Here is a 144,179-nt window from a genome sequence, read left to right as displayed (position 1 = left end):
TTTCCCATAGTCAGTATTATTACTGGAATTATTGTTTCTGACAGTAGACATGCCATGAAATAATTTTTTTTTTTTTTTAAACTTTGGGTTTATTTATTTTATTTATTTATTTATCTATGGCTGTGTTGGGTCTTCGTTTCTGTGCGAGGGCTTTCTCTAGTTGCGGCAAGTGGGGGCCACTCTTCATCGCTGTGCGCAGGCCTCTCACTATCGCGGCCTCTCTTGTTGCAGAGCACAGGCTCCAGACGTGCAGGCTCAGTAATTGTGGCTCACGGGCGTAGTTGCTCCGCGGCATGTGGGATCTTCCCAGACCAGGGCTCGAACCCGTGTCCCCTGCATTGGCAGGCAGACTCTCAACCACTGCACCACCAGGGAAGCCCATGAAATAATTTTTTAAAATGCATATTTATGATAGTCACATAGTGAAACAGAAAAGTGATGATATGTTTTTATATATTTAAAAGTTTCAAACTATGCACCATTTTTGTTGGATGGTCATCAATGTATGTACATGTGGCAAGGGATATCAGTTACAGAGCTGCAAGAATTCTCACAGTATGTAGAGAAAAACTTTCTTCTAACCACATTTTCCCTGAAACTAATTTCTAGTAATAATAGCAATTAAACTTTTTTATAGCCAAAAATTTAATTTGCATTTTTTTGGAAATTAAAAGGAATGGGGTGTGATTGTGTGGAGATTTGGATATTTGAACATTGCAAATCTTTATAAAGATGAGCAAAATCTTTGAAATGATGCCATCTTCTTTTCTTGCTCTTTATTTCTCCATAACCAATAGAGGCATTCTAAATAATTGTATTGGCTGTAAAGCTGCTTTACATTTCTGTATACATTAACACTTTGTCAACAAAGTGTCAAAACTTTCAGAACAATGGACATTTCTCCACAAAGCCTTGGAAATGCTTACCACAACTTTGACATAGTCTTTTAAAGAGAAATTTCAGTTTCTTTTGCAGGATTGCTAAGAAGTACCTAGATTATATAAGCTCTTTTGCCTTCCTGACATTAATTAGAATTGTGGCAATTTATGTGTTAGCCAATGGATTTACTGTTAATGGTTACTTAGTAGATTCGTCCACAAACAGCCTCTGGAACAGGCTTGTCTTTCCTGAAGGTGCTTGGAATGTTTGGCTAATAGGTAGTCAGGAAGATGGATTGCAGCACTTAGGATTTCAGTGAATGAACAGTGTCTTGATGTGAGGTCAATTGGGCTTCATCCTTACTCCTTGTATATATGCCCTGTGAAACAGGGGGAAAGTTAGGAGACATTTTCCCAGATTTCCTTATCTAAAGTGTTCCAGTTAGATTCTGTTGATGGGAAGCACTAGGAAACAATTTGCAAGTCGAAAGTTAAGGAGAAATAATTATTTTCTAGCAGCAACTGTGAGTAGGTGTACAATCAACGGAAGTGAGGCTTGTGGTAGCTTCTTGGAGAGGCCTGTGATGGGGCATGTCTTAATTTCATGCACTCTATCAGCAGTTTCCTTGAATTTTGTTCCCCCAGTCCTTCCTGTAGTCTTATCACCCCCTTCCTACTTGATACTTATAGGTTTTATATTTTTCTGATAAAATCTTGGAGTGATAACCATAAAACTTTAAAAATCAGGCATTGTTTCAACAAATGAAATCAGAATTTGGCTAAAAAGTACTTAGCAGTCTGTGTGATAGAGAGACTGCATTGATGCACATTCCTTTTCTCTCACCACTGTCTTTGGTTGTGTTCCCCCAGGAGCACACTCTGAAACTAGGATTTATTATAAGTAGTTTATTTGGAGGATAATTCCAGAAAACACTGGTAAGGGAATCAGGAAGTAACATGTAAGGGAAGGAAACTAATACAGGGTAAGTTTAATTAGCATGTTACTGTGGTTGGCTACTGTGGCTCAGTCATACTGGGGATCCCTATGTGTGGGTGTAGAGCATGCCTCAGAATTGTCCTACCCAAGGGGCAAGAAAGCTGGTGTATTAGTCACCAACTCCCATCTATCTTTGGTTGAGGGCTACTCCTGGGGGCATTAATTTCCCAGTATTTATGATCTGCTCTTCATGCTGATGGGTCAAACAGGCTTCAGCAGCCAGAGATAGATCTCAAGTAGAGAGAATCCAGGTTCTTGCAGTAAGACACCATTGACACGTATAAGAAATTGTGAGTGTTAAAGAACTATGGATTCTGAAAAACTTCTGTTACAACCATTTTTACCTAAAAAACTAAAAAGTACATACATGGCTACATTTGAAAGCTCAAATAGAAATTATTGATAAATAAGAGTTTGTAAGTAATCCCTGAGAAACTAAAAGCAGACAGGATCCAATTAAAAAATGGAAGCCAAGAACCTATGCAGGAACTCTTGCAGGATAATATTGGGATAAAAAGGGGGTGATATTGTGGCTCTCTACCTACAGAGTTAGTGGTAGCAGAGAACAGGGGGTATCCCAGGAGAAAGCATCAGAGGAATTAAGTAGGAACCACTGTGTTCTGACCCCTGTGGATTCCTTTCCGATCCCCCAAGAACCAGGCATCAGTGATGGAGCTGTCTATCTTCAGGCAGAAGCAGTGTTTGAGGAAAGTAGACAGTGGTACCCAGTGTGGCTAGTGATGCCCAAGGGAATTGGAATCAGCCAAACTCAGAAGACTAGATAGAGAGGTACTCTGCCTGCTATAGAATTTCTACCTCCTGGAGGTGGCTGATTGTTTCCTTGGAGATAGTATTTAGCTTGTTCTTCTATCCCCTATATTTTCTGTAAAGTAGAAATTAGATCTAAAGCCTTGACTAGATTCAAGTTAAACAGTTTTGACTAGGATCAATAATATCCCCAATCTTTTAAGAGCCTAACCCACATGAAAGAGACAAAAAAGTCAGCAAGGAACTTATACACACAAAAACTTACATACACCTCAGGGAAGAGTTAATAGAGAAACCAGAACACTAAAAAAAATGTATTTCATATTCTCAGATACAAAAGGCAAAATATAGCATTTATGAAACAGGAAAAGAAGTTACAGAAATAAATTAATCATAGATTTAGGAAATAAAAATACCATTATTGACATAAAAACTAAAGATGGTCTGAAAAGCTGAATGAATACACCTGAAGACTGAATTAATGAGCTAGAAAATAGAGGCAAGGAATTCTTCAAAAGTAGAACAGAGAAATAAAGTTTTGAAAGGATAAAAGATATATCAAGTGATACAGAAATTCAAATCTGAAATTGCCAACTTTTTATTTATTTATTTCCATTACTCTAGGAGACAGATCCAAAAAAACTTGTTGCAATTTATGTCAGAGTGTTCTGCCCATGTTTTCCTCTAGAAGTTTTATAGTATCCAGTCTTACATTTAAGTCATTAATCCATTCTGAGTTTATTTTTGTATATGGTATTAGAGAATTTTTAATTTCATTCTTTTACATGTAGCAGTCCAGCTTTCCAGGTCCACTTGTTGAAGAGACTGTCTTGTCTCCATTGTATATTCTTGCCTCTTTTGTTGTAGATTAATTCATCATAAGTGCATGGGTTTATTTCTGTGCTTACTATTCGGTTCCTTTGATCTATATTTCTTTTTTTGTGCCAGTACCATACTGTTTCAATGACTAGAGCTTTGAATTATAGTCTGAAGTCAGGGAGCCTGAGTCCTCCAGCTCCTTTTTTTTTTTTTTTTCTCAAGATTGCTTTGGCTATTCGGGGTCTTTTGTGTCTCCATACAAATTTTAAGACTTTTTGTTCTAGTTCTGTAAAAAATGCCATTGGTAATTTGATAGGGATTGAGTTGAATCTATAGATGGCCTTGGGTAGTACAGTCATTTTAACAATATTGATTCTTCCAATCCAAAAACACGATATATCTTTTCATTTGTTTGTGTCAACTTTGATTTCTTTAATCAGTGTCTAAAGTTTTCAGAGTACAGTCTTCTGCCTCTTTAGGTAGGTTTATTCCTTGGTATTTTTTATTATTTTTGATGTGAAGGTAAATGGGATTGTTACCTTAATTTCTCTTTCTGGTCTTTTGTTAGTGTATAGGAATGTAAGAGATTTCTCTGTATTAATTTTGTATACCAAATTCATTGATGAGGTCTAGTAGTTTACTGGTAACATCTATAGGATTTTCTATGTATAGTATCATGTCATCTGCAAACAGTGACAGTTTTACTTCTTCTTTTCCAATTTGGATTCCTTTTATTTCTTTTCTTCTCTGATTGCTGTGGCTAGGATTACCAAAACTATGTTGAATAAAAGTGGCTAGAGTGGGCATCCTTGTCTTATTCCTGAGCTTACAAGAAATGCTTTCAGCTTTTTACCACTGAATATGATGAAACCATATAACTGACAAGGGATTAATTTCAAAACTATACAAACAGCTTATACAGCTCAATATCAAAAAAAAAAAAAAAAAACAAACAAACAAAACAAACAAATCAAAAAATGAGCAGGTGATCTAAATAAACATTTCCCCAAAGAAGACATACAGATGGCCAATAGGCACATGAAAAAATGCTCAACATCACTAACTATTAGAGAAATGTAAATAAAAACTCACTAGTCAGAATGACCATCATCAAAGAGTCTACAAATAATAAATGCTGAAGGGGGTATGGAGAAAATGGAACCTTCCTTTACTGTTGGGAGGAATGTAAATTGGTACAGACTCTATGGAGAACAGTATGGAGTTTCCTTAAAAAAACTACAAATAGAGTTACCATATGATCCATTGATCACACTCCTGGGCATATATCTAAAGGAAATGCTAATTTGAAAAGATAGATGCACCCCAGTGTTCATAGCAACATTATTTACAATAGCCAAGACATGGAAGCAATCTAAGTGTCCATTGACAGATGAATGGCTAAAGAATATGTGGTATATATACACAGTGGAATATTACTCAACCATGAGAAAGAATGAAATAATACCATTTGCAGCAACATGGATGAACCCAGAACTCATCATACTAAGTGAAGTAAGCCAGACAGAGGAAGACAAACATATGATGTTGCTTATATGTGGAATCTAAAAAAATGATGCAAGTGAACTTATTTACAAAACAGAAATAGACTCACAGGTATAGAGAACAAACTTATGGTTACCAAAGGGGAGAGGAGGTGGAGGAATAAATTAGGAGTTTGGTATTAAATATTCACACTACTATATGTAAAAAACATAACCAATAAAGACCTACTGTATAACACAGGGAGCTATATTCAATATCTTGTAACAACCTATAATGGCAAAAAATCTAAAAAAGTACACACATATATATAAATTGAATCACTTTGCTGTACATCTGAAACTAACACAACATTGTAAATCAACTATATTTCAATAAAATTAAAAAAAAGAAAAAGTGAGTGAGTAGCACAATAGTAATGACTTGACCTTTTCATGAAGCCCTAGAAGAGGAATAGCTATTGAAAGACATAGAGAGATGCTGACCCACATATAATGATAGCTGCAAATATACTCAATGATTAAAAAAGAAAGTGTTCACATTCTCTCAGATCCAGGTGGACTTGGAAAGAGAACTAAACCATAAAGCTTACCATACCAGGTTAGTTTGACCTTATTATTGATTATTAGCTGCCATATATATATATATATAAATATATATATATATATTTATATATATATAAACTCTTATTTCACTTAATTCTTACATTTTTGCCATGCTAGCTGGCTGGTAAATTTAACTAATCCAGCATATTCTCCAGTGGCCTTTGAAAGTTTGTCTTCTTACTTACTTTTTTTCAAAAAGGATGTTAAATAAGTTCTACACATTTTTTAAAACTACTAAGACAGTTGGTTCTAATAAAGACAAACAAACATCATAGTAAAAGATAGTGATTTGACATCATATACGTGTAAATTAAACACAAAATATACCAGCCCAAGAATCCCCAAAATATATTGGTTTGCACAGAGATGAGAAGCATAGTCTTAGCATGAGCCTTCCCTGGATTCCTACTATTGACCTGGAGCAAAAGAGTGTGGAGACGGGCTCTGGAGGAGCTGAGCACTTTGGGGTAATGGAGAGAAAGAAGTATATATCTGTTTTTAGATAGCTTTGTTCTGAATTTTGAGGATAGTTTGACCATTGCAATCCAAAGCAAAAATTAGTGAAATGAAGTTGTCAAAAGATTTGAAGAATAAAACAACTTCCACTCAGTATTTGATTAGGTTTTTAAATATTTGGGATCAGAAAGGCAAAACTGTGCATATACTTGCATATGTTATCACCAAATGTTGACCTTTTATTTAATAAACAACTTTGCCAAGAGATTAACTTTTCCTCATTATTCTCTCCTAAGACAAGGAGAAGTAGAAGGTGTGAAAATACATGCTGTTGAAGCCAACACAAACTATGTCATTACATATATATCTTTCAGGTTCTCAACAAGGAATAAATTGTGTTTTATTGTCCCACTTTTATAAAAGGGGACCATGTGGCTTAGAAATTTCTTTAGAAACTTGATTAAGATCATGCATCTAAAATATGGTAGAGTTAAGATTCAAGTCCAGGTCTATATCACTGATTCATTCATCCAAAAGTATTTATTGACTATGTGCCAGGAACTGTGTTAGATGTTACAGACCCAAGAGTGAACAAAGCCAGGCATTGTCTCTGCCCCCAAGGAACTTACAGTCTGGTTGGGGAGATTAGCCTTAATCAAAGGATGACACAAATTATGTACATTGCTATGGTAATAAGTGTTCCAAAAGAAAGTTAAAGGATGCTGTAAGAGCTTATAATGGGGAGTTTGATTTCATCAGTGGGGGATAGGAAAGGCTGTTGTGAGGAAGTGGTGGCTGAGTTCACTCTGACAGTGAGTGCAGAGGCCAGTGAAGTCTGGTCCACGCAGATGCATCAACTTGCCCAGGGAAAGCTCTTGGGCTGAGGGAGCTTGAGGTTAAAGGAGAGGAGCCTTGTTGGCTTTTGGTCATTTGGTTAGGATTTTGGTCTTTATCTCAAGAGTAATTTTAGAAGCTATTGAAAGTTTCAAAGTTGATTTATGTTTTGAAAAGGCGCCTCTTTCTGCTTGTAAAACACTCAAGTGGTCACATTTTCACTTACTTTTCAACTGGGAACTGTAGGCACGCTTGGGGAAAAAGAAGTTAGCTTACGTTTTTACCCCTCTCAATGTTTCTAATTTTCAGTTTGTAAGAAATAAAAAAAATGAATTATAAAATTTCACCTCAACTCTTGAAAGGGAGATTCCATAATTTCAGACCTTGGATGAGAAGACAAAACACTTACAACGCGATGTTGATCAAGATTTTTCTTTGGCATTTCCTGTCGGCCTCCACATAGTCGTCAGACATTTGATCCTAGTTTTCATACAATGGACATTACTAATTTCCTCTAGTTCCTCTATGTGCTTGCACGAAAGAGGAAAAACATGTCTGAAAGGCTAATAAAAAAAAATAGTGAAACACATAGTTGAATGGTTAAAATATTAAATGTTTCAAAATGGTAAAATTTGAAACTCTGAGTAAGAGACTGAGTATGAATGATTTAAAAAAATGAAGTCATTTCGATGTGTTTCTGAAAAAAAGAAATGGAAGCATTCTGTTTAAATATTTAGTTTCTCTTTTTTTCAAAATTTTGATATTTCATTGCTGAGTTATTTTTATTTTATTAGATAACATTTGATATTTCATTAACATTGAATATATTTTTTAAACATAAAATTTGTCTTTAAAAGAGTCTTCTGTGATACTGAAATGATGTAGCAATCAGGTGACCTTAAGTTCAAATGTAGACCAGAATATTAATTTTCAAGTTACAGAATTCCTAGCACAGAGGGGTGCGGTTATAGCTATGAAAACACTCCAAATATATGATAAACAGAAAGAAACAGTAAATATCAGCAGTAACAAGCTTATGAATTACTTTCATTCTATAGTTTTACGGTCAAATTTCCTGTTTTCTAAGAGTACCAAAAATATGTTAAAACATGACATGAACAGAACATTTACTAGTTAGTGAAAGTTATAATTTATATTTTGTAGAATTGCACAAAGAAACATGAATGACAATGCAGACAAGCGGGTGATTTTTGGGAAATGATTAGACTTAGAATAAAGTGCTTGCAACACCGGGCTAACAGCATGAAGTTAGTTACTGTTAAAATACAAAAAAAAAAAAAAAAAAAAAAATTGCTTTCCTGAGGCTAGCTAAGTGACTAGAAGTGAGGAAACAGCTTGAGCCAAATCCAGATTAAAATCTTTGTGTCCAGACAATCTGAAAGCTTCCTTTTTCCTTTATTGCATATTTCATGAAACAATAAGCTATATCATATGTTAAAATATCTGCTATTCCCTCTTTAAGAAGTCAGATTCAAAACAATCCATTGTCCACTTCCACTCAGAAATATTTAAACATATTTAGTTCACACCATTGCTCAGGTTTGTGTTCAAAAGTAGGTAATGAAGAAGCAAGGAGAGCGCTTCCCTGGTGGCGCAGTGGTTGAGAATCTGCCTGCTAATGCAGGGGACACGGGTTCGAGCCCTGGTCTGGGAAGATCCCACATGCCACGGAGCAGCTGGGCCCGTGAGCCACAATTGCTGAGCCTGCGCGTCTGGAGCCTGTGCCCCGCAACGGGAGGGGCCGCGATGGAGAGAGGCCCGCGCACCGCGATGAAGAGCGGTCCCCGCACCGCGATGAAGAGTGGCCCCCGCTTGCCGCAACTAGAGAAAGCCCTCGCACGAACCGAAGACCCAACACAGCCAAAATAAATAAATAAATAAAGGATAGTCTTCTAATTAAAAAAAAAAAAAAAAAAAAAAGAAGCAAGGAGAAAAGAGTTCACTTGAGTTGATAACTATCACTAAGAAAAATTTGAGACGTATTCAAATTTATATGTAAGTTTCATTAATTTTTATTTGAATTTTAAATGTAAAAAATTCTGCTATTCAAAAATATTTCACCTCTAGAGTAAATAACATTCAAAGATTAAAAAATATTTACACTTTGAACTCTACAAATATTAGTCCCTTGAAAGATTTTTTCAGTTACAAAATATTTCTGTTACTAGTATCAGATGTGCAGACTCTACAACAGTTGGGAACTCAGGAAATTAATTATTCATGTACAAATTCCCCCTCATAAATTTTGGCTGCCTTCACGGAAGGCTTTCACCAAAGTGCTATCCAATTTTCACCTCTCCTTCATTCTCATGCTCTCTTATGAAAACAAAAGGAAGAAGAAAAAATAAATCTAAGATTAAATGACTCTTCCACAAATTCACACTCAAAGCTAAAAAAGAACATTTGGGGACCCCATAATACACCTATCTTCCCCCAAAAAAGTATCAAGAAAATTGGAAACAATTATTGTTAAACATAAAAACATAGACCTAATTTCCTATACCTTTGCTGAAACACAACTGGTCTTTTAAGAGAGTGAAAATATAACTGAAAAATACAGTATTTGTCTTTCTCTTATTTCACTAAGCATAATAAAGCAAACCAGTGAATATAACAAACTGAAGCACACTCAGAGATACAGAGAACAAACTAGTGGTTACCAGTGGGGAGAGGGGTGGGAGAAGGGGCAGGATTAGGGAAGGGGATTAAGTGATACAGACTGCTAGGTATAAAATAAATAGGATACAAGGATGTAATGTACAGCACAGGGAATATTACCAATATTTTATAATAACTTTATATGGAATATAATCTATAAAAATACTGAATCACTATTATACACCTGAAACTAATATAGTATTGTAAATCAATTATACTTCAATTGAGAAAAAAAAAGAGAGTAAAAATAAATAGTTTATATTATTACAGCCTTTTGGGGGAGCATCAAGCATCACCTGTGGTTTTGCTCTGGTAGCAAAATGAAATGGCAAGTTTTTATTAATGTATGTGGGACTCTTTCACCCCCTGCCAGAATGCTTCAATCACCCCTCCACTTGCCTGGTGGATATTTATGATCACAATGTGTGATTCTTCTGGTGAAGATTTCTGGAGGTTTGTGATGGAAAATGGAACATTGAGGGAGTTTTTACCATGTTCTTAGAGATGAACAGGTCAGTACAAAAACTAAAGTATTGTTGAGGAGAAAGTCCTTGCCTATAGAAACCAGTTGCAAAAGACCTAATCATTCATTTCCTTCATCTGTTGTTTTCAAACAGTTGTTTTACTTAACTAATAACATTGTTGTTGCAATGTTAATTTTAAAATTTAATGTTCAGCTTTCAACAAGATCAAAATAGCATGGCAGAGTTCAGTGGAAGAAGAGAAATGCTATATGCATCATCAAGGCATTTATATGTTTAGAGCAAGTTACCAGCGACACATACAGTCACCACATCTAACAGGTGTTCCAAGGGGATGCTTTTACCTGCTGCATTTTATTTGTCCTATAGAACTTGCTTTGTGTTAACAGATTTAAGAAAATAGACGTCTAACGAAAACACAAGTAAATTTAGACCCCTTCTCTCTAGCGTGATTAAAATGTTTCCTTTACAACCGTAGGTTTTTACTTATTAGGACTATGACCGATATTCTTACTTTCTCCAGGAAGCTAGTTGAAAGTGTTTAAATATCTAAAGTTAGAATAATAAAAAAATTATCTAAGTATAAAATAATACTTCAATGGATATATTATAGCAAAACAAATTACAGTCTCCAGTGAGATTGGATACCATGACCTGAAAAATTATATACTGCATTCTAACAGTGAGAAAAAATTTTAATTAAATATTCACATTTTAATAAAAATATATCAAGTTACTTCAAACCTTTTCCCCAGCAACACTTTAGTATGTATACTGAGCTGGTCATCTTAAGATTGTGGTAAGAAATCTTCTAATGCTCTGTTTTTATCACAGAAAGATTAAATAAATTTCACATCATTCATTTTTCTAATAAACTTAAATCAGAAAACAGAAAATTTCTTGAAAGTTTTTGTTATTTTTTAAATTATCTGATAATTCTTTCAAGTTAAGACCTCTGTATCTTTAAATTTATTCTTCACTGGAATATTCTATGCTGTTCAAATTATTGCTTATGGGTCTCAGGTGTCTTAGTAACATACAATTGTATAAGACAGAAGATTGTTGATCATAGTATCTCATAGTTTTAGGGGGAATTTATTTTAATTGAAAAATGTGTTTACCCAGAATTAACAAAATATAGGAAATTAAGCCCGGCCATCTACTAACTCTTTGATATGTTGTTTAATCTCTTTGATCTCCAAATTTCTCACCGAATGAGTGGAAATTGTAATAAGCAACATCATAAAGATGTTGTTAAAATTATGAGACTTATAAAGTACAATGTCTGCTACATGATTTATTATTGTAGTTGTTATTTTCACTTTTTGACAGTATAAATATAATATGGTATTTCATTTTGTTAATTTGCCTGACATATAAGAAACAAATAAATTTCCGGTACTATTTGTAACCCAAATTTATGGGAAAACAGTTGTCTTGAAGTACATAAAGTTGAAAGACAGCCTTCATAAGAAAACTGCATATTATCATTTCAGGAATAGTGAAAACCCATGGCTGGCAATAGAACACTAAAAAGTGTCTGGTATTGTCTCATTCAGAAATAGAGGTAATTTTTCATAGTTCTGAAACTATCAAAGAATGGATGGAGTTAGGAGTAATATAACATATGCATTTCTGTAATGTGTAGTTATAGACCAGTAAAAGTGAGTCTATACGATGAGGCAATTACATGGACATTTAAAAAAAATAAAAATTAATTTAATACCAAGGTCTTCTCTTTTTTATCTAGATATTTTGACTAAAAGACTACATCAGCGGGGGCTTCCCTGGTGGCGCAGTGGTTGAGAGTCTGCCTGCCAGTGCAGGGGACACGGGTTCGAGCCCTGGTCTGGGAGGATCCCACATGCCTAGCAGCAACTGGGCCCGTGAGCCACAACTGCTGAGCCTGCGCGTCTGGAGCCTGTGCTCCGCAACAAGAGAGGCCACGATAGTGAGAGGCCCGCGCACCGCAATGAAGAGTGGCCCCCACTTGCCGCAACTAGAGAAAGCCCTCGCACAGAAACGAAGACCCAACACAGCCAAAAATAAATTAATTAATTAATGAAAAAAATTTAAAAAAAAAGACTACATCAGCAATAAATTATCTAATGTAAGTACATTATTTATTCCATTTTCTTTGCTAATATAGTATTTACCTATTGTTTATTATGATTGTTGAGTTACTGTTGAGATAATAGGCAATATATATACCTTGATGTATAATATATTTCAAAGAAAAATATAAAATATTGAAAAATTTTGCTTTCTTCATGTAGTTTCTTAATCATGTATTTTGACTATTCCCCAAAGGAAATAATAATTTTAAAAACACACCTCAGATTTTCAGTTTCTATTTTTCAGTTTTTCCTTTGCTTATTTAGAACTGACCCTGAGCAAAAAACAAAAAACAAAAAAAACAAAAAAACCCCCCAAAGAACAAAAAACTGTGGAGTGGATTTGTTCTCTTTTCCTCCTAGTTTCCTTTCCCATATTTGACACTATTTATCCACAGGGGCCAGAGCATGTCCTTGGAGTTGTTTTTCCAGTAGTGGTGATAGATTTACATTGATCCATCCACATTCTTTGGCTCAATCTCTTGTGGACACCATCCTGCCCTCGTTGGACACCAGGTCAACATCAGTGTTCTGGTTTTGCCTTGGAGCTGAGTAAAATGAACTGTCCCACATGTAGACTTCACTCAGCTCATCCCAGGTAAAACAAAAGTAGGGTTGCCCTTTTCCCAACCATCCTTCCTAACTCTTCTAACAAACTACCAATGTGCCTGAGCTCTAAGGATTCTAGGGAAGTTGTCTGTATTTAATCCTGTTCTCTTCTTTACAGGTAGGACTTGGAGGCCAAAACTTACGAGAAAAACCTCCAAGTGATGTGCATTTTAAAAAGAAAGCCCAGAAATTACAACTCCATATAAGTGAGTAAGATATCTTTTTAATGTTCTCTAGGTAACTGTTTACTTCAGCTGTTCACTGTTCTACTAAAGGTAGTGATGTCCTCAGTGTTATGCAAGAGTCCCCCTCACCTCATGTTGCCTTGTGTCATTTGCCTTTAAGAAATTCACATTCTTGCGTTCAGTTGCTTAACTTTTACATTTCCAGACAGCCTAGTCATTGGAGAACTCATGTTTCTGAGTTCCTTGCTTAAAAAATATTTACCCGGCTGAAGGGTTCAATTATCTGACTTTATATTAGCTTTAGGTCAAGAATTCCTAAAACAATAGAAGTATTATCAAATAATTCACTTCCTGTCTCTACAAAAGATATTGATTGTCCTTCCTAAAATCATAGACTGTTGTAATGTGTTCATCTTTGTATTTTCCTAATGTTTACATGTAGCCCATTCTTCATTCCAGAAGATGAGATCTCTTGATTTCATGATTAGGAAATAAGTTTTCTCATTTTCCCCTGAGTACATTTTACACTGTGTATATTTAATGCTGCTTGTAGAAAAGAAAGACCTAATTTATTCTTCAGTTGGTAAAATAAAGAAAAAAATAGGTAATAATCTAAACACACTATGCTATCCCAGGCAAAATAATATAGGAATGCCACACTAGTCTAATCCATAGTTTGCCTAGCATAATGTTCAATTTCTTAGAGAGGAAATTTCTAACATAAATGAGTGACATAGATGCAATTGATCTTTTAATTTTACTTTTATTTACTTTACTGGTAACATTATAACAATATTAAGAATAATCAAAATGGAGTACGCTTATCCAGGGTCTTTAATGCTAAATGATTAAAATGTATTTCACCTTTTGCGTTTTAGTTGTTATATTTGCTAATCTTTTAGTTGACAAGTAAAATCATTTAAATTAGCCAAAGACAGAAAATTAAGAGAATTTTTGATGAAATGTTTGATGAATTTTTGATGAAAACATTTAAAGAAATTTGAAACAATCTCAAACTTACAGAAATTTGTAAGTATAATACAAAACTTCTTTTTTGTCCTGAATCATTCGAGAATTGGTTGCTGATATGATATTATATCACACCCCAAATACTTTAGTGCAGCCATCCCCAAACTTTTTGGCACCAGGGACCAGTTTCGTGGAAGACAATTTTTCCACGGACGGGGCGGGTGTGGGGCGAGGTCCAGGCGGTAACACGAGCGATAGGGAGGATGGTTCAGGAGGTAATGAGAGCGACGGGGAATGATGGGGAACGCCAGGTGAAGCTTCGCTCGCTCGCCTGCTGTTCACCTCCTGCTCCGTGGCCTGGTTCCTAACAGGCCTCGGACTGGGGGTTGGGGACCCCTGCTTTAGTGTGTATTTCCTACAAGTAGGGATATTCTCCTACACAACCACAATGCAGTCATCTAAGTCTGGACATTGACTTTGATAGTTTACTACCATCTAATCCTTAGACTTCACTCAAGTTTCCCAATTATCCCAATGTTCTTCATAGAAAAAAGACAGTTTACCAATACACTGTATATTTAGTTGTGTCTCATATTATCCTTCAATTTGAAAGAATCTCCCAGTTGTTCTTTGTCTCTTATGACTTTGTTATGTTTGAATTTTGTTGTTACTTTGTAGAACGTCCCTCAACTTGGATTTAGCTAATGGTTCTTTCTGATTAGATTCAACTTCTGTGCATTTGGCAGGAATATGACAGAAGTTATGCTGTGTTCTTTTAACTGCCTCCTATAAGGTGGCACACATTTTTAAATTTTTCCTACTACTGATAATATTTACTTTTATCACTGGAATGATGTGGTATGTGCTAGGCTGCTCCACTGTAAAATGACTCCTTTTCTCTTTGTATAAATAAATATTTTGTAGGAAGGTAGCATGTAACTATGTAATTATCCTGTTCTTTAGAAAACTTTCAATTTATTTAATTATATTAGTTGAATTCCTAGTTCCTATTTTGCTCAATGAGTTATAATCTATTACTCTAAATGTTTATTTTCATGCTCAAATTATCTCCAGTTTAGTCAATGGCTTCCGTGAAATTTAGGCTTGCTTCTGGGTCCTTTTAAAAAAGTGCCCTTTGAGCCAAGAATGGTAGGTGAGGAAAAATAGTCTTTTCAATAAACAGAGTTGGGAAAACTGTATATTCACAAGCAAAAGAATGAAATTGGACTCCTATCTTATTAACTTCAAAAATTTACTTGAAATAGATTAAAGACTTAAATGAAAGTCTTGAAACCATAAAACTCCTAGAAGAAAACACAAGGAAAAAGCCTCTTGACAAGGGTCTTAGTAATGATTTTTTGGGATATGACATCAAAAGCACAAAGGGAAAAAAGCAAAAATAAATAAGTGAGGCTACATCAAACTAAAAAGCTTCTGCCCAGGAAAGGAACCAATCAATAAAATGAAGGGGCAGCCTACAGAACAGAAGAAAATATTTGAAAACCATACATAAGGTAGTGGGTTAATATCCAAAATACATGATGTACTCTTACAACTCAATAACAAAAAAATAAATAAACAAAAACAAATCATCTGATTAAAAAATGGGCAGAGAACCTGAATAGACATTTTTCTAAAGAAGACATACAAATGACTGGCAGGTACATGAAAAGGTGCTCAACATCATTAATCATCAGGGAAATGCAAATCAAAACTACAGGGAGATATCACCTCACCCATGTTAGAATAGCTATTATCAAAAAGACAAGAGGATGTTGGGGAAGGGAAACTGTGCACTGTTTGTGGGAATGTAAATTGGTACAGCCATATGAAAAACAGTATGGAGATTCTTCAAAAAATTAAAAATAGAACGACTATACGACCCAGCAATTCCACCTTTGGGTATATATCTGAAGGAAATAAAATCACTATCTCAAAGAGCTATCTATACCCCCATATTCATAGCAGCATTATTCATAGTAGCCAAGGTATGGAAGCAACCCAAGTGTCATCAACAAATGAATGGATAAAGAAAATATGAGAGAGAGAGAGAGAGACAGACACTGGAATATCATTCAACCATAAAAATAAGGAAACTCTGCTATTTGTCACACATGGAAGGACCTTGAGGACATTACGCTCAGTGAAATAAGTCAGTTAGAGAAAGATAAATACTGTATGATCTCACTTGTATGTGGAATCTAAAAAAAAGCTGAACCCATGGAAACAGAGTAGAAAGGGGGTTGCCAGGGGCTGGGGGTCAGGGGAAATAGGGTGATATTGGTCAAAGGATACAAACTTCCAGTTATAAGATGAATAAGTTCTCGGATCTAATGTACAGCATGGTGACTCTAGTTAACAATACTCTATTATATACTTGAAAGTTGCTAACAGAGTAGATCTTAAATGTTGCCGAAATATGCAGAAACAAAATTATAGTTATGTGAGGTGATGGCTGTGTTGACCAATCTTATTGTGGTAGTCATGTCACCATATGTACATGTATCAAATCATCATGTTGTATACCTTAAACTTACACAATGTTATAAGTTAATTATATCTCAATAAAGCTATAAAAAAATTAAAAGTCCTCTTCATTCTTTGGGTATTTTCTTATTTTCTACCACCACAAAATGTTCGTTCTTAAATTTTCTGGCACAACATGCTCCATTCTCTATTTTCCCTGCCCCAGCGGTCAAGTTGGCTATTTCTCCAACGCTCCTTTGGTTGAAGAATGACAATTAGATGTAGCAATCTGAGGGTTACATTTGCCTACAGTTATTGGGTGTTGCTGCTCCCAGGCCATTTTGGGGGACAAAGCTATATTAACTTTGACATCTACCTGTATAAGTATTGAAATGCATGAGCTTACATTGCAATATTCAATTTCAAACCAATGCTGCAGGGTCCGTCCTAGTTTTCTCACTTTCCATATTGTTCACCCACCATGAGAAATCTGACTACCATCAGCCTTAATGTATTGATTATTTAACCAGTCTCCTGCCTGTTAACCAACCTCCCCTTGCCAGTGCTTCCCCTCCCCTGCATAGATGCCCTCCCCACCTGCTCTGGGCTCCAACACAACCAACATGGGCACTTTTCTCACCACACTGGCCCCGACACCCACACTGGGCAGCCCTCCTTACCCTGCTCAGGCTTTGATACCCACCTCTGAAGCACTGCAGCTCCCCTGGCTTGCTTGATGCTCCCTGATGATTTGGGGTCTAAATTGCCTGTAAAAGAAAGGGAACAGGAAGAGGAAGAATCATCTTTGTATTTTAAAAATCTAATTTAATAGAAGAACTTACTGTTTGACATTCTGTGGCACCCTTTGGGATGCCTTGTTCATCTTGATCTCACTACTCCTGGACAGCTTAAGCGTGTTTCCTCTTACTTCTCTCTTGAAACACTTTTCTCTCTTGTTTTGTAAGGCAACATCTTAGACAATTTTTCTTTATTATTATTGACCACTTTCCCCCAATTGTCTGCATTTATTTCTTTTCTTGTACTCATTCATTAAATAATAATGTTCTCCAGAGTCCTGTCTTCAGGGCTTTTATCCATGGGAGAGCTACTTGATAGGATTCAGCCATGACCTATACTATTTAAGCGCAAAAACCTAATTGCAATAAAAAAAAAAAAAACCTAATTACTGGGCCAGACTCATACACCTCATAGCCTGGAGCCCAGGTGAGGCTCCTACTTTAGCAGCATAGCCCCATAATAACATGCATGGCCCCTGAACACTCTGTGCCCTTGGAAAGTAAGCTGCAAGTTTATCAGTGGTACAATGAGGTAACCCAAGTTCTCATGAGCATTGTTGTGGGTCTCAAGTACAGGCATAAGGTCAGAGCAACACAAAGTTTTGGTAAGGTGTTGGCAAGGACTTAGTTGTATGGACACTGAGTTTCAAAGTTGGTAATGTGTAGCCTGTGAGATGAGCTGGCTCTTACCATAGGTTACCTAGCTCTTTTCAGAATTGAGAGAGTGGGTAGTAATCAAAGTTGTGTGAAAAGGGTGTGAGATCCCGATCAGGAGAGCCAAAGACAAATTCGGGGGTGCTGGCTGGCACTAGGAGTGTCCGAGAGGTGCTAAGCAAGACAGTGCTGGAATCCTGGAAGACAAGGCATGAAGACAGGGCATGTATGAGTGCCAGGGGTCAGAAAAAGTGATTATTTCACCCAGCCTGGCAGTTTGAGGTAAGAACGCACTTTGTCATCATAAGCTGGTCCTTGTTTCTCTTTACTATTTGGTGATTTTCTCTTTGTCTATCTAAAAAGGAAAAAAAAAAAATTCCGAAGTAACTTTTAGAAATATTTGTGCAAAAGTTAAAATTGAGATGAAAGTAAGGAATTCCAGCAATATAACAAATTAATGTGTTAATCTCAACACAAACAAGAATATAACATTTCTATGTCTTGCATCAACTTTGTCATTGTTTTTGATGAATCAATTTTAGATTGTTTATTTCCTCTCAAAGGAATAGCATGTGATCTATTTCTTTTTTATTTGTTGGTTTTAAGAAAATATGCTTATAGAACCACTTAGCAATTTCAGGGAAAAATTTCTTCTTTTCACTATGAGGTAACTTATTTGTAGCTTTACAGCTACATTAATGGGACTAAATAGCATATTTTAAAAGAAGTTGAACCAATCAAAGAAGGGATTTGCAAATTATTCTGGTCTTGTCCTCATTTCTTCTCCCTTTGGATGTAATCTCATTGATAGTGGAGTAAGGACAGAGTAAAAAGCCGGATGTAGAGGAAATAATAAAGAGGAAAACAAAAAAGGCTGAGCTCATCTTCAGCCTGGGCTGCATCTCATGCATCTCAGCACTGGTCATGTTTATCAGAGTTCCCAAGTGTGGCAGTGACAAACCCTTTTTCCTGGCTTCTTGCCTTACACAGGATTAATAAGTAATGAGTTCATTATCTTAGGAAAGAGTGGTTCCATTATCGTATCTTTTTTAAACCGTTTACTTTGGTTACTAGCCATTATTGATTCATATTTGAGACACACACTATTATGACAGATATCTATATTTATATCTATGAATCTCAAATCGAAGACAGCATTGGCACAGCACACACATGCATAACGTATGTCTATGTATGTAAATATATTTTTATTATGCAAATGAATGATAATCATTTTCTAATGAGAGCTTACCATCTTATTCTTTAAAATATTTATTTGATTTCATGGCTTGATTTGAAAAAGACCCATTGAAGGACGTCAACTGTAGAGGGTGTTTTAGAAAGTTAAGTTTTCTGATTTCTCACATCCAATAAGTAGAAAGCATCATGTATGGGGTGGAGGCAGGGAGTGTACAGAATGATGGAAGCTGAAAGCTGCTCATGGTCTGCTTGCCTTGAAAGGTAGCTCACAGAGAGGAACACTGGTTTCATAGCCATCTTTTCAAATCAGTCCTCCTCAGAGAACAACTGCCACCATTAAAAATCTGCTATCTCTTTGCTGATTATCTGGGATAAAATCATCACAATTCTCTTCCTAATGAGCAGCATTTTTTTTTTTTTAATGTCGAAGGAGCAGAATTAGCCACAGCATAGATGAAGGCATTTGTGTAATATCTGGTAAATATACCACCGTGCCTCATAAATATTAAGTGCAGGACAACTTTCATCCAAAAGTGGGATTAGTTTGATCCAAACCAGATGAATGAAGAAAGCAGCTACCGTGTAAATAGTTCACTTGTTACTTTTCCAGATAGAAAACCAGCTAACTATAAATAATTTGGGGGCTATTTAAAAGGCTTTCTTAGTTTTGTCAGGATAACATTAATTTTTGGAGTCTTTAGACTGTAATATTTTCCAGAGGTAAACTCTAAAGGGTTAGATGAGCATATAGACACATAAACATATTTTAAGCGATACAACAGCAGATTTCTTCCCTACGTTTTTTCAGTTTTAGTCGGGGACTGGTTTTTCTAGGTAAGGTTTTTAAGACATTATGTTTAAACGGGTATAAAGAAGGTACTTTGTTTGTAGACCTAGTGGACCATGACATGTCCATAACGGAAGAAGGAACGTCTTTGTGGTGTTTGCTTCAGACCACCATTCCCTGGCTATGTATCCATTGTCTACTTCAGCAAAAAACAAGCAGTGATGTTTTCAGTGAAGAATGCCATTATGTAACCATCCACCAATATGTGAATGGTCAGAGTGCTCTATCAAGTCCTACTGCCTGCCTTTCCGCTCTTACCTTACCATTCCTTTACACCTGTGATGAGAAAGAGAAAAGAAAAGAAAGGAGCAGAGCAATGCTTTAGACAAAGCTTGAATCCCTTCCTCTCCAAAAAGAAAATTCATTTTGCAATTTGAATCCCAACATCTCATTTTTCTTCTTCTTCCCTTTTTTTTTTTTTTTGTACTAACCCTCTTCTCTTTTAGGTTCAGAGCCTGTGCTGAATTTTCAATTCTCTCTACTTTCTCTTCCTGTCCTCCCTTGCATTCTGAAGGCTGAGATCCTTTCAGTAAATGATAGTTTGAATTAGTTCTGTTTTTTAACCTTGAATCTTCATATCCACATGCCTTGAGATCCACATGTTTTATTGAACATTAGAATGAGGTATTATCTTGAGACTAGGTTCTGTTTTACTTATTTGTATCCTTCCCTCTCTGATGAATGGAGCAGCTAGCACAGTGCTTGGCACATAATAAAAGGTGCTCAATAAATAATTGCTGGAAAAGGGAGTCACATACCTGAGTTCTAGTGCTGGCCCTCAGTAATTGAGCCACAGGGAACTTTAGTTTTTTCTGCTATAAAACTGGATGTGGACATTATGTAGTTGTTATCTTAACTAAATGAGATAACTTATCTAAAAAGTGACCTGCAGAGTTCCAAGGACACAGTAAGTCCTCAATAAATATTAGTTCCAGTCTCTGTAGGGTAGTCATTTAATTTTCATGAACTGTACTCTCCTCTTTTGCACAAGAGGATTATAGTATTTCCTGGAACTTCCTGACAGGCTTGTTCTGAGGATTAAATAAGTTTAGGTTTGTGGAACTCCTTTTACAATATTAAAAAAAATGATATAAATTTTTATTAAGGTATTGAAAATGTTTATCAAACAGATTCAAAAACTGATGGATTAAGGAATTTAAGAACAAGACTGCTGTTGAGCGATTCTTCTCTTTCAAGGACAAATCAATATTTATACCTTTTTAAAAGGTGTTTATGATTACTTGTGGTCCGTTTGTCTAAAATACACAATGTGGTGACTAATTGCAGAATTGTGAGGCAGTTCTGCTTGGGTTTCAGTTCTGGCTTTAGCACTTTCCAGATATATAATCTTAGACCACTTCTCAATGCTTTAGTTTCCCCATTTGTGAGATGGCCACACTAAGAGTGCTGACATTATGGAGTTTGGATGACTAAACGAGATAATGTGTAGAACTTGCTATGAGCAGAGACTGAGGTGTACTAAGTACTCAGTATATGTCAGCTCTTGCTTTAAATAGAATCATCACTTTTTCTTATGTTTTCATGTAACCCTGACAACTTTAAATTTTTGGTCAACTCCTTCATTTTATGCTCCAGCATGGAAGAAATATCACACTGTATTTTGATCCAAACTGAAGAAGCATAAATAAAAATATATAGGGGCAAGGGGGATCTTTCACTTCAGTAAATTGACATTTTATATAAAAGATGAGATTTTGTAAAAAAAAAATTTTAAGTGATTAAGACTCTCCATTTTAACTATCGATGATCCTAATAATATTGACGATCATTCTGCTGGGGAAAATGATTATGTCTTGGTCAATGTCCTCTTAGTTGAAATGAACAGGAACACACATCAAATTGTGTAAGCTACAAAGGGGCTTTTGTGGACAAATACTAGGTATTTCACAGAATCCAAGATCAGCTAGGCCATGGGAGAACTTATTCCAGGAGTAGGTAGTACTCTCAGTTCTTCATTTCTACTTTTCTCTCTGTGCTCTGTAGTCATGTTTCCACTGAACTTGGTCCCCCTTGACGGGCCAGTACATGGTGTCAGGGAGGAAAGCATGGTTGCCGAGAGACCACCCTAACCCGTGGGGCAGAGCTTGGAGAGAAGGGCTGGCTGTGTGCTGAGCAACCCAGAAGGTCTCTACTGCAGATTTCCACCTAAAATAAATGTATATAATGTTGAACCAGGAAATCTTTCAGTGTCATACCTTTAAAAGAAAAGCACATTTTGATTTAAAAATATACCCAGAAGAGAAATAATAATGCTACCCTGCAATCCACTGCATACATTGTTCCCAAATGGGAAGGATTAATTTGTTTACTGACTGAAAATGTATGAGATTTAATGTGTTTCTGATAAGTCTGTTTTGAATGGAATGCTCAGTACTTTTTAATATTCATTTTTAAAGCCAAATAAAGTATAAAAATTATTTGAATTTTAACTGTGGGCCAGGAAAAGGTGAGTGGCAAAATTCCTATAAATTTATAAACCCTCTATATTTCAAGTTGATCATTTAGTCTTTCAAGTAGAATTTGTGCTCCTGGAATAGCTATAATAACTCACTCATGTAAATTACCATTTGGTCATATCTTTAATCTGCCCCCAAATTGTTTTTGGAGGCATCTTAATCTCTTCTGGCTTCATAGAAGTTGGCAGACAAGGCAGCAGGGAGCTATTGTGCATTTGTCTGTTGATATAAGGCCAGAGCTTCTGCTCCTGTCCTGAATTAGGTTCATTGACAATATTCCCCTCACCACCCAACTCTTTCCTCGACTTTATTTGAAGATTTTAAAGGTTCCGTTGGATGCAAAGAACAGAGATTTGGGAAATGAGTAGGAAAAGCAAGATCTGGGAGAATGAGTGAGAGGAAGACAAAGGAAAAGATTGTTAAAGTTTAGGACTTTAGATAAATTTTCATTGGCCTGATAACATCTTAGCACTTTAGTTCATAACCCAGAAATATGTATTATATGTATATATTTGGTAAAGATGTGTGTGTGTTCTATATATAATAAAACACATGGCATTATACCTTTGGTTTTTTTTAGTAACACTTATAGTTTGCAAAGAAATAATAATATACACTGTCTCTGGCTAAAATTACTAATATGAATTTAGCAATAATTATTAGAACATGCAGTCCTTTGGCAAGCACACCATTAAACAAATTAGCAGACAGAGCCTCTACAATGGCTTATTTTCCATATTGATTTGATGGTTCATATCAAGTAGCACAAATAATTGATGATGTTGGTAAAATAAGCTGCCAGGGCCAAATTCATGAAGAATCTTTCATCAGGCATTTTAAAAGAGAGGTGATCATTTAGAAATATTTAGGCAGCCTTGGAGGAAACTTGCATTGGATAATTAGATCTGACACTTTTCTTTTATTTATTTATTTGGTTGCGCCGTGTCTTAGTGGTAGCAGGCAGGCTCCTTAGTTGTTGTTTGCCAGCTCCTTAGTTGTGACACGTGGGTTCCTTAGTTGTGCCAGGCAGGCTCCTTTAGTTGTCACTTGCGGGCTCCTTAGTTGTAGCATGCAAACTCTTGGTTGTGGCATGCGTGTGGGACTGACCTCACAATACTGCCCAGGATTATAAAAAATAAATAAATAGTCATAAAACAAAGCAGATATTTTTAATATTAAAGTTTAATTTCTTCTAACGTACATTAGTTTTACATTTTGCAAACAAAATGCCTATATGATGCTTCCTTAGTCTTTAAAAAAGCCCATTTTCCCATTTTGATTATTTCCTGTTTGAATCATTCAAAGTTTTCCAAAGATACAAATATCTTGTCAGAATAGAAGTTACTAGCCATTATATGTTTTATGGAGAAGTACTCTAATTTCATACATTTAAAATTACTATTTAGAAAGATTGTATGGTGGTTCCTAAACTCCAGAAAGATATTAAATTTAGAGAATAATAAGCTTAAATGACAAAGTTTCCAAGCTACTTTATAAATAGAACGATAACAAATACTTTCCTTGGCATCAACTCACTACTTTTGTAATAAATCAATTGTAAGTGAGTAAATCCATCGTTGGTTGGAAAGAAAGATTAGCATATCACTTTCTACAGTTCTTTTCAGTAAACAGGTGGATGGAAACAAAGAGAAAGGAATAGATGTGGGTGGGAGATAAGAAATGACAGTTCCTCCAGGATGAGAGAAGAAATATGGAGTATGTCCTTAGGTGCCCTGAAGACTTAGTTTAACCAGGTTCCTCCTCTTGCAGCAGGCTCATACCTACACAACCCATCATCTTCCCAGGAGCTCAATAACCACCTGGGTCTCACTTGACGAGAAGGATGAAGAAGAGAATCCAGTTCCTGTGGAGACCATCAGTAGGATAATGGCTTGTCATTGAATTCATCAGTCAGAGAGTCGGGGCTCCACCTATGATCATCCATAAGATATTCCTTTATGACAGATGAGATGAGAATTCAGCACCTAAGACTCCAATCATAGCAAATTCTGTGGAGGGACACAGCATAACTCTTTTTTTTCCATGCCACCCTCTGAGGCTAGATAGGAAATATCATTTGCTCTCTTAGTAGAAATCCACTTTAATTAAGAGTCTATCTTCCTCAAACAGTCTTCCCTTAGGTTTCATGACACCTCATTTTCTTCATTTTTCTCTTAGTATTCTTTATGATTTATAAATACATTCATTATCTAGCTTATATTAATTTTTATTTCATATGGTTCAGTGGTCATTCATTAAGATACTTTTTTTCTCCATCAGATATTTGATGAACTTCGTTTATATTAAATGAATTCAAGGATACAGAAGACAATGGGATGAAGGAAATAAAACTAGTGTTGGGTGGGGCTGGGGTTCCAGAAGTGGTTCAAGTTGATGCTGATGAAAACTAAGTACTTCAATGAAATAAAAATTGAAGTTTTATTTGAGGCCTATGAAATCTTCCTTAATATAGTGCTGTCTGTTTTTGGAAGAGGAAAATGTTTCAAAGGGAAAACATTTAGAAAGAAAACATTGTGTTTTCACATGCTGATGTCATCCTAGGAAAGTAAAATGCAAATGACTACAAAGGATTAAAATCTGAAGATCAGATACGGCATTTATCTGTTTGGACTAGGTAAACATGAGCCAAAGAGCAATATTTCTACATGATTTTGCCTGGGAGTGATTAAATTAGAGTACTCTGTGACTTCTGAATTATGATTATTTTCTTGGTCTTTATTTTTGCCTGCAGAGGACCAGGTTGCTATTCCCTTTCTTGGTGAATTACTCAAATACTCTGAGATCTTTCTAGACCTCTTTCTTGCTCCATAATAAAAACTGTTGTTCTTACACAAATTACAGCTTTAAGGAATAGATATATTGGAATAAAAGAGATGGACGTAGCTTGCGGAAGAGACTTATTAGATGGAGCAACCCTTAAATATTTGAACGGTTGTAATTTGAGAGATTTATAATCCAGTTAGCATTCATTATGTGGTTATTATGTGGCAGGTGTCGTGCTCAGGCCTCCACACAAATTGCCCCATTTAAATTCAAATCAATATTATGATGTAGACACTATTGATTATATTATCATATTATCTCTGTTTTTCAGATGGAGAAGTCCAGCACACAGCAGTTCAGTAACTTTCCTGAGGACACACAGATACTGAAACATGGGGCCAGGATATGAACCTGGTATTCTGACCCAGGGCACTGATGAAAACACTCCAGCTCATTACTTCTTTGTTTTGTATACCTTTGGCCAAGACAAGAAACACTGACCAATGGAAGCCACAGCAAGGCAGATGCAGGCTGAATAAAAAGAACTTTCTAATGATGAGATCTGTGCAAAGTAGAATGGAGTGCTTTGGAAATGATTGCTGCCTCCTTGGTTTTGTTCAACTGGAGATGGAATGAAGGCTTTGTGGCTATGTTGCAGTGGATACTTTTACTTCATGACAAAGTTAAACTATTTTTAATTTTTTTTTCCTTCTTGTCCTAGAGTCTATGATACTATGAAAAAATTTCGTGCGGATATGTCTATTCCTAACTTGCCAGCAAGAGAAGCTGTCTCTGTCTCTTAAGTTTCCTTTCACAAAATGCCTCCTCTGCTCATGTTGACTGGATCTTTTCCTCAATTTCCTTTACAAAGATCTGTATTAGATTAGAAATGGAGTCTGAGCATGGAAGAGGAATGCTAATGAAATTCAAAGTATGAAAAGAAGATGGAGAAAAAGAAGACCAAATGCAGAAAAATAAAAGAAAGAATGGCTAAGCCTCTCCTCTTTCTAAGTTAGTGGTTGAAAATTTCTTCTGAATTTCTTAATGAAAATGGGGTATGTAAGTACAGATACTCCTTAGTTTATAAACATATTAGCTTTCAAAAAGCTCTTTCTTAAGTCCGTTTTGTTTTTAAGCTCAAATGGACTTAAGAAACTGATTAAGTCAGGTTCAAGTCCAGAATATATTTTTATAAAATTGGTTAGTAAATGAGTTCAAAGTTTTACAATTTGTGTACTCCATCCCAATGATGTCTTTCTTGTTAGGGATCCTTTTACAAAACTGGTCATTATTGGGCATTTTCCTGCTAACAATAATCTACACACACTACTTGAACCCTTGATACCAGATGCCAATTATACTTGTGACAAAATTTTTATCAATGATATTTTACCTGCTCAGACTTTAATTTCTCAAACTGCTATATTTCATCTGATTTAAGAGTAGGTTTTTCCTTTTGTGAATTGCTATCTCTTGCTCGTTATCAAGTGCCTGGACACAATTTTTCAAAAGTGATATGATTTTCTTTATATCCTTTAGAAATATTCTTACAGTTGAAACACTCAACCAACATGTCTGTAAAATAGTTTCATTTCCTTATCACTTTCATTTAAAAATATGTCTATTTTTATTTTTATCATAATTATACATCACTTTTTACTGGCATTTTTAAGTTTCCCATTTTTTTTTTTACTTTATTGGAAAAGATGGTGTATAAGTCAAGATAGTTTACGCTGAGGTAACAAAAAATATCAAAATCTCAATGGCTTAACACAACTAAAGTTTATTTAGGTGCTTGCGTTGCATGTCCATTTTGGGTCAGTGGTGGAGCTGGGCGTTCTGCCCCAGCAAGTCATTCCTCGCTATCCTGAAATGCTGGTGCCTTTTCAATGTGCTACTTCAGAGTTTTTGAAATGGAGCAGGATCCTATGGGGCCTTCCCAGGACAGACACCACACACACACACACCCCATTTCCTCTGCTTGCCTTTTACCTGTAGAGAAATTTTAGCTGAAGATTAAACTTAATCAGAGAAGTGAGAAAATGCAGAAGCAAAGGAAAACAGTCAAACAAGACCAAATAAATAATAGTTTAGTCATTAAACAAAGTCAAGAACCTTTAGTTCCTCCTCAAGGGCTATAGATAATATTCCGAGCCATATTGTTTTAGCTGTTTTGTAGATGCTGAAACCCTCACTGGGTGGAAGAAGTTAACTACATGATGACCAGAGTGTAACCATGACATAAGCTGCCACAATTCTGAGAACTGGCCTCAAGGAAATGGGAACAAACTGACCCTGGAACTGAAGATTAACTGTATTTAAAACAAACAAGGTGACACTGATCAGACCATAGCATGACCAATTTCAAGATGATTGTCAGAGCTGACTGTGCTGTTCTGCTTGTAGCCCCTCCCTCCACCTATACACCCCTGAAACTCTGCTTTAAAAACTTTTGCCCACTGGTCAGCAGTGGGGAATTGACCTTTGGACATGAGTCCATCTTATCCCCTGGTTCCTGAATAAAGCAACCTTTCCTTTCTAACAACACTTACCTCTCGAGTATTGGCTTTTGAGCAGCAAGCAGCTGGTCCTGAGTTCAGTAACATTTTCAGCTTCACAGGAAAAGGGGGCAAGAGCCAAGCATTGAAAATTAAATGCTTCCTCCCAAAATGGCATGAGTTACTTCCACTCACATTTTATCGGCCAAATCAGGGCACATCACCTCTCTTAACTTCCAGGAGGTGGGGAAGCACAACCTTTTGTGTACTTATAAATAAAGAAGAACAGGCTATTGGTGAACATTGTTGGTAGCCTACCATACACTGGGATTTTAGTTTTCTTAAGTACTCTTAAATCTAAATCATGTAACATATACCCTAACAGGTTTGTAAGCAAGACTACAGCTGAGATTAAAATGACCACCCTTGCAATCTGTCGATGTGGGCAGAGTTGAAGTACTTTGTTCTAGATGGAGACTTTGTGTATCTGTGAGGGTGCTTTAGTTGAAAATACATTGATTTCAGTAACACAAGGCTAGCATGAACTCCTCTGCCTGACCTTCAGGGGTTTCCTCTGATGCAGACCTCTTTCAGTAGAGCTGGTTGGGTCAGCAGTATTTCAGAGAAATTTCTGAGCTGCTGGCTGGGTTCCAAGGACTATGAATTGATACCCCTCTGTAAAGGTGCTAGAGAAGCAATGAAGAAGATATTACTAATTTTACTAAAATAAAAATTATTTTTATAAAAGACATTAGCCCATGACATAATGCTACATTTTTGGCCATAGTCTCCACATAAAAAACAATCCAGAAATGGCACAGTCTTACAAACCATTGTCCAGGGTTGGGTCAAAATGGTGTTTACAGAGCCTTCAAGGTCTCTGAAAACTTTCTCTAAATGAGTTTATTTCAGAAACTTAAATTTAGACATTAGTTATAGCCTTTCACCCTTTTCCCAAGAATTCAGATGCTCTTTTTGTACAATTTCAAACCTCTAACTAGCTGAAGATTGTTAAAAGTGAACAAGTGTTGTCTTGGAGTCAAGATGGTGGTGTGGGAAGATGCAGAGTTTGTGTCTCCCCACAACTAATGCAACTGCCAGACACTGGTGGGAAACCCCAATGCCCAAGGAGATGGGAAGAACCCCCAAGCGAACTGGTAGGAGGTGGGGGGATTGAGGGGGGAAGAGAAGTGGACACCAGACAGGACTGGCACCCCTGAAGGGTGGCTGAGAAGGGAGAGGGGTTCCCACACCTGGAGAGACCCTCGGGGGCTCAGATCAGGGGGGATCAGACCCAGCGTTTCCCCTGCCCAATCGGACAGGGAAGTCTGCCCAGCTCTCAGGCTGGGTCCTATGCCATCAGAGGTCCCCTCTGGGCTGGGTTTGTCCTGGGGGTGAAGGAGGGAGGCCAGGAGAGAACAGGAGAGGCAGGCAGGAGGGGCCCTCCAGTACCAGAGGAGGGGGAAAGGAGCGGAGAGCGTTTGCCTTTCCCAATCGGGCACTGGGAGCCTGCTGAGCTTGAAGGCTAGTCCCCTGCCCTCCAAAGCCCCCTACAGGCCACATGGGCCCTGAGGTCATAGGAGGGAGGCTGGGAAAATCAAGAGAAACAGGTGGGAGGGGACCTTCAGGACCAGAGGAGCAGGAGAGGAGCAGAGGGCATTTTCCCCACCCACTAGAGCCCAGAAAGCCTGCTGGGCTCCCAGGTGGGGTCCCCCGCCCTCTGAGACCAGAGGCGGAAGGCACACCTGGGCCCCTTCTGTTCTGTTGAGCCTAAACCCCACCCCCCACAACCCCCCGGCCTTTTCCAGCCCTGTGGGTCCTGAGCATTGGCCCCGCCCACCACCCAAACATCACCCTTGCTTAGGTCCAGCCCTCCACAGCCACGGGCTTTTCCACCTTTTTTTTTTCTCCTCCTCTTTTTTATTATTGTGGTCTGTTTACCTTCTGGCTGTTGTTTCATCTATATTTTTATTTTTATATTTTTTCTAACATAGCTGTTAGTTTCCTAGTTTAATTTTATTTTTTACTTTACTATTGTTCTCTTTTTTTTTTTTTTTTTTTTTTTGGTTTTTGCCACTCTGCATGGCTTGTAGGATCTTGGTTCACGAGCCAGGGGTCAGGCCAAAGCTCCTGCAGTGGGAGCTCCAAGTCCAAACCACTGGACTAACAGAGAACCTCAGACCCCAGGGAATATTCATCAGAGTGAGGTCTCCCAGAGGTCCTCATCTCAGCACCAAGACCCAGGTCTACCCAACAGCTTACAAACTCCAGTGTTGGAAGTCTCAGGCCAAACAACCAGTAAGACAGGAACACAATCCCCAAAATAAAAAAAAAAATTTTAAATTGAGAGAGCAAAAAGATATGTCACAGATGAAGGAGCAAGGTAAAAACCAACAAGACCAAATATATGAAGAGGAAATAGATAATCTACCTGAAAAAGAATGCAGAGTAATGATAATAAAGTTGATCCAGAATCTCGGAAATAGAATGGAGGCACGCATTGAGAAAATACAAGAAATGTTTAACAAAGATCTAGAAGAACTAAAGAACAAACAAACAGAGATGAACAACACAATAACTGAAATGAAAAATATACTAAAAGGAATCAATAACAGAGTAACTGAGGCAGAAGGACAAATAAGTGAGCTGGAAGACAAAATGGTGGAAATAACTGTTGAGGAGCAGAATAAAGAAAAAAGAATGAAGAGAATTGAAAACAATCTCAGAGATCTCTGGGACAACACTAAATGCATCAACATTTGAGTTATAGAGGTCCCAGAAGAATAAGAGAAAAAGAAAGGGTCTGAGAAAATATTTGAAGAAATTATAGTGGAAAACTTCCCTAACATGGGAAAGGAAATAGTCACCCAAGTTCAAGGAGATCAGACTCCTATACAGGATAAAACCTAGGAGAAACACACCAAGACACATATTAATCAAACTAACAAAAATTAAATTTAAAGAAAAAATATTAAAAGCAGCAAGGGAAAAACAAAAATAACATGCAAAGGAATCCCCATAAGGTTGTCAGCTGATTTTTCAGCAGAAATTCTGCAGGCCAGAAGGGAGTGGCAGGATATAATTAAAGTGATGAAAGAGAAAGACCTACATCCAAGATTACTGTACCCAGCAAGGATCTCCTGTGGATTTGATGGAGAAATCAAAAGCTTTTAGACAAGCAAAAGCTAAGAGAATTCAGCACCACCAAACCAGCTCTACAACAAAGGCTAAAGGAACTTCTCTAGGTGGGAAACACAAGAAGAAAATAACCCACAAAAACAAACCCAAAGCAATTAAGAAAATGGTAATAGGAACATACATATCAAAAATAACCTTGAATGTAAATGGATTAAATGCTCCAACCAAAAGACAGAGACTAGATGAATGGATACAAAACAAGACCCATATATATGCTGTCTACAAGAGACCCACTTCAGACCTAGGGACACATACAGACTGAAAGTGAAGGGATGGAAAAAGATGTTCCCTGAAAATGGAAATCAAAAGCTGGAGTAGCAACACTCATATCAGATAAAATAGAATTTAAAATAAAGACTGTTACAAGAGACAAGGAAGGACACTACATAATGATCAAGGGATCAATCCAAGAAGAAGATATAACAATTATAAATGTTTATGCACGCAACATAGGAGCACCTCAATGCATAAGGCAAATGCTAACAACCATGAAAGGGGAAATCAACCGTAACACAAAAATAGGGGAATTTAACATCCCACTTACACCAATGGGCAGATCATCCAAACAGAAAATAAATAAGGAAACACAAGCTTTAAATGACACAATAGACCAGATAGATTTAATTGATATTTATAGAACATTCCACACAAAAGTGGGAAAACACACTTTCTTCTCAAGTGCACACAGAACATTATCTAGGATAGATCACATCTTGGGTCACAAATCAAGCCTTGGAAAATTTAAGAAAATTGAAATCATAACAAACATCTTTTCTGACCACAACACTATGAGACTGGAAATCAGTTACAGGAAAAAAACTGTAAAAACCACAAGTAATGGAGGCTAAACAGTGCACTACTAAATAAGCAAGAGATCACTGAAGAAATCAAAGAAGAAATAAAAAAATACACAGAAACAAATGACAATGAAAACACAATGACCCCAAACCTATGGGACTCAGCAAAAATAATTCTAAGAGGAAAGTTTATAGCAATTCAACCTCACCTCAAGAAACATGAAAAATCTCAAATAAACAGTCTAACCATACACCTAAAGCAACTAGAGAAAGAAGAACAAAGAAAACCAAAAGTCAGTAGAAGGAAAGAAATCATAAAGATCAGAGCAGAAATAAGTGAAATAGAAACAAAGAAAACAATAGCAAAGATCAATAAAACTAAAAGCTGGCTCTTTGAGAAGACAAACAAAATTGATTAACCCTTCACCAGACACATCAAGAAAAAAAGGAAGAGGACACAATTCAATTAAATTAGAAATGAAAAAGGAGAAATCACAATTAACACCACAGAAATACAAAGGACTCTAAGAGACTACTACAAAACAATTATATGCCAATTAAATGGACAACCACAAAGAAAAGGACAAATTCTTGGAAGGTACAATTTTCCAAGACTGAACAAGGAAGAATTAGAAAAGATAAACAGACCTGTCGTAAGTAATGAAATTGAAACTGTTATTAAAAATCTTTCAACAAGCAAAAGTCCAGACAAGATGGCTTTACAGGCGAACACTATCAAACATTTAGAGAAGAGCTAACACTGATCCTTCTCAAATTCTTCCAAAAAATTGCAGAGGGAGGAACACTCCCAAATTCATTCTATGAAGCCACCATCACCCTGATACCAAAATCAGAAAAAGATATCACAAAAAAAGAAAATTATAGACCAATATCACTAATGAACATAGATGCAAAAATCCTAAACAAAACACTAACAAACAGAATCCAACAACATACTAAAAGGATCATACACCATGATCAAGTGGGATTTATCCCAGGGATGCAAGGATTCTTCAATATATGGAAATCAATCAATGTGATACACCATATTAACAAATTAAAGAATAAAAACCATATGATCATCTCAATAGATTCAGAAAAAGCTTTTGACAAAATTCAACACTGATTTATGATAAAAAACTCTCTAGAAAATGGACATAGAGGGAATATACCTCAACATGATAAAAGCCATATATGACAAACCCACAGCAAACATCATATTCAATGGTGAAAAACTGAAAGCATTTCCACTAAGATCAGGAACAAGACAAGGAGGTCCACTCTCACCACTCTTATTCAACATAGTTTTGGAAGTCCTAGCCACGGCAATCAGAGAAGAAAAAGAAATAAAAGCAATACAAATTGGAAAGGAAGAAGTAAAACTGTCACTGTTTGCAGATGACATGATACTATACATAGAAAATCCTAAAGATGCCACCAGAAAACTACTAGAACTAATCAATTAATTTGGTAAGGTTGCAGGATACAAAATTAATGCACAGAAATCCCTGGCATTCCTATACACTAACAACTAAAATCAGAAAGAGATATTAAGTGAACAATCCCATTTACCATCACAACAAAAAGAATGAAATACCTAGGAACAAACCTACCTAAGGTGACCAAAGACTTGTACTCAGAAAATTATAAAACACTGATGAAAGAAATCAAAGGTGACATAAACACCTGGCGAGATATACCATGTACTTGGATTGGAAGAATCAACATTGTGAAAATAACTATACTACCCAAAGCAATCTACAGATTCAATGCAATCCCTATCAAACTACCATTGGCATTCTTCACAGAATTAGAACAAAAAATTTCACAATTCGTATGGCAACACAAGAGACCCTGAATAACCAAAGCAATCTTGAGAAAGAAAAACAGAGCTGGAGGAATCAGGCTCCCTGGCTTCAGACTATACTACAAAGCTACAGTAATCAAGGCAGTATGGTACTGGCACAAAAACAGAAATATAGATCAATGGTACAGGATAGAAAGTCCAGAGATAAACCCACGCACATACAGCCACCTAATTTGTGACAAAGGAGGCAAGAACGTATGATGGAGAAAAGACAGCCTCTTCAATAAGTGGTGCTGGGAAAACTGGACAGTACATGTAAAAGAATGAAATTAGAACACTCCCTAACACCATACACAAAAATAAACTCAAAATGGATTAAAGACCTCAATGTAAGATTGGACACTATAAAACTCCTCGAGAAAAACATAGAAAGAACACTCTTTGACATAATCACAGCAAGATCTCTTTTGACCCACCTCCTAGAGTAATGGAAATAAAAACAAAAATAAACAAATGGGACCTAATGAAACTTAAAAGCTTTTGCACAGCAAAAGATACCATAAACAAGATGAAAAGACAGTCTTCAGAGTGGGAGAAAATATTTGCAAGTGAAACAAGGGACAAAGGATTAATCTCCAAAATATACAAACAAACAGTTCATGGAGCTCAATATCAAAAAAAAACCAAACAATTCAATTAAAAAATGGCTGGAAGACCTAAATAGACATTTCTCCAAAGAAGACATACAGATGGCAAAGAGGCACATGAAAAGATGCTCAACATCACTAATTATTAGAGAAATGCAAATCAAAACTACAATGAGGTATCACCTCATACCAGTCAGAATGGCCATTATCAAAAATTCTAGAAACAATAAATGCTGGAAAGGGTGTGGTGAAAAGGGAACTCTCCTGCACTGTTGGTGGGAATGTAAATTGATACAACCACTATGGAGAACAGTATGGAGGTTCCTTAAAAAACTAAAAATAGAACTACCATATGACCCAGCAATCCCACTAGTGGGCTTGTACCCTGAGAAAACCATAATTCAAAAAGAGACATGTACCACAGTGTTCATTGCAGCACTATTTACAATAGCCAGGACATGGAACCAACTTAAATGTCCATCAACAGATGAATGGATAAAGAAGATGTGGCACATATATACAATGGAATATTACTCAGCCATAAAAAGAAACAAAACTGAGTTATTTGTAGTGAGGTGGATGGACCTAGAGTCTGTCATACAGAGTGAAATAAGTTAGAAAGAGAAAAACAAATACTGTATGCTAACACAAATATATGGAATCTAAAAAAAAAAAAAAATGGTACTGGTGAACCTCGTGGCAGGGCAGGAATAAAGACATAGACATAGAGAATAGACTTGAGGAGACAGGGGGGAGGGGGAAGGTGGGGGGGAAGTGAGAGTGGCATGGACATCTATACACTACCAAATGTAAAATAGGTAGTGGGAAGCAACCGCATAGCACAGGGAGATGAGCTCGGTGACCCCAAGAGGGGTGGGATACGGAGGGTGAGAGGGAGGCTCAAGAGGGAGGGGATATGGAGACATATGTATGCATATGGCTGATTCTCTTTGTTGTACAACAGAAACTAACAGAGTATTGTGAAGGAATTATACTCAAATAAAGATCTATTAAAAAAAAAAAGTTAACAAGTGTTGACCCTTAGAAAGAAGCTACCTGACTTTTATTTCTGCAGAGATTTGAATATTGCTTCCAAAGTCTTTAAACAACAACAGGGGTGACTAATCAGGATCAACCTCGCCTCCTGTCTTCCCTCTCTTCCTTTTTCTCACTTCCTCTTTTTCTCTCTCTCATTTGCTTGCTCTCACTTTCTGCCTCTCTTTCCCTCAGGCGACCTTTCTCTCTCTTTTTATTTACGTTGTCTTCTCTTTATTTTTTCCTTCATTCTCTGAATTAAAAAGAGATAAATAGTTCTTTCTGAAATGTTTTGCTTAGCAGCCTAGCCCCTGGCCCGGTGTGATCTGACTAATCTCTTGGAGGATGGTTTAAGCAGTACAGAAGTATATGGAAGACACTCAAATGAACCTGGTCCTGTCTTTAGATAATGATTAAATGTTTTGTAATTTGGAAAAAAGTGGAAATGTAAGCAATAATTCATTAACGTTCAATGTTTCTTTTTTCTTCCTTTAAAATTCCTTATTTCTTGGGAAGAATACAAGACATAATTTTGTACTGTTGAATAAATCCTGGTCGGAGGAACACTTAGAATGATGAGCAAACATCTATGTTAATCGGATGAAACTTTGTAAACTCCTCCAACCAGGTTATCGTGGCATCTTTTCTGACTTAGGGAGCCCTTTTCTATGACATAACTTCATTCTCAACATAGCCCTCTAAACTTCCTAATCTTTCTGTCATAAAATAGATCTCACTGAAGCTTAACTATGTAATTTCCTAAAACATTTTTTTTTCTGAAGTCATAGAAATAATTTCTGTTCACTGACAGGAAGTAAGTACATTTTTAAAGAGAAAAGATGTACAGCTACTAAACGGCCCAACTGTATTCAAAATAATTCTAGCACTTTTCCACCAGATGACACCCCCTTTTTGAACTTTGGCAAGAGATTCTGAAGGCTGAGGAAAGCCTCTCTCATTTTAGAAACGGGGTTGGTTCTGGAAAAGATTCTCAGTCAGCGAAATTGAATTAATAAAAAATAATACTTAGACTTTTCTAAGATGCTTCCAAATAAAATGCATGATTAAATAATATGTTTAATTTGGTAAAATTAAATCTATGTAAATAAAGCCAATCCCAGTTTAACCTGAACTCCCCAGGACTTAAGTTCCATTAAGTTTTAATTTTCATATGATCTTTCTAAATGACTCTCATTTTGAGTGCCTCCTTTAACTTGTAAAAAAGCACAGCAACCGAGTATATTTAGCAATTGAGTATCCCAAATGAAGACTTGACTTAATTTATAAATCAACCATCCACCTGCCCGTCAAAATTCCTAGGTAAACACTTTAACATTTTGTTCAAAACCATGGGATTGGTAGTGGGATCTTCCAAGTTAAACAATATGGGGCCAAGTCTACTGGCTGCACACTTCTTCTCCATGTATGTGGCTCTGTCTGAATCTCTGACTAAAGTCTAACACTATCTTTGCTGCTCTTCTGTGGTGACCTTTTCAAGTGGATCAGGGCGTGAGATACCTTCCCAGATGTCACCCCAACACAATGTCAGTGGAAAAGCATCTTATTTCACAGTCTTGTATTCACTAAAGACATTACATTTTACTGAATAGGATCCAAATTGGATGATGTCCTTTGTTTTTATTGGAGTTTTGCTCATTGATGATAAACAATCACGCTGAGAACTCAGGAACAGATCTTCATCATTTAGAGGGAAAAAAAGCCAGTGGGAGAGATCTATCTAAAAATACACATCTGAGGCTTCAAGGCCAGGCTTCTTGTCCCTCTTGCTTCTCACATGTGATACATAGCCTATGTCTTGAGGCTGGTAAATTCAGTAAAGTTAATGAAGACTGTCAGGGAGGTGGGAGGGGGCCCAGCACAAGATAGACTGACTTAGATGGAACTAGAAAGGATTATCAGAACTGGTTTCTACGTCACTGGCTTTACACTTGCTTTAAAATGAGATGTTCACATCTTCCCACACTCCCCTACATATGAATGCTCAGCTTGATAATAATATTTTTCTCATCTCTGAATTTGCTCAAGATCAAGGTAAAATTAGTATCTCACCTTATGAGATGAAATTTTAAAAAAGAGAAATGTTAGGTTTTTATAGTGGTATTCTTTCACTAACTATTAAGTTATTTATTTCTTCTAGTATAGTTCATATTTTAGACAAATGTCACATTATTTGATTCCTATAATGAAACTATCAATTGTAATATTTGATAGGTTCAGGGAAGTTGTAGTTTTGATAAGGTATCTAAAATAATTCTTTAGGAACTTTTATTTTCTTCTGATATGATTGAGCATCTTAATCTGTCCACATGGTTGTCAGATTTAACAAATAAAAGTACAAGATGCCCAGTTAAGTTTGAATTTCAAATAAATAATACATAAGTTTTTAGTATAAGTATACTTCATGCAATATTTGGGACATACTTATATTTTTAAAAACTGTAGTTTATCTGAAATTCAAATTAACTGTGAAATTCAAAATTTCCTATCTTTTGTGTGTCATCTCCACCTAGTAAGTGACTCTTCTAGTGCAGCCCTCCTCCACAGTTTCCACAGCAAGGACTGTGGAAAACTTTCCACATAGACCCACCCCTCAGGACCTCTCAACCTTTTTACCAGTATCTTACTTTCCAAGTATGGGCTCCTAGCTTTAAGAAATGAACCACTGCAGTTTGCTATTCTTGGGAAAATTCCATGCCAACTTCATATGAAATTGAAGAGCCAGTACGGTAGAAAGTTGCCAGAGAGGTTCCTGGATTCTCTGAAGGGAGTCTCCTGAAGAAGAGCTTTGCTTGTAGTAGTTTTCCAAACTTCCCTTCACAGTGTTATATTAAACTACCCAGGAACCCCTGGGTTGTGAGTAACCAGACTAACTTTCATTCTGACCATTCATGATCTAGCATGATGGGCATCATATTTTACCTTTGCTTTCTACACCCCATGCCTTGCAATGAGGAATGGCTGTGGAGAATATCAATTCATCACGCAAGTCACAGAGAGTTTGTCTGGGAAGAGTTCTGAAACCAGCCCTGTATTGTTCCTTTTCCTCATTCATGGAGGAGGTAGCATGGGACTTAGGCGTGTATTCAAGGTACATCCTGGTTCTCACAATTGTTTATCTCACTCAGGGTCACCTATAAGCCTTTAAAGAAGTCTTAAAATATAAACCTTTCTTGAGAAACAGGGCAAAGAAAACTTGCAGCATTAAAAAACTCCCATATAAATATATAACTTTGCTTTAGTACATACTAAAAAAATCTGATAGTCAGTTAAGTGTATAGCATTATGTTAGTAGGTATAAATGGGTACACAAACACAGAAAATGAGAATTCTTACCTCACCGAAGTTATAATCTCACAGGGGAGGTTGATACAGGCATATGAATCAGTTAAGCAATGATGCAAAGTCGTATATGAACAAGTGCCAAAGTTGATGGAAGAAAGAACAAATGCACAGCAGTTCATTGAAGTGGGAGATCCATGTAGGCTTGAGTGGACCTTGAGGGATGGGTACCACGAGGATTAAGGAAGGAGGTTAGGAAACAGCATGAAGGAAGGCTGAAGAGGAGCAGGAGCACTTGCGGGCCGAGGAGAACCAGGTCTAGATGGAGGAGTGGATCCCTATGGAGGCAAATGTGGAGGTAAATTTACACGCGGAGAATGATGCAATATCAGAGCAGGATATGGAGTTCGCACTTGGTCCCATGGGTGATGGGGAGCTACCGGAGATATTTGAATCATGGAATGATATCATGAAAGTACTTTGGCAACAGTGTAAGCTGGAAAAGATGGAAAAAGTATGGATTTTACACAGTGTTGGTTTGAGGTGCTTGTGCACTTTACTCAACATTAGTCTAAAAGCGAACAAAAAAATTTCTTAATGCCTGTAAATCAGTAAAGGTAAAAACACAAACGTACACAAAGATGCATATAACATGCATGTAAAGTATAGTCTCTGCTCTCTGCTTCCCAAAGAATTACTCTTCTCTGTGGTACACAATCCCCAGGAGAAGTTTTTTGAAAGTAGAGTGAATTTCTTTCATTACCTTTGTTCTTTGACTTGACTGCATGTAGGTTGAGTTGTACATTGTGTTCATTCTGTTTCTTGGTATTCCATCATCACTATATTGCAAAGGGGGAGAGGTGGGGAACTATAGTCCTTCTTGTGTAGGAATAGTCTTTGATTTTTTTTTTGAAGATTCTTCAAGGCTTCATGATCATAGATAAATTAAAACCAGAAAGAGTGGTCTCCCTTTGTCACATAATTAAAAATAGTCTTTCAAGTGACAAAGTTAAATGTTAAAGGAAATTCTAGCCACAGTCAATTCCAGAAAAATTCCTAAAGACCTTAGAAATGCAAAACCCATTTGTTGTATGCAAATGGAAAACAAGTCATCTTTTCTTAAAAAAATATGCATTTTAGAGAGAAACAAGTAAATCTAACATGGTGAGATGATTTCAACATAAAAAGGAAGTGTCCTGTAAATACCACACAGATTTAAAACTTGGTTCTAACTAGTTTTTCCTCTGTTGTAAAATATAGTTACAGAATCCTGGGAGAAAACAGAATGGGAATAATGTTACTCTTAAAAGGCTTTGATGTTCTAAAACAGATTTCCTGTTACTTTAGTACCTATAACCTGTTTTTATTACTGCTTGAAAGTTAATCTTGATTTTTATTGTCTAAATTCTAAAGTCCTTTGGGCTGTGTCGCCACATGAAATCAAAAGTAGAGGATGAAACTGGATTAATTCACATACTTGCCTCAAGTCTCTGATGGACTTTGCTTAATCAAGAAGTCAATCTCTGTATTAGACAGGGTTCTTCAGAGAAGCAGAACCAATAAGATATACTGGTACCAGGGAAACCAACAGTGTAAGTCCCAGTCTGAGTCCAAAAGCTGAGAGCCAGGAGCTTTGATGTTGGGAGGGCACAAGATGGATATCTCAGCTCAGGCAGAGAGAGCGGAATTTGCTCTTTTTCTGCCTTTTTGTTCTATTTAGGCCCTCAAGGGATTGGGTGGCAACCACCTGCATTGGTGAGGGCTATCTTCTTTACTCAGTCTATTGATTCAAATGCTAATCTCTTCTAGAAACACTCTCATGGACACACCCAGAGATGATGTTTTACCAGCTCTCTGGGCATCCCAGTCAAGTCAATACATAAAATTAACCATCACTATCTCTGTGGCCTTAGTGTGTAAGTAGCTAATTAAAATATCGCTCAAATGATGACCTTTCAGGAGAAATTTAAACACTCCTTCTGCCCCCCAAAAGCATTCAGCTTTATTCAAGTTTATATTTGGAAGTGGTAAGGAAGACATTAAAGTGAATCAATTAGTCCAATTTTAATGTACTTACTATTCTGGTAAGTGCTATTGAGACAGGAGATAGATGGGCTCCAGGCTAGGTATTTACAAGTGGCCTCCTGTTTACATTTCTTGGAGCAGGAAAAAGGTGGGCTTCAGGCTGGACACTTACAACTAGCCTCCTGTTTGCGTTTCCTGAGACAGGAGGTAGGTGGGCTCCAGGTTAAGCCTTTACAACCAGCCTTCTGTTTGCACTTCGAAATAGAAATAACAACAGAAAGAGGATAAATAGCCAGGCTTTGTCTCCTGAGGACACTTTAAGATAACAGTCACAGTCACGGCAGGAACAGAGAGGGGCTAAACCCTGTTTGAGGAAAAGATAAGAGGTCATAGATTTCCCATCCTTGGGGCAAGGGAGACATTGCACATGTGCGGAAAGGCTCCTGGGGGTCCAAAAGGAGGGGGCACTACCCCAGAATAGGTGATGGCAAGGTCCCCCTCATAGGACTCTGGGCTGGAATCCATCTTGGAAAAAAGTTGTGCACGCAAGTTGGGGAGGGCCCTAGGGCAGGTCAGGTGTGGGAAAAGAAACCAGATAATTGTCCAAAGGTAAACAAAGACCCGGAAGCACTGCCCTATATACATGATCTAACCACCTCTTTACTGCGCCCCTCCTCTTTAGGGAGGACGCCCACACCCTTCTCTCCCGGTATGCATTTCTGCCTTGCTTCAGTCTTAAATAAACAAACTGCTTCTCTGTGTGCTCTCCCACTTGTTGTGCTGTGCCTCTAATAATAAACTTGGTACCTGTTTTTACAGTCTTTGCCTCCTTGAAACATGCTTGCTTTCAAATGGGGGTAAGAGCCAGGGGAATTTTGCTTCTAGCCTCTAGCCCCTGGTGGTCTAGTGGCTAGGATTCCTGGTTTTCATCCGGGCTATCCAGGTCCAATTCCTGAGCAGGGAACTAAGATCTCTCTTCAAGCCACAAGTCACTACTGCTGCCTCTCAGAGATCACTATGAAGGAAAATGGTAGCATGCTATTAGACAACCTAAATAGGAGAAAATATATATATGTTTGGGGATTCCCTGAGGAAGTGGTATTTAAGCTGAAACTGAAAGATGGATAAGGGAAGGAAGATGAGCGAGCAGAAAAGATAGTATCCCCACAGAGGAAAGTGCTTACTGGAGGACCTAAAAAGCAAGATAAAGATGGCACAGGAAGAGAAAGAAGGACAGCCGAGTGTTGTGGGAGCTCAGAGAGTATGGTGAATGATATATTTTTTCACAATTATTCATTCTCTATCTGCCCTTGGATGCCTCTTTCCCACTGACTTTGGAACTTGGCTATATGACATTCTTTGGGAAATGAGTATTTTTCACGTATAAGTTAAAGCTTTCAATGCACTGGTATGACTTAGCTGGACCTTTTTTTCCCCCTTCTTTCTGCCTGGATAGACCAGCATGCACTGGATAGGAGCTGACTCCTTTGGCCTTCATCCCCAAACATAAAGACTGGGGTGAGGATCACATTTCTCCCACAGCCTGGACCAGAAATTTAGATGGTCACAGTTGACATGCAACGTAAGGGACAAATTACCCTGTGGGGTTATAAGCCATTGAGACCTTGGGGATTTGTTTGTTAGGCATCATTAATTCAATGAAAGCTGAATGATATTAAGGAAGGAAAACCCAGAGATATATAAAAAGGTCAGACCACGCAGGGACTTTTAGGCAATATTAAGGACTTTGCTTAATCACAAGAAGTCACTGAAGCAAGGTATTGACATAATCAGAATTTTATTAAAAATAAGAGAGAGAGAGAGAGAGAGAAGAAGAATATAAGAAACCTTTGTAGTTTACTGCACTAAGGAAGATTATCTAAAAATTTAAGTATTTAACATTGCCAGACTCTCATTTAAACACTTTACCTGTAATAGCTAATGAAATTCAAATGCATTAACCTTGGCTGAGCCAGGAATCAAACTTCAGCAATCTGGTTTCACTGCCACAGTCAGAGGGATCCAGAAGAGACAGGATGGTGGTTTGAACCAGGGCTGAGCAGAAAGATGGAGAGATTGCGATGGAAGTTGAGAGATATGCACAAAGTAGGAATATCAGGGCTTGATTTTTGTCTGTCTGTAGGAGATTTCAAAGATGGCTTCCAGATTTGTGAAATGCCTAATACACCAGGAGAGGAGGTACTGGGAGAGGGTGAGTTGGGAGAATCTTAATTCAGATTGTAAGCTGCTTAAGGGTAGAAACTATGTGTTATCAAGATTTTGCCTGTGTGTTATATAGCCTCAGGGATGACTTAGAAAATAAATGAAACATAGATCTACAAAAGTCTATTTTAAAGTATCACGGGACTTCAGTATAACATTTTCTTAGATGAAGATGAATTTTTCTTAAGGGTTTCTGTTGATAGAATTCACAAATTTCAATCAGAGAGAACATTCATGTTTGGCATGAGTATTTCTTCCACAGACTCAAGGTTAGTGCTTGTGTTGTAATTTTGCATTTCATTGTTACCTCTTTTTATTAGTGGAAAATGCTAATTCCTCAGGTGTAGCCACATGCTCTTCAGAAACTTTATTGTCATATTAGAGCAAATTTAATGTGATTCAGAGTTTTAACATAGAACAGCATTTGTATTGTAAATTCAGTAGTGAAGAAACAAGCGTTTATTCTAAGACTGCTTTGTGCCAACACTGTTTCATTTATTTATTTATTTTTGGCTGCATTGAGTCTTTGTTGCTGCATGCAGTCTTTCTCTAGTTGCGGTGTGCAGGCTTCTCATTGCAGTGGCTTCTCTTTGTTGCGGAGCACGGGCTCTAGGCACATGAGCTTCAGTAGTTGTGGCACGTGGCCTCAGTAGTTATGGCTCACAGGCTCTAGAGTGCAGGCTCAGTAGTTGTGGCGCACGGGCTTAGTTGCTCCATGGCATGTGGGATCTTCCCAAACCAGGGCTCGAACCCGTGTCCCCTGCATTGGCAGGCGGATTCTCAACCACTGCGCCACCAGGGAAGTCCCATGTGCAACACTATGTTAACAGGTTATAACAAGGTTATTTCATTTAGTCCTCACAGCTGTTCTGTCACAAATTATAAGTGTTTTTGCCTTGGCTACAGTTTCTTCCTATTGCATTACATTTCTGGATTTTAACAGTAATTAATTGTATTTTTTTTTTGAGAAGTCTTTAGTATTTTGTAGCATTTATTATTAAGCATGAATAGTAACTAAAAACTTTCCTTAAATGCATAAATATTAATACAACTACTCTATGCCACACTCCTTTAAAGGAGTCCATTAAGAAAGCTGGTGTCTTTCAGAATCAGCACTGCCAAGTTACACCTTACATTGCAGGGCTCAAGAGACTTGCTGTTCTTACTTTTTAATGACACATACAATCCCTTTGTCTGTCTCTTTCCCCTTCTTGGCTGGAGTTAGGGTCACCTAATTGTCTTCTGCTGAGACACTTAAGCACAGTCTTCAAGCAACATAAGGGCTGTGCACAGAAAGCCAGAACCATGGTGCAGTCAGGCCGAAAGGAAATGGAGAATGGAGTAAGATTGATGTAGGAATGTCAGGAAAGAGATACAGTAAGTCCCCTACATACGAACCTTTGAAAGTTGTAAACTTTCAAAGATGCGAACGTGAATTCCATCATCAGGCATGAGTGAAATTGCAGCTTGCCCTCCGTCTCCTGTCTCCTATTGCTGATGATACTTCAGCTCTACCACCTCCCACCTCCTCTCCCTCCTCCAGTCAGTAAGTCTTCTTGCCTGTTCACTCGATGCCAGCTCCTGTATGCCAGCTGTTGTACTGTACTGCTGTACTATTCAAGGTACTGTACGGTAAGATTAAAAATGTTTTCTTTATTTGTGGTGTTTGTTTTTTATGTATTATTTGTGTGAAAAGTATTATAAACCTATTACAGTACAGTACTATATAGCTGATTGTGTTAGTTGGGTACCTAGGCTAACTTTGTTGGACTTAAGAACAAATTGGACTTACAAATGCACTCTCAGACGGAACTCATTCATATGTAGGGGACTTACTGTAGTGATTTGTGTAACCTCTTCTGTCTGAGGAAACTATGTGTGGCTAAGGTGACATATAAAATGTCCAACAACCAGTGTGGTCTAGTTACCTACAATCAGAACAGATGCATCACAAATTAGAACAGAAATCAATCACCAATCACCAAAAAGATATCAATCACAAATAGTCTTTAGGGCCTGCAGGTAACTTCTAGCTGAACATCAGTCTTGGCAGTAATTTTCTAAGTGTGGTGAGCATGAGTTATTGTTTTTTTTTTAGATTTTTTTATTTAATTTTAATTTAATTTAATTTAATTTTTTTGGCCACCCATGTGGCATGTGTGATCTTAGTTTCCCTACCAGGGATCGAACCTGTGACCCCTGCATTGGAAGCATGGAGTCTTAACCACTGGACTGCTAGGGAAGTCCCGAGCATGAATTTTAAGAAGGCTTGGGCTGCCTGTACTATATAAAATTATGTACTTATTTGTCTCTATAATAGGAAGTAATTGATTTGAAAAGGAATACAGTGGTATGTTTTAACAGTCAAATGTTTTACCCTCAATAAAGGTATTTATTAATAAAAATTAATATTTGCATTATCCCAGGAACTTGTGTGTATTGATTTAGTACCCTGTGATTTATAAAGCACTTCCAAGTCTGCAGTCTTATAAGACTCCTGAGAGGTGGATGGAGAAGGTGGGAGATGAATAGAGAAGTTAAATATTTGTCCAAGACCAGATGGCTAATATGAAGAGTAGTCATAATGAGACATGACTTTTAGAAAGATGTGCAATTGTGAAAATTAACTATTGTATTTCTTATAAAAACATTGAATGGCTTCTGAACTGCCTAAGGAAGCTCAAAATTATACTGAAAATAAGTAGTAACTAATTTTTTTCTTGGGAAATAGTGAAATAAGGTAAGTTCTGACATTGTTGTGTTTGTGCTGATGAAAATAAATAGAAGAGCACATATTTGTTAGCCTCTCAAGACAATTGATCTTAATTCTGTGAAAAATCTATTTCTATCCATTATCCAGCTGTTGATTTCTAAATACCATTCTCCAGTAAAATGATCCAGGTATCCTTGGAGAAATCACCTATTCTAGAGCTGAGACAGAAAAAATACAAGATCAGTCTGGGCCATTTCACAGTGCCAGAAAGAAAAGAATTGGGGGAAAAAACTCAGAAAACAACAACAATAAGAAAAACAAAAAACAGAAACAACAGGATGGGGGCATGTTCAAGGGACACCAGGAACCAATCTGAAAGCGTTCCTAATGGCCAAAGCTGGAACAATTCAAGAAACAGAAGTAGAACTAGATTATAATATAAAATAGAAAATAATATCCACAAGTCCATATTAAATAACCCATCATTGAATAAATAAATTACAACAAAAAGACAAATCTTCCTTACCTAAAAATTCCAAATAATATATGTGCATAATCCTCTCTCCAGGAGAAGGAATTTACCACCCCTTCCCCGGTTTGAGTGTGGGCTAGAGTTAGTGGCTTACTTCCAAAGAACAGTGTATGAAAAGGGGGAAAATAGTAACTTTACAGTGAAGAAAACTGGCAAACACCATTTTAATCAAGTGATCAGGGTTAACCTCACTGGTGTTAAGCCATGTTCATATCATGGACCCCCCAATACGTTTTGATAAAAAAGCACTTTATCTTTGATTAAATCTTTCCAAAAACTTATAATCTCAGTCTAATTATGAGAAAAACATTATACAGACCCAAACTGAACTGCATTCTATAAAATATCTGACAGAATTCCTCAAAACTGTTGAGGTCATGAAAAACAAAGATCAAGAATCTGTCGTAGATCACAGGACCCTAATTTGAGACATGACAAATAAATGTATTATTGGATCCTAGACTGGATCAGAACTGGAACAGAACTTGGACATTAAGGGAAAAACTGGTGAAACCTGTATACATTCTGAAGTTTAGGTAATAATTTAAAAAATGTAAAAATGTTGGTTTCTTAGTTTTGCCAAATGTGCCATGGTAAAATAAGGTGATACATTAGGGGAAACTGAAACCCGGGCGTATGGGAACTCTGTGCTATCTTTGCAACCCTTCCATAAATCTAAAATTATTCCAAAATAAAAAAGCTTATTGAAAATAAACTACTCAGAACGTCCTTGTGTACACGTGGGTCTACGTATGTGTCTGTATATGTAGGTACGCATAAATGTCAATCAGTAGAGCTGAGCACTTTACTGACAATTCTATAATATTGAGTAATAGTGACAACTATTTTTATCTTAGCGCTTGTATTACACTTGGGCTATTTTTGGTATGTGTTCATAAGCCAACATGGCATGGCTTGTGTGTGCATGCTGTCATGCTCACACATATCTTTACATATGTTTATTTTCATTCAGCTCTGAAATGAAAGTGTGGAAAATGACCAATTTTTTGAACATTAAGGAACCTTCTATCCAGGGACAAGAGCCAATGGGCAGCCAGAGCACATACTTGCTTTTATTTACTGTGATGATTAAAGGGATTCATTTTTCTAAAAGATCAGCCTCTGTATCCAGTGCTCATTCTGGTGGGAATCAAAAGTCTTCTGGGAGTCATAATGGATAGGACAGGATTACTGTCTTTCAGCAGCAGTGAAGCATCAGATCAAAGTTTTTACACTCCTCTAGAGCCCTCAAACCTCATCCAGTTTTGTCTCTGGTGATGGTCAAATAGTGAAGTCATTATAATGGCAAAGAGTATCTCTTGCTCAATGTAAAATAGCTTGGCATGTATCACTTTTCTGTAGTGATGTTAATGGGATGAATAAAAAAAAATTGTGAAAGTAGAACCGGCTATTTAGTGAAATAAGAAGAGAAATGTGGAAGACCAGTATTTTCTGCACAGCTTTGTTGTTCAAATTCAATTTGGTATCCTTGGAGGCAAGAGCAAGAAAGATGTACAGGTTTTCCCTGCTATCTGAAAGTAGAGCATTCCTATAAAGCCTTTTTGTAAGCTGAGAAGGCATAAAGTGAAGAAGCAATTACCTTAACATACATCTTGCTAATGGACACACAGAATAAATCAAGATAAAGCACAGATGCTCACAGACACAGTTCAAAGCTCTGGCGGCTTGATGCTTGAGATGCTGTATGTATTGATGGCTCCAGGGGAAGGAGCTTGGCGGTACCATTCTGGCTACTGGGCTGTGTGCGGCTCAGTGCAGAGCAAACGATGAATGTGATTTTCCCTTTTCACCTTTTTTTTTTTTTGGTTTTACTTGTTTATTACTTTTATTATTTTTTTTAACGTTTTTATTGGAGTATAATTGCTTTACAATGGTGTGTTAGTTTCTGCTTTATAACAAAGTGAATCAGTTATACATATACATATGTTCCCATATCTCTTCCCTCTTGCATCTCCCTCCCTCCCACCCTCCCTATCCCACCCCTCTAGCTGGTCACAAAGCACCGAGCTGATCTCCCTGTGCTATGCGGCTGCTTCCCACTAGCTAGCTATTTTACATTTGGTAGTGTATATATGTCCATGCCACTCTCTCACTTTGTCCCAGCTTACCCTTCCCCTTCCCCATGTCCTCAAGTCCATTCTCTAGTAGGTCTGCATCTTTATTCCCATCTTGCCCCTAGGTTCTTCATGACCATTTTTTTTTTTTTTTAGATTCCATATATATGTGTTAGCATATGGTATTTGTTTTTCTCTTTCTAACTTACTTCACTCTGTATGACAGAATCTAGGTCCACCCACCTCACTATAAATAACTCCATTTCGTTTCTTTTTATGGCTGAGTAATATTCCATTGTATATATGTGCCACATCTTCTTTATCCATTCATCTGTCGATGGACACTTAGGTTGCTTCCACAGCCACTATGAAGAACAGTATGGAGGTTCCTTAAAAAACTAAAAATAGAACTACCTTTTCACCTTTTTAAGTAAAAGTGAAAATCCTCTTCGGATTTCTTTTGGTTAGTGAAAACAGGCGCCACTGTAGGTTTTCATAAAAGTGAAGGGGCATAAAGCAAACTTTTGAAAACTGAAGGATACCTGTATTCATTCCTTAATGTTGAACTTATCAGTTTGGTTTTTTTTTTAACATTTATTTATTTTCCTTTTTTTTTTTTTTGGCTGCGTTTTTTTGTCTTAGCTGAAGCACATGGGACCTTTGTTGAGGCATGCGGGATCTTTTCATTACAGCACATGGTCCACTCGGGCTTCTCTCTGGTTGTGGCATGCAGGATTTCTCTCTCCCTAGTTATGGTGTGTGGGCTTAGTTATCCCCTGGCATGTGGGATCATAATTCCCCAACCAGGGATCGAACCCACGTCCCCTGCATTGGAAGGCAGATTTTTTACTTCTGAACCACCAGGGAAGTCCCTATCAGTTTATTAATAGCATCATCAGTGCAGGGCTTTTATAGCTCTACACTAAACTGGCCTGATATGAGGAAGCTATTCATCCATTTTTCATGTATAAATAATTTCCAAATGACTTAATCTTTTGGTTTATATTCCCAGATTTTCTCAGTCAATTCCCCTGTCTTTCAGGCTGTGTTCCTAATATGCCAAATAAAATAGTAAATTCAGTGAAAAAAAAACACCAAAACTCCAACATATTCATCCTGTTGTTGGGTGTTGTTTTGACAATATGACTTGATGGATGATGGGTCTTATTCCAATCTGAGTAGTTGTGTAGACATAGCCTCTTATCCTGCCAAAAGACAGTTTGGGGAATTTTTTCTTGACTCAAATGATTTGCCAGTATCTGCAATGTAGATATAGACAACATCTTCATAATGCCAGGCTTCTAGATAACGATGGAAAAATCCTCTCTAAGCATCCTAGAATTTGGAAATATCCTGACAGTAAGTTGCCTTTTTTCACTTTATATTCAATAATTTTGTATTGATTAAATGTTCACACATATTTATGTAAACTTTTAGGCAAAATAAAACTGTGAAATAAACTTACTTTCTTAAAATGGAATAACCAATGTTTTTAATATATAGAAATTAAAGTATTAAAATCCATCATCACATCTAAAATACTTTTCAAGTGGTAAATCTATCCCTAAACCATGAAAGGATGTATTCCTAATTGTGAATTACTAGGTCTAAATAGGTTACTAACAAAAATATTAAGATTAGTAGCTTTTGATTTCTGGTTTTACATATTTTTACATATTTCCTCAAATTTTACAGTATTTTACATATTTGCTCAGAAAATTATAAAATCAAATACAATAAGATCTCTTCATTTTTTTAAGAAAAACTATTATTTGGTAAGAAATACCTTCTCTGAAGAATATTAACTTATTTCCTGAGGATATGTGAGGCAGTTCTTAGTGCTTTTTTCATTTCCTCCTGTTGGGCTATGGGCTTTCAAACCTGATCCTTGACCCTTGAAATTGAAAACTGTTTCTTATCCACGTTGCCTGAACTTAGTACCTGCTGAGATTTGTGGGACAATGTTTTAGTGAGGAAACTATGCACAGGTTGGGGTCTTTGACACAGAACTCTGGGGAAAGTGCCCACTCTCCTTAGCTGAGTGGAACAACAGCAATAAACCTTTGGGGGTAAGAATAATGGAGAAGGGATAGAATGGAAATTTCCAAGACTTTGCTAGCAATAAAATGTTTTAACAAGGACGTTTTCCAGAGTTATCTGATTCTTGGGTGTAATAAATCCTCTGCTAGGAGTCTGTGGAAAATGGTCTACAGTAGTAAGGGTTTGCGTTAATGGGTTCTGGAACAGAGGCGACAAAATGTTCTCTCTTTCTGTCTCTCTCTCTCTTTTTTGTTTGTCCCAAGTGTAATCTTTGGTCCTAATTCCTGCTCCCAACTTCACCTCTGAGTCTGTTTTGAGAGTGGGCTTAGTGAAAAATGTAATTTTTTTTTGGCTTGCCTTTTTGTCAGGTAGAGAGATCTTAAGGTGAATAATTTTTGGGCAGTTTCACTTGAGCAAGGTAATGTTTCTTTCACTTTTTTCAGGTATTATTCTTTACTACCTCAAAATCCATTGTGATTCTTTTTCTAGAAATTGTTTTTCAAAAATAAAAAGAGATCATGCCAAGAATCTTGTAAAGTCATGTCTGAGGAATTCAAAGGCAAGTGTCTTGATTCCAGCTCCTTGGGAATATGAGTAAGAGGAAGAAAAAAGAATGAGTCAATTCTGCTACCCAAATACTGAAAACTACTGAATATTTTGCAAAACAGCAAACGTCATTAAAATTTCTGAGAATATGTAATAGAATTTACATGCTCTGGTTTTCAAAGTAATATGCATTCATTATATTTATTTAGAAAATAAAGGATAAGAAAAAGAAGAAACTATTCAATCAAAACCTCACAGAGATAAAAAATATTAATATGTTAGACCTTTAAAAAACTTTTTTTCCATGAAATTCTTTAATAGTTTCTTAATTTTTTTTTTCTTTTAGAAAATCTTTTGGTTTCTTTTGGACATTTTGTTAATTTTTTTTTCACAAAATTCTTTCCATACTTAAATCTTTAAAATCCTAGAAGAAAAATAACCTTAAGGTAATTTTATGTATTTTACTTTTTAAAAGTAAATCAAATGCTCTTTTTTTTTCTTTTTGTACAGTTATCTTTGGTTTAGTGCTTCTTTGTGAGTGATACTTGATTTATTTCTCTTAAAGGTCAACTTCTTAAGAAGGAAGTCTACCTAAATTTTTCTAAATCATGCTATTTCTTTAGACATAGGATTTTAAATCTCAACCCAATCTTTATAATCTCAACCCAATCTTTATAATAAACTCACAGTTAAGAAGTCAAGATTCTGTGGCATTTGTCTTTTTAAAAGGGAGACAATGATGGATCAAGTTAACACTGATTAAAATAAAATGGGAACTCTTTGAATTCTGCACATTCTTAGTCAAGATTATTCCATGGGCTTCAGTATGTTTTGTAAAATCATTCTGAATCTTAGACTTAGTTGGAGTTTTTATCATCAATATGAAGAATCATTGATTGAAGACATCTACTCACTTTTCTCTTGGGTAAGGGGAGGGGCAAAGTGCTCTTGAGTCCAGTGTTTTGGTCCAGTTATCAGTTTTTTCAGTGACCACATATTGAACTTCTAATTGCAGCCAACTCTCTCAAAATAGTTGTTTTGGGTTACAAAGGGAAATAAAATGAGGGTACATGAGTCATTCTACATTCTTTCAAATGACTAGCACAACAATTTTCCTAAGGAAGGGCAGTAGGGTCATGTTCATCTTGAAAGGATACACCTTAAATAATTGAATAATACAGTGAAACTACAATAAAAGACGATGCAGACATTTCCATTTAAACAGGGATTCTACCTGTGTCCTCTTTTATAGCTAAGATCCACCAGCCAAGTAGCAGAAGTTCTGGAGTTTACTGGACACCCCTGAGAAATACAGCTGTCATCAACAGCTTGAGGCTTCTGTACCTGAAATACAGCTGCTAGCTGTCATCTAGAAGCAGGAGTTTTTAGGGTGGAATTAGGTGAAAGAAGACAGTGCTTATGAAGAGGGCCAGAAAGAGGTTCCCCTTGAAAAAGATGTGAAAAATTTGGGTCCAGGAGTAATCAGATTTATTGGAAATGCTTTATTGAGGAGCCTGGTGAACCAAGCCAGAGCCTGCCCCCTTCAAGTCTCTGAAGAACTAGCCCTTAAGGGAGAGACAATCTTGAGCTCAAGAAGTTCTCTTTCTACACAGGCTCAAAATATGCTGTGCAGGGCAGCCAAAGGGTAGCTTCATATTAATAATTATCAGCCTCAGCTGATGTTGTTACTTATGTGAATTATAATTGGATATAGCAATTACAAAAGAGCAATAAAATTTCAGAGTCATGAATTGATTAGAAAAAAGAAGTAAAAAAAACAAAATAATGAAACCCATTTTATATTGTTTCCGTAAAAAAGAAATGCAATCAAAAGAAAGGAAGTGTGGTTGAAAAGTGCCTTGTTTAAGTATATACAGACTAGGTGTTTCCTATATTAGATGAAAATAGGTGTATATTCCACTTTCTATTACCCGAGAAAAATCAGACACATCTTTTCCCATAGAAAGAAAAGGTTAGACAATGGGATAGGTCAAAACCCATAGTATTATAAATTAGATTTTTATTTTGATATCAGTAATTTTTTTAAAAGGAAAAGGGAGAGCAATAAAGCTGATCTTTTCTCCTACGTATGAAATAAGGTTTCCCGTACTATTCGGCATAGCTTTGAAAAGTTGAAAACTTTTTGTTTTTAAATATACTTGGCAAAATTCTGCTCAAACCTAATAATAATAAGAAACCATCTTTTTTCCTACTGGACAGCTGTTAGCCATTAAAGTAATAGACTTTGAACTTTAATCTTTAAATCATGTGCAAATATTTATATATCTGCAAATTAGGAAAAATATTTTCCCAACACTGCTTAACAAAAACGTTTAATCTCTGCGTTATTCTTATATTATTGTAATATTTCAGGTGTCTCTTAAGAGACAGTTTAAGCTTCCAGCTTACAGTAATATTAACTGTGTCCAGCCAAAATCTGAAGTAGCTTAGTGGCTACTGATTACTTAGTCAAAGCTGAATACTATGCATTTAACTGTTCATCTATTAGGGCATGTTCTTATTATAGCTTCATTTATTACCAAGTAATTATGAAATATTATATCATCAATTGAAAAAAAGGGCATTTTAACTTGAAATAGGAATTTTTAAATCACCTAATAATCTTGATTCCACAAGACAGTCAAGAGAGATGGCCCATTAGAATTACATTTTGTATCACGCAGTGCTTAGGGTCTATCACTTTACTCATTTATTACACATTCTGGAGTGTCCACAAGAGGCCAGACACTAGGTTAAGAGGTAAGCTTACAGAGAAAACATGAAATAGTCCTTGTCCCTAAGCAATTGAGAATAAATTATAGTAATATTGTATTATAAGTGCTATAATAAGTGTCTGCAGAGGACATCATTGGAATAAAGTAGGAGTCAGAACAAGGGTATTTGGTGCTACCTGGGTATAGAGGTAAGGACACAAGTCTAAGAAAAGGTGACATAATCTGATATTTTAAATCTGAGTGTAACAATTTGTTATGGCTAAAGGTCAAACTGAAGTTAATCTTCTCCATGCTGGAAGAGGCATTTACACGTGTGTTTTGTGTAGATCTGGGTGCTTGTCCTCTAGACTCACTCTCCTCATTGATAAGTCTTCCTGCTTACCTTTGATCATATAGTTACCTAATTTCAAAATTGACAGGCCTCTTATTCGTCATCTATCCCAATGGTTCTCGAATTTGTTGTACATCAGGATTACCTGGACGGATTGTTAAAACATAGATTGCTGGGCCCTACCCAGTGTTTTTGACTCAGTAGGTCTGGGGTGGAGATCGGCAATTTGCATTTTTACGTTCCCAGATGACGCAGATGCTGCTAAGCCATAGACCATACTTGTCCTATTATCAGAATCATCTGAGAATGTTTTAAAAATACATGGGGTCCATTTCTAGAGATTCAAATTTAGTCGAACTTGGGTGAGAACGAGGAATCTGTGCTTTTAGTATATCTCTCCAGTTGACTCCGATCATCAATGAAGTTTGGGATCTACTGACACAGTCCAGTTCTCTCATTTTACAAATGATAAAATTGAGATGTTGAAAAGTAATGACAATTCACCAAAACATACACAATTAACAAGGATCAGAGAAAACTCTTGTCCCACTATACCTCCATTTCCTTTCCCTTCAAGAAATCATAATGAGACTTTGTTCTTTACTGAATCAAGTCAATACTCTTATTGTAATATTCAGTGATTTCCAAAATCTCTTCCTTTTAACTTATGGTCCCAATAGTTAGTCTTGGATACAATTAGGCTGGCCCCAAATCAATGAGCAGGAAAAAAGTATCTACTATATTCTATGGGAGGGGTTGGGGTGGGCTCAGATTAGAATATAACTCAGTCCCCTCTTTCAAGGAAATTCCAGATAAGTAGCAGACACCACATTCCCAAATACACACCCTTGCATAATGGTAATAAAAGACAGATTTATAGTAAATACTATTGAAGAAGTACAATATACCAGAAGAGCCTCAGCATGATGAAACAAATATTTATATAGATCTACTTGCCAGACACTATGCCAGCTTCTTAGGGTTGCAAAAATTGTTAAGGCTTAGTTTTCTACCAAATGAAATCATAATAAAACTAGGCAAAACACAATTGACTCTATACTGAAACATAGTTAAACTATAAAAATGGCATGAGTAAAATGCTATCAGAAAATAGAAGTGGGAGTGATTAATTCAGCTGAAATATGTGGAAATGTCCACAGAAAGGGTTATAGAAAAGGCATTTATAAGTTTTGTTTAGATTTGGGTACTTTTCCTTTAGTTTCTCCTCTTGATTCATTTTTACTTGGCCAGGTGAAGGAGAGGGCAGAGCAAAAGCACAAAGGTGAACTTGTAACATGGATTTTTTCAAAAATAGGTAATGGACAGAGAAGGCTAGCACACAAAGCATGTGGACACAGAATAATATTCATGAAGGTGAATTTAAGCTAGGCATTGAAAGATGCATAGAATTTGGTAAATAATACTAATTTTTGCACACATTAATTATATTATTTTTTTAGAATTCGTCCCCATTTATTTCCAAACTACCAAAAGTTTTACCCATTCCCCAGGTTCAAATCAAGGCCCTTAAAAGTTACTACTTTGGTGCTTGTGAACCCTTTCTGAGAATCACAGTTACCTCTGATGTTTAAAAAAAATACAGAAGGTCTGGCTCCACTTGAGAGGTTTTGATCCTGAAGATTTCAATTCAGGGTGCCTGATGGTTGAACCCTGGTATTTCTAGTAGGTAGTTTTTTTAGCTAATTTTTATCTGAACCACTGGCTTACCGAATGCCAAAACCTAAGATGGGTTCAGTGGATAATTGCTAAACTGAATGTTTCTCTGCAATCTAAATGCTTAGATAAGTTCTCTTCACAATTTTATTATCTTTGTCCCAGGAAGATAGTTTTAAAGTATATACCCTGAGATCCTAAGAGGTCAAATCAGGGACGAATAAGCTACGCAAATATTTTGGGAATAAGGAAACTCAATATGTCGATTTATCTGCTCATGTCCACACACATGCTTCCGTAAAGAAATACCATCCCGCTGGACTAGTTTGTTCTGTAACCAAACAAAGATTCTAAATGTACACGAATTTAAAGTCAAGAATATTCATACTTAACTCTAAAATGAATTTTAATTCACTATCCAAATTGAACCAAATTGTTCAAATTGCATAAGTGTTACAGACAACCTCAGGAAATAAAAATGTCTAATTGATCCCTATTGGATATTGAAGAATTAGTCATCACTGAGTAGTGCTGCATTTCTAGAGTCTGCTTTCGATGCTCACTCCCATTAGTCATAGAGCCTTGTGTGGGTGGATATATTGTGGTTAGAGCAGTTGCTGATGACTTGTTTTTCTTAGACCATTTAGTAAGCATTTTTATTGAATAAGGTTTGAATTATTTGTATGTCCTCACAGGTCATAGTGAATGTGTCGCTTCAAAATACAAATAAAATATTTTTAATTTCTGAGACATGATGTTCTGAAGAGTCAAATCCCATAGCTGTCCATTTAATTAGCTCTTGCTGGATTGGGATTTTATTATTAGGCATTCCATTAGCTCAATACTCAAGGTCAGTGTTGTTAGGACTAAAAAAATGTGTTTTCTCACGGACAAAGGATGTGACCTTGGAGGGCAAAGCAAAGATATTTAACATATGATGACATTGTAAAATATTTTATAATTTTTTTCTGAGTACTACAGATACTATACTCTCCCCCTTCCAGTCCCTCAATGAGAGAAAATTTGAGCATATATGATACATAAGGACTTACATTTTGAGATTTATTTAAAAATAGTAAAAAAAATGCTATTCCAAAGTATAGTATTTGTAAGCTGTATCATACGTGATATCATTTCTTCTCTCTTCATAGTATGTAACTTTTCATCTGTGTGAAAAACTTATGTACATCAGGTATAATATTTCAATATCATGTTTTTAAAAATGAGATTTAGTATGGCATTTACATTTTAAAATCAACATGGGTACAAATTAGTAGAACCTAAGGTATTTTATAAAGTGACAGTAAAATAGGCAATATTGTTGCATGTAAACTTTAAATACTACTTGATATGTGTGTGGTGATGAGGACTGAAAAATAAAGGAAGAAGCCTGTTCTGACCCAGTGCAGGTAATTTATTAGGAACAGCTAATTTGATATTTATCACCACTTTAAAGTAGATATTATTACATTACAAATGAAGAACTTGAAGTGAAGAGTTTAAGTAGTTTAACTCATAGTTGAATAAGTGGCAGAACTGATATTTGAACCTAGGTGATCTACTCCAGGATTTCTGATCTTAATCACTGCACTATACTGAGAGAAGAATTTGCATATATAACATTTAACATTATGATTCATGCTGGGAAGAAAGCCCCTTAAAAGGTGAAAGAGAAAAATTCAGCAGCTATGTAACACACAAATTATTTTTATACTCTGCCTGATATATAAGAAACTTCATTTGCTGAAGTAGAAAAAAAATGTTTAAAAACTTGAAAAGAAACAAAATACATTGCCCATGAATTTTTAATATAGTGGAGAGAACATTGGACTTAGAATTAGGGATTTTGAACTCTAGATTCATCCCTATCTTGGTCTAGACCCATGGTTCTCTAACTGCACCAAAGCACCCTGGGATACAGGCAGTGAACTCACAGAGTACCATGAGGTACTTTAACAGTGACACTTGACATATGTTGGGCACTGCACAAACTACTAGCTCAAGATAGTTCATGGTTTTGATATTATTTCACACTACAGTCCTTCAATTACATAATATTTTTGTGAAGCTCATGTTTCAACAATCACTGTGATAAAAAGCAAGTAGCACTTGAACATCGATATGGAACAGGAAAGGTGATGGCAATATACAACCTGATTCCAAGGTCTGAGAAATCAGGCAGTGCCTAGAGGGAGCATATATCCCATCAATAAGTAACTAACTGTGGTTAAGAATGAAGTAAAGGTGCTATTTTTTCTTTCAATTAGCATGCATGATTTTATTTAAATGGCTGCTGAGTTGTTAGAGTGCAAATAATTTATTAATTTGTTTGCATTAATTACTTAATAAATGGGACTGATAAGTATTTATTTTGTACTAAGAGCATCATAAAAAATTTGCTGGGGACCTAAGGGCTTCATGAACTAAGAGACTTTAAGAAACTCTGGAGTAGAAGTTTTGTATGTTGAAGTTTTTGTTCTAGCTTCAGTTTGCTTTTCTGAAAAAGTCTCAAATTCTAGTCTAATTCTAAGCAATGATTCTATGGCAAGACAGAGGGTAATTTAGGCAACTCTGAGAATTCCATACCCCATTCACCTACAGTACTTAAATATTACACTAAATTGGGAACATTTAATGATTTTCTAATGCATTTTAAACCAGATCTTTTAAAATAAGTTAACTGTTAGGTATAAATGAGTTAATTATTTTACAAACATATCTCACCTACCTCTTTAATCCATAGAGCTTGTGGTTTGGGGGGTTTTTTGTGTTTTGTTTTGTTTTGTTTTTTGGCATTCAGGTGTTTTCTCCATCTGTTAACACGTTGAATTAGAAAATTCCCAGATTAAGTGAAAATCTGTACTTTGTAAATATTAGAAAATCTAGAGTGTCTGAACTGCCTAAGAAAATATTGTTGCATGAAAATTTCAAATCAAAAACAAATAGCCCACTGTTTTCAATAAAAATTCTAGTTAATAACCACACCAGAATTGCATTCTTTTATATTGCCAACTTACACAAGGAAATGCCCATTTAGAAAATATTTAAATATGTGTCTATAAAAAAATAATACTTTTGTTACATGGAAAAGTATTAATCATATTAGGCTGATTGATTCTTTATTTGAGGTACAATAGGTTTGTATTTACTTGGTTGGTATTTTTGGGGGCTGTTTTTGGCTAAAAAAATGGGCCAAAATAGGTGTTATGTTACAGCCAGACGATTAACACATTTGATTTTATTGGCAATACCTGAAAGAAAGAAAATTGCAAAATATTTGTGAGAGACTCGTATCCTTGGGTTAGTGAATGTAGAAATACAGAAAGAAATCTTTTATTTTGGACAACTGGGTAGTGACAGAATGGTTCTGTGAATGGAGTGTGAGCTCTTGGATAGTACTTGCCTAATGAGTGTTTATTGAATTAAAACAACCCCCTAAAATGCCCCCAACTGCCACCCATTGTTTTAATTCTATAGTAAAGTGCATATATGGAAACAAGTAACTCAAATCCTTTGTTGGTCATATGGCCACAGAGACAGTTCATAGTTAATTAGTCTGAATAAAGTTGTGGAATATTTCAACAAATATTGTCAGGGTTCATTTCCTTTTTTAATAGGAATAAAGATTTCCTCAACGAATGGATATAGAAAATGTAGTATACATATACAATAGAATATTATGTAGCCTTAAGAAAGAGGGAAATCCTTTCATTTTTGGCAACGTGAGTGAACCTGGAGGGCATTATGTTAAGTGAAATAAGCCAGGCATAGAAGGAAAATACTGCCTATATGAGGAGTCTAAAATAGTCAAATTCATAGAAGCAGAAAATAGAATGCTGGTTAGAAAGCAGAGAATAGGGGCTGGAAGGTGGAGGAAATGGGGAGGTATTAGTTAGAGGGTACAAATTGTGAGTCGTATAAGATGAATAAGTCCTAGAGAGCTACTGTATAGCTCAGTGCCTACAGTTAACAATATCATATTGTATGCTTAAAAATTTGCTAAGAAAGAAGATCTTATGTTAAAAGTGTTTGTATCACAAAATAAATAATAAAGAAGGCAGGAGAAAACTTTTCAAAGTGATGTATATGTTCACGGCAAAGATTGTGGTGACAGTTTCATTTATCTCCAAACTCATTAAGTTGTACACATATATACACCTTTTGGTATGTCAATCATACCTCAGTAGAGCGATTTATTTTTTTCAAAGATTTCCTTTAAGTAGCAAAGAGAACACTTGGTGATTTAAAATAAAAATGAAGACTCATAAATATGTAAAAGCTTAGAGGTTATCTACTGTTTCCAAACAAAATTTAGATGCATTATAGGGTCTTGGTTGGATCACAATAAGGGTATCAATCTTGGAAACAAACCAGCAATTGTTATTTTTTTACACATGAACTGAAGTGGCAGTAACAGTTCTGCCCATTTTTGTGAGGAGCCTATTCAAGTGCTTCTATACATTTGTTTCAAATATTTGGTCTTGGTATATATTGATTTAATTAAGTGTATGCATTTCCTACTGCCACTGTAACAAATTACCTAAAAGTGGCTTAAACAACACAGATTTATTATCTTCCAGTTTTGGAGGTCAAAATTCTAGTGGACTAATCTAAAAAAAAAATGGTACAAATGAACTTATTTACAAGACAGAAACAGAGTCACAGATGTAGAAAACAAACTTATGGTTACCAGGGTGGAAAGGGGAAGGATAAATTGGGAGATTGGGATTGACATATACACACTACTGTATATAAAATAGGTAATTAATAAGGATCTACTGTATAGCACAGGGAACTCTACCCAATATTCTGTAATGGCCTATATGGGAAAAGAATTTTAAAAAGAGTGGATATATGTATATGTATAACTGATTCACTTTGCTGTACACCTGAAACTAACACAACATTGTAAATCAACTATATTCCAATAAAAAAAATTCTAGTGGGCTAAAATGTAGGTGTCAGCAAGGCTGTGTTCCTTCTGAGGCGCTAGGGGAGAATCTATTTCCTTGCCTTTTCCAGCTTCTAGAGACTGTTCTCATTCCTTGGCTTGTGGCCCTCTCCATCTTAAAAGTTTCGCTCTGACCTCTGCCTCTGAAGTTACATCTTCTTTGATTCTCCTGCCTCCTTCTTTCCCCTATAAGGACTCTTGTCATTACATTGGTCCCACCTGGATCTGTGCAGTCCCTTTTCCACGTAAGGGAACATCTTTGGTGGGAAGGAGAGGTAAGGGATATTATTCTGCCTATCACATTAAGGTATGTTTTGCTTCATTCAACAAAGTATTTTAGGAGACAGTATGAATATTCTATGAAGGCTCTGAATTTAGTGGATTAACTCCCCTTATTTGACACATACAATTCAAGTTTACATTTGATAGAATAATTATAAATCAAAACCAATCAGCTACTAACACATATTTCATTAAATGCAGTTATAAGTTATAGCAAAAAAGTGAAATGAGGGCTTCCCTGGTGGCGCAGTGGTTGAGAGTCTGCCTGCTAATGCAGGGGACACGGGTTCGAGCCCTGGTCTGGGAGGATCCCACATGCCGCGGAGCGGCTGGGCCCGTGAGCCACAATTGCTGAGCCTGCGCGTCTGGAGCCTGTGCCCCGCGATGGGAGGGGCCGCGATAGAGAAAGGCCCGCGCACCGCGATGAAGAGCGGTCCCCGCACCGCGATGGGGAGTGGCCCCCGCTTGCCGCAACTGGAGAAAGCCCTCGCACGAACCGAAGACCCAACACAGCCAAAAATAAATAAATAAATAAATAAATAAATAAGAAAATCCTTTAAAAAAAAAAAAAAAAAGTGAAATGATGAGACTCGTAGTATAAAATATTTTCTACAATTTGAAAACAGGTTTTAAATCTAAAATTTATATTAGGTTTCTGTTTACCTGAAATAAACCTAAAGAATGTTTACAAATATTTTTATAGTAAATGAGCAGGATAAATAAATGGTCCTGATGAGAAGTTAATTCTTATCTTTAACGATGGAGCACATCTTTCTTGTGTTCCCAGAAGAAAGCTCTTTCACACCAAAAAGGGCATAAAGTAATCCACCTTTTGGCTCCATCTATGTGGAACTTGTTGATTTCACACAGAGATTTTGGCCGCCAAGAACACAGTACCATTTGAGAGAAACAGCTGTAAAATCATACAGCTATTTACTTGTACAAGAAAAGCAGGCAGCAAGCATTTTTTAGGACAGAGGTTCTCAAACCTTAATATGGATAAATATCACCTGGGGAATCTTATTAAACTGTAGATTCCAGTTCAGATCTGGGGAGTCCAAAGATTCTGGGTTTGTTATGAGGTGCCAAGTGATGCTGATTGGTCTCTGAACCACATTTTGTATAGCAGCGTTGTAGAACATTCTGGGAAGGAGCAAACGCTACTATGGAAATCATCTTAGAAATACATGGTTCTTAACACATTACCTTGAGTAAGCATTTAAGTGACAACCAAACATTTTTTTGTGAGTACTAATAAGAAACAAGAAATGGACATCTCAGTAAAGGTTGGGTAGGATGTATGATTATCACCATTTCTTTAATGAGGAAGAACTAAAACTGTGTTTTAATTAGAATCCTCTGTATATACTTTCTAGTCAGTTGTGAGTAGGGACATGTGGTAAAAACATTGTTCATATTATAATGTATGAATTTACTTATTCTCACTAAATCAATTTTTTTCATTTAAGTAATACCTTATATTATTGTTAAATATATATATACATATATATATATATGTATACATATATTACTGATACCACTGTTTTTTTCTATTTCTGGTATCAAGTTTTGTTGCTCAGAGTGGGAAAAACTGGGTGAGCCTTAAACTTTAATAATTTCATTCTTATTTTTGTAGGTTAGTATAGAGCTCTGTATTTAAACATATTTGTTTCCCTTAATTGAAAATAATCAGATAATAAACAAGCAAACAAGTAAATAATACAATTTCAGATAGTTAAAACGGTGTAGAGAAAAAGAATGGAGGGTGAGAGACCTGTGGAACAGAGTTTGGATAAAGTCAGACAAAAGTGTGGAGTAAAGATTCTAGGTTGAGAGGAATAACAAATGTAAAGACCTTGATCAACAGAACAGCTAGGCTCACTCAAGGAATGGGAAAGACTGGAGTGAAGTGAGTGACAAAGAGCACAGAGGAAATGCCTTCAAGAGTTTGTTGGGGCAGAGCTCCCTTTGGGAGCTAGGGAGCGAAGACATTTGGATTTTATTGCAAGTGTGATACAATACACTTGCATCAGTAGAAGACGGACAGTGGTGAAAGGAACAGAATAATGACCACAAATCAACACTCTCCTGTGATTTAAGCTCCTCTTTTCCTGTTCCCCATCAGGGCACCCATCGCTCTATTTCTTATTTATTTATTTCATGTCTGTCTTTCAATATGGAATGTAAGGTCCTTGAATTTTCACATTGCTCATCACTGTATCCCTGGGTTACATCACCTGACTTGGGACAGTGTCTTAGTAATTTGTTGTTTTCTGAAGGTATGGGTGGGTAGGACTTCTTGGTTGATGAGTTTGAGGAGAAGATACAAAGAGGAAGAGTCCAAGGTAATGGATATTTTTTCTTTTTCAGAGAAAATGGATACAAAAATGGTACAGTATATGACAGCTGAAAAAAATACTGAAATTAGAAAGATAAATTCAGTTTGGAAAGAAAGAAAAATTGAGTTTAACTCGAAATACATTATTATTTAGCTTGAAATACCATTATCCTAATGGTGAGATGTTCAAGGTCAAAATGTTCTGTAGCAATTTGGAGAAGAGAGACTTCTGTAGTGATTCTTATTCCCACAGAACACCAGTTCCATGTGATTTAATAGGTGTTCTGCCAAAGAAAATTTACAAAGTTTGCATCCACCCACGGGATCCTTCTTTCATCTTTTTCTTGGCTTTGGTACTTCTCCAGGTCTTCATTTTAATCTGTTTAGCTGTTTTCAGTATGTCTCTATAGCTGATTTTCTTCATTATAATGATTATTTATTGTAACAATTATCTCAAAATTTATGTATTTCGTATTTATTTTTGTTAATTGTATGCATTTAAATTTAGCATGTTCTGTTAACTAATTTTCTAATTTTATTTAAAATTTGTATTTTAATACCATATGCTAATGCATATATATGGAATCTAAAAAAACAGTACTGATGAACCTAGGGGCAGGGCAGGAATAAAGATGCAGACGTAGAGAATGGCCTTGAGAACACAGGGGGAAGGGGAAGCTGGGACGAAATGAGAGAGTAGCATTGACATATACACACTACCAAGTGTAAAATGGATAGCTAGTGGGAAGCTGCCGCATAGCACAGGGAGATCAGCTCGGTGCTTTGTGTCCACCTAGAGGGGTGGGTTAGGCAGAGTGGGAGGGAGGCTCAAGAGGGAGGGGATATGGGGATATATGTATACATATAGCTGATTCACTTTGTTATACAGCAGAAACTAACACACCATTGTAAATCAACTATACTCCAATAAAGGTGTAAAAAAATAATTTGTATTTTATCTTTTATTGTTGTTGTTCTAGAAAAAACAAGCATAGCATGTAGATGTGTGATAGGCATCTGAGAGGAACACCTGAGGAATTATCATGTCCTAAAAAACAGTGGTTTCATATTCAGTCTCCCATTCCTACTATTACTAATTACAAAGCTTTCCTAGACTCCTAGTTTCAGTCCTGGTGAAATAAATGTGAATTAAAATAACAGTGCTCTTTTTTAGATCTCATGTTTTCTGTTCTAAATAATGCTGGACACTATAGACTCGATTTGTATCCCCTTCAAATATCTATGTTGAAGTCTTAACCCCCAATGTGGCTGGATTTGAAGATAGGGCCTTTAGGGAATAATTAAGGCTAAATGAGATTTTAAGGTTAGGCCCTAATCCAATATGACTGATGTCTTTACAAGAAGAGAAAGAGACACCAGGGAGGCACACACACAGAGCAAAGGCCATGTGAGGACAAAGGGAGAAGGAGACCATCTGCCAGCCATGGAAGGAGGCCTTAGGAGAAACCAAACCCACCAATACCTTTATCTTGGATTTCCAGCCTCTACAACCGTGAGAAAATAAACTTCCACTGTTTAAGCCACATGGTCTGTGGTATTTTGTTACAGCAGCCCTAGCAGAGTAGGCTAATACAGCAGGTTCTAAGCTATCACTGCTGTGTATCAAGCTGACAGAGACACACATAGCTTCCTCTCCTATTCCAATGGGCAGAACAAGACACATGGCTCTACCTCACATCAAGGGGCAAGAGTGAGGGGCGTGCACAAAGGAGAGCAGATGTGCACCACACGCCCAGTTGTTGGTTGTTTCTCTGAACAGGTTACACTGATTTCTCACCCTCTTCATATGGCCTAAGACTCGGTGCTCCCATTGACTTGCACTCACATTTGATTTCACTTTTTCCAATTACAGAAAGTAAGTTCTTCATAACTGGCTATTCAGACCCATTGCTACATAGGTGACCTGTTCTACGAAGCCTATTTCTCATCACAAGATGGCTCATATTCAGGAGATTAAAATTAAAATTACTTTAAGAACACATGCTTAATTAATAAAGATATAAAGAGCTACATTGTGTATGTGTAGTATACACACATATATTTCTCGGTTATGACAACTGAAAGGGCCTAAAAGAAAAGACACTCCATAGCAACAAGCACACCTAGTGCTCAGGTCTTGGTTTCTAATACCATTCTTCAATAAAGGGAACCAGGGATCTTGAGAGAAATAGTTGATTATGGGACTGGGGCGGAATATATACAAGATGAATCTAGAGCAACTAACTTAAAAGAAAGAAATCCACAGTGATGGGGATGACAGGAATATGTCAGAAGAACATAGAAGTCAAGTGAAAGAGCTATCAATGGCCAAAACTGGAACATTTTGAGCAAAAAATAAATAGTATTAGATTATAACCTAAGGTATAAAATGAATATCCAGCTACATGAAGAAGAGAAAAGTCTCCTGTGTAGAATTCCAAATAAATTATGTAGTTACTCTTCCCTAATGGAAAGGGAGCATAAGTCCCCATTTCTTAAGTGTGGCATGTACATAATGACTTTCTTACAAAGAGTACAATATGAAGGGGGGGAAAAGAGTAATTTAATAATGGAGAAACCTGACAAACACGACTTCAGCCAAGGTCAACATCAACAGTCACAAATTATGCTGATAGCCTTAATATGATGTGATGAAATGACACTCTACCTCTACCTGTGTGACATTCCTCCCCCAAAACCCAGAACCCCAGGCTAATAGTGAGAAAAACATGATTTCTATAGAGAGGCATTCTACAATGTACCTGACCAATACTTCCCAAAGCTGTCAAGGTCATCAAAAACAGTCACGTCTGAGAAACTGTCAGAGTCAAGAGGAATTGAAGGTAATATGACAACTAAATGTAATGTGGTACGCTGGATGGGATCCCGGAACAGAAAAAAGGGTATTACATAAAAACTAAGGAAATCTGAATAAATATGGATTTTAGTTGATAATAATATATCAATACTGGTTTATTAATTGGAACAAATATAGTAGCAGTAAGGTGGTAATAAAAGGGGAATCATATTCTTACTATCAGTACAAATTTTCTGTAAATCTAAAACTGCTCTTTAAAAACTACACTACTAATAAAAAATGATTGGTGGAAAAAATTTCAATTACTGATTACATCCTATGTGCCTTTGTTCATCTTAGCTCAGGGAAACATCTGAATGAATACAGTACAATCTTCTAAAATGTTGCTAGAGGAGACAGTTATGTTAGAAAACAAAATCCCACATGTTCAAACTTTAGAACTTTTTTTTCTCTTGCCATGCAGCGAACTGATGTTGGCATAGATAAGAATGGCTAAAATAATTTAGTCATATTTAATGTTAAAACTATGATTTTTAATTACCTGGAACATATAAGAGGAACTTTTTTTCATCTGATGCTGATTTAGCAAACTTCAAAATGAACATGGTACGTCATGGCAATTACATTACTTCTGCCAGGGTGCATGCAAATTTTTTAGATATCTGGTCTCAATTTGACAGTCTTTTGAACTTTACATATCTGCCATGCACCATCAGCTAACATCATAATTTTAAGAGATCTGATAATCAGGTTGACAATGTTTCCACTATCTCACTCATAAAAATAAACCTCAACTAGGGATAAATGCATTCCCTGGGACCAATAATGAGGTATTGTGTAAATCAATTAGGAAAATAAAAACACCTGGCTAAATTAATTTATGAACAGAATCTACTAATGTTGAATGGCAGTCTAGCATTCCTCCTCAAAACACCAGTTCCATGTGATTTAATAGGCATTCTGAGAAAAACCGTTGTCATATAAGTTTGGAAAAAGCTAAGTTTAACTAAATTAGATAGGATATCTTTTCCAAGACTTCTCATAATATACTGGTATTTTATGATTCCTCAAATGTGCATAATTTCCCAAGATTTTTTGAAAAAAAAACCCACTTTCAAAGAAAACATGGTTATTCTAAGAAACCAGTTTCTATGGAGCTCCAGTTGGGAAAACTTGGTCTTGGTCAATGTTTTTCAAAACCTGGTTTCGGAATCAACAGCATCTGCATCAGCAGGGAAATTGTTAGAAATGTAAATTCTTGTGCACTACCTTACACATTCTGAATCAGAAACTGGTTGGTTGGAGCCTAGAACTCTGTGTTTTAACAGGCCTTCCAGGTGCTTCTGATGTATATTAAAATTTGAGCACAATTAACCTAGAAGAAACTTGCATCTTGAATTTACAGACCAATGTTGTTGATTGCTTAATATCTACAATATGGTTGTTCTCCTTCAAAGGATTGATGTCTTCAAATAGACTGAAAGCCATTACTTCATCTTGACTTTCAAAGGAGCTGTATATGACTTCTTAGTTCACAGAACTGGGTCAGTGGGATGTATTAAGAAGTCTCAGATGAACCAAAAGAGTTCTTCGATTCTTACGTATCTGAATTCTGTTCAGTGTGGAATGAATGAATGAGGAGATCCTACTTCTTTCGGTAGGACTTGAAAGAAGGATGACATTATGGAAAAAAAGACATAAATACTTTATTGTCGACTATGAGAAACAGCTTTTATTTCAAGGTTCAATTACTCAGTAAAGGTAAAGAAAGTGAATTAGATTGGCAATGAAAAATCTGTGCAGTAAGGCATCACATATAGAGTAATTGAGAGCCTAGTCTCTGGGTCCAGATTGCTTGGGTTTAAAACCCAGCTCTACATTGGGCAAATAATTTAATCTCTATGCTTTAGTTTTCTTGTCTGTAAAATGGGGATAATAATAGTACTTATCTCATAGGATGCTAAAAAGATGAAATAAATGAGGTAATGTATTTTAGATGGTTTCTTTTTTTCCCAGTTTCCTTAATAAAACTTAATGTACCTTAATATGTGATTAACAAATAAAATTGTATATGTTTAAGTGTCTAATACAATGTTTTAATATACATATAAACTGTGAAATAGTTACCACAATCAACCAGTTAAAATATCCATCACCTCACCTGCTCACATAGTTACCTTGTGTGTGTGTGTGTGTGTGTGTGTGTGTGTGTGTGATGAGAACACTTGAGATCTACTCTCTCAGAAAATTTCAAGTATGTAATATGTTATTATTAACTATAGTCATCATATTGTACATTAGGTCTCCAAAACTTATTCATCTTGTAACTAAAAGTATGTATCCATTGACAAGCATCTCCCTATTTTCCCCACCCCATGGCCCCTGGTAACCAACATTCTATTCTCTGTTACTATGAGTTCAACATTTTTTAGATTCCACATGTAAGTGAGAATAGGAAGTGCTTGCCTTTGTGTCTGGTTTATTTCACTTAGCATGATGTCCTCCAGATTCATCTGTGTTGTTGCAAAGAGCAGGGTTTCCTTCTTTTTTAAGGTTGAATTGTGTTCCATTGCATAATTATACCACAATTCTTTATCCATTCATCCACTGACAATTAGGTTGTATATATCTCAACTACTTAATAATATTACAATAAACAAAGGAGTGCAAATATCTCTTTAAAATAGTGTTTTTCCCCTTTGAATAAATACCCAGAAGTGGAATTTCTGGGTCATATGGTAGTTCTATTTTTAATTTGGAGGGGGAGATTCTCCATCCTGTTTTCCATAGTGCTTGAATTAATTTACAGTCCCACCAACAGTGCACAGAGTTCCCATTTTTCCACATCCTTGATTTTCTCGTCTTTTTGATAATAGCTGTTCTAATAGGAGTGAGGTAATATATCCTCGTGGGTTTGATTTGCATTTCCCTGATGATTAGTGATGTTGAACATATTTTCATGTACCTGTTGGCCATCTGTATGTTTTCTTTGGAAAAATGTCTATTCAGATTCTCTGCCCATTTTTAAATTGTATTTTGTTTTGCTATTGAGTTGCATGAGTTCTTTATATATTTTGAATGTTAACCACTTATCAGATATATGATTTGCAAATGTTTTCTCCCCTTCAGTATGTTGCTGAAAATGAAAAATTTTGTTGATGATTTCCTTTGATGTGCAGAAACTTTTTAGTTTGATATATTCCAATTTGTTTATATTTGCTTTTGCTGCCTTTGCTTCTGGTGCCAAATCAAAAAATTATTGCTAAGACCAATGACAAGACTTCCCCCTACAATTGCCTCTGAGAGTTTTAGAGTTTCGGGTTTTACATTTAAGTTTTTTAAAAATAAATTTATTTGTTTATTTTTGGCTGCATTGGGTCTTCATTGCTGTGAGTGGAGGCTACTCTTCATTGCAGTGCATGGGCTTCTTATTGCAATGGCTTCTCTTGTTGCAGAGCAAGGGCTCTAGGCACATGGGCTCAGTAGTTGCAGCACATGGTCTCAGTAGTTGTGGCTCATGGGCTTCAGAGCATGGGCTCAGTAGTTGTGATGCATGGTCTTAGTTGCTCTGTGGCATGTGGGATGTTCCTGGACCAGGGATTGAACCTGTGTCCCCTGAATTGGCAGGTGGATTCTTAACCACTGGACCACCAGGGAAGTCCTACATTTCAGTTTCTAATCCATTTTGAGTTGAACTTCTTGTGAAATGAATGTCCAATTTCATTCTAGTTTGTTCTTTATATCTTTATATCTGTGAGTCTGTTTCTTTTTTATGTTCACTAGTTTGTTTTATTTTTTATATTCCACATATAAGTGATATAATACAGTATTTATCTTTCTCTGTCTGACTTATTTCACTTAGCATAATACCTTCCAAGTTCAACTATGTTGTTGCAAATGGAAAAATCTCATTTTTTTTGTGGCTGAGTAGTATTCCATTGTATATATGTAGCACATTTTCTTCATACATTTGTTTGTTGATGGACACTTAGGTTGCTTCCATATCTTGACAATTGTAATTAATGCTGCTATGAGTATTGGGATGCATGTTATTTTTTCAAATTAGCATTTTTGTTTTTTTGGATATACACTCAGGAGTGGAATTGCTGGGTCATATGGTAGTTCTATTTTTAATTTTTTGAGAAACCTCCATATTGTTTTCCACAGTGGCTATACCAATTTACGTACATACCAACAGTGTGCTAGGGTTCCCTTTTCTCCACATCATTGCCAACATTTGTTATTTGTGGGTTTTTTTGATGATAACCATTCAGACTGGAGTAAGGTGATAGCTTACTGTGATTTTGATTTACATTTCTCTGATGATGGTTGAGATTTTTTTCATGTGCCTGTTGGCCACCTGTATGTCTTCTTTGGAAAAATGATTATTCAGACCCTGGTGTTTTTTTTGAACCCAACAACATTGGCACCAAGTCACAGGATTTAAAATGTGAAAGGCATCATCTAGTTCAAACTCCACCTTTTAATCTTGGCTCATTTTTAATTTTTTTTTTTTGATACTGAGTGGTAAGAGTTCTTTTTATATTTTGTATATTAACCCCTTATCTTCATATCATTTACAAATATTTTTTCCTAATCAGTCTTTTCATTTTCTTGGTGGTTTACTTTTCTGTGCAAAAGCTTTCAAGTTTAATTATGTCCCATTTGTTTATTTTTGCTGTTGTTTCCTTTGCCTGGAAGACAGATCCAAAAACTATTGCTATGATTCATATCAAAGAGTGTTCTGCCTATTTTTTTCCAGAGCTTTTATTGTCTCTTGTCTTACATTTAGGTCTTTAATCTATTTTGACTTTATTTTTGTATATGGTGTGAGGAAATATTATAATTTTATTGTTTTACATCTAACTGTCCATTTTCCCCAACACCACTTATTGAGGAGACTGTCTTTACCACATTGAATGTTCTTGCCTCCTTCATCATAGATTAAGTGAGCATAAGAGCATGAGTTTAGTTCTGGGCTTTTTATTCTGTTCCATTGATTGATGTGTCTGTTTTTGTGCCACCATCATACTATTTTGATGGCTGTAGCTTTGTGGTATAGTCTGCAGTCAGAGAGCATGATACCTCCAGCTTTGTTCTTTTATCACAAGATTGTTTTGACTATTTGGGGTCTTTTGTGGTTCCATATAAATTTCAGAATTATTTGTTATAGTCCCATGAAAAATGTCATGTGTATTTAGATAGGGATTGCATTAAATCTTTAGATTGTTTTAGGTAGTATGGACATTATAACAATATTAATAATTCCAATCCATGAACATGGGATATCTTTTCATTTCTTTGTATCATCTTAAATTTCCTTCATAAATGTTTTAGAGAATTCAGAGTATAGTTCTTTCACCTCCTTGGTTAAGTTTATTCCTATGCATTTTGTTCTTCTTGATGTGGTTTTAAACGGGATTGTTTTCTTCATTTCCGTTTCTGATGCTTTAGTATTAGTGTATAGAAAAACAACAGATTTCAGTATATTAATGTTGTTTCCTGCAACTTTTTGTAACAGTTTTTAATGGAAATTTTAGAGTTTTCCATATATAGTATCATGTCATTTGCAAATAGTGACAGTTTTACTTCTTCTCTTCTAATTTGACAGTGGCTTTGGTGGGAGAACTCGATCTGAATGAGCATTGGTCATGTCTTCCCCCTGGGTGTGCTTGTAGCTATCATATTTGTGGGTGGTGGAACTGGAGATGGAGGAGCTAGAGCCAGGGCCAGGTGTGAGCTGTGGCTGCTCTTATGCTCAGTGGCTGTCACCACCCTATTGGGGTTGGAGGTGTGTCTCAAGGTGCTGGAGCAGAAGCCCTGACGGCTGTATCTGAGCTGGTTCCATTTCACATGTGTGCTCTCTTCCCTTCCAGCTTGGCAGCTTTGCCCCAAAGGGAAGCAGCACTGAAGCAAAAGTGTCTGTAACAAGTGCCTGGTGTGGGCTGGATTGTGTACTGCAACAGTTCCAGCATGCCAGTCAGAGCTCCAGACAGCTCCCGATTCACTGTCTCCAAGATTGCCAGCAATGGCTGCCCTCACCCCATTCAGAAGCAATTCCAGGTACAAGCCAGGTCTGTCCCTCCCAAGTGTGCACTCTCTTCAGCAGCAGGCTTTGCCCTAGTGAGGAGCTGCCCCAGAGCTAGAGGGGCCAAGGTGTGTGCACAGTGCAGGCCAGGGTACATGCCAGGATGGTCAGATGAAACTGGCCAGAGCTCTGGGCCATTTCAATCTGCCTCCTCTGCTTTACTCCCAAGTGGAAGCAATCATGTACATGGTCTTCACTAGCAGAGTCTCATTTTTTATGCCCTCCTATACATCCCACTTGTTTTCAGACCAGATGAAGGGAATTGCCTTCCCAGGGTTGGATCCCAGGGCTCGGATGCCCTATATGTGGTTCGGATTTCTTACTCCCCAGAGAGGATCTCCAAGCCCCTGATATTTCCCTTTTCTTTTGTGTTTCCTTCTAGGGGTGCAGGCCTCGACATTTTTGTTTTTCCTTCCTTCCTACCTGACTCCATGTGAATCTTTCTTTGTAGTCTTGGTTGTAGAAGAGTCTTTCTGCCCATGTCCAGTTTGTTTTCAGTGAGAATTACTCTGCATGTAGATGTATTTTTGATGTGTTCAGGGTGGGAGGTGAGCTCAGCATCCTCCTACTTCACCATCTTCATCTCTTCCCTCTTTGTTCTTTACATAGGCACTTACTGCTATAAATTTCCCTCAGAATTTCATTTGCTGCATCCCATAAGTTTTTCTGATAAGTTTCCGTTCTGTTGCTTCAAAACATTTTTTTTTACCTTTTGATTTCTTCTTGAACTCATTGGTTTTTCAGGAGCATGATGTTTAATTTAACATATTTGTGAATTTTCTAATTTTTATCTTTTTACTGATTTCTACTCTTATTGTTTTCTTACCACCAAGAGATGTGAGAAATCTCCCCCTCTGCTTTACAAATTTTCAATCTTGACTTTTGACTTCCGTCTTTGTGCAGCTTCAAAATTTACTAAACATCCAACAGTGCACACCAGCTACATGCTTGAGACCCCAAGTTTTTTTTGTTTTTTTTTTTAACATCTTTATTGGAGTATAATTGCTTTACAATGGTGTGTTACTTTCTGCTTTATAACAAAGTGAATCAGTTATACATAGACATATATCCCCATATCTCTTCTCTCTTGCATCTCCCTCCCTCCCACTCTCCCTATCCCACCCCTCTAGTTGGTCACAAAGCACCGAGATGATCTCCGTGTGCTATGCGGCTGCTTCCCACTAGTTATCTATTTTACATTTTGTAGTGTATATATGTCCATGCCACTCTCTCACTTTGTCCCAGCTTAACCTTCCCCCTCCCCATATCCTCAAGTCCATTCTCTAGTAGGTCTGTGCCTTTATTCTCATTTTGCCCCTAGGTTCGTCATGACCATTTTTTTTTCTCTTAGATTCCATATATATGTGGTAGCATACGGTATTTGTTTTTGTCTTTCTGACTTACTTCACTCTGTATGACAGACTCTAGGTCCATCCACCTCACTACAAATAACTCAGTTTCATTTCTTTTTATGGCTGAGTAATATTCCATTGTATATACGTTCCACATCTTCTTTATCCATTCATCTATTTTGTCTGATATGAGAGTTGCTCCTCCAGCTTTCTTTTGATTTCCATTTGCATGGAATATCTTTTTCCATCCCCTCACTTTCAGTCTGTTTGTGTACCTAGGTCTGAAGTGGGTCTCTTGTAGACAGCACATATACGGGTCTTGTTTTTGTATCCATTCAGCCAGTGTATGTCTTTTGGTTGGAGCATTTAATCCATTTACATTTAAGGTGATTTTCGATATTTATGTTCCTATTACCATTTTCTTAATTGTTTTGGGTTTGTTATTGTAGGTCTTTTCCTTCTCTTGTGTTTCCTGCCTACAGAAGTTCCTTTAGCATTTGTTGTAAAGCTGGTTTGGTGCTGCTGAATTCTCTTAGCTTTTGCTTGCCTGTAAAGGTTTTAATTTCTCCATCAAATCTGAATGAGAATCTTGCTGGGTAGAGTAATCTTCATTGTAGGCTTTTCTCCTTCATCACTTTAAATATGTCCTGCCACTCCCTTCTGGCTTGGAGAGTTTCTGCTGAAAGATCAGCTCTTAACCTTATGGGGATTCCCTTGTATGTTATTTGTTGTTTTTCCCTTGCTGCTTTTAATAGTTTTTCTTTGTATTTAATTTTTGATAGTTTGATTAATATGTGTCTTGGTGTGTTTCTCCTTGGATTTATCCTGTATGGGACTCTCTGTGCTTCCTGGAATTGATTAACTATTTCCTTTCCCATATTAGGGAAGTTTTCAACTATAATCTCTTCAAATATTTTCTCAGACCCTTTCTTTTTCTCTTCTTCTTCTGGGACCCCTATAATTCGAATGTTGGTGAGCTTAATGTTGTCCCAGAGGTCTCTGAGCCTGTCCTCTATTCTTTTCCTTTTTTTTTTTCCTTTATTCTGCTCTGCCGTAGTTATTTCCCTATTTTTTCTTCCAGGTCACTTATCCATTCTTTGGTCTCAGTTATTCTCCTATTGATCCCTTCTAGAGAATTTTTAATTTCATTTATTGTGTTGTTCATCAGTGTTTGTTTGCTCTTTAGTTCTTCTAGGTCCTTGTTAAGCATTTCTTGTATTTTCTCCATTCTATTTCCAAGATTTTGGGTCATCTTTACTATCATTATTCTGAATTCTTTTTCAGGTAGACTACCTATTTCCTCTTCATTTGTTAGGTCTGGTGTGTTTTGACCCTGCTCCTTCATCTGCTGTGTGTTTTTCTGTCTTCTCATTTTGCTTATCTTACTGTGTTTGGGGTCTCCTTTTCACAGGCTGCAGGTTCGTAGTTCCCGTTGTTTTTGGTATCTGTCCCCAGTGGCTAAGGTTGGTTCAGTGGGTTGTGTAGGCTTCCTGGTGGAGGGGACTAGTGCCTGTGTGCTGGTGGATGAGGCTGGATCTTGTCTGGTGGGCAGGTCCACGTCTGGTGGTGTGTTTTAGGGTTTCTGTGGCTTTATTATGATTTTAGGCAGCCTCTCTGCTAATGGGTGGGGCTGTGTTCCTGTCTTGCTAGTTGTTTGGCATAGGGTGTCCAGCACTGGAGCTTGCTGGTCATTGAGTGGAGTTGGGTCTTGGCATTGAAATGGAGATCTCTGGGAGATTTTTGCAGTTTGATATTATGTGGAGGTGGGAGGTCTCTCGTGGACCAGTGTCCTGAACTTGGTTCTCCCACCTCAGGGGCACAGTCCTGATGCCTGGCTGGAGCACCAAGAGCCTTTCATTCAAACAGCTCAGAATAAAAGGGAGGAAAAGAAAGAAAGAAAGAAAGAAGAAGATAAAATAAAATAAAATAATTAAAATAAAAAATAATTATTAAAAAAATTTTTTAAGTAATTAAAAAAAAAAAAAGAAAGAAAGAAGAGGGCAGCCAAAGCAAATCCACCAATGACAACAAGTGCTAAAAACTATACTAAAAAAACCCAAAAAGCAAAAAAACGGACGGACAGAACCCTAGGACAAATGGTGAAAGCAAACCTATACAGACAAAATCACACAGAGAAGCATACACATACACACTCACAAAAAAAGAAAAAGGGAAAAAATATACATATATCATTGCTCCCAAAGTCCACCTCCTCAATTTGGGATAATTCGTTGTCTCTTCAGGTAATCCAGAGATGCAGGGTACATCAAATTGATTGTGGAGATTTAATCCGCTGCCTCTGAGGCTGCTGGGAGAGATTTCCCTTTCTCTTCTTTGTTCTACAGCTCCCGGAGTTCAGCTCTGGATTAGGACCCACCTCTGCATGTAGGTTGCCTGAGGGCGTCTGTTCCCTGCCCAGACAGGACGGGGTTAAAGGAGCAGCTACTTCGGGGGCTCTGGCTCACTCAGGCTGGGGGAAGGGAGGGGTACGGAGGAGGCGGGGCGAGCCTGCGGCGGCAGAGGCCGGCGTGACGTTGCAGTGGCCTGAGGCGCGCCGTGCGTTCTCCCACGGAAGTTGTCCCCGGATCACGGGACCCTGGCAGTGGCGGGCTGCACCGGCTCCAGGGAGGGGCGGTGTGGAGAGTGACCTGTGCTCGCACACAGGCTTCTTGGTGGTGGCAGCAGCAGCCTTAGCATCTCCCGCCCGTCTCTGGGGTCCACGCTGTCAGCCGCGGCTCGTGCCCGTCTCTGGGGTCTGCGCTGATAGCCGCGGCTCACGGCCGCCTCTGGAGCTCGTTTAGCCGGCGCTCTGAACCCCCTCTCCTTGCGCACCCCAAAACAATGGTCTGTTGCCTCTTCGGCAGCTGCAGACTTTTTCCTGGACTCCCTCCCGGCTAGCTGTGGCGCACTAGCCCCTTCAGGCTGTGTTCACACCGCCAACCCCAGTCCTCTCCCTGCGATCCAACCGAAGCCCAAGCCTCAGCTCCCAGCCCCGCCCGCCCCAGCGGGTGAGCAGACAAGCCTCTCGGGCTGGTGAGTGCTGGTCGGCACCGATCCTCCGTGCGGGAATCTCTCCGCTTTGCCCTCCGCACCCCTGTGGCTGTGCTCTCCTCCTTGGCTCCGAAGCTGCCCCCCTCTGCCACCCGCAGTCTCCGCCCACGAAGGGCCTTCCTAGTGTGTGGAAATCTTTCCTCCTTCACAGCTCCCTCCCACTGGTGCAGGTCCCGTCCCTATTCTTTTGTCTCTGTTATTTCTTTTTTCCTTTGCCCTACCCAGGTACATGGGGAGTTTCTTGCCTTTTGGGAAGTCTGAGGTCTTCTGCCAGTGTTCAGTAGGTGTTCTATAGGAGCTGTTCCACATGTAGATGTATTTTTGATGTATTTGTGGGGAAGAAGGTGATCTCCGCGTCTTACTCTTCCACCATCTTGAAGCTCCTCCAAGACCTCTGGTGTTGTTACAACCATCCCCATGACTCACAAATGTGTGTTGGTTTCCCTATACCTCACAGCAACCTCCTCCTAGGGGCCAAGCCTTGATACTCAGAGTCTGGCTACAGCCAGAGTCTGCAAGTAACCCAAGAGGAAAACTGGATGCAGTTGTCAGCGGACTATCCGCCACCCACCCCCTCCATCCAGTACTTTTACATTTCTCTTGCTCTCTTCATAGGGGCCTTTTCTCATGGAGGGTCTTTGTCTCTTCAGAATGAAAAGACTCCTGTAGTTTCTGCTTTGATTTTCAGAAGTTTTGCCTTAGCTTTTTATCTTCCATCTTGAACAGCTTCAACTCTGACAAATATTTTGAGGGGGAAACTGCCTTTGCGTGGAGACCCATCAAGCCTCTAATTTTATCACTCTGGCACTGTGGGAGCACAAAAATTCTACTGGTTTCCTTATTCCCCATCTAAAGTGCTCTACCAGGGGTTAAATTTAAATTCTCAGAGAACATCTTTGCCCCATATTGGCATATGCTTCCTCTCTGAATTTTTAGTTCCCCCAGTCTTCAGTTCTTCCACAGCTCTCAGGTAGCTTTAAACACACTTATTTCACCCAGGCTTTAATTGTTGTCTGTTGCGAGTGTTGGTCGGCCACAAACTACTCCATATAACTTAGCAGTAGAATTTTTCTTTATTGGACTGTTATCTCCTCCGAGGCAGAAACAAGAAAACAAATTATCTGTTCCCAAAGTACAATAGTGGGACAGGCATAAGGTAACAGCTAAAGCCATTCACATTAAAAAAAGGAAGAAAGTAGAATGAAAAAAGAGAGTCATATTCCTAAGAAATCTCAAAATCCACTGGGGAAAACTCCATTAGGCTTTCAGGCATGGGAATAACACTCTGTGGCCCACTTTTCTATCTGTTGGGCCCATGGCTCTGCAGCTCTACCTTCAGATTATCTTTCCTTTTTCAAGAAGGGCAATATTTTTTGGCCACTGAGTAGTTTTATCAGCCTGTTTCCTGCCTATAGAATTTGGGAGGTTAACAGCCTTTTTCAATTTTGTCCTTTCTCGATCCTTTTCAGTCTAACGTGGCACTGTTTCTGCTGATATATCTTCTCAAGAATCTTGTAGATCTCCCATGTATATTACAGGGATTTACTCATTAGACAAAGTGATCCTCCTCAGATGTTTCCTGAGTAATCTCATCTTTACTCTTTGATTCTTCTTAGATAGCTGAGGAGGTCCATGGGTCACATGTCTAATCTTTTCATGGAGTCTTCTGTAAGAATGAATATTCTGATCTTTTGACCCTTTTGAAGTCCTGGTAAAAGGGTTCACAGTCTTAGGTTTCTCTTCAGAGGACACTTTCCTAACAATGAATCTCATAATTTTAACATGTTTTGCAATCTGGATAGGCTGAAGATTCCCCAAATTATTAAATTCATATTCCTTTTTGCTTAACAGTTTTTCCCTCAATTTATTTCTTTTCTCTCACATTATATTACAAGCAACAAGGAGAAAGTGTGCTGGACCTTCAATACTTTGCTTGTAACTCTTCTCAGCTAAATATACATGTTCATCCATTACAAGTTTTGCTTTCTGTATAACTGTCAGACATAATTTAACTAAACTTTCTATCCCTATGTAACAAGGGCCTCCTTCCAGATAGTTTTAAATAACATGTTCATTTCCTTCTGAGCCTTTACCAGCACACTTTTAAAGTTTATATTTCTGACAACAGACTGTCAATGATGATTTGAGTGTTCACTAAAATGATATAGGATTTCTCTACATGCTCCTTACTTCATTCTGAACCCTCACCAGCAGTTCCCAGTTCCTTTAACCATATTTCTACCAACAGTGTGTTCAAGGCAATCTAGAATTTTTCTGTTATGCTCCTCAAAATTCTCCCAGCTTCTACCCCAAACCCAATTTCAAAACAATTCTACACATTTAAGTGATTGCTCCAGCAGTACCTCACTCTCAGTACCAAAATCTGTATTACTTATTTCTCTTGTAACAAATTACCACAAATTAAACAATACAAGGCTTAGAACAATACAAGTTAATTATCTGGAGGTGAGAAATGCAAAACAGATTGGCAGGACCACAATCCTTTTGGAGACTCTAGGGAAGAATCTCCTTGTCTTTTCCAGCTTCTAGAGGCTGCCTGCATTCCTTGGCTCGTGGTGCAATCTTCCATCTTCAAAGCCAAAAACATAATATTTTTCTAGCTCTGGGCCTCTGTCCCATCATAACACCTCTTCTGACTCTAATCCTCCTGCCTCCTTAATCGCAAGGGCTCTTGTGATTACATTGTGTCCATCAGGATGATACAGGATAATCTTCCCTTCTCAAAATCCTTAGCAGAGTCATATTTGCCTTTTGACATGTGAGGTAACATATTCAGTTTCTCAAGATTAGAAGGTTGATGTCTTTGGGTGGTCTCTGCTCTGATTAACACATGCACCTAATTTGGGGGCATAAATTTCAAGCCCTGAGTCCTACAGGATTTTGAATTTTTAAATTTAAAACTTTCTTTTCCCCACTTAAGCTATTGTTTATTTCTGAGATGGCAAATCCCAGACTGACCATTTTTCTTAGTATTTCTGCTGTGACCTTCCTTCCTTTAGGCAGAAAAGGCAGAATGCCTTAGCTTCTTGAAGAGCCATGGAGTACAATGGGAATGGGAATTAGACACAACTCTTGATACCTCCACTGTAATTCCATTTTTTTTTTCATGCTGTAATCTTCTAATCTTCTCTCCAAACGTCCATTCTTTACCATATATAAAGAGAAGTAGAAGTACTTCTCCAGGACAGTGTTAATTAAACTAACAGAATCATAGAGCAGGAGACTTCTGTTACGTATTAAACAAAATGAAGAGAATGAATGCTTTCCTCAAAAGGTGACATCTGGGGTACAGTATCTGAGAAGAATAAACCTGAAGGGCAACAAAACCTCATTATCTAGCTTTTTCTGATAACATACTTAAACAACTTTATGTTTGAAGCATAACTTTGATAGTTGATGTTCCTACTGATTTGCAGTACTACTGGTTAACAGACTCTTGCTTATGCTTTAGCATGCACAGCTGGTTAAGATGCAATGATTCTTATAATTAATCTAACAAGTATATCTGTAATTCTCCTTTTTAGTGTAAAAGTCACTCTCTGGAAGAATTTTCTTTTTCTTTTTTTTAGTAAAACAAGCTCTTTTGTGCAAAAGTGAAAATAAAAATTTGACACCTCTGCATAATCAAATAATCTACAAAGATTGCTTTCGAATGCCTTTGGGGGAAATCAACTGTGTAAGACTGTATAGAAAAGACATATTTTAAGCCTGCTGGAGATTGTTGAATTTGGCACAAAGACAGAGAAGTGTAAAGTCGGTGGTTTATTATCCTGTAATCCTTGGAGCTCTGAGGATTTCATGGAAGGGCCCCAGAGACTGCTGCAAAGTGTAAAAGGGCCAAAGAGGCAAGTCTTCAGCCAGAGTGCTCTGTTTTATCTGATTTATGTGTTGGTTCTGGATACCTTTTGATTGAACAAAGGCTTTTATTCGGCTAAACAATTGGATACGAATTGCATCAAATAACATGACCTAAATCCTGGTCAGTGGGAAGCAGGGCCAGGACTAAATCCTACTCATTTCATTCTTTCACTTAAGTCCCTTCAGTGGCTCCCTGTCAACTTCAAGATAAAATATATACTCTTTCGGGCTTCCCTGGTGGCGCAGTGGTTGAGAATCCGCCTGCCAATGCAGGGGACGCGGGTTCGAGCCCTGATCTGGGAAGATCCCACATGCCGCGGAGCAACTGGGCCCGTGAGCCACAACTACTGAGCCTGTGTGTCTGGAGCCTGTGCTCCGCAACAAGAAAGGCCGCGATAGTGAGAGGCCCGCGCACCGCGATGAAGAGTGGCCCCCGCTTGCCGCAACTAGAGAAAGCCCTCGCACGAACCGAAGACCCAGCACAGCCAAAAATAAATAAATTAATTAATTAAATAAATAAATTTAAAAATATATACTCTTTCACCATGGTATTCATATTCTTACTGACCTGACTCTTGTCTATTTCTTTAGTCTATTTCTTGCTTTGCAGTCTTCTAAATCCCTTAAAGACTCTCCACAAGTTATGTTTTATACCTAGAGTGTCCTAATACCTGGCAATTTTCATAATCTTTGAGATTCTTTACTTCCTACTTCCTTGATTACCACAGTAAGGTTTAGGGCCCTCTTCTATACTCCCATAGAACACTTTACATACTGCATTATGGGGCTTAAATAATGTATTTCAATTGTTGGTTTGTTTTTCTCACCCAACTAAACTGTTCATAGTATGCTTTCTAAAGATTTCATCTCTGGATGTCTAGTGCGTGGCATAGGTATTGGGCCACTTTGATGATTAAATAGGCAAATCTCAATTTCTTTCTTTCTCCTCTATACCATGCTATGCAGAAATATTCCTGGGGCATGAGGAATTAGGATGGTTACCTGAGCCAGCACTTAGAAATACTCTGCAGCACTGACAGCTGGATTCAGGAGCAATACCAGGGAGGAAAGAAATGATTCCAGCTGGCATTAAATAGACTCTATAAAGATACTTATTTAATTAATTAAATAATTAAGCTCATATCTGTTAAGTATCTTCTATATAGCCCCAGGCACTATTCTAAGTGAAATACTGTGGATACAGCAGTGAAACATAGAGACAAAATATTTACCTTGAAGCTTCCATTCCAGTGAGGGTGAGATAGGTAACCAGCAATTACATAAAATGTCAGGGAGTAATAAAACTTCCGAAGGCAATTAAAGCAGGGTGAGGGAAATAGAGAGTAAATAAGAAAGGAAATTACTCTTTTATAGAGCAATATTAAAAAAAAGGCCTCCCAAAAAGGTGAGGGGTGAGAACTGAATAAGTTCAGAGGAAAGTAAGATTGAGCCATGCTGGTATTTGTGGGAAGATGCTCCAGCCAGGAGGAGGTCAAGTTCAAAGGCCCTGGGGCAGAAGCATCCTTCTTGTGTTGAAGAAGAGGAAGGAAACAGGGTCAGTGCGGCTGCAACATAGTAGAGAAATGAAGCAGGGAGGAGATGAGTTCAGACAGGCCATAGAATTGATCTGATAAGTCAGGGTAAGAATTTTAGTTCTTATTCTGGGTGTGGTGGGAAAATCATTGTATCATTCTGTCTAGAGTTTTGATCTCATCTGATTTGAGTGTTTAGGGGATCTCTGTATGAGAGTAGAATACAGGGAAGCAGAGGTAAGAAGCTATTGAAATAATGCAGGTAAGAGATGTTGGTGATCTAAATCAGAATAGGAGTCACGGAGGCAGTGAGAAGTGGTTGAATTCTAAATACACTTAGAAGGTATAGCTGACTTGAGGTTGGATTGGATGTAGAGTATGAGAGAAGGGAGGAGACAAGTATGACCCTTGACCAATTGGAAGAATGGGTCATAATTTCCAATACTAAAGTGAGGAAGAGTTTTAGAGGAGCAGATTTTGGGAGGAAATCAAGATATTCTAGATATGTTGTTTGAGATGAGTATTAGAAATCCAAGTGGAGATGTGAAAAATGCAGTTGAATATTTAACACTTGGATTTAGAGGCACATTCAGGCAGGAGTGATAAAGTTGGAAGTCATCAGAGTATAGAGAGCATTTACTGCCATGACTGGATGAGATCACTCTAAGAGTAAGTGTCAAAAGAAGTTCCAAGGCCTGAGCCCTGGAGGCACTTTATTGTTCAGGAGTCAGGAAGATGAAGAGGAATCAGCAACAGAGATTGAGAAGAGGCCAGTGGGAAAAACCAGAAACAGTAATGTCCCAGATGGGAAATGAAATACAATTTCTAGAAGGAGGAAGTTGATCAACCATGTTAAAAGTTGTTACATCACATAAAATGAGAACTGAGAATTATTCACTGGGTTTGGCAACTTGAGGTTAATTGGTGAGATAGTAGGGAAAAAGCTTCACTGGAGTGGATTCAAGAGAGAGTTGAAAAGAAATTAGATCCTGAGAAGTTTTTCTATAAAATGTGGTGACTTGAGGGGAACATGGGGTAAAGGGATTTATTTTATTTTATTTTTTTTTGTAATTTAAGTCAAGAGATACTGTAGCAGATATTTAACTCAGTCTACAGATCCTAATAGGCTGCTGGCTGAAGTCTTTGGAACTGTTAACTGGATCTTTGAGGACATAAGATACTGGATAGCTTTCTAAAGATGCCAACCATTGGCACATGTAAACAACATGCCAAGCTGGGCCAGCAGCAGCTGTAGGTGTTATTGAGGCAGTCCTCAGTACCTGCCACTTTTCAAGAACACCATCAAGCAGGTAATCAGTTTCAATCAATGTCGACAAACACTGGACTCAAAAATTAAATCCCACAGACCTTAAATACAGCACACTGGCAGTCTTTGTAGGATTACCTGATATCTTTGGGATTTCTGTTTTTAATAGAAGATTTAAAAGATGATAGTTTGCTTTTAAAAATTAAACTTAGTGTCCAAAAACCTTTTTGAAAAGAAAAGTGTGAAGATTCAACCTTTCCTCTTGGTGAGGAGCACCCGAGGAAAGCCTCCTCATTTTAAATGTAGAAAATGGTCAATTCCTGATGTGTCCCTTTGGGCAAATTTTAATTGTAGTCTCAGAGACTTCTTTTTTCAGTTTATTTTTTATTGAGGTGACATTGGTTGATAACATTGTACAAGTTTCATGAGTACAACATTATATTTCTACTTCTGTGTACACTATAGTGTGCTCACCACAAAGAATTTAATTTCCATCCATCACCATAGAGTTGATCCCCTTTACCCATTTTGCCTTCCCCCTGCCTCTTCCCCTCTGGTAATCACTACTCTGTCCTCTGTTTTTAAGGGTTTGTTTTTGTTTGGTTTGGTTTGTTCTTTTATTTTGATTGTTTTTTTGTTTGTTTATTCTACTTGTGAGTTAAATCGTAAGTTCTTTCTCCATCTGAATTATTTCACTTAGCATAATACCCTTCGGGTCCATCCATGTTGTCACAAAGGGCAAGATTTCTTTTTTTTTTATGGCTGGGGAGTATTTTATTTTGTATGTGTGTGTGTGTGTGTGTGTGTACCACATTTTCTTTCTCCATTTATCTGTTAATGGGCACTTAGGTGGTTTCCATATCTTGGTTATTGTAAATAATGCTGAGATAAACATAGAAGATCATGTATCTTTTTGAATTAGTGTTTTTGTATTTTTAGGACAAATACCCAGAAATGGGATAGGTGAATCATATGGTAGATCTTTTCTTATTTTTTGAGGAATCTCTGTACTCTTTCCCATAGTGGCTGCACCAATTGACACGTCCAACAACAGTGCATGCGGGTTCCCTTTTCTCCACATCCTCACTAATACTTAGTATTCCTTGCCTTTTTGATAGCAGCCATTTTAATGTGTGTAAAGTGATATATCATTGTGATTTTGATTTGCATTTCCTAATAATTAGTGATTTTGAGCATGTTTTCATGTGCTTGTTGACCATCTGCATATCTTCTTTGGAAAAATGTCTATTTAGATTCTCTGCCCACTTTTTAATTGGGCTTTTTGTTTTTTTGTTGTTGAATTGTATGAATTCTTCATATACTTTGGATATTAAACCCTTATTGGATATATCATTTGCAAATATCTTCTCCCATTCAGTAGGTTGTCTTTTCATTTTGTTGACAGTTTCTTTTGTTGTGCAGAAGCTTTTTAGTTTGATGTAGTCCCATTTGTTTATTTTTGCTTTTGTTTCCCTTGCCTGAGGAGACAGATCTGAAAGACATTGCTAAGACCAAAGTCAAAGAGCATACACCTATGTTTTCTTCTAGGAGTTTTATGGCTTCAGGTCTTACATTTAAGTCTTTAATGCATTTTGAGTTGATTTTTGTGTATGGTGTGAGATAGTCATCTGATTTATTTTCTTTTCTTCTTTTCCTTTCTTTCCTTTCCTTTCCTTTTCTTATGTGGCAGTCCAGTTTTCCCAGCACCATTTACTGAAGAGACTATCCTTTCTCCATTGTATGTTCTTTGCTTCTTTGTCATAAATTAATTGTCCATATATGCATGAGTTTATTTCTGAGCTCTCTATTCTGTTCCATTGATCTACGTATCTGTTTTTCTGCCAATATCATGCTGTTTTGATTAGTATGGCTTTTAATTAATTAATTTATTTATGGCTGCATTGGGTCTTCGTTGCTGTGCATGGGCTTTCTCTAGTTGTGGTGAGCGGGGGCTACTCTTCATTACTGTGCACGGGTTTCTCATTGCAGTGGCTTCTCTTGTTGTGGAGCACAGGCTCTAGGTGCGAAGGCTTCAGTAGTTGTGGTGCATGGGCTTAGTTGCTCCACAGCATGTGGGATCTTCCCAGACCAGGGCTCGAACCCATGTCCCCTGCTTTGGCAGGTGGATTCTTAACCGCTCTACCACCAGGAAAGCCCTTAATATATTGTTGTACTCAGTTTGCTAACATTCTGTTGAAGATTTTTGGGTCTATGTTAATTAGAGATATTGGCCTGTAATTTTCTTTTTTTGTGTTGTCTTTGTCTGGTTTTAGTATTAGGGTGATGTTGGCCTTGTAAAATGAGTTAGGAAGCATTCCCTCCTCTTCAGTTTTTTTGGAAGAGTTTGAGAAGAACAGGTATTAAATTTTATTTGAATGTTTGGTAGAATTCACCTATGAAGCTGTCTTGTCCTGGACTTTTTTGGAGGGGGGAGGTTTTTGGTTACCATTTCAACCTCTGTACCAGTGATTGGTTTATTCAGATTTTTTTATTTCTTTATGATTCAGTCTTGGAAGGTTTTATGATTCTAAGAATTTGTCGATTTCTTCCAGGTTATCCAAATAGTTGGCATATAACTGTTCATAATATTCTCTCATAATTCTTTGTATTTCTGTGGTATCCATTGTTATTTCTCTTCTTTTGTTTCTGATTTTATCAGAAACATGTCTCTTTTTTTTGAGTCTAGTGAAAGGTTTATCAATTTTGTTTGTCTTTTCAAAGAACCAGTTTTTAGTTTCATTGATATTTTCTATTGTCTTTTAGTTTCTATTTTATTTACTTCTACTCTGATCTTTATTATTTCCTTCTTTCTGCTAACTGTAGGCTTCATTTGTTCTTTTTCTAGTTCTTTTAGATGTAAGGTTAGATTGTTTATTTGAAAATTTTCTTTTTTTCTTGAGTTGGGGCTGTATAACTATAATCTTCCTTCTTAGTAAATCTTTTGCTGAATCCCACAGATTTTGGCATGTCGTATTTTCACTTTCATTTGTCTTCAAGTAAGCTGTGATCTCTCTTTTGATTTCTTCACTGACCCAATAGTTGTTCATTAACATGTTGTTCAGTCTCCACATTTTTGTGATTTTTCAGCTTTCTTCAAATAGTTTATTTCTAGTTTCATACCATTGTGACCAGAAAAGATGCTTGATATGATTTCAATCTTCTAAAATTTATTGGGACTTGTTTTTTTCCCAACAGATGGTCTATCCTTCAGAAAGTTCCATGTGCACTTGAGAAGAATGCGTATCCTGTTGCATTTGGATGGAATGTTCTGTACAAATCTATCAAATCCTTCTCGTCTAATATTTTATTTAAGGCCACTCTTTCCTTGTTGACTTTCTGTCTGAATGACCTCTCTGTTAATGTAAATGAGGTGTTAAATTCCCCTACTATTATTTTGTTGTTGTAAATTTCTCCCTTTTGTCCTGTCAGTAATTGTTTACATATTTTGGTGTTCCTATGTTAGGTGCTCCTATGTATATTAATAATTGTTATGTCTTCTTGAGTAATTGTCCCCTTTATCATTATATACTGTCCATCTTCGCCTCTTTTACCTTTTTGGCTTCAAGTCTATTTTGTCTGATATGAGTATGGCTACACCCTCTTTATTTTGGCTGCCATTTTCTTGGAGTATTATCTTCCATCCCTTCACTCTGAGCTTATGTTTGTTTTTAGAGCTGAGGTGAGTGTCCTGAAGTCAGAATATAGTTGGGTCTTATTTTTTAATCCATCCAGCCACTCTGTGTCTTTTGATTGATGAATTACATTTATTTAAATTTAGGGTGATTATTGATAAATGAGGACTTAGTATTGCTATTTTATCTTTTGTTTTCTGGTTGCTCTATGTCTCCATTGTTTCTTTTTCCCTGTGTTTCTGTCTACAGTTTTGGGTGGTTTTCTATGATGTTTTTCTCAGTTTCCTCTTTTTCTATGTTTCACGTCTCTGCTCTAGATTTATGTTTTGTGGTTACCATTAGGTTTGAAAATAACTTCTCATAGGTAAAATAGTCTTTTTTTCTGCTGATTGTATCGTATCTTTGTTTACCTATATGGATTCCATCCTTTTTCTCTTTCCCTTTTGTGTTTTTATTGTCCCAAATGATGCATTTTTATGTTTGAGGTCATTACCAAATTGAAGTAGCTATAGTTATTTTTTCTGTTTTTTTTCCCTTTAACCTTTATGTTATAATAAAGTGTTTAAAACCTACTCTAATACGGAATTTCAATTTTCTTATTCTGTCTGTCTATTTATCACCTTAAAGTTTTGTGTACTTTTGCCTTTTTGTGTTTGGTAGAAGAACTCCTTTCAACATTTCTTGTAAGTCAAGTCTGGTGGTGATGAACTCTCTCATGCTTTGTTTGTCTGGGAAAGTCTTTATGTCTCCTTCATACCTGAATGATAATTTTGTTGGATAGAGTGTTCTTGGGTGACAGTTTTTCTCTCAGTATTTTGAGAATGTCTTTCCACTCTCTCCTGGCCTATAGAATTTCTGCTGGGAAATCTGCTGATAGCCTAATGGGAATTCTTTTGTAGGTTACCATCCTTTTTTCCCTGCTGCCTTTAAAATTCTTTGTCATTGACTTTTGACAATTCTAATATAATCTGTCTCAGAGAAGGTCTTTTTGCATCGAGGTAATTAGGTGTTCCCTTAGCTTCATGAATTTGTATATCCAGTTCCTTCTCCAGGTTTGGGAAGTTCTCAGCTATTATTCATTTAAATAAACTCTTTTTTCCCTTCTCCCTCTCTTTTCCCCTAAGATACCCATTACTCAAATGTTGCCCTTCCTAAAAGAGCTGAATAGCTCTCATAGAATTTCCTCACTTTTCTATGTCTTGATTCTGTTTACTCTTCTACTTGTATTATTTCTATTTTTCTATCTTTGATCTTGCTAATTCTCTCTTCTATGAGGTCTTCTCTCTTTAAAATGCTTTCTAATGTATTATTGTCTAAGTTATTGAGTTCTTCAGTTCCGGAATTTCTTTTTTTTAAATAAATTTATTATTTTATTTATTTATTTTTGGCTGCTTTGGGTCTTCATTGCTGCACATGGGCTTTCTTCAGTTGTGGTAAGCAGGGGCTACTCTTTGTTGTGGTGCACAGGCTTCTCATTGCATTGGCTTCTCTCGTTGCAGAGAATGGGCTCTAGGTGAGCGGGCTTCAGTAGTTGTGGCACACGGGCTCAGTAGTGGCTCGTAGGCTCTAGAGCGCAGGCTCAGTGGTTGTGGCACATGGGCTTAGTTGCTTCCCAGACCAGGGCTCAAACCTGTGTCCCCTGCATTGGCAGGCAGATTCTTAACCACTGTGCACCAGGAAAGCCCCAGAATTTCTGTTTCGTTCTTTTTTAGAGTTTCATTCTCTTTGGTAAAGTATTCCTTCTGTTTATTAATTTTATTCCTGAGCTCATTGAATTGCCTTTTTGACTTTTCTTGTAGCTCATTGTTTCTTTATGACAGCTATTTTCAATTCTCTAGCAGTTAGATTTCAATATTCTGTGACTTTAACTTTGGTTTCTGGAGAATAGTCATTTTCTTTTTGTGGTACAGAGTTACTAAGTTTCTTTATGGTGCTTGGTAAGTTGTTTCACTGCTGGCTAACTTGATGTAATGGTCACCTTTCTAATGATTTAATGTTAGAAATTAGAGGCATTTCATTTGTTTTACTCTAGGTGGCGCTGTATCACAAGATTTTGGTTTCTCTTGCCTAAGCTGCCTCTGGTTATATTTGAGAGTCAGCACTTTCCACTCTCCGCTGCCTCTGTCAAAGCTGTTGCCCTGTGGTTTCTTGTGCCTCTGGGGTCATTGATGCCTTGCTACTGCCAGTGTTGCTCGATCATCACCTGGGGCACTGGTACCGTGAGCTCTTCCTGTGCCTCCAGGATCCCCTGAATCGCAAGCTCCACCCCTGGAGGGAGGGAGTAGGTGAGGGGGGAGCTGTGGTTGTCCAGCTCCTCTGCAGTGGCCTATGTTGTAAGGTTTTCAGGCTCCACCACTGAGAGTGGGGTGGGGGCAGGGACCCCAGAGTCATGGGCACCTCAGTGGCTGGAGAGATGGGGTGCCAGGCCCCACTGCTATTGCTGCCCAGTTACCTGTGGCTATGGGTGCTGCTGTGTCTGGAAGGCTGGAGTCATGTGCGTCATCTCTCTGCTGCGACCAGGTTCTCTGGGGCTGTGGACTCAGCTGCCATAGCTGGAGGCCAGGATCAAAGGAACTGCTTCCACTGTTCCCCTGGTTCTACCTCTTTTATGTTTTCCAGGCCACCCACCTTTACATGCACAGATTTATGGAATTCTCTGGCATCCTGGTGTGTTGGGCAGGAGCACCTTTGATGCTTTGCTGGTTGTAGGTAGAAGGGGAGAGACAAAGCAAGTGTCTCATTTTGCCGTGCTACTGACATCACTCGCTCAGAGACTTCTATGCCTGCCTGCCTTCTCTTGTTCTTTTCATCTTTCCACTGTGCTGTTATTTTGGTCTCTTTCTCTCTGTTACACCAACACCTCATTCTTCCCTTTTGCCTGTGTGATTCACCTGTTTGACACCTCACCCAGCTCTCCCTGATTTTAACTCACATTGACTCTCTGATTTCCTTCTCTAAACCAAGTGGGAACCTGGGGTGCCAGTCTTGGTTTTGGAGTGTGAACCTTGAACTCCTAATAACTTCTTTGGGATTTCTGAGTTGGTCATGCAGTCCAGATCCAGGAGATAAAGACAGGACAATGCAAAAGGGCCCAGAGCCATGGATACAGGATGTGGGAAGTAGGAAGACAGTACTCTAAGGAACTTCCTGATCCCACAGGGCTACAGAGCAACTCTTCTGAACATGGCTCCCAAAGCCTGCTCTTAGGGTTTAAAAGAACATATCCTATATATCAGACTGCCAATTTAATATCTCCACTTGAATGTCCAATAGATCACCTCAACTCATAATTTCCAAAACCAAACTGGTCTCTTTTTACTCTCCAAACCTACTTCACCTGAAGCCTCTTTCATTGCATTTAATAGCACTACATACTTCTAGTTTAGGCAAATACTGTGGAGTTATATTTGAGTGCTAATTCTCACCCTACATTCAATATGTCAGGAAATTCTCATTGAATTTATCATCAGAATATATCCAGAATTTGTCTACATCTTACCACCTCCACTACAACCACCAAGGTGAGAACTACCATCATTTCCTGCTTGGATTACTGCAGAAAAGCTCTATTGTGTCTTCTTGATTTTACTATGGGCCCCTTAGAATCTATTCTCAATAGAGCAGCCAGAGTGATTGCTTTAAAATATAACTTACTTTTTGTCAGTTCTTCTAAATAAAATTCTGCAGTTTCTCATTTTTAGTAGAGAGCAATTCTGTAAATATATATTTGGGCTACTGAATCATCTGGGGTAGTTGTTCAAATGAAAATTACTGGGTCATACCCAGCAATCTCCCAAAGGTTTTCTATGCATAAGAAGAAAAACCTAGGAAAATTTCAAGGAGGAGATAGGACTTAGATGATGGACTGAATCTGTATCAGGAAAAAAATGGAAGAGGATGAAGAGCTTCTGCACTTTAGAGGAAACCAACTGGCTGTTGTTTATAACTTTCCTACAGGTACCAGCAGGTAGATATGTATGTGCTGGGCAGTCCCAATCTATCCACCATAAGGTTGGATTTGAGACCCCGTAATGGCTGTGGATTTGTCAAACCAGACTGTCAGCAAAACTGTACCTCCACGATATATTGACAAGTGCTATCCATGATGCAGGCCATCAGTATACCTGTAGTTCCGTGAAGGCATTCTTGCTCAGTCCCATGCAGGGGCAAAGCACACTGCTACGGTTGTGGTCCCCTTGGCTTTGAGGACTTGGAGGCCCAATACGGTCCCTGCTCCAACAAGCACACTGACTTGTCACTTCACATTTTATTATCAACTGAATAAGAACCAAAGCCCATTTATCCTCCTCTTGTTATAATTTCAAGAAAAAAATGTTTTATAAACACGTGGTATTTATAGGTAGCATACCATATATGATTTAAATTGTACAATTTGTAAATGATAGATGTTGTAATATGGTGTATATAGTTCAAACTATTGGGTAGACTTGATATTATTTTTATTTCCTTAGCATTAGAGAATATAGAGATCAGAAATGTTATGAAATTTTCTTCCCTTCCTTCTATTTCTTTTCCAAATTTTTTTAAAGAAAATGAAAACTAAAAATTAAATTTTTGGCTATTACACATTCTCTAGTTTTATTTAGATTTCCCACCACCATAATTCACATGAGCAGCACACGTTGCTCTGAATGTCAGAGAAATGAAACTTCTGAATGTGGTTCATAAAGTAGTTGAAGGTCTTTTGACAAGAGACACCCCTCAGAGAAAATTGTGTGCTCCTTCCCCTTGAAAATGACTCCCAAAGAATGCTGACATTAATGTACACTAACTCCCATTAACAAGGTTCCCACCTGAGGATTCTTTAGAATAAACCTAATTAACATATGGGGAGTGGCTGGATGTAGAAATTGTCACTATTAAATAAATGTAGGTAGAAACAATTTTTCTTGGCTACATTTTGAAATGATTTCCAAATGATTAACTTAAGGAGAAATTTGTTTCATCAGTAGAACAATTCTATAAAGGAATACTTCAAGCATTTAACTCCTAAGTTAATAAGTTCCTAAAGTTTTAAAGGCTACATATTATTATAATGTCACAGTAAATAAGGAATATGTATGTCATAGTAAGGCCTCATGTAGAATGTTGGTTGTGTATTGAGGAATATCCTTCCCAGTGCTATTTGAAATACTTAGCTTAATTCTATTACTATTTATTCAACAGTATTTCATTTAATATAATTTTTTTGTGAATTAGAGAATTTTTTAAAAATTCTAAACTAAATTAGTAGTATAATATAAGCATTTTTTTCTAAATAAAGTTTGCACTCAGTGAATTAAATAATACCTAATTTGTTTTTCTGTAACTCTGTACATAAGGAATATTCCAAATAACTAGAGATTGTCTTGATTTCTCTGTAGATTCTGGAAGCTTACTTTACTTGAGAGTTTTCTCTCCACTCACTGTAAAAGCTTTTACTTTGGAGGGAAAGGACCTTTTTTACTGTAAACTATAAGATATACCAATATATTAAAAAGGAATGTTATTATAGATTTATGAGGGTAAGTCAGATGCAAAAAATTAAAAGTCATAGTAGTCTAATGATTACTCATAAAACCAAAGCAGGTTATTCACCTATTCTTCATCTTGTCTTCACAACTGATTGAATATCAGCTACCTAGAAATAGTGGTTCTGCTTCACAATGAATAATGATCTTAACCAACAACGTGTTAACTCCAGTGGATCAAGGGCAGATGGATAGATACAATCACCTTGCTTTCTAGGATCAGACTCTGGGTGGAACATCTTAAAGAAAGACCAACGTCAAAACAAGGGCATTTCACTTCCTTCCTCATCTGACTTTACAGAGCAGTATGACTTCTTATTCCCATGGCTATGTCACATTCTGAAATCTATTAAAACCATAACAATAAACTCCTAAAATTTCATGTCAGAAGCATAGCATCTAAGGCTTAGTGATGAAAATTTAAAAGGGGTGGCTTGTGTGTTAAAATAACAATAACAAAACTTGGCATCACTTCTCACTCCTTCTTGTAGGAACTGTTTCAAAGAAATTCTTGCTTAAAGGAAATACACATTGTAGAAGCTAAATAATAAATGTGGTATGAATAAATAGGATTAAGGTTAATTAGGACTGGGGAAGTTTTCTGAGCATAAAAACAACTGTGAAGAGAAGAACATAGTTTTGAGTGCCAGGAGATCTAGGCCCTAGCTAACTAACCAGTCCTGCCTTACTAACCTGCTGTGTGTCCTAGAGATTCTCACATCAATCTCTGGGCCGAGATGGCTTAAAAAGTTCTTTCTAAGTGTATTATTTTGGCGACTCTAAATTTTTTAGAAAACAATTTTCATATCTAGAAAGATATTTGTATGTACAAACAAATAAGGTTTATAGATGTTTAGCTTTTCCCTGCATCAAATGATTTTTTTCAGTTATAATCATGGAGAAGGGGGAACCCAATCACCAAAGATTTGCTAAAGTGACTGCCCATGAAGCAATTTTGCAAATGCCTGAATGATATATTGCATAAAAGACCTATAAGCAATTAATAGAGAACTTATTAAAGAGTGAATTTTTAAGTTCAAACACCAAAATATTCCTTTAAAATAAACATATGTGCATGTAATAGAAAAAAAGCTGCTTGCTGTTACTATGTCAAATTAGCTTTCAGTACTAACTAATTGGAAGAAAGCATGGAAATCATCCTTGGGAAAGATGCAAAAAGCTAACTCATTTACTGGAACTGAGAAAAAGTTCTTGATAATATTTATTTTCAGATAAACAATTGAATAGTTGTTTAAGAATTCATATGTTATTTAAAAATCCACAGGATATTTGCCAAATCATCAACATTTTTCCAACTTTCTGTCTTTTATACTTCCATTTTCTGCTGTAATTTCTAAACCTGATGGCATGAAGTATGATTTAATAGAAGAGTAGATGAAGCACAGTGTAGTCCAGACCATGATTCTGAGGAGAAACGTAGTCCTGAATATATAGAGAACACTATTTGTTGCTACTAAGAGAGAGAATTACTAAAACATAATATCCATTTGCCTCTGTTATGTATTTTTATTTTTTAATTATTATTTTCTTCTTATGAAATTAATTAGCAATCAGTAACAAATATAAACATCTTAGAAATATTTATCGTAAAAAGTGAGAAACCCCTATAATCTCAACTCTTGGAGCAATCTAGCAGATTAGCAGCCTTCTGTACTTGCCTCCTAGAACTTTCCCCTATGAATATATTAACGTATGCAGTATATTACTTGATCATTTATATGTTGGGCCATGGGGAGAGGTGACAGATAATTGTGCTGGGTAGCTGAACAAATCTGAGTAGTTCTTAAAATTCAGTGCATATAACATCAGCAGAAAACAGGTAATTATAGGTTATGTTTAAAGTACTTTAATGTTAATAATAACATGCTCTAAATGGTGCAAGATGTGGACTGATTTGGAAGGTCTAAGATAGTCTCACGTCAGTTCAAATCAATAGCATAAATTCTTTCTAAATGTGGGACATGAATGCTTTACACCATAGCATGTTAGAATTCGAAGACACCCCAGTGCTCTTCTAAAGCTTAGGCCAACAGGTTTGATTCACTGACCAGGCCAGAGAGCAGGTTCAGCACAGCTCAGGCCAGTTCAGTGGATTGTCCTGTGAAAAATGAGATTCTAGAAATTGAACATATAAAGATGATACAAACTCTATCCTTTCCCTTGATAAGAGACAGGCATATTAACCGTTAAATGAAAAGCAAAATAGAGTTATGATGAAAGCAGGAAAGGCTTGTTGTGGGATTAAGGAATTAAAACCTGGCTCTAGCTTTGGGATACAAGGAGCTGATGCTCAGGAAAGATCCCTTAGTGATACAGGAAGGAAGGGGGCAGAGCACAACCACTCAAAGAATGGCACAACCATTAAGAAGAACAGGATACCACAAAAACCGGTTAGAACTTACTAGGCCCAAGATGGTGGATGAGTTGACTTCCAGTTGACCTTGAGCCTCATTATATGCTCGTCAGCATCTAAATGACACACTCACAGGTGCCAGGACAGTTCTGATGAGGTCGACCATAAAAGACCAATAATTGGGCAGTGGCCCAATCCCTGGAAAACCCCACCCCTTCTCCAAGATAGTTAGAATAGACCTCCTACTCGTTAGCCTATGAAATTACCCAGCTCATAAAAGCTAACCACCGGCACACCTCCTGTCATTCCCACTTTTCTAGATATGACCCCATGCCCTCTGGCCTCTCACCTTCTGAGACGGCCTACACTCTGCCTATGGAATGTGCATCTCTATAAATAAACCTGCTTTCACTTTACTGTGGCTCGCTCTTGAATCCTTTCCTGCATGAAGCCAAGGACCCTCACTTGGCGGCCCATCCCAGGGACTCACTCAAGACCTGGGACGTGACCATCCTCTCTCGCCCCTTTTTTCCTACAACATTAGGAGAACTGGCACCTGCGTTGGATCCTGAAGTATTAACAGGAAGTGCAGAAGCCAGGGAGGGAAGGACAGGCAGTGAATATGGGCCACAGGAAAGCCTGAAACAGAGTCATGCATTGGGGAAGCTACATGCAATTCCGTGTATCTGAACTGCGAAATGCAAAGTAAAGAGGTGGGACAGTGGGCTTGAGTAGCAGCAAGGGCTGTGGCCGGCCAGCCTACCATGCTGATGGGCCTGGATGAGGCTCTGTGGTGACAGGGAAGCCTTGGAGGGCTTTCATCTTGCAGATTTATACTTCAGGTATCTTACTTTGGGGGCAATAAATAGAAAGTACCCCATGCTTAAAGTTTTCCTTCAGTCTGTGTCCTCTGCAGTAGTTTCCCTTCTCCCTGGCTGCAGTCCATGAAAGGTGCCCAGCATGAAGGGGACTTAGGCTGCTTTCTGACAAAGTGCTAATTCCTGTCCTTGAAGAGGTGCGGTGTTTTTGTTAGGTGCTTTTATTTGTCTTTGTACAAGTGGAAATTCTTTCATATCACCAAACTTTCTTTCTTTTTTTCAAAGTTGCTTTTATTCTTTACTGATATAATGACACACAGAAGGCAGATAGATGAAGGAGTAAATACTGTTTCCTAATCAACTATCTCAGGACAACAGTGCAGCTATGACATCAGTGTTTGGAATGAAAAATCTCCTTAATCAGGAAAACAGAGTGACCTTTTCTGTTTTTATGATGGTAATGTCTGAGAGGCATCGTGTTTCTTTTTCAAAACTCTAATTTCTAGATTCTTTTCCAAAAGTGAAGTCTGTTTTTTTCTTTCTTTTTTTTTTTTTTTAGTTTTGAAATTTAAAAAATATCATCAAAGCATTGTTAGTATTTCATGAATGTGTGTGTGTCTGTGTGTGTCTGTGTGTGTGTGTGTGTGTGTTAGAGACAGGGGACTTTCTTTTAACAACACCAACATGACAATATTGTTGGTTGAATATTGAGTACTATATATGTGGAAAGAAATTACGATATTAATGCCATTTGCTGGCAGTGACTTGTAAATGTGAGAGAAAGCAAACTTTAAAATAAAGATATCATTGTATATCTATCATCTTGAAATACACACTCAAGTTGTGCATTCTAAGTCATAGTCATCTTATAGGTAAAGAGGTAGAATGGGGAATTGGAATCTTTATCTCCCTAATATGAGGAGAGAAATAAGATAAAAAAATAATGTGTTCACTCTCTTCTGAAGTACCTACTCATTTAAGAATGCCTAATCTATTTTCTACCCAGTAGAGAGCAGTAAAAGCCCATGATGCTCTCATAAAATCTACACCTCAGAATCACAGGCACATGACTGTTGGTACTCTTATCCGGGTTCTAGCTGAGTAAGGGCCGTCTAGGACACTGGCCTCGTGTACTTTCCTATATGTCACATTCCTTCTCATACTTGTTCTTAATATTAAGTAATTTATATGGATGTTTATTTGGATACAAATGAAGACATGGGTCAAGCTTGTGGTCAATTAGCACGCTTTAAAGATCTGTAGGTATACAAAGTATGGTGTTGGAAGAAGTTGTAGATACAGGGTAAACTCACAGCATGAAGGTAGGATAAACTTAGGATTCCTGAAAGAATACCCTAAGTGCCACTAGTTAGGCAAGCCTCATAATTACCAGCAACTAATATGTGACATTCTTATGGCAATATTAGTGAAATACAGGGATTTTGACTGGTAGACAAACTGAGGAAAAATTAAACTAAAATCACCAACAGAAGGTGTTGTGAGGGATACGTATGTGGGGTTCACCAGACCCCATCTTTGTTACCTTTCCCTTGTTCTTTCAGTGTTTCCAGAGGGGATTAAAATATAGAGGGATGCTATCTAGTTATACAGATAGAAAGTACCTCTTATCATCTTTTTTTTCTTAGTTATCTGTGGTTTTGATTTGTATTGTAAAAAACCTCTGAGTGTAGACATTTTGGGCTTTTCAGATGTGTGTTCCCAGAAAACAGTTCTGAAGGAGATATTTTTGAAAATGCAGATACTGTAGTAGTTTCTGTTTAGCCTCATTGACAGAAACCAATATGCAATTGAGTAAGTAACTGAGTAAGTAACTGGAAATAAAGAATTAGATGTATTAGGAAAGTGTCAGAATAAAGACTTTTAGTGTATATATATATATTTTTTCTGGGCACTGAAAAATATGTTCATCTTTTCTTTTTAGAAAAATAATGTGCAAGGGTAGATTGAGAGAGTACGTTAAAACATCGTCTACATTTATGCATCAATGACATTATTGATTCATCATCAATAAGGCGTAGAATTTAAGGTGGTTTTTTTCCCAGTAGTGATGCTGTCACAAGATGCTACATTCTTTGATGTGGCCATCCTTACAACCACAGTCATACACTTTAATTGGTAGACAAGAGTTAGGTGTGCAATTTGTGGCAGTGGAGCAGACTGGAACTAACTACCCAACATGTGGTAAGCTTGAATGTCACCCTGATCAGCTCTACTCTTGCCAGCTGAGCTAGTGAATCACAGCAACCATTGTTAAGAATGATTTAATCACCACTAGTAACAACTTCTTGTACTTTCTTCCAAAGTGTAAGCATCTATTGAGGTTCAAAGTTTTGTCACTGAGGAATTAACAATGTTTGAATTTGGCTGTAATGTTTTTCTCAACATGTCAATATTCCTCAACAATGAAATAAGAACTATTTTTTGAGTAAGTTTGCATCTTTTTCCATCTATTATGAGATTTACTAAAAATGTCATTTCAATGGTCAGTATGTATTAATTAAAAACAATTACTTTTTAAAATTATAATTTAGTCTTACCCTAGGTTGATTAGTAACCAAATAGTTTTATTTTAGAAAAACAATACAGAGATACACACTATCATGTCTCTTTGTGTTTACACTTGAATGAGACAATGTAGTATAGCCAGAAGAACTTGGACTTCAGAGTTTGGAGATTCTGATCCTAATCCTGTAATCTAAAGTCCTATGCTCTTCATACACCATGCTTTGCTCTGCACGAATAAGAAACTGTGGTCAGTATGTGTAGAAATAGGGCAAATTGGATCCTAAGTATCAGTGGAGACAAGGGGTGGCTTTGGTGACTTTTAGCTCTTCGTCATCCCCATCATTTCCATTAGCCCTTCAACCTACTCTTTGATTTAGATAATGAATATTTTTGCCTGGCTTTGTTTAAAATGCTATACACATGAAGCCTTAAAATAAGTCCTCTAGCCCCTCCTTCCAATCAGATAACTGCTCTAAGCCATTTCTACAGAGACATAATTCTGAGGATAAAAGTGATGATAGAGTTCAAGAGGCAAGGCCATGTTCCAAACCTCAGCTGTGGTTTAGAGTCAAGCTCTAGGGGCCACCATCCCATCTCAGAAGAGGAAGAATGTATGGCCCTGATATGAAATGACATGGATCTAGGCCAAGTGGGAGCTCTGGGAGAGAGATAAGGACTAAAGCCAAAAGACATTTCAAGGAGGCAGGCTGGGTGGATCCAGTGCATATAAGAACATGCAGCAGAGTGAGAAGAAAGCATGAAAAGTGATTGCACATTTTCTAGTGTGTGAAGGGGACCGTTTTGTGGAGGAGGAAAATGAATCCAACTGTCGATGTGCTGAGGCTTGAGTGGTCCCATGGTATCTTAGGATGTTCTTTATACATCTTCAGACATGGGTTGAAGTGCAGGTCAGAGATTAAACTGGAGACATAGATTTAAGTGTAGATGAAGCATAATGCTGCTCATCTTTATCTTTTCTCTTACTACCGTACTTACGACTCTCTTTGCTCCTTCGACAGAAATGGGGGTTGGGATTTTGCAATTACTTTCAGTTCAGTCTATTGCAGTGTTTCCACAGTTGACAATGTTTTCTATAATGTAGGCCTCCTACACTTGAACATGCATATGCCCACAGATGATTCAAGGAGGTGTGTTTCCATCACTTTAGAGCAGGCTGTGCTATTCATTCTGCCCTCAGAAGTTAATGCAAAGCTTTATGGCATGTCTGGCTGGTATTGGAAATTTGATGGAAATAAAAGCTAAAAAAAAAACTAAACAAATCTCTTTTACATATTATATAGGCAAAGCAACCAGATAAAAGAAAGGATTTTTAAAATTTCCCAGTAGCAATTTTTGCCACCATCCAGGTGTGATTATATTTAATCTCCTCTGGGAGTTTATATTTTGCATTTAAATGGTTTGAATAGTTTGTTTATTCTTTCCAGAAAATATATGAGGAGCTCTACTATGTTCCAGGCAGTATTCTAGGAGCTAAGGATACAGTGGAGAATAAGATAGGTAATACTCCAATTTACATACCAAGGAGGTAGACAGGCAAAATACATGTGAACCAATATATAGAAGGTGATTTTAGATAGAGTTAAGGCTATGAAGAGTATGAAATGGGGTATTGTAATAGAGGGTTAGAAGCATGTTGGGTTTCACTTGGAATGGGCAATCAATGAAGAGGTATGTTTTTCATTCAGAGTTGAAAGGCAAGAATGTATTAGCAATGTGAGGACATGGGGTCAGCATTCCAGGGAGAGTGAAGAGAAAGTGCAATGACTCCAAGGCAGGGAAAAAGTTGGCCACTGAAGGACTTAAGGAAGGACAATGTGGCTGAAGTGTGATGGGAGAAGAAGAGAGGCCAGAGATATGGCTGGGGAGGTAGTTGGAGACAGGTCAAGTGGGGCTTTGTGGGTCACGGAAGAGTATTTGGACTTTATTCCTAGCGCATGGGAATTTATGCAGAAGGGTGAGATGCTGTATTTAATCACACTCTTTGTAGTATTGGATTGGCCAGAAAGTTCATTTGGGTTTTTCCGTAACATCTTACGGAAAAACCCAAACACACTTTTTGGCCAGCCCAGTAATACTGCCGTTTTTCAGCATTTGTGCATCTGCATTTCCATTTTAATGAAAAGTTAAGCAGTTTCTAGGTTCTAGAATTTTTATGTTAGAGTATCCCAACAATAAGGTAGAAATGTACATATGCTAGTGTGTTAAAAAGGTATGCAGGAAATATAATAGACCCAGTGTCCTCATAGTCAATATACACTTGTACTTGAAGGCAGGTTTGTTGGCCCAGTGACTCTGTGTGGGAGACAGTACACCTTTGCCGGGCAGATCAGTATCACTGTCATAAAGGCAGAGACAGGTCAAGGTAAACATGTTTTCAGCGTATCATGCTGCTGACCAATGTCTCTCAAACACCCAAAGCCATTAAATGGATGTTTTGAAAACTATCATCTGAACCTGAATGTGAATTAAAATGTTTCTTAAAGCTGGCTCTTGAAATGTGTAGGGCTATCTTAAATGTTAGGAGAACATTATTTCAGTATTTTCATTTCACTTCCTTTAGATGGACTGTAATATGATTCCCACACATGGTCTGACAATAGCTTCCCCTTGAAAAACAACAACAAAAAACCACCCTGCCCTTAGCAAAACATTTTTTTTTTCTTTTGTGTTGTGTTGGAGCCAACACCTTACAATTTGAATTTGGAGAATTATGCCTTCCATTTGAAAACGAACAGTGCTGAGGGTGTATCCTCATTTTTGGAAACATTGAGAGGATTTTACATGTTCATGACTATGATGAGGATGTATGATGGGTTTCCTGGATCTTGAGGAATCTGCTTGGTGGCCTCCTTGAGAAGAAAGAGTCTTTGTGAGGGCCATCCTCTGATCTCCTTCAAAAACAAGATGGGGATCGGATCCTGGGGGTTGTGTTTATGGAAAGTTCTTTACTTGTATTCTCAAGAACCTAGAGGTGAAAGGACGAAGGGAAGAAAACGACTCTTCCTTAAGCTCTCTATTCCCTGAAATGATCTCAGAACAGCCCTGAATGGAAGCCTAAAGGTAGGGAGTACAGTCAGACGAGATTTATACCATGAATAGTATCTCTTAGATTTCATATGCTGAGTTAGAGGTTGTGTTTTATATATACGCTTGTGTTTGTGTATATACCTGTATGTATATTTGACTCTCATTATTCCCAGTGGTTATGTTCTCTGGAATTGCTGTGGACATGGAATTAGTGAATCCTGAACCAACCATTGCTCCTAGGGGAAATACAGGGCTAGGGTCCCATGAGCTTCTGGTTACATTTTTTGTCAACTGATGAGTATGTAACTTTTTAATGTGTTTTTCTGTTTAGACACCTTATAAAATATGTTATTGGTTCATTTACACTGAATGACATTAAAACTCATGCCTTGAGTGAAGTTTGCCGACACACATATTGTTCTCATAAGGTACATACATCACAATCTTTCTGCACTTAGGAACACTAGACAGCACTTCGGCACTACTCTTAGTGTCCATTTTAAACAACGAAATCACCAACAAAAAGCACAAAAATGTTCTGGCAGAAGAGCCAAGTGTACGGATTTTGCCATTACAAATAAATTTTAGAGAGGAGGAGGTGAATTTGCAAATATGGGATTCTTGAATAATAAGGATTATAAATATATAATTTTTACTATTGCATTCAATTTTTCCATTAGTGCTACACAGGGAAAAGTTCTTTTTGTTTTGACACTTTCTCTGCATCATTTTCCAAGAGTAATACTGATAATGATTGTTGTAAACACATAGTCTGAGTGAAGCTTTTCATCTTTACTTTGAAATTGACATTTCATTTTTTCCAAAGTGAAAAGTGTCAATCAATCAGTGAAAGAATAGCCAGAAAGTGTCAGTTCCCATCAGCGAATGCATAAAGCATGCTAGTGTGTTTTTTCTCAGAACCTGAGAGAGAAATTCAGAAATATCTTAAGTAGATTTTTCTAGCAGAAAATGGGAGCATATTGATTTTTAAATTCCCACCTATAACTATTGAGAATATAATGCAACCGGAGACAACTTGTTTTTTAACTTGGTGGTTATTTTTTCTCTTGAAATACAAATATGATTTCATCCTCTATAAATCAATAAAAGCTTGAGTTGGTCATATTTTCTAAACTTTGTAAAAAGGAAATTGCATCATAATAGCAGTCTTCAGATAAATAAGAAAAGCTCATTCCCTAATGTCAGCATTTAAACCACAAATTGAATATCAAGACCTTAAATTGTTGTTTTCATTTCATTGTAAAGTTATGAAAAAAATTCAGAATGATTCAAACCAAAAAAAATATAAAAACAAACCCAGAAAACTACATATTCGATTGTTTTTATCAGGACAATACATGGAAAAATTCTTAGTAAGAAATAAGTTGATGGAAACGTAATCTTGACTTATACACTTGAAAATTAAAAGAGCATAATAGCAAAATATAATTCATTTTAGTTAGAAATGACCATCACTTTGAGTAGAAAGTTTGTACCTGAAGCCTGGTGTATGGGAAAGACCATTGATCACCTTTAGGAGAGTGGAATTCCCAGACCCGACTCTGCTACCAATTAGAGGCACGCACTTGGGTTGAACATTTAGCACCTCAGGTTTTTGCTTCTTAGCACTAAAATGTGGAATTTAGCCTACAAGGTCTCCATTATCTCTCTCTCGGCCCTGAAATTTTCTGGGGCTCTAGTATCAATACAAAACACCTCTAGTAGACATTTACTTGAATTTCAGAAAATTGCTCAAGAATTGATTATGAATAAAAAGGAGTAACAGAGTAATTCTAAAAAGCACTATGACTATGTCAATCATATAATTTACCATAAAGCCAGAGCATTTTTGAGAGGGATGCTAAAATAATTTAAAATACATACGCTTTTGAGATATTTATTAACAAATTGTTTTTATTATATTTGTGGACCAATAAAACATTTCTTTTCAAAAAGTGCTTGAAAACAAAATTCTTTTAAAAAGTAATATTTTATACATAAAAACAATATAAAACAATTATTCATATTGTTTATTTTAATTTTAAAAATTGCATAAGTAGAGTATTTATTCAAGAACTTTAATCAATATTTTTAAAAAACCCATATCTATCTCTAATATAACTGGTATTTTCCCAATGAATGTAGTTTTTATACTACATGGGCTTATTTTTTATACATTTATACTACATGGGCTTATTACCTTTTATTCATGAAATCGCATGTAATCTTGCTCAAAGTTATATTTATGGTTAATAAATCTGAAAAGCTTTTTTATTTTAGACATTTCTCTGTATAACCTTAATTGAGAAAATATTTTCTCTACAGATATTAAATTACCTGGAAAGTGCAGAGCAAATTCTTGCTAAATATAGGCTATTCTCATTTCCAATTAATTAATTGAAATATGTAAATATTTCAGTCCAAATACTGATACTGTTTTTTATTTTAAACTTTTATTTAGGTACCTCAACAAATATTTTTTATAAGAAAATCAAAGTAAATGTCTCTATTTATAATCCTTTTGACTTTTGCCAAATTCAGATGCTGCAAAATCATAAGCATATACTTGTATCCAGTGGAATATGGGAACTGTATTAAAAGATTTCTCCAAAGAGAAATTATAAAATTTCAAAATTAAATTTTGTGTACTTTTGATTGTCATCATTTAATTGATTCAATTCCTCCTGTGCTTTAAACGGATAAATTTTGATGCCTTCTCAGTTGCAAGCTTGATTTCCAAGAAAAGCAATTCACTAAAATCTTTAAATACTATTTTGTTGGTACTTCATTTTTTGAATAATTTAATTAGAGATTTCCAGCTAATTTTGAACACAGTAGAAATATAAAGGACTCATTTGTAAAACGTTTCACATGAATTGTAAGATATGTTGACTTACAGAATAATTCTTTAAAATTCCAACCATTTAAAAATCTGATTGGTAGCAAGTAACAGAAAGTAAAAGTACTCTTTGGCATGTTAAACAAATTTTTTTTGTATTCAACACCTGCAACAGAATTTGCAACAGAATTTTGAGGTAATAGTTGCTCTGTAAAAATATAAAGAAATGTAAATTTTGACTACAGTTTCCATTTAAATTGATAGAGTCTTGTTTGAGCACAATTGTGAATTGTGTATGTGCCACAATCAATTCTAGGTGTATTTCTGATGTTTGTGTTTCTTAGTAAAAGAATAGTATTTGTACCATTTTGCTCTGCTCCCCCAAAATTAATATTTGTATTATTACTGCAAAATATTATCTTCTGTGTAAACTTTAAAAAGAAAGATCTGTTAAGTCTCTGCATACTTCATGTGTGTCTCAGACACAAATAGGTAAGAGGTACCTTGGCAGAAGTTAGAACTATCAAGTGGAGTAGCATCAAACCCATGAAAGCTTATTTTAATGTAAGTGTTAATAATCAAATCTGGTTAAATTTTTTTTTTTAATATGGAACAAATTCTTAATCAGATAAGACTTTAGGAAAGTAAACATAAATCAGAAAAACTGGTATGTCTGGTTATCCTGAAAATGACTAAACTTATAGGAACTTGACCTTATTGGAAGTTTTGGGAACTATGGCAATTCTTAAAAGCAGTTCTTTAACATTTTGCTTTTTGTTTCCATGTTTTCGTGTGATCCTTGAGCATAGTCATAGGCAGAACAAATGAAACAAATTACAGAGTTGTGTTCTTACAAGACTGACATAAGAATATATTTGTAGGAAATTAGTAGTTTCTTATGCCTATAGGGTTTTAAATAAATGTTATTTACTTTTAAAACTTTTATCTTGCTGGCTAGTTTTCTTAAATTGCTATCAATTGATTCATTTATCCAAATCACATTAGAGGGATATTTAGGATATTTATATATTTTTTAATATATTTATATCCTAAATATAACACAGTAGACAGCATAACAGGCAAGACCAAAATTAACCATGGACCTTACTTTCAAGAAACTTACATGGTGGAAGGAAAGATAAAACATCTGTTTTATATTTATACATGAGTCCACGCACACACACTCTAATACCAGCCTTATTGATATTCTTTTTATCACTGCTCATGTCATCATTCTTGCTGTTGGCTTCCTCCTTTATGGTCTACTTGATATTTTGTTCACTCCACACTTAACTTCCTCACTCCACTGGTGTTATTTTCTCTCACCCCACCTCAGCACCCCACTCCCAAGGTCTTTTCTGTAACTCTGTATCAGTAACGACTATGTAAACTCCAAAATCTGTGTCAGGATCTTGATCTCTGGCTACTCCCCTCTATCCACCTGGCTTACTTAAATTGTACCAGTATTGAGTCCAAGCTAGTACTGCTCACCGCACAACAGACCACTAAATCTAAAGATGAGTCACTGGGGCAAGAAATAGTGACTTTATTCAGAAAGCCAGCAGACGGAGAAGAGGGTGGACTATTGTCCCAAAGAACCATCTTACCCGAGTTAGAATCTGGACTTCTTTTATACTTAAAAAGGGAGGGGCTATGGCTGGTTGCTGCAAACTTCTTGGTGCTGGAATCCTTTGTTCTTGCAGCTGTCTATGTAGATCTGGTCACAATGGTCCTATAAACCTCCAGCAAGACTATTGTTATTTCCAGTTTTGCAACTTTTTATCTCTATATGAATGGGAAAATGTTATGCCTTTAACAGTCAGAACCTTGAGAATGGGCTATCATGCATATTTCAGGCTAGACATAACATTCTTTTACAGAAGGTGCAGAGCCAGCATGACTAAGCACAGGCAACACAGCACAGGGTTAGAGCTAAAGGAATAGATCTGATACGGAGTCAGGTTTTTTCTTCTCTGTTCCAGTACTCCTACACCCACAATTCTCTGATCCCTCTTTGAACCCCATCACTTTGGTTCTCCTTTTCACTATACAGCATCCTCTTTATAGTTCAATTTCCTCCTTACTCACTGTGAAGTCCTTGGCTCCATGGTCCACTACTATAATCACTTTCTTGTAAACAGTCTTTCTCCTGTTTCACTTTATTGTAGGTAAGGCCTCAGATTTAGACCTAGCTCCCTGGGGAAAAAACCTCAATGTTCTCATATTAAATTAATGATCACAAATCCCAGATGGTCTCCAGTTTTGGCTAATAGTTCTCCATTCTTCTACTAAATTTCCATCCCCACATTCTAAGAAAGTTATTCTACACCTTTTCTTCTTCACAACACTCCCAACTCTGACATATGACCTCAGACCAGATACCACTGATAAGCTGTAAACTCACTGACAAGACCTACCTCACCTCACCACCACGTCTTCAGACCAGCCTTCATCTGTTCCAAGATTCTTTGCTTCACCTCTTGTTAAGAAGAGTCTGTGATCTTACTGAGGACAAAGACCCTACCCTTGTCTACTCAAGAACTTTACTCATGTAATAATTGTGTCTTGCTCTTTTTTGCAACTTCAATTTCACTTACATTGGATGGTTTCTAATGGCATATAAAAAAGCCTTAATATCTTTTATCTAAGAAAAAACCCACACATTTAAAATCCTTCTCTCATCCCATATCTCTATACTTCATAGAAAAACTTCTCAAAAAGATTGATTACTCTTTTATTTTCCCTTTCTTCCCTCTCTATTCTTTCATTATTCTATTCCAATCAAGCTTTCTTCACCGCTCCAAAAAATAACCCATTTTCAAGGTAACCAATGGCTTCTACCTATCCTGGCAAGTCCACTGGTCACGCTGTGTCCTCCTCTTACTTGATCGTTCAGCGATTTTTGACAAAATGGAACCAGCTCTCCTTCTTGAAACGTTTTCTTGTCTTGACTGACATCAGAGTCTCCCGGTTCCTTCCTACTCCACTGACTGCTCCTTTTCATTTGCCTATGCTGGTTCCTTGTTCTCAGTCAGACCTCAAATGCAGAAGTACCCTTTCAGCTCAATTCTGAGTCCTCTATCTTTTCTGTGTCTCAGAGACGGTTTTGACCTTGCTTCAGAATCACCTGAACATTGGTCAAAACACAGAGTGCTGGGTCTCACTCTCAGAGTTTCTGATTTGGTAGGTCTGGAGTAGGGTCTAAGAATTTGCATTTATAACAGATTTCCAGGTGATGGCTTGTGCTGCTGGTCTAGGGACCACTCTCTGAGAACCCCTGGTTTAGTGACTCAATTACACCAAATGGTTTAGAACCGGCCTGACTTTCAATTATACTTCCATCTTTTATTATCTGTGCAAAACTGGGCAAATTATTTAACCTTTATGTTCCTCAGTCTGATTGTAAAATAAAGATAATACAAGTTGCTATCTCAGGTGTTGGGAGAATTAAATGGAATAATCACATGACTATAATACTTTTTTAAAAGAAACTGTTCTTCCTGCTTATACTCTTACCTCTCTAAAATCTGTTTTCTGAAAAGTAGCAGAGATGTAGTTTTAAAGCTGTATGTTAGGTAAGAATCACACTCCCTCCCCAATCTTGTCATTCAAGGGAACCCGGAATAAAATGTCTGGTCCCCTTCCAGATCACGAGCTCCTTGATGCATCATGCACCTACCATATTGGTCTTTTTCTGTTCTAGAAATTGTTCCAGTTACTCTTCACTGCATAACAAACTTCTCCAAAATTTAGTGGCTTAAAACAACAACCATCTTATCATTTCTCACATGTTTGTGAGTCAGGAATTCCAATAGAGCTTGGCTGGGTGATGCTTCTATTCTTCACGGTGCATTCAAACGGCCGCCGGCCTGGAGAGGTCAAAAATAGCTTCTGTCATGTGTCTGGAGCCATGAATGAGTAGCCAGGAAGGCTGCACTCAGCAGGACCCTTCTCCATCTGCCCCTGCTTTTAGTCATGTCCTCTTCCTGGAGTCTCTCCAAGAGGGTTGCTAGAGCTACCCATCTGCTAAGGGCTCCGAGAGACCAGGTGGAAGCTGCCAGTTCTCTGAGAAACTGGCCTGGAATAAGTACAGCCTCACTTCTAACACTCTTTGGGTCAAAGCAGTTGGAAGCCTGCCTAAATTCAAGGAGAGGGAGAAAAGATGCCACCTTGCAATGGGAAAAAAAGCATCTAAGAATTTGCCACCTTTAATCTACCAGGGGAGTACCCCAAGATCATTCCTGCTAAATGCCTTTCATACCTGTTCCTTCCTCCGGGAATTCTGCTTCCAAATCCTTCCATGACTGACTCCTTCAAGTCTCAGGTCAGCCATCACCTCTTCATTACAGAACAGTTCTTCTGACTGCCTTATATAAATGTACTTCCTCCCATCGTCATGTACTCCATCAACCGTTTATTTTCTTCTGAAATTACTGTATTTATGACCTGCTGTCTCCCACTGTAATGTCAAATCCACAAGCGTAGAAACCCTGTCTTGCTCGTCAACACTATGGTTCTAGAACTCAGAATGATGCTTGACACATAGAATTTTCTCAATAAATATTTTCTGAAAGAATGAAGTAGTGATGACTATATAATTCATTCATAGAAATGTAAAGAAAATTTATAATTACCATAAAACCAGTTTTAGTATTACTATCTGTACCTGAATTTTCTGAGTGTAAGGTATTTATGTGTATAAAAGACTTTTTTTTTTCTCTAAATTGATTCCTTTTGATCATAGATAAAACTGACCTATCAAGTGAGAAGATGGTATTTTTGCAGTTCCATAATGGTACCGTTTTCTTCATTAGATTTTTGAGACGCGTTCATTTGAATGACACTTTTACCTAGAATTACTTTTGCTTATCCAAGAGATCTTCAAGGAAATTAAACAGATTTCTACTGACTTACTAAAAACAATGTCATAAATGTCAAACCAAGTAAAACTTAACATTAAGAGCCATCTATACCTACTATGTTTTCAAGTTTCTTCTTACTGTGTTAAAGAAAACATTAGTTTCAGTAAAGAAACTCAGTCTCTCAGTATAGTAAGTAGTTCTTAAAAAGCAGTAGGAATTAAATGAAAGAGATTGGAAAATGACTTCATGTTTTTTCAGTATAACCAAGCATTTGATGTTTTCTGAGAAAATAAATTTAGATTTTATAGAACCAAAAATGTTTGGAAAACATTTTAAGTTGCTTAGTCCAACATGCATCTGATTTCACCTTTTTCTCTAGTACATCCAACATTTTCAAGATTATCTAAACAACCAAGTAATAAATTTGAGAGTAAATTTATAAATAGGAATATTTTTTTTAAGTTCAAGACCAAACATTGGTAAACAGAGAGATAAACCATTTTTTACTTTGTTATACAGCCAAAGTCATGGCAAAACACTAACCTTTTGTAAGTTTGTTAAAGAAATAGATTCAAGGGCTTTTTTTTTTAATGGCTCCTCTAGTGGATTTTGCCTTCCCATCTTCAATCGTTACTCCAATATAAGTGCTCATAATACTCTGCTTTACATATGGGAGTCTGATATGCATATAGTCAAGACTCAGTACATATTCATTCCAGTGAATAATTATATTATAAAAGTACCTACAAAAACTTCAATGCATTTATAGCAAAACTTACATATATGCTTTTACAAATAATAGCTAATGTAGCATTAAAATATGTCTATTTTCTTTATTTTCCCCCAACTTTTTCCAGTCTTTATTCAGGAAAGGATAATGAAGTAAAAAGTATGGAAGCACAAAGTATAGAAACAAAACGTAGAATAAAGGAAGAGAAAAGTTAAAGCTAAGTGGAATAAAAGAAAGTGGGTGATGGGCCTCAGTAGTAAAATGTGTATGCCAGATTATTCCATTCCCTCTAAGATTTACTATTTTCTATATTTGTGTTTATGATTTCCTATAAGGCAAATGAAGCAACTGAGGTAAGTATTTTTAAAATATTTTTCTGTCTGGTATACTCATGTCATGATTTCCGAGTGTGCTAGTCCTAACTACTGCAGGGTTTTAAGGCCCTCAAGAAGAGAATGACACTGCAGTCATTGTGGACACATCACGTTAATTGTGGTTCCTTAATTAACGATAAATGAGCTAACTAGCTATGCTAAGTACTGTATTCAGTTCTCCAGGAAAAGCAAAATAAATATAATGGCCTCTGTCTCAAAGAGTTGGCAGTCTAGTGAGGAAGTAAAATTTTTTATAGATCTGGGATAAAATGTGTTGAGATAATAAATAATTGACTTGGAATTTAGATCTAAAATTTAAATCTGATCACAAATTACAGGTATGCATTTTTTTTAAAGAACATGTATAATACCTTCTCCGATATGTTAGACCTTCCTGTCTCCACTGAATCTTCTATTGCTTTGAGTGATTTTTAGGTAAAGAAAGTCTTTGATGTTTATAATTTATCTCAGGATGTGTCCGAATATGAACAAATTAAAAAAACAAAAAACAAAAAAACACAGACCTTTCTGGTTCACATTTTTTTAAAAAAAGGTTTATGTTGGGTTCTTGAAATGACATACCTGGATTACAGTCATAGGTACATTTACATTAACATAGTCAGAGCTTGGATTACCTCTATCTCTAATTTTGTGAGACAACTAAACGTTCAATATTTAACTAATTTTCTTCTGACTCATTTCACTTTTCTCTTGAGCTCCTCAGTCTACATTTTTTCCTCTTTTGTTTTCCCCTTTTAACCTCCTTTAAAATTTGTCTTTCTTTACTAAGTTACCTTGATGTTTAGCTTTAGGTTTAACATTAAATCTTCATTTTTAGTGAGTCTTTGAGATGGATCTGAAACATGACATAAGATACTTCAGAAAAAGATGAGCTCATTAACGTTCATTTAAGTAAATGCTAGACATGTAATTGGTCAACAGCTTCTTCTGGCTTAATAAGAAAAACAACCTGGAGTTTTTGTTTTAAGTTAAGTAAAATTTGCAGGATTACATCCCCATAAAATGTTGTACTAGTTGGCCAAGGAAAATATAGTATAATTTACAACATTTCTTTTTGTTAGATATCTATTGGAAAAATGCTTTTGCAATTAGAAAGAAGTAAATGGACTCATTCTTCCCTCATTAATTTGGCAAACACTTTATTAAACTATTGAAACTAAAAATGGTCACTTCTAGTGAAATCATAAGGTTCAAATGAAAAGCACCACTACAATGGTGCAATATTCTTATATTCTGGGAAAGAAGAAAGAGAATTAATATTTTTGAACACATAATATAAGCCATCCCTGAGCTGGGAAATTTCTACTACGTTCATAATATTATATTTTTACAACATTATTGTAATCAGTAGCCCATATTTCATGTAAAGAGATGTGAAGTAATTTGTCTAAACCCGAGATATAGCATATGGCCAAGCTTCAGTCTGCCTTGTTCCAAAGCCAGACCTCTTTCCATAAATCAAGTTATCTCCAATTTACTTCATAAATAATAAATCTTTTTTATTATTCTTGTGCATGATAATCTACACAATTATTTATCAGTAAAGGTAATGCCAAAAATTCAGACAATTTCCATAAAAAATGAATGCCAGATAATTTTAATGCAGATGTAACAATGTTCTTGAAAGTTATTTTTATAATGTTCAGAAATTACAGCAAAATTTATAATAAAAAAGTATTTAAAAAGCTGCATAAAAATGAAAATAAATTACAGTGAAAAAATGATCAATTTGTATGTAATAGCATTCTATATACAAACTGAAATTATTTTCTAAACTGAATGAAAATATTTCTCTCAGTACCAAAAACTAACTTATGTCATGCCTAAGTAGCACTTACTAACTGGAGAATTTAGTACAAGAATATTTAAGCAAATGATAGGATTCTGCAGTGGCTACTGAGGCTAGTTCATTTGCAGAAGAGGTTCTTTGAGCCAAAGCTGGGTTTTTTTCTAAGTGCTGGACCAGCCAAGTTTTAGACAAGTTTTTCTGTCCTTGAGTTAATTGTTATGATGTAATTGATTTCTGAGCCAGAAACCAAGATTATTTCCAAGACAAGAGAAAGAATCATGATCTCTTTCAAACTGATTTATAAGTCAGGGCTATAACTTTCTCAGTAGACTAAGGATTGAGAGCTTTGAGTTTCTATAGCAGGTTTGAGTTTCTATAGTAGGTTTGTTTCTTCACAAACAAACCTAAAAGACATTTTACCTGTATCTCAGTATTTTCATCTTTAAAATGGGCATATTTCTCTAAGGAAGTCCTCTGATCTTTGAAACTATTGAATGTAGAATTGCTGAGGAAGCCATTTGGGATAAATGCTTAGAGATGAAAAATAAGAAGGGAAGTAAGTGGGCAGAGAGAGACAGCAAGAGAGAGAGAGAGAGAGAGAGAGAGAGAGAGAGAGAGAAGTAACAGGTGAATTTCAAAAGGAATTTATCTATGGAAATAAGAATTTCTCTATCAAAACAGAGACTTGCACATTTCACTTAAATGTTATCTTTTCAGGAAATTAAAGCATTTTGCTATTTTCAGAAGCTACCACTAGAACACTAAATAATTAGAAAAGATGGCTTAAAATTTATGAAAAGTGTTTATAGGGACAGGAGGCAGGTAATATAGAGGTCAATTTTAGGAGTAATATAGCAGATTAATCAACACTCTGACATTCTTTAACTCAACTTCACAGATAAGTCCAAGATGATCCTTGTTCTTCTTGATAAGGCTGAACCTTAATGGTGAAAACACCTTAAACCCAGTCTCAACAAGAAGGGCACAGTCAGGGCCTTGAAGGGCACTCTGTAAGCACAAAGGCATAAAGTGTTTGAAACATCAGAACCACAAATTACTTGAATCTAATTTTCAGGTGTACAAGAGGCCATTGTAACATGAGCGCTACAAGAAATGGAAAAAGTGAGATGTATTGCAGAACTTTGGATGGACTTAAAGCATGTGATGGATGAATGGAGAAGGGCGGCCAAGGAGCTGTTAAGTGAGGACTGAAGCCCGAGCCAGAATCTTGGCAGCCAACAAGTGAAGACATCAGCAGATTCTGAAAAGATTAAACAGATCACAATGAGAGGATACTCTGGTGATAAGGTTTCCCCGATAACTGGTGATAAACAGGATTTCTCAGATTATGAATGTCTAAACAAAGAGCAGGGAGACTATCAACAAATCGCTTATTGTTATTATTATTTGTTTGCTTTTGTTGTTGTCATTTTGTAATGAATGGAGACCTGATCGTTTCTCTGCTAAGAATCATTTTTCTTGGCTCTCCTGTTTACTAAATTAAAATGAACTTCTTAGCATGCAGTTATAAGCCCTCCATGATCTGGCTGGCTCTGACCTGCCTTCCCAACTCTTGACCTGACTACCACCTCACCCATTCTCCATTACCCTCTGCAACGTTTACCTGGTCAGTGCTCACTGGAAAAGTTCTCTCACTGACCACCTCTAGGCACTTCTTTCTCAGAGCATTTCTTTCATTTTCTTATGCCTTCTTCTGCTTTTATTCCCCTAATTTCTAATGACCATTTGAAACCTCTGGCATGAAATCTTCCTTGATTCTTCCCCAAAGAAATTATCCTACATCTTTCGTTCCATTGTGAGACTTTGGTTTCTGATTATAGCACCTTAGAGATGATCCCCATATATTTCCTTCTGACAGACTTTGTGCAGCTGTCAGTCTCTCCACATGGGCTGTGTTTTGCTTAAGGCATGACTTGCCTTGTTTGTCTCTCCATCCCCAAACGCATAATAAACGTGTCTGCCTGATTTTTGCTTCAATTGGTATGGAAGACTTTTGGTTTTGGGATGACAACTTAAACTGGAAGAGCAAGAAGCGATGGTTACTATTATGGCTTTGATTTGTCATGCTGTAATCGCAGCATGTGGCAAAATATTAAGCATGCAAGGTGACATCAATGTTTCCAAACCCTTAGAAAACAGACCAGGGTGTATGCATGCGTGTGCAATTGAAAAAATTGAACTAATACTTTTTATTGACGTTTTCTACAATAAAAATTGTTGTTTAAAACATAAAATGAACTGAACAAAACAGATTGACAGAGTATTATTCCTGTGCCTATTTCTACCCTGACGACGTGAATTTAGGCAAGCTATCAGCCTTTTTGAGATTTACTTTCTTCTGTTATGGAATAAAGGTGTTGCAGCAAAGGTGATCTCCAAGCTACAGCTCAGCTTTATAGCTCCATGATTCTGTTATACCCCATACTAACAGAAGTAGCAACTTATGACTTATTTTCATCTTCTTGGTTTGTGTATCATATAAACGCTCATGTCTATCATTCCTGATTAGAGGGGTTTGGTTAGGAAGAGTAATGGGCTGGGCATGTGGATGATGACAGCCAGCCCCCACCTAATAGTCCTCGGGAGAATGAGGGTCATCCCTGAGTATTCAAGGCATTGACTGAAAGAGACATTTAGGGTGTCCAAGCTGGATGAGGGAAAGTGCTCTCGTCTGGCACTAGGCCTGTTCTGTCTTAGTTCAGGCTGCTAGAACAAAATGTAACATACCGAGTGGCTTAAACAATGAGACATATATTTCTTACAGTTATGGAGGCTGGGAAGTCCAAGATCAAGGTGCTGGCAGATTTCATTCCTGATGAGAGCTCTCTTTCTGATTTACAAATGGCCCCTTCCTGCAGTGTCTCTTTTGGTAGAGAGATAGATAGAGACAGAGATAGAGATAGAGAGAGAGAGAGAGAGCTGGTCTCTCTTCCTCTTCTTGTAAGGGCACCAATCCCATCATTGGGGCCCCACCATCGTAACCTCATTTAAACTAATTACCTCCCAAAGGCCAGATTTCCATGTGTCATCACGTTGGGGGGTTAGGGCTTCAACATATGCATTTTGGGGGGACACAAGCATTCAGTGCATAACATTCCACGATCATTTCCTTTGGATTAATCAGAGTGCCAGGGCTAGGGGGTTGTAATTAAAACAGAGAAAAACCAGGTAACTGAGGAGGTTTGGTGGGACGTCAAGAGCCCAGGGTGAAGCTGCTGCATCTCACCTGCAGATGGCAGTAAGGCTGTCTGCAGCAGATTCTCTAACGGGTGAGCCCCATACAATATTGAGATTGGTTGCTTTAGGCAATGACCAGTGAATCAAGAGGCCAAGTAGGAATGTGGAGGCATTCTAGTTCTGAGACTTTGCATTCACCTTCCCCACTGAGCCAGAGACTCAGCAAGAAAGAGGTTCAACTCTCCAACAAATGTGCAGCACCAGTGAGCAAAGCAAAAGGAAAATCAATGTTATTTTTGATCAACTTTTTAATCAACTCTTTTCATTTTTTTCCTGCTCTATTATTCATCTGTGCTGGTAGCACTTAGGGCAAAGGATGATAAAACATTTATATGGATGATTTTATAGTTGCTTTCAGCTCTAATTTTCTATATCTTTAAATACAAATAGAATTTAATAGAAGAGTAGAGGAGTTGTGCTTTTGGCAGCATAATTAAATTTACTGGAGCTGTGAAATTTGGTCTTTACAAGTGGGACAGAATAATGAGGGAGGTGAGTTAAAATAAGGCTGAATATAAGAGAGTTGCCTTGTATACACGACACTCTAAAACCTGATAGCTCTTTACTGCTATATGAAGCAAAATGTACTTATTCAGAACATGAGTTTTAAAAGTTTTTTTAAAGAAATCTCTTATTTATGTCCTTGAAACATAAAAAGACCTCACTTTGGAGGAAAAAAAAACTGAGTAATATTTTGTGCTTATGGTGTGTATGTTTATAAAACTTAAAAAAATAAACCTATTCCAAGAGATTAAAGACTTAAGAAAACTTCACCCCCTTCCATAACAATGCAGTGTCGTATTTTTATTCTTGGTCCCATGTCTGACTTGATTTGTGAGTTACCGTTTGTTAAAGACTTCAGATATCCTGGACACCCAGAAGTTGTTTCCATGTTCTATAGTCAGCATGTGAAATGTTATTTAAAGCCCACATTTTTCTTTTAAATATTACCCCGTGGTTTCAATTCTACAGAGGTCGAATTTCAACCCAACTCCTTGGACTTCCAGGCCTGGAAACCTTTTAGCACACTCTGTCTCTGTTTCCATCTCCTGAAAAAGTTGTCTCTGCAGACAGAGGTTTGGCATCTGCATACTTCCCTCACATATTATATATGACTTATGGAACCTGGGGAAACCAAAAAGCCTCATGGATGGAAAACATGGAATGTATAAGAATCCCCGGATATCTGCATTCAGTTGTTTAGTATTTCTTCATTAATGAAGTTAAAATTTAGAAATTAAAACTCAAAATCAGATGTTTTAAAGAGGGTTAGAACATAACACATTTATTTATTTATTTTTATTGGAATATAATTGACATACAATATTATATTAGTTTTAATTGTATTGTACGGTGATTTGACACTTACATTATGAAATGATCACCATGATAACTCTAGTAACCATCTGTCTCTATACAAAGTTATTACATTGTTATCGACCATATTCCTTATGCTCTATGTTACATCCCAGTGGGTTATTTATTTTAGAACTGGAGGTTTGTACTTCTTAATCCCCTCCACTTATTTCACCCATCTCCCCACCTCACTCTCCTCTGGGAAGCACCCATTTGTTTTCTGTTTCTATGAGTCTGTTTTTGTGTTGTTTTGTTTGTTGGTTTGTTTTGTTTTCTAAATTCCACATATAAGTGAGATCATATGGCATTTGTCTTTCTGATTTATTTCACTTAGCATAATATCCTCTAGATCCATCCATTTGTCTTAAGTGGCAAGATTTTATTTTTTATGGCTGAGTATTATTCCATTATATTTCCAAGCAATAACATTTCTTCTTTATCCATTCATCTACTGATGGTCACTCAAGTTGTTTCTATCTCCTGGCCACTGTATGTAATGCTGCAGTGAACATCAGAGTGCATATATCTTTTCAAATTTTTGTTTTTGTTTTCTTCAGGTGAACTCATACAATGCAACATCAAAAAATCAAACAAGCCGATTAAAAAATGGGCTGAGAACATGAAAAGACATTTTTCCAGAGAAGACATATAGATGGCCAACAGGCATAGGAAAAGATGCTCAACATCACTAATCATCAGGGAAATGCAAAGGAAAACCACACTGCTGTATCACCTCATACCAAGTCAGAATAGCTATCATCAAAAAAAACAAGAAAAGACAAGTGTTGGCAGGAATGTGAAGAAGAGGGAACACTCATGCGCTGTTGGTTGGATTGTAAATTTGTGCAGCCTCTATGGAAAACAAGATGAAGATTCCCCCAAAACTTAAAAATAAAACTGCCATATGATCCAGCAGTTTCACAACAAAATGTACTTAAAAAGCTAGGGAATTCATTGTGGAATTACAGGACAAATCTTGAAACCTGTGCTACAGTGTATGTCAAAGCATGTTTTCTGAATGATCAGATTTTTTTTTTCTGGTCATCCCAAGTCAGTTCTAGATTTTATATAGTCCTATATTTTTGCCACATTAGGTCAAAACTCAGTTTATTATTGCTGTTTTGGCTCCGTAGTGGTAAAATACTGGATACAAAACCCCCAGAGTCCAGATCTACTCATGGTTGAATAAGCAATTCAGTGTGTGGCAGATTCTATTCAGCATGTTGCATAGCAAGGTTTGGTAACCTGAGAGTAAGCACTGAAAAAGTCAATTGTGTTTATGATTGGAAATGGAAGTACAGTAGTATTTTCAATTATCTCAAAGGTTATATTCAATTTTTTAAAGTTCATAATTCCATTTGCTGTCTTTATTAAGTTTTATGACATAGTTTTTTTTACTTAGGGACAACTAATAATAAAACATTATTGGAATGATTTTGAAGCTTCTTACAGCTCTAATATAGTATATTGAAAAATAAGAGAATTGCCTTGTATATACAACACTCTAAAACTTGATAGTACTTTACTTCTATATTAACCAAAATATACTTATTTGGAACGTGATTTTGAAATTCCTTCTATTCATTCCTTCTTTTCTTTCTTATATTTTCTGTTTTATATGTTATATATGTGTATATATATATATATACTTATCTCCTAGATATATTATCTAGCTTTTATATATTATCTAGATCCTAGGATTTTTAATAACAAAAACACTTAAGGCTATGAATTTGCTTTTGGGAAAATCTTTGACCATATATTCTGCTTCTTATATAAATTGTTTTTTAATAATTATTTTCTAAATATCCTATAATTGCAGCATAATTTCCTATTTCCTCCAAAAGTTCTTTATGTAATATTTTCTTATTTTTGAAAATTTAATTTCCATATAATTAGTCTTTTATATTCTAATTTATTTTTACCTACTTGTTCTGTGTACTGCTACATTGTTTCTACTGTATTTCTTGTATTTCTAAATATTTAAAATTTGTTGTTGTTCAATTTTAATGCTACATTATCCATAAAATTTGATCACTGTTGTAGACATAGTTATAGATTTTATATAAAATAATATAAAAAGTAAAAAAAACTCATCCTTGCTTATTTCACCTGAATCCTACTTGACCAGCTACTCCTTTTGAGATTCCTACTTTACTTTGTATTTTCTTCAAATATATTTTCAGAATATTTTACTTTGAAACATTCCAAAAAACTTATTTTAGATTGTCTGTTTTAAAAAACACATGGTTAGAAAAGTTTTTTTGTTGGGGAGCTCAATCTAAGAGTCCTCGTCTTTTGATAGAGGAATTAAAACATTTGTATACATTGTGGTAACAGATATATCAATTTTTACTGAAATCAATTTATTCATAATTTTTATACTCCTTTTTTGTTCCCTGTGTTTTGTCTCTTTTATGTTATAAGCTAAGTTTTATCTTTCTCTTTTAAAGTTTTCCAATAGTAATGTAAAAGAAATTGTCCTGTTTCTATTCTTTGTTACCCTTAAGTGTTTGAAAAAAGTATTGTACTAATCTTTCGATTATTAGCTGATTCTTATTTCATTTATCACTTGAGAATGTTATCACTTGCATTTCTCATTTGTTTTTCCTGCTCTTGTTAGTATAATCCCACATCCGAAATGAAGTTTTTAATTATTGGGTTTTGCAATTTATGTCTTCTCTTGCAATTTTTCAAAAATAATTGAATAATTTTATAATTAAATTCACAGAACCAATTTAGTTTTAATTTCATAATTAAGCAGTTTTAGAGTTCAGTATATATTTAAGAAACATCTTCAACTTGGGCCCACTGGTAGAAGATTTCCTTAATTCTTATATATCTGAGAATGTTTATCATTTTCTTCAAAAATTAGAAAAACACAATTTCTGGGTTAAAAAAATACTGGTTTATAAACATTTTTACTCAAAACTCCTCAGTCATTCATCTATCTGTTTCAATTTTTTATGTAATAAGAAGTAAATAAGAAGCAGCTTTTTTTTTTTTCCAACTAATATTTTGTATTTTTCTGGCTTGGATGCCTATATTTATTTTCCTTGAAATAATGCAAAAATAATTAGATTAAGAATGGGATACTGAATAGACTATAAAACCTTTACACTATGAAAAGGAATCAAATTATTCCCATCCAAGTTGTGGAATCTTATATTAAGAAAATAAAGTCAAAAAGGAGGAAAATGTATAATTAAGCAGAATTGCATTTAGCCAGTTGATCTTAATTACAAGCCTGAAAATGTGTTAAATGAGTTCAAGAGAAGTGATTCCTGGAAAGAACAATGAAGAAAAAACATCTGAGTTTTCTTCCTTTATTTATGTACTCTGGAGTGCAACAGGTATGGGATCCCACGTGCTAGGCTGTGTGCCAGGTGCTTGTTATGTGTTCTTTTCCTCAGAAAGTTAGTACCATAATAGAGGGAGACACGTCTTTAAACAAGTGTGAAAAAAAAATGAAAATATTGTCAATGTGATAATAAAAGCCTATCAGGGATAGTATTAGACCCAAAGGAAAGAGCACAGTCAATTCTGAGCTAGCAGGTCATAGGTCTCAGGGAAACTAGTGACTATGCCTGAGGTTCCTGCCTCATCCCATCTCCTTAAGAGAAATGTTGCTCCTGATGATGCCCAATGCTTCAAAAATGAAACCAGGGTTGTCTGTGCTCCACGGATTTAATCAACACAATTCGGGAAAACATGTTTGTTTTGGTTTGCTTTTTTGTTTTATTTTGTTTTTTTTATTCTGTTATTGGAAACAAATTGTATCCAAATTTCTAAAGGCAGAGAGGACAAAGGAAGGGAGGACTCGTGATCCATATGAAACCACAAATAAAATAAATTTAAAATGTTTGTTTTGCACTTTTTGCTTTGTTTTTTATTGTAAAAATCTGCCAGTATTAAGGAAACATTTATTGGAATTAGTGAGAGGAGAAAATGTCTCATTGAAGTGTTCATTGGAAGAATTCAACTGAACGTTAACTGGACGAGCTCACATAAGTCAAAAGGTGGGAGAACTGATTGACTTATTCTGTCCCCAAACATAGGTAGAAGTATACAAATTATGGTATAATCATTTAAAATTTGAAATTATCCTTTTTGTTTTCATAAACATTATGCCCAATTAACTAATCCAAAAGTTAAACCACATGTAAGCAGCTATTCCTTTGCTGTAACCTGTCTGTTCTAACCCTTTCTCAAACCAGGTCTATGATTTGGCACTTCCATATCATCAATGGTCTTCTGTTCTGGCTTTGTGTTCCCAAGACCTGGAAAGCTTTGTAAACAGCAGAGCCTGCTCCCCCACCCACTTCCAAAAGGAAAACAAACAAACAAAAAAGATTCTAATTTAACAGGTCTGCTCAGAGACCTGGTAAGAGTATTAAAAAATTCCTCCTATTTATGAGGCTGTAAGGCACAGCCACTGACCTACTGAGAACCACTAACATTTAGAAAGGGAATGAATTCCTCCAAGAAAAAGGAAAAAGAAGGATGGTGATATGATGTAATTTTACTATTGTTTTTAGCATCTGGCTATTACTATTATTACTACCAGTCTATAATTAATATTAGTACTTCTTTTGTACTTAGAGACTGTGAAAGTATATTAAATTATATAAAATATAGTGGGGCTTTTTTTTTTTTTTTTTTTAGTTTTCTTCAGGGAGCTTATATCTATCAAGGAATAAATGTAAAAAATTCTATTCTATTCTATTCTATTCTATGTTGAGAGTAGAATGTATGAAGTGCCATTGTTCTACAGTAGTTAATTTAGTTCACGGGATAGAGGTGAGGTTGAACGAATGCTACAGAAACAAAAGGGGGCATTTCAGTCAGACTTTATTGGTTAGAATTTTCTATGTAGGAAAAGGAGGAATTGGGAAGAAGTTGAATACTGGCATCCAGATGAAGAAAGCAACACAGGTGTTTGTTTGATCCATTATAGTGAGGGGGGAAATTGAGACTTAGACTAATCAGATGGCTTACCAAAGACAGTACTTGCTGTCAGAGCCAATATTCCCCTCCTCCTTTTTTTAAAAAGAAATTTCCTGTTTCAGTGGTCTTTTCACTGAACTATGTCACTAAGGACTGGGAACCACCCAAGTCTCAAGAACCTTTTCTCTACTTGCTAAGTTTTCTAGCCTTTTAAAAAAATGTATTTTAAGGAAATACAGAGAAATAGATGGCATTTTATGAAGATATATTGGTCTTGTTAAGACGTTCAGTTTAAACAACAATTCAATAATTAATCAATACTATTGTTATTTTGAGAAAATAGAAGCTCATTTTGGGAAATAGCTTGCAATTGGGAAGCTGTAGATTACTTGATGTTGTTTAAAATTGTGCTTATACTAGAAAATATATAATGTACTTAAAATCTTCATGTAGGCAAATAACTCTTTAAATTCCCTTTTGTGTATTACTTTTTATTCAATGAAATAATTTTATTTAGGTCTCTGTATCAACTGTATGAAAAGTTGATCTAGAACTGATTTTAGTGCCAGATTCTACAATGAACCTATTGACAAGGAATAATATTTTGAATTTAGTTTTTGAATTTTAAAAATTTGCCCAGTGTTTTTTTGAAGTAGATTTGTCCTTTGAAGAAACAAAGGCATCCATATACTTGAGATGAGAAAAATAATTATGCAATAGAAATGATTACTCTTACAGAATGAGTTGTGGAATATTTAAAATGAAGTGTATGTACTTTGGATAAGTATATTGTGAAGAGTGAGTTTTGTAGCTGATCTTTCAAAGGTATTTGGGTTTAAATCCCAGATTCATCACTCTATGTGAACCTGGATTAGCATTTAAAATTTCTAAGCCTATCTCCTCAACCTTAATAAGAATTACATATGGTTATTTTGAGGATTTAAATCCATGCCTGGTACATAGTTAGAGCTTAAGAAAGATCAAAGATCTGTTTCTCTTCTCCTTTGTTTTGTCTTCTGGAAGAAGGTTCTGATATCAGTTTCTGTTACAACTTTTGGTTATGAAGGGAAAGGTATAGTAACAACTCTTTTTCTGTGACCCACCAAGTTGGTATTCACAGTCAGCTGGCAAAACTATCACTGTGTTGGTTTGCACCATTGGAAGTATTGCTAATGCACCAGTTTTAAACATCTGTCAGCTCTGGGCACCAACAGCATGGCTACAGTTGTTAAGTCTTGGTCACGTTCAAACATGCATTTAAAGCAATGTCTGAATGAGTGATTTAATACAACTCTTTATAAATACAACAGAATACATTCATTAGAAATGGCTGACTGAGAAAGGCAAATATTGCATGGTATCACTTATATGTGGAACCTAAAAAAGCTGAACGAATAGATATGAGACTGGAATGGTGGTTACCAGGGGATGGAAGGTGGGGAAAAAGGGTAATTGTTGATCAGCATACAAACATCCAGATATAAGCTGAATAAGTTCTGGGGATCTAATGTACAGCATAGTGATTATAATTAATAATACTGTATTATGTTCTTGAAAGTTGCTAAGACAGCAATTATTAATATAATTTAATATTCTTACCACAAAAGGGAACGGTAGTTATATGATGTGATGTAAATATTAACTAATGCTATGGTGGTAATTATTTTGCAATATATATGTGTATCAAGTCAACACGTTGTACATCTTAAACTCACAATACTGTATGTCAATTATATCTCAATAAAGCTGGAAAAGAAAAAAAAAAAGAAATGGCTGATCCACTTCGTAGATGAATAACTATATGTTAATTACCATAGTGTTTTAAGCATAATTACAAATAGCAAAACACATTTTAAAAACCTGATGGTGGGGTTCTGATATGAATTTATAATTCATCCTCTCTAGAAATTGGTAAAACTTTTATTTCAATATAAAGCTGAGGTGTTTGTTTTGTTTTGTTTTGTGTCCTGGAATGACTGCAACTTTGCTGCTTCTTTACTCTTCTTAGTTTGGATGATTCCCTGCTCTGTGTCTCACCCTATTTTTCCTCTTCCCCGGACTGTGCTAAAGTCACTTTCTTATACTCATTTATTCACTAAATTTTTACCAAGTCCCTATTATGTATCAAGCACTACTCTAGGCATTGGAATGCAATGCAAAAGGAATGACAAAACCCTTGTACCCATAAGAATTTATAGAGCAGGAGACAGAAAACAAAATCCATACATAGTTGTTTCAGGCAGTGCTCCGTGCTGCATAGAGAAACAAGTACTGTAAGGAGTTGGGCAGAGAGAGTGAGGTTGTTGTGGTTTAGTGGGATATTTGGAGGTCTCTGTGAGAGGACACTCCTTGACTAGAGACCTGCTATAAAGTCTGGGTGTTAAAGGAAAACTACAGAGAACTTTTATTCTCTATCTGCAATTGCCTTAGATTTCAAAGAGTCTTTCTCAAATATCAGACCAAAAAATTGCTTTCTTAAATATATTATGGGGGACTTCCCTGATGGCGCAGTGGTTAAGAATCCATCTGCCAATACAGGGGACACAGGTTCGAGCCCTGGTCTGGGAAGATTCCACATGCCGTGGAGCAACGAAGTCCATGCGTCACAACTACTGAGCCTGCGCTCTAGAGACTGCAAGCCACAACTGCTGAGCCCACGTGCCACAACTACTGAAGCCCACGCACCTAGAGCCCCTGCTCCACAACAAGAGAAGCCACCACAATGATAAGCCTGTGCACTGCAATGAAGAGTAACCCTCACTCGCCGCAACTAGAGAAAACCCGCACGCAGCAATGAAGACCCAACGCAGCCAAAACTAACTAAATTAATTAATTAATTAAGAATAAAATAAAATACATGGTGTAAAGCTTGATAGCAAGTACTTACTACTGGACATGGCTTCACACTCTGTATTTGCCCCCACCCCTTTTCTCACTCTGTCTCTTCCTCATCCTCTCTCTTCCCCTCTCTCCCTCCTTTCCCTCCCTTTTTTCCTTCCTTTTCTTTCCCTTCCCCTCTCCTTATATTTCTCTGGCTCCTGTAGACTTGGAATTCATTGATTATCCATTTCATAACTCCTGTTTATAGGATTTGCCATCAGTAAAGGAAGGATTTTAAAGGTGTGGTGGAAAAGACTGAAATATTTATTTCAGAAGTGACCAATATAGAAATAAATATAATTGACATGATTATCTAATTATAAATCTTTTAACTGGTCATTGTTTTGATACATTTTGGATTAAATTCAAATAAAATTTTAGTTTTGAAATTATAGGAACGATCTAGGGAGAAGGAAAATAAAAGCAAATTTCTGCACAAAGTCTAGTATTTTTAAAGGTTATCTACAGAAACTCTAGATATGTGTTTTCCTACAACATAAATAAAATAGATTTATCTTTTCTACCCACCATGACTATTTAATAAATATAGTGAAGAAAAAAGTTTATATATTAAAAAAATTTTTATTTTTCTATATTGACTCTATCAAGCCTATCCCAACTGTGTTTATTTGGAGGAAAAATAACTACATGAAATATGAAAAGTCCAGTAGGTAATTTAATATTACCCAAGGTAGAGAAATGTTAACATTTATTGTATATCTGACACACACACAATAACATTTCTGTAATATTTATTTATTAAAACAAACCTAAGAGGTTATCCATGCCACTACTTTACAGATAAGGAGTTTCACAAGGTAACTTTCCCAAGGTTAGTTACATATCAGCCCCCTCAAAAGTCGGGATTTTTAAGGTCTTTCTAGATTGTAAAAAGCGTGCTCTATTCCTTGTAATATGTATCGTCCCTAGAAAAACAATCAGGCATGGATGGGATGCCCAGAGGAGATAGGATTAGACATGAAATATTGAATCAGCCAACTGCTATTTTTCCTAGAATTGACCCCAGATGTAGATAAAGATTCAGAGTTTCCATCAAAGTAGTATTTTAAATTTAGATGGTGAAACTTCATGCAAAATCAAGTCAGTTATATTGATTCCCATTTTCTACAAATTAAGATAAAGGCATTTTTGCTTTTTTTACACTCCTTTCATGATCTACTAAAGACATTAAGAACACAATATTGAAATTTACTGTGGACTATTCCATTTTCACAATGACATCAATTCTTTAGCCTAATATTTAAATGCCAGATCAGTCCCTAGTAATGGAATTGTTGGCTGATATAAGAAATTGCTTAATTAATTTTACTCAAATTACTTTTATTTTCCATTGCAATATGAGTTAATAAAGCAAAAAGGATGACACATTTAAACTCACTGTTCATTACGCAGGTGATAATGATCTTATATATAGAAAATTCTAAAGACTCAACCGAAAACCTGTTGGAACTAATCTATGAATTCAGTAAAGCTGCAGGCTGTAAAACCAACATACAGAAATCAGTTGTGTTTTTATACATCAACAGCTAAATATCTGAAAAAGAAATAAAGAAAACAATTCCATTCACAATAGTATCAAAAGCCATAACACACTTAGGAATAAATTTAACTAAAGAAGTGAAAGATTTGTACAATGAAAACTACAATACTTTGATGAAAGAAACTGAATAAGATACAAATGGAAAGATATCCCTTGTTTATGGATCAGAAGAATTTATATTAATAAAATGTTCATACTACACAAAGCCATCTATAGATTCAATGTAATCCCTATCAAAATTCCAATGGCATTTTTCACAGAAATAGAAAAAAACCCTTAAATTTGTGTGAAGCTACAAAAGCTCTCAAATAGCCAAAGCAATCCTGAGAAATAAGAATGATTCTGAAGGTATCACACTTCCTGATTTTAAATGTGCTACAAAGTTATAGTGAGCAAAGAGTATGGTACTGGCATAATAACAGATACATAGATCAATGAGACAGAATAGAGAATCCATAAAACCCCCTGCATATAAGGTCAGTTGATATTTAATAAGGGAGCCAAGAATACTCAATGGGGAAAGGATAGTCTCTTCATAAGTGGTGTTGGGAAAACTGGATAACCACATACAGAAAAATGAAACTGGATCCCTATCTTATACCATTCACAAAAATTAACTCAAAATATTTTAAACCCTTAAAAATAAGACCAGAAACCATAAAAGTTTCAGAAGAAAACATATGGGGAAAGCCTATTAATCTTGGTAATATTTTTGAGGGTATGACACCAAAAGCACCAGCAACAAAATACAAAAAGCAACAAGTGGGACTACATCAAACTAAAAAGTTTCTGCACAGCAAAAAATCGCCAGAAACAATCAGCAGTGTGAAAAGGCAACCTATGGAATGGAAGAACATATTTGCAAACAATATATTGTATAAAGAGTTAATTTCCAAAATACATAAAGACTCATCAGTTGATGAGGATGACGAAGATGAAGATGACGATGAGGACGATGAGAATGACGAAGATAAATCTGAAGAAGAAGCTATGGAGACTGCACCAGCCAAAGGGAAGAAAGCTCCAGCAAAAGCTGCTCCTGCGAAGGCAAAGGGCACTGCTGAAGATGAAGAGGAGGATGACGAGGATGACGAGGAGGAGGAAGAAGAGGAGGAGGAGGAGGAAGAAGAGTAGGAAGAGGAGGAAGAACCTGTCAAAGAAGCACCTGGAAAACGAAAGAAGGAAATGGCCAAACAAAAACAGCTCCTGAAGTCAAGAAACAGAAAGTGGAAGCCACAGAACCAACTACATCTTTCAATCTCTTTGTTGGAAACTTGAACTTCAGTAGATCTTCCCCTGAGTTGAAAACGGGTATCAGTGACCTTTTTGCTAAAAATGATCTTGCAGTTGTTGATGTCAGAATTGGTGTGTCTAGGAAGTTTGGCTATGTGGCTTTTGAATCTGCTGAAGACCTGGGAAAAGCCTTGGAACTCACTGGTTTGAAAATCTTTGGCAATGAAATTAAACTTGAAAAACCAAAGGGAAAAGGCGATAAGAAAGATAGAGATGCGGGAACACTTTTGGCTAAAATCTGCCTTATAAAATTACTCAGGAAGAATTAAAAGAAGTGTTTGAAGATGCTGTAGAGATCAGATTAGTCAGCAAGGATGGGAAGAGTAAAGGGAGTGCTTATATTGAATTTAAGACAGAAGCTGATTCAGAGAAAAACTTGGAAGAAAAGCAGGGAACAGAGATAGATGGGCGATCCATTTCCCTGTACTATACCAGAGAGAAAGGTCAAAGTCAAGACTATAGAGGTGGAGAGAATAGCACTTGGAGTGGTGAATCAAAAACCCTGGTTTTGAGCAACCTCTCCTATAGTGCAACAGAAGAAACTCTTCAGGAAGCATTTGAGAAGGCAACGTTTATCAAAGTGCCCCAGAACCAAAATGGCAAATCTAAAGGCTATGCATTTATAGAATTTGCTTCATTTGAAGATGCTAAAGAAACTTTAAATTCATGTAATAAAATGGAAATTGAGGGCAGAGCAATCAGGCTGGAATTGCAAAAACCCAGGGGATCACCTAATGCAAGAATCCAGCCATCCAAAACTCTGTTTGTCAAAGGTCTGTCTGAGGATACTACAGAAGAGACACTAAAGGAGTCATTTGATGGTTCCATTCATGTAAGTATAGTCACTAAACGGGAGACTGGATCCTCCAAGGGGTTTGGTTTTGTAGACTTCAACAGCGAGGAAGATGCCAAAGCTGCCAAGGAGACCATGGAAGATGGTGAAATTGATGGAAACAAAGTTAATCTGGACTGGGCCAAGCCTAAGGGTGAAGGTGGCTTTGGAGGCCAAGGTGGTGGCAGGGGTGGCCGAGGTGGATCTGGTGGCAGAGGCTGGGGAGGCTTTGGAGGGTGAGGAGGCTTCCAAGGAGGCAGAGGAGGAGGAGGAGACCACAAGCCATAAGGAAAGAAGAAGAAGTTTGAATAGTTTCTTCTATCCCCGTCTTTCCCTCTTCCAGTTGAAAGAAAAGACTCTGGGGTGTTTACTCTGTTACCTGCTCAGTGACAGAGCCTTCTGAGGACATTCCAAGACAGTATACAGCCCTGTGGTCTACTTGGAAATCCGCATAGATAACATTTCAAGGGAGATGATCCTGTTGGTGTTCACTAGATATTCGTATAAACTTTTTAAAGAGATGAGTGATGGAGCTAACCCTTATCTGTAAGTTTTGAATTTATATTGTTTCCTCCCATGTACAAAACCATTTTTTTCCTACGGAATTTTTTGGTTTTGGTTTTTTTGTTTGTTTGTTTTTGGGTTTTTTTTTTTTTTTTTTTTTTTTGCGTTGGGGGGTTATAAAGGAAAGCAGAATGTTTTATCATGATTTTTGCTTTAGCAACTTTGGGACAAATTAAAAGTCCCAAAACTCATACAACTCATACAATAACAGAAAACCAATCTAACTAAAAAGTGGGCAGAGGAACTGAATAAGAAGTTCTTCGGATAAAACATGCAAATGGTCAACAGGTACATGAAAAGATGCTTGACATCACTAATTATCAGGGAAATGTAAATCAAAACCATAATGAGATATCACCTCACACCTGTTAGAACGGCTATTATGAAGAAGAGAAGAGATTAAAAAGTGTTGGCAAGGATGTAAAAACAAAACAAAACAAAATAAAACAAAACAAAAAACAAACCCAAAAGCCTTTTGTACTGTTGGTGGGAATGTAAATTGTTTTGACCACTATGGAAAACAGTATGAAATTTCCTCAAAAATTTAAAATAGAACTACCATATGATCCAGCAATTCCACTTCTGGGCATATATCCAAAAAAATGAAAACAGGAAATCAAAAAAGAATCTGCACCCCCATGTTTATTGCAGCATTATTCACTATAGTCAAAATATGAAAGCAACATAAGTCAACAGATGAATGAATAAAGAAAACATGGTATACACACATATATATGTGTGTGCGTGTATATATATATATATATACATATATATATATACACGCACACACATATATGTACAATGGAATATTATTCAGCCAGGGGAAAGAAGAAAAGCCTGCTATTTTTGACAACATGGATGGACCCTGAGGGCATTACATTAAGTAAGATAAGTCAGACAAAGAAAGAGTTGTATGATGTTACTTAAATGTAGAATCTACAAAAAGCTGAATTTACAGAAACAGAGAGTAGAATGGATACCAGGAGCTGAGGGTAGCGGGGCAGGAATTGGGAAGATGTTGGTCAGAGGGTACAAACTATATATTTTCATAGTTTGTTGTAATTAATTAATTATTGATAATATTAATCTGTGCTATACATTTTCTTCTGTTGTGAATAAATAAAAATCCAAGAGCCAGCCATTATTTTATTTTCAGATGTTATATAATGCACGACAAAAATAAGGAAAAGTAATCATCCCATTAGAGGTTTTCCTCAAGATTATTTTTTATTAATGTGCCTAATAGACATCATTAACTATGATTTCTGGCATTTTAAGGTTAACAAAAGATATGTGAGACTCTGGATATGATGATAACCATTAAATTTTTTTAAATGTAACTTTTTAGATAAACTAGAACCAAACAAAATATCCCGTCATTTAAAAAAAATTTTTGCCTGGCACCATCATCTGTTAATAATGCCACTATAAACAAAGATGGTTGCCTGGGTACCAAAAATAGGACACCTGGTTTGGTTAGGATGACAGCACAGTCACTCATGGAAAGCATATGGTCACTGTGAAGAAATATTCACCACCCCCCCCCCGCAAATAAATAAACTGGGGCAAGAAAACAAAAGAATGTTTTTAGGAAAATGAAAGTAATCTGGTAGTAAAGAGGATAAAGCTTCATTAAGTACAAGACATAATTGAAGTGTTAAAACATTAATATTGAGCAGACAGATGTGTACCTTGTGAAAAACTTAGCTACCAATTATAAATGTTTACCTGTGCAAGTACTATTTTAAATACTTTACCTTTAAGCCTCATCACAATTTTATGAGCTAGCTATTATTATCTCCCCACTTTACAGACAAGGAAACTGAGGCACAAACGGTAAGTATCTTCCTCAGGCTTCCATGGCTAATAGATGATAGAGCTGGGAGTTGAACCCATGCAAAGAGGTTCTGGAATCCATGCACTTAAACAAAGTATTGCAAGATACTGAGGTTTGAGAGGAAATTAAGTTTCAATGATATCGTACCATTTCAATGATATTTGACACTAAATTGTGCTTGGGTTATGCCACATTTGCTGTGAAGCTAGGCCTCATTTGAATTTATTTAGCACAAGTTGTGGCCATCCATAGGACCACTGATGTTACACAATAAATACTCATTACTATTATCATTAAGAAAAAAAACGTATTGGAAAACTTTTGGTCTCCACATCTTCAATTAAAAGAAGGACACAAGTAAGTTCCAATCATACATCTCATCCAGAAAGGACTGTCAAGCTTTAACCACCAAAATTAGAGTCCACCCAGAATTTATAAGATTGGCATTTGGAAGAAAATGCAAATGTTCCGCTGTTTTATGCCACTCCCTTTGGCAAAATGCAACTTTTATTCTTGAAAATAATTATCTTTGCCAACGCTGCTTGCAAAAGTCATGTAGAAGTTAATAGAAATGACAGACAACATAGTTCACATAACTGAAGTGACTGTGGGATAATAGCAAAAGGTTATTAACAAGTATATTTTTAAAAATTTAGACAACATTCAAAGCAGCTAGATTTTTTTGGTTTATCCATTCGTGCCTTTAAATTTAAACCTCATTTGACAAAAATCTACAAAGCAGTAAAACTGAATTAGAAGTAGTTTATTAAAGGGAATTTAGTATCATCAAACTATATATATACTCTTTATATGTACTATGAATATAGTAAAGAGATTATTTTTAAAAGCAAATTTAAAAGTCTACTGGGTAAGAATTTATTTTTATAATACTTTTATTGTCAAAAATTATACCTTGTATAATATTGACCATTTTAACCATTTATAAGTGTATAATTCAGTAGCATTAAATACATTCTCAAACTTGTATAACCATCACCACTACCTACACCTAAAACCTTTTTCATCACCCCCACCAAAACCTCTGTACCCATTAAACGATAACTTTCCCAACCTGTTCTCCCCAGTCCCTGGGACCTCTATTGTACTTTGTGTCTCTACGCATTTTACTGTTCTAGGTACTTCATATAAATGGAATAATATAATATTTGTCCTTTGTGTCTGGCTTATTTCACTAAGCATAATGTTTTTTTTAAATTTAAGTATAGCTTACTTTCAATGTTATATTAGTTTCAGGTGTACAAAATAGTGATTCAATAATTTTTAGATTATACTCCCTTTAAAGTTATTATAAAATATTGGCAATATTTCCTGTGCTGTACATTATACCCTTGGTTCTTATTTATTTTATACCTAGTAGTTTGTACCTCTTAATCCCTTCCTCTATCTTTCCCTCCCCCCATGACTTTCCCGTCCGGTAACCACTAGTTTGTTCTCTGTATCTATAAGTCTGCTTTGGCTTTATTACATTCATTCTTTTGTTGTATTTTTTAGATTCCACATATAAGTGAAAACATACAGTATTTGTCTTTCTCTGTCTGATTTACTTCACTTAGCATAACCCACTCCAGGTCCATTCATGCTGCCACAAATAGCAAAAGTTCTTTCTTTTTTATGGATGAGTAATATTCCACTATGTGTATATATACTTCCATATCTTAGCTATTGTAAATAATGAGGCTATGAACATTGGAGTGTTAAGGTGCATATATCTTTTTGAACTAGTGTTTTCATATTCTTCACTCATACACCCAGGAGTGGAATTGCTGGATATGATAGTTCTATTTTAATTTTTTGAGGAATCTTTATACTGCTTTCCAAAGTGGCTGTACCAATGTACATTTCCACCAACAGTGAACTATGGTTCCCTTTTTCCCTCATCCTTGCCTAATTTATTATTTACTGTATTTTTGATGATAACCATTCTGTCAGGTGTTAGGTGATAACTCATTTCAGTTTTGATTCACATTTCCTTAATGATTAGTGATGTTGAGGATCATTTCATGTGCCTGTGTTTTCTTTGGAAAAATGTCTATTCAGGTCTTCTGCCCATTTTTTAATTGGATTGCTTGTTTTTTTCATATTGAGCTGTTCATATGAGCTCTTTATATATTTTGGATATTAACCCTTTAACAGACATATCATTTACAAATATCTTCTCCTATTTAGTAGGTTGTCTTTTCATTTTATTGACGGGTTTCTTTGCTGTTCAAAAGCTTTTATACACAACATTGTAAATCAACTATACTATAACATAAAATAAAAATTAAATTAAAAAAAAGCTTTTAGGTTTAATTAGGTCCCATTTTTTTATATTTGCCTTTGTTTCCCCTTGTCTGAGGAGACAGAAGCAGAAAAAGTATTGCGTAGATCTATGTTAAAAAGTCTACTGCTGGGCTTCCCTGGTGGCACAGTGGTTAAGAATCCACCTGCCAAGGCAGGGGACACAGGTTTGAGCCCTGGTCTGGGAAGATCCCACATGCCACGGAGCAACTAAGCCCATGTGCCACGACTACTGAGTCTGTGCTCTAGAGCCCATGAGCAACAACTACTGAGCCCACGTGCCACAAGCACTGAAGCCTGTGTGCCTAGAGCCCATGTTCTGCAACAAGAGAAGCCACTGCAATGAGAAGCCCGCGCACCACAACAAAGAAGAGCCCACATTCGCCGCAACTAGAGAAAGCCTGTGGACAGCAACGGAGACCCAACACAGCCAAAAATAAATAAATAAAATTTTAAAAAAGTAAAAATAAAAACGAGTCTACTGCTTATGTTTTCTTCTAGGAGTTTATGGTTTCATGTCTTATGCTTAGGTGTTTAATTTATTTTGAGTTTATTTCTGGTGTGAGAAAATGTTCCAATTTCATTCTTTTGTGTGTAACTGTCCAATTTTCCCAGCATCACTTACTGAAGAGACTATCTTTTCCCCATTGATATTTTTGCCTCCTTTGTCATACATTAATTGACAATAGATGTGAGGGTTTGTTTCTGGGCTCTCTGTTCTGTTCTATTGATTTATGTGCCTGTTTTGGTGCAAATGACATACTGTTTTGATTACTATGGTTTTGTAGTGTGGTGTCAAGTCAGGAAGCATGATACATCCAACTTTGTTCTTTTTTCTCAAGATTGCTTTGGCTTTTTGAGGTCTTTTGTGGCTCTATAGAAATTTAAAAATTATTTCTTCTAGTTTTGTGAAAAATGTCGTTGGTATTTTGATGGATTGAGTTGAATCTCTAGATTGCTCTATGTAGTATGGACATTTTAACAATATTAATTCTTCTAATCCATGAACAAGGGATGTCATTCCATTTATTTGTATTGTTTTCAATTTCCTTCATCAATGTCTTATAGTTTTCAGAGTATAGGTCTTTCACCTCCTTAAGTTTACTCCTATGCATTTTACTCTTTTTGATCCATTTTTAAATGGGATTTTTTTGCTTTCTCTTTGATATTTCATTGTTGTATAGAAAATCAACAGATTTCTATATATTAATCTTGTACCCTGCAACTTTACTTTAATTAGAATTATTAATTCTAATTCTTTTTTGGTGGAGACCTTAAGGTTTTCTATATGTAGTATCATGCCATTTACAAGTTGTGACAGTTTTACCTCTTGTCTTCCAATGTGGATGCTTTTTATTTCTTTTTCTTGTCTGATTGCTGTGACTAGGACTTCCAATACAATGTTAACTACAAATGGTGAGAATGGGCATCCTTGTTCCTAATTTTAGAAGAAAAGTTTTCAGTTTTTCACCACTGAGTGTAATGTAAGCTGTGGGTTTGTCATAGATAACCTTTATCATGTGGAGACATATCCCCTCTATACAAATTTTGTTGAGAGTTTTTATCCCAAATGGGTGTTGAATTTTGTCAGATGCTTTTTGTGTGTCTATTGAAATGTTCATGTTATTTTTATCCTTCCTTTTGTTAATGTGGTGCATCACATTAATTGATTTGGGGTATTGAACCATCCTTGAATCCCTGGAATAAATCCCACTTGATCATGATTATGATCCTTTTTATGTATTGTTGAATTTCATTTGCTGATATTTTGTTGAGAATTTTTGCATCTATATTCATTAAGAATATTGGACTGTAATTTTTTTTATAGTATCTTTATCTGGTTTTGCTATCAGGGTAATGATGGCCTCAGAATGAATTTGGGAGTGTTCCCTCTTAAATATTTTGGAATAGTTTAAGAAGGATAGGTATTAACTCTTCTTTTATATGTTTGGTAGAATTACCCTTTGGTGGGAGGTAGGGCTGGAGTAGGAGGGGCTAGAGTCAGAGTCAGGTGCAAGCTGAGGCTTCTCCTATGCTCAGTGGTGTCACTGTCCTGGTGCACTCTCATCAGCAAAGCAGCCTTCACCCTAGTGGAGAGCAGTGCTGGAGCAAGGGGGGCTGGAACAAGTGCCTGGTGCAGGCTGGGGCACATGTTGGGGTGATCCTGGAAAGCTAGACAAAGCCTCAAGCAGTTTTCAATCTGCTGCCTCTGCACTGTGATTGGGAGTGGGAAAATCCATGTACACTCTTCAAGAACGAAGTCTTAGTTTCTTACAGCTCTCTGGTAAGCCCCCAGCTAAGGGGGCTTGTCTTCTCAGTGTCAGATCCCAGGGCTGAGGTAGCTAATATGTGTCTTGAACCCTTTGCTCCCCAGGGAGGATCCTGGAGTCTATGATATCCCCTTCCTCTTTTGTGTTCCCTGCTAGGGGTGTGAATTCTGACCAGATTGCTTCTCCTCCCTTCCTACCCGACTCCATGTGGTTCTTTCTTTACAGCCTTGGTTGTAGTAGAGCTGTTCTGCTAGTCCCCAGGTAGATTTCAGTGAATCACACTATATGTAGTTTTAGTTTTGATGTGTTTTTGAGGGGAGGGGACCCCAGCATCCTCCTACTCTGACAACTTTATCTCTTCTCTCAGCATAATGTTTTCAAGATCCATCCATATTGTAGCAAAAATAAAAATTTAATTCCTTTTTATGACTGAATAATATTTCAGTGTGTGTGTGTGCATGTGTGTATCACATTTTGCTCATTCATTCATCAGTTGATGGACCCATGGGCTATTGTGAATAATGTTGGTATGAATACTGGTATATAAATATCTGTTTGAATCCTTACTTTCAATTCTTTTTGATTTATTGCTTGGAATGGGATTGTTAACTTTGTATAGTTTGAGGAACCATATATATGGCTCTAGGAACCACCATACTATTTTCTACAGTGGCTGCACAATTTTACATTGCCATCAGTAAAGCCCAAGTGTTCTAATTTCTCTAAATTCTAATCAACACTGTTACTTTCCATTTTTAAACAGTTATCACCTTCCTAGTAGGTGGGGAATGCTATTTCTTTCTGGTTTTGATTTGTATTCATCTAATTACTAATGATGTTAAGTATCTTTTTATGTCCTTATTGCCTATTTGTATATCTTTGAAGAAACGTCTCTTCAAGGCCATTCAACTGGGTTTGTTGTTGTTGTTGAGTTGTAAGAGTTCTTTACTTATTCTGAATTTTAATCTCTTACCACATATATAATTTGCAAATATTTTCTCCAATTCAGTAAGTTGTCTTTTTGCTTTCTTGATAGTATCCTTTGATGCACGAAAATGTTCTTAATTTTGATGAAGTCCAGTTTATCTAGTTTTCTTTTGTTGCCTGTTCTTTTGGTGTTTCTATCCATGAACATGAGATATATTTCCATTTATTTAGTTCTTCTTTAATTCTTGCAACAATAATTTGTAGTTTACAGTGTACAAGATTTTCACACTATGGTTAGACTTACTCCTAAGTATTTGATTTTTTTTGGTACTATTATAAACGTAATTGCTTTCCCAAATTCCTTTTTGAATTATTCATTGCTGAAGTAAAGAGCCACAGATGATTTTTTGTGTTCATCTTGCACCATGCAACTTTGATGAATTTGTTTATCACCTCTAACGGTTTTTTTGTGGATTCTTTAGGATTGTCTGTAGGTAAGGTCTTACTCCTTGTAATCTGATCTTTACTCCAACACTGTAATTTCATCATTCCAAGAATGTCATATAAATGGAATCACACAGTATACAATCCTTTGATATTGGCTTTTTAAATTTAGCATAATGCCCTTGAAATCCATACAAGTTTTTGTGTATATTGGTAGTTAATTTAATTAATGAATATTTTTTCATTGTATGATTATATCACAGTTTGTTTCTCTATTCATCTTTTGAAAAATATTTGTGCTAGTTTCAGTGTTTGGCTATTACTGATAAAGCTGCAATGCACATTCATGTACAGATTTTCATGTGAACATAACTTTTCACTTCTTTAAGATATATACCTGAAAGTGCAATTTCTTTGTCTTATGGTAAGTGTATATTTAGTTTCATAAGAAACTTAACTGTTTTCTAGAGTGCTGTATCATTTTATATTATCACTAGCAATTGTAAAATATCTGTTTGTTCCTCAACAGAACTTGATATTTCTAGTATTTTTATTTTAGCTACTGTAGTTGGAGTATATATCATAGTGGTTTTTATTTACAATTCTCTAATAGCTAATGAAGTTGAACATCTTTTCACGTGCTTATTGCCATTGGTATGTCTTCTTTGATGAAGGGTCTGTACAAGTCTTTTTACATTTTATAATTGGATTTTTTTGTTTTTCTACTATTAAGTTTAAAGAGTTCTTCATATATTGTGATACAATTCTTTGTCAGATATATGATTTATAAATATTTTCCTCCAGTCCATGGCTTGTCTTTAAATCATTTTTACAGGTTACCTTATAGAGAAAAGTTTTTAATTCTTTAATATGAATGATATCTATTTTTTTTAATGTATAGTGATTTAGATGTCTAAGTATAGTGATAGTCCTAAGAATTCTTTGCCTAGTCCCTGGTCACAAAGATTCTTTCCTGTTTTTCTTTTTTTTTTTCTAAAAGTTTTATAGTTATACACTTTTCTGTGAGATCTATGACCCATTTTGAGTTACTCTTTTACAAGATGTGAGGTTTAGGTCTAGATTTATATTTTTGCCTGTGGAATCCCAATTGTTTCAACACTGTTGAAAAAAATCTTTTTTTTTTTTTTTTTCCACACACACACACTGTATTTTATTTTTACAAGAGATAGATAGACTGACACCAAGCATTGTACATGGATGACCACAACAAAAGCAACAATGATTGCAATTACCAAACATGAAACACACTTATACTATGTCATAACATTGACATTCAGTCCAGTAATCCTCCACTGTAACAGCTCCTTTACTTTGCTGTGAAAATTGATTTGTATATTCTTTTCCTCTGAGTCCTTGTGGGATTTTTTTTTTTTAATTCAGACAGAAAGTCACAAAAATTATACTCATCCTCATCAGTTCACTCAGTCCCATGTAATTAATTTCTTTTTTTTCATCTTGATCTTTTGTTAGCACTTTTATGAGTTCATCAGTTTTTCATTAGAGTTCTGAAAATGCTTATTCATTCAGTTCAGCAGTACAGTCAGTTACCAGAAACCTGTACTTGTCAGAGTCTTTTCCATGAATTTCTTGAAGATGAAACTCTTTTATAGGAACATATTTGCAAAATCATCAGAGTACACCCAGAACTGTCTGTAAATGACAAAAGACTTAAAAATGACCATGGTTAAAGATTTGATGAAAGTTCATAATAATGCAGTTGACAAGAAAATTAGTTATTTCTGAGATATACATTTTAAAGTAATAACTAGGATTATTACTTATAACATTATACCAGAACATATAAGATTTTTAGACGTTTCCTGTAATGTCTGAAACATTTATATTAACATATTTCCATACATATTTCCATACAAATACAAATATAAGATTTTTAGAAATTTCATGTAATGTCTGAAACATTTATATTAACATATTTCCATACATATTTCCATACAAATACAAATATAAGATTTTTAGAAATTTCATGTAATGTCTGAAACATTTATATTAACATATTTCCATACATATTTCCATACAAATACAAATATAAGATTTTTAGAAATTTCATGTAATGTCTGAAACATTTATATTAACATATTTCCATACATATTTCCATACAAATACAAATATAAGATTTTTAGAAATTTCATGTACTGTCTGAAACATTTATATTAACATATTTCCATACATATTTCCATACAAATACAAATATAAGATTTTTAGAAATTTCATGTAATGTCTGAAACATTTATATTAACATATTTCCATACAAATAACCCACTGAAAGTTTAGTATTAGTTGTTTTGTTTGTTTTTTTATACTGCAGGTTCTTATTAGGCATCAGTTTTATACACATCAGTGTATACATGTCAATCCCAATCGCCCAATTCAGCACATCACCATCCCCACCTCATCGCAGTTTTCCCCCCTTGGTGTCCATATGTCCATTCTCTACATCTGTGTCTCAACTTCTGCCCTGCAAACTGGCTCATCTGTACCATTTTTCTACGTTCCACATACATGCATTAACATACGATATTTGTTTTTCTCTTTCTGACTTACTTCACTCTGTATGACAGTCTCTAGATCCATCCACTTCTCAACAAATGACTCAATTTCGTTCCTTTTTATGGCTGAATAATATTCCATCGTATATATGTACCACAACTTCTTTATCCATTCGTCTGTTGATGGGCATTTAGGTTGCTTCCATGACCTGGCTATTGTAAATAGTGCTGCAATGAACATTCGGGTGCACGTGTCTTTTTGAATTACGGTTTTCTCTGGGTATATGCCCAGTAGTGGGATTGCTGGGTCATATGGTAATTCTATTTTTAGTTTTTTAAGGAACCTCCATATTGTTCTCCATAGTGGCTGTATCAATTTACATTCCCACCAACAGTGCAAGAGGGTTCCCTTTTCTCCACACCCTCTCCAGCATTTGTTGTTTGTAGATTTTCTGATGATGCCCATTCTAACAGGAGTGAGGTGATACCTCATTGTAGTTTTGATTTGCATTTCTCTAATAATTAGTGATGTTGAGCATCTTTTCATGTGCTTCGTGGCCGTCTGTATGTCTTCTTTGGAGAAATGTCTATTTAGGTCTTCTGCCCATTTTTGGATTGGGGTGTTTGTTTCTTTGATATTGAGCTGAATGAGCTGTTTATATATTTTGGAGATTAATCCTTTGTCCGTTGATTCATTTGCAAATATTTTCTCCCATTCTGAGGGTTGTCTTTTCGTCTTGTTTATGGTTTCCTTTGCTGTGCAAAAGCTTTGAAGTTTCATTAGGTCCCACTTCTTTATTTTTGTTTTTATTTCCATTACTCTAGGAGGTGGATCGAAAAAGATCTTGCTGTGATTTATGTCAAAGAGTGTTCTTCCTATGTTTTCCTCTAAGAGTTTTATAGTGTCCAGTCTTATATTTAGGTCTCTAATCCATTTTGAGTTTATTTTTGTGTATGGTGTTAGGGAGTATTCTAATTTCATTCTTTTACATGTGGCTGTCCAGTTTTCCCAGCACCACTTATTGAAGAGACTGTCTTTTCTCCATTGTATATCTTTGCCTCCTTTGTCATAGATTAGTTGACCATAGGTGCGTGGGTTAATCTCTGGGCTTTCTATCTTGTTCCATTGATCTATGTTTCTGTTTTTGTGCCAGTACCATATTGTCTTGATTACTGTAGCTTTGTAGTATAGTCTGAAGTCAGGGAGTCTGATTCCTCCAGCTCCATTTTTTTGCCTCAAGACTGCTTTGGCTATTCGGGGTCTTTTGTGTCTCCATACAAATTTTAAGATGATTTGTTCTAGCTCCGTAAAAAATGCCATTGGTAATTTGATAGGGATTGCATTGAATCTGTAGATTGCTTTGGGTAGTATACTCATTTTCACAATGTTGATTCTTCCAATCCAAGAACATGGTATATCTCTCCATCTGTTGGTATCATCTTTAATTTCTTTCATCAGTGTCTTATAGTTTTCTGCATACAGGTCTTTTGTCTCCCTAGGTAGGTTTATTCCTAGGTATTTTATTCTTTTTGTTGCAATGGTAAATGGGAGTGTTTCCATAATTTCTCTTTCAGATTTTTCATCATTAGTGTATAGGAATGCAAGAGATTTCTGTGCATTAATTTTGTAACCTGCAACTTTACCATATTCATTAATTAGCTCTAGCAGTTTTCTGGTGGCAGTTTTAGGATTCTCTATGTATAGTATCATGTCATCCGCAAACAGTGACAGTTTTACTTCTTCTTTTCCAATTTGTATTCCTTTTATTTCTTTTTCTTCTCTGATTGCCGTGGCTAGGACTTCCAGAACTATGTTGAATAATAGTGGTGAGAGTGGACATCCTTGTCTCGTTCCTGATCTTAGAGGAAATGCTTTCAGTTTTTCACCATTGAGAATGATGTTTGCTGTGGGTTTGTCATATATGGCCTTTATTATGTTGAGGTAGGTTCCCTCTATGCCCACTTTCTGGAGAGTTTTTATCATAAATGGGTGTTGAATTTTGTCAAAAGCTTTTTCTGCATCTATTGAGATGATCATATGGTTTTTATTCTTCAATTTGTTAATATGGTGTATCACATTGATTGATTTGCGTATATTGAAGAATCCTTGCATCCCTGGGATAAATCCCACTTGATCGTGGTGTATGATCCTTTTAATGTGTTGTTGGATTCTGTTTGCTAGTATTTTGTTGAGGATTTTTGCATCTATATTCATCAGTGATATTGGTCTGTAATTTTCTTTTTTTGTAGTGTCTTTGTCTGGTTTTGGTATCAGGGTGATGGTGGCCTCATAGAATGAGTTTGGGAGAGTTCCTTCCTCTGCAATTTTTTGGAAGAGTTTGAGAAGGATGGGTGTTAGCTCTTCTCTAAATGTTTGATAGAATTCACCTGTGAAGCCATCTGGTCCTGGACTTTTGTTTGTTGGAAGATTTTTAATCACAGTTTCAATTTCATTACTTGTGATTGGTCTGTTGATATTTTCTGTTTCTTCCTGGTTCAGTCTTGGAAGGTTATACCTTTCTAAGAATTTGTCCATTTCTTCCAGGTTGTCCATTTTATTGGCATAAAGTTGCTTGTAGTAGTCTCTTAGGATGTTTTGTATTTCTGCGGTGTCTGTTGTAACTTCTCCTTTTTCATTTCTGATTTTATTGATTTGAGTCCTCTCCCTCTTTTTCTTGATGAGTCTGGCTAATGGCTTATCAATTTTGTTTATCTTCTCAAAGAACCAACTTTTAGTTTTATTGATCTTTGCTATTGTTTTCTTTGTTTCTATTTCATTTATTTCTGCTCTGATCTTTATGATTTCTTTCCTTCTGCTAACTTTGGGTTTTGTTTGTTCTTCTTTCTCTAGTTTCTTTAGGTGTAAAGTTAGATTGTTTACTTGAGATTTTTCTTGTTTCTTTAGGTAGGCTTGTATAGCTATAAACTTCCCTCTTAGAACCGCTTTTGCTGCATCCCATAGGTTTTGGGTCGTCGTGTTTTCATTGTCATTTGTCTCTAGGTATTTTTTTATTTCCTGTTTGATTTCTTCAGTGATCTCTTGGTTATTTAGTAACGTATTGTTTAGCCTCCATGTGTTTGTCTTTTTTACGTTTTTTCCCCTGTAATTCATTTCTAATCTCATAGCGTTGTGGTCAGAAAAGATGCTTGATATGATTTCAATTTTCTTAAATTTACTGAGGCTTGATTTGTGACCCAAGATGTGATCTATCCTGGAGAATGTTCCGTGTGCACTTGAGAAGAACGTGTAATCTGCCGTTTTTGGATGGAATGTCCTATATATATCAATTAAATCTATCTGGTCTATTGTGTCATTTAAAGCTTCTGTTTCCTTATTTATTTTCATTTTGGATGATCTGTCCATTGGTGTAAGTGAGGTGTTAAAGTCCCCCACTATTATTGTGTTACTGTCGATTTCCTCTTTTATAGCTGTTAGCAGTTGCCTTATGTATTGAGGTGCTCCTATGTTAGGTGCATATATATTCATAATTGTTATATCTTCTTCTTGGATTGATCCCTGGATCATTATGTAGTGTCCTTCCTTGTCTCTTGTAACATTCTTTATTTTAAAGTCTATTTTATCTGATATGAGTATAGCTACTCCAGCTTTCTTTTGATTTCCATTTGCATGGAATATCTTTTTCCATCCCCTCACTTTCAGTCTGTATGTGTCCCTAGGTCTGAAGTGGGTCTCTTGTAGACAGCATATATATGGGTCTTGTTTTTGTATCCATTCAGCCAGTCTATGTCTTTTGGTTGGGGCATTTAATCCATTCACGTTTAAGGTAATTATCGATATGTATGTTCCTATGACCATTTTCTTAATTGTTTTGGGTTTGTTTTTGTAGGTCCTTTTCTTCTCTTGTGTTTCCCACTTAGAGAAGTTCCTTTAGCATTTGTTGTAGAGCTGGTTTGGTGGTGCTGAATTCTCTTAGCTTTTGCTTGTCTGTAAAGCTTTTGATTTCTCCATCAAATCTAAATGAGATCCTTGCTGGGTAGAGTAATCTTGGTTGTAGGTTCTTCCCTTTCATCACTTTAAGTATTTCATGCCACTCCCTTCTGGCTTGCAGAGTTTCTGCTGAGAAATCAGCTGTTAACCTTATGGGGGTTCCCTTGTATGTTATTTGTCGTTTTTCCCTTGCTGCTTTCAATAATTTTTCTTTGTCTTTAATTTTTGCCACTTTGATTACTATGTGTCTCGGCGTGTTTCTCCTTGGGTTTATTCTGTATGGGACTCTCTGCGCTTCCTGGACTTGGGTGGCTATTTCCTTTCCCATGTTAGGGAAGTTTTCGATTATAATCTCTTCAAATATTTTCTCTGGTCCTTTCTCTCTCTCTTCTCCTTCTGGGACCCCTATAATGCGAATGTTGTTGCGTTTAATGTTGTCCCAGAGGTCTCTTAGGCTGTCTTCAATTCTTTTTATTCTTTTTTCTTTAGTCTGTTCCGCAGCAGTGAATTCCACCATTCTGTCTTCCAGGTCACTTATCCGTTCTTCTGCCTCAGTTATTCTGCTATTGATTCCTTCTAGTGTAGTTTTCATTTCAGTTATTGTATTGGTCATCTCTGTTTGTTTGTTCTTTAATTCTTCTAGGTCTTTGTTAATCATTTCTTGCATCTTCTCAATCTTTGCCTCCATTCTTATTCCGAGGTCCTGGATCATCTTCACTATCATTATTCTGAATTCTTTTTCTGGAAGGTTGCCTATCTCCACTTCATTTAGTTGTTTTTCTGGGGTTTTTTCTTGTTCCTTCATCTGGTACATAGCCCTCTGCCTTTTCATCTTCTCTGTCTTTCTGTAACTGTGGTTTTTGGTCCACAGGCTGCAGGATTGTAGTTTTTCTTGCTTCTGTTGTCTGCCCTCTGGTGGTTGAGGCTATCTAAGAGGCTTGATGGGAGGCTCTGGTGGTGGGTAGAGCTGACTGTTGCTGTGGCGGTCAGAGCTCAGTAAAACCTTAATCCACTTGACTGTTGATGGGTGGGGCTGGGTTCCCTCCCTGTTGCTGTGGCGATCAGAGCCCAGTAAAACCTTAATCCACTTGACTGTTGATGGGTGGGGCTGGGTTCCCTCCCTGTTGGTTGTTTTGCCTGAGGCAACCCAACACTGGAGCCTACCCGTGCTCTTTGGTGGGGTTAATGGCAGACTCTGGGAGGGCTCACGCCAAGGAGAACTTCCCAGGACCTCTGCTGCCAGTGTCCTTATCCCCACGGTGAAACAGAGCCACCACTCGCCTCTGCAGGAGACCCCCCAACACCAGCAGGTACGTCTGGTTCAGTCTTCCCCAGGGTCACTGCTCCTTCCCCTGGGTCCCGATGCACACATTACTTTGTGTGTGCCCTCCAAGAGTGGGGTCTCTGTTTCCCCCAGTCCTGTCACAGTCCTGCAATCAATTCCCACTAGACTTCAAAGTCGGATTCTCTAGGAATTCCTCCTCCCTTTGCCGGACCCCCAGGTTGGGAAGCCTGAGGTGGGGCTCAGAACCTTCACTCCAGTGGGTGGACTTCTGTGGTATAAGTGTTCGCCAGTCTGTGAGTCACCCACCCAGCAGTTATGGGATTTGATTTTACTCTGATTACGCCCCTCCTACCGTCTCACTGTGGCTTCTCCTCTGTCCTTGGACGTGGGGTGTCCTCCTTGGTGAAGTCCAGGGTCTTCCTGTCAATGATTGTCCAGCAGCCAGTTGTGATTCTGGTGCTCTCGCAAGAGGGAGTGAGAGCACGTCCTTCTACTCCGCCATCTTGGTTAATCTCCCAAAAATCTTTTTTCTATTGAATTATTTTTGTA

The 144,179-nt window shown here is 36.5% G+C and overlaps 1 pseudogene; it reads left to right on the top strand.

Moving 5' to 3' along the window:
- Positions 1 to 38,724: 38,724 nt before the first annotated feature.
- Positions 38,725 to 127,837, top strand: LOC103016455 (nucleolin-like; annotated as a pseudogene).
- The last annotated feature ends 16,342 nt before the right edge of the window (positions 127,838 to 144,179 follow it).

This window comes from Balaenoptera acutorostrata, chromosome 14 (assembly GCF_949987535.1).
Source record: "Balaenoptera acutorostrata chromosome 14, mBalAcu1.1, whole genome shotgun sequence".
NCBI lineage: Eukaryota > Metazoa > Chordata > Mammalia > Artiodactyla > Balaenopteridae > Balaenoptera > Balaenoptera acutorostrata.
The sequence above is the reverse complement of the archived record's forward strand: the minus strand, read 5'-3'. Positions and strand labels throughout refer to the sequence as shown.